We start from the raw sequence: 142,175 nt of genomic DNA, 5'->3' as shown, positions 1-142,175 counted from the left end.
GGCCGAAGTTCCCACCCCAGAGGCCTGCACATCAAATCCACTCAGGGACTGTGCATGCAGAGCGACATTTGCAAGTCATTTGCACAGGCAGCTGCCTGACGTGCACACCTGGTTGTGGGAAATGCAAATGCAGGGTCCCAAATGAGTTCAACATGTGGACCCAAAAGACTCCTGCATTTACTGAATGTCCAGGAAGTAGATGTTGAACCAGATCTCTCTGGTGCCAGCCTCATGGTAGGGGTGGGGCAGCGCGGGGATGCGTGTGTGGGTGGAGCTGTGCCAGCAACACTCTGTGATGCTGCTATTGGAGGAGGATGTTCCAGGGTCTGTGTTGAGCCTCTGAGCACATGCAAGATAAACAAGGCGGCAGATTTTTGACGGTATTGAAGTGCCTAAGTCCCATGGATGCCAATGAGACTTAGGTGCCTGAGTCCCTTTAAAGACCCGGTCCCAAGAGGTCTTTAGCAGGCTGGGTCTCGGCTGGCTCCTGTGCAGTGAATAAAGTGATTTGCCTTCTCCCTGCCCAACCTGCCTCCTGGGAGAGTCGTACAGCGTCACCTGGTGCCAGGCGTTATGGTGAGACACACACGCGGCCATTGCCTCCCTGAGTGTGCTGGGGTCCTGGGCAGGGCCGGCTCTATCATTTTTGCCGCCCCAAGTGGGAAAAAACAAACAAAAAACGCTTGGACTGTGCTGCCCCAAGAATGGCCGGAATGCTGCCCCTTAGCCGGTGCTGCCCAAGGCACATGCTTCCTCTGCTGGTGTCTGGAGCCGGCCTTGGCCCTGGGGAAACTTTATGATTACACAGAATTGGTTCAAGCAGCGTTTTCTCATCCCCACGGATGCCGCAGAGACTCCCAGATGTAGAGAGTCGTCAATATCACAGATTGAGTTGGCCAGGGCCTGATCTCTCTCTCTCTCTCTCTCTCTCTCCCTCCCTCTTCACCCCTTCACCCCGCTCCACACACTCTGACAAACAATTTCATTAGCACAGAGTCGAGGCTGCCCCAGGGTATCTCGCGCCCACCCAGAACGCTGAGACCAGCCAAACTCACATGTCTGAAAACCAGAAAATTCCGAGTTCAGGTATTTCACACTCAGGCTTCCTAAAACCAGGAAACCGAGGGAAAGGACAGGCCCGCACAACCCTTCCTCTGCCCTCGTTGAGCACTGCCCCGTATGCTGAGGCTCTGCCTTCGCACTGTAGCAAACAGGAGCTACGCGCACCTGCCCTCCGCTCACAGACTGATCCTGCTCCACCCCAAGAACTCTGCCTCTGCTACATTAACACCCCTTCCCCCAGCTCCTCGCCATAGGCATGCACAGCATATTTCATAGGGTGTGCACCCAGGGAGCCCTGCCTTAGCCCCGGCCCCCCCTGCCCCCATCCACTCCCTCCTACTTCCCAACCCCTGACTGCCCCCTTCTCAACCCCCAACCCCCCCTGCTCCTTGTCCCCTGACTACCCCTTCCTGGACCCCACACCCTCTCTCAGCCTCCCTGCTCCTTGTCCCCTGACTGCCCCCCTAAGACCCTACCCATCCCCTGACTGCCCTGACCCTTATCCACACCCCCACCCCCAAACAGCCCCCCGGGACTCCCGACCCATACAAACCCCCCTGCTCCCTGCCTGCCCCAACCCCTCTCCACACCCCTGCCTCCTGAGAGCCCCCTCCAGAACTCCCGAGTTATCCAATACCCCCCCCAGTTCCTTGTCCCCTGACCACCACCTCCAGAGACTCCCCACCCTAACTGCCCCCCCGACTGCCCTGACCCCTATCCACTCCCCACTCCCTGACAGACCCCAACTCCCCCTGCTCCCTCACTGCCCCCTCCAGAGACCCCCCCATGCCTAACCACCACCACCCCCGGGATCCCACCCCCTATCCAACCCACCCTGCTCCCTGTCCCCTGACTGCCCCCACCCCTTATCCAATCCTGCTGGACCCAACCACTTACCATGAGGCTCCTAGCATAAATGTTTGACTCCGCGCAGAGCCAGACATGCTGCCTCGTGGGAGCAGGCAGCCCCACCCCTCAGAGTGCTGCGCGCATGGTGGCAAGGCTCCACATGAGTGGGGAGCGTGTCTGCCTCCCCGCGGAGCCAAACACTGCCCCACGGGAGTGCGCAGCCCCGGCCCCCAGAGTGCTGCACGCGCGGCGGCATGGCTCCAGGGGAGGGGCCAGCGACTGGCTGTCGTCATCCGGGCGCTCTGGCCTTGGAGCGCCCGGGAGAGTGGGGCCATTTTCTCACCCCTGCATTGGGGTGTGTCTGGGCACACCCAACACACCCCGTGTGCACGCCTATATGCCTCACTTCTACATGCACGATACCATTTAATGCTCGACCTTCCTTCGTCTGTCAGCAAACCCACACAGTCCCACCTCCCTGCTGACAGTCCCCATGCCGATAACACCCCTGAGCCCTGCGATTGGCACAGCCTGCACAACGCAGTGCTGCACAGGGCAAACTGGGTCTCTCAAGTACAAACACTTCTTGGGCCTTCGCTCACCACCCCATTCCCAGAGCCCATCACAGCCCTGCCACGCTTCTCAGAAAAACCACTCCACCATTCACACAGCCGCCCCTCGCTCAGGGAATGCAGCCGGAATGCAGGTCAATAATTCCCAGTGGCTGTCGCCATCTCCGGGGAGCAGAGGTGAGGTGTGTGGGCATTAACCTTAACTCTGCCTTTCCTGGGGTTCACAGTCTGATCTTTGCTGGACTCAATGCCCCAGCAGGGCAGGAGCTATCGCTGGGCACCTGAACTCTGCATTACCAGCATGTTTTGTCAGTGACTAATCCAGAAGCAGCTCTCACAAGTGTGTCCTCCCCTGTTGTGTGCTGATAAAACACCTTCTCTGCAGACACCCCAGAGCAGGTGTTGTGTTCCCCTGTCATGGGGAAGAATTCCTGCTACAGTCAGCTACCGACTGGAGGAATTGGGGCAAGTGGCTTCATCTCCTTGGGCCTGGAAAAATGGGAATAATTCTCCCCTGCCTGCCAGAGCTGTGTGGAGGGTGATATCCAGGTATTATTGGCAGGAGCTAAGATGCTACAGCAGTGAGGGTACGTAGCTAGACACGGCCATCTCCTCATCCCAGAGAGAAAAGCAGCCTCAGTCGGGCAACCCAGGCAAGCCAGGACCTGCTACAGCTCTGGCTACTCTTTGCACCAGCACTTGACATGAGACGTTTGTACTGGGCAGGGTTGATTGTGGGGGCCCCACTCGACCTGCTGGGCACTGAGCAGGCCCATGACTGCATGTGTAAGGGCTACCCCAGGGGAGAGCGGTGTACCGTACAATACATAGAAAGTAGAAGATAAATGGGTAAGAAACTGACCGCAGAAACACAAGAGACCTATAGGGCTAGTGCTATAAGAACAGCTCAACCAGTTAGCATAAGTATAAGGCCTTGTACCCAGTGCAGGAGGAGTTGGTCAATAAATTAGCATAAGTAAGTAAATAACAGTGACCTTAAGTCACAAGATGGCATGAAGTTGCTTTTATTGTTTTGGAATCATCACAAGTGTTGCAAACTGCTGACTGATAACTGCAAGAAGGTAGTTTGTGCCAGTTTAGAGTATTTTTGGAGGTACCCACAGTAATCCAACTGACGCATATGTTAATGAGTATAAACTGCTTAACCTATAGGAAAAGGGCACCATGATATGATGAGAATGAGGAAGTGAAGATGTGGCAAATGAGGGAAGAGTTACGCACACAGATGCATGAGGACCATCATGGCCTATGAAATATCTGGTCTCAGGTACAGCCCTGGGACTTCTTCATGGACATGCCAGTGTCGGACCAGGATCTGTCTCCACTCTCAGAGCTCTCCCCAAGGACAGAGCGAGTACACACCTGTAGTGGGGTGGGTGGTCCTTACGGGGCTGTATTACATCCCTTGACACATTTGGGTTGTTTTATGTATTGGACCAATCATTCTAGTGATAAAACTTTTCCAGTTACAGAGGGTTCCCCCTGAGTGTGAGCATCGTTGTCGTGCCCCATGGGGCTCCCAAAGCAGGGACTCTCATAACGTCCTGGGTCACGAATCTACCAAATCACAGAGTGCTAGTGGGGGAATCCGTGTTAATAATCTGATCAATAGTTAACCAATAGATCAGGCAACAGCAGCACAGTCTCATAGTCCTGCAGAGCAGCTGGGGGCTGGAGTTCCTTTCTGTGCCTGGTTAGCCAGAGTCTGATCTGCTCCCTACAGACTGTGCCCCCACCCCACAGACCCAGCAGAGCATTGACTCACAGGAGCCATCCCAGGGCTGGGGCTGACAAGCAGCGAGGGATTGGCTGGGCTCAGGAAAGTCCTGGCTACACTCCCTCGCATCAGGCCACGCCCCTATGTCAGCAGCTGGGATGGGGCAGGTGAAGAAGCAGGCAGAGCAGCTCTTTGCACAGAATCCCTGCACTGGGGTGACCCTGTGGGGACCAGTTGCACCCGCTTTAGGGTCACTCTGGGGCTGGCAGGTGTAGGGCAAAGCACCTCATAAAGGGGCAGTCTAGCCTAGTGACTCTGTGCCATCAGCATTGGCTGGGACACGGTGCAGGGGATGGAATTGCCACTCTCCCAAGCGCCCGACCTTGCTGGGTCCCTGAGGTAGAAGAGGCCGCAGCAGAGGGGTGATGGGAAGGTCTCTGTGTCTGGGGAGCAGCTTTGCTTCAGGTCTGCGTTGTTAAAAATACTCCTCAGCACCGTGGTGCAAACGGCTACGAGCTGCTAGCGAAGCCAGGCCCTTAGGGGTGGGCAGAGCAGCTTCTGCACTGGAGATGCCTCTGGTAATACATTGACCACAGCGCACGGTGTAAATCCATGGTACACCCACATCTTGAACACTGCGTGCAGTTCTGGTCGACCCATCTCAAAAAAATATCTATTAGAATTGGAAAAGGTGCGGAGAAGGGCAACAAAATTGAATAAGGGTATGGAACAGTTTCCATATGCGTGGAGATTAAAAAGAGTGGGACTTTTCATCTTGGAAAAGAGACAAGTAAAATGGGATATGATAGAGGTCTATAAAATTGTGAATGATGTGGAGAAAGTGAATAAGGAAGTGTTCTTTATTCTTTTACATAACACAAGAACCAAGAATCACCCAATGAAATTAATAGGCAGCACGTTTAAAACAAACAGAAGGAAGTATTTCTTCACACAATGCACAGTCAACATTTGGAACTTGTTGCCAGGGGATGTTGTGAAGGCCAAAACTATAACGAGGTTCAAACAAAAAACAAACAAACAAACAAACAAAAAACAAGATACATTTCTGGAGGGAGAGATCTATCAATGGCTATTGGCCAAGATAGTTTGGGATGCAATTCCATGCACTGGGTGTCCCTAGCCTCTTCTTGCCAGAAGCTGGGAGTGGATGGCAGGGGATAGATCACTCATTGATTGCCTGTTCTGCTCATTCCCTTTGAAGGACCAGGCATTGGCCATTGTTGGAAGACAAGATACTGGGCTAGATGGACCATTCGTCTCACCCAGTATGGCCATTCTCATATTCTTATCCATCAGGCCTGATTTCCGACACACCAATTTTGAATAATTAATTTCCCATTCCACACGTCTCCCGCTTATCAAGCATGTTCTTAATATAGTCCTTGAATTATATCACTAAGCCTTATTATTGAGTCTAATTCAGTCTTCCTGTCTCCCCCTTTCAACTTTTCCCATCAGCCTGTCTTGTGGAGCTACATAAACGTTTATCCTCTTTCACGAAGTTGGGTCCATATTAGGATAAATTGGTAGGCCCAGTTATTACTGCAGGGATCTGATCAGGGCCAGCTCCAGAGTTTTTGCTGCCCCAAGCAGCAGGAAAAAAAAAAGCAAAAAACAAAAGCCGCGATCGGCGGCACTTTGGCGGCAGCTCTACCACTGCCACTTCATTCCTCGGTGGCAATTCGGTGGCAGGTCCTTCCCTCTGAGAGTTACTGAGGGACCTGCCTCTGAATTGCCGCCAAAGAACCATACATGCCGCTTTTTTCCATTGGCCGCCACAAGCACCTGCTTCCTTTGCTGGTGCCTGGAGCCAGCCCTGGACCTGATCCTGGATCAGACCAGCCCCTCTGAATGCAGCTCCCAGTCTTTGGGGTTCTCTGAGGCTGTGGGATCTGATACAGGAAAAATCAGCCTGTATGAAAATTGAAATGCTGGAAGTTCAGCTCAGAGGGGCTAGTCTGACCCAGTACCCAAACCCCAATGCTCAGAGCTTGGGGACTGCCGAGAGCCTGCCCAGCACTCATGAGAGAGGAGCTCAGAGAACAGCTTCCAACCGCACAAGGGAGCGAGTGTCCCCCTGGCCACAGCTAGGCCCATAGCAGACACAGCCCCACCTTAGCAGAGAGTCTGTGGCTTTTCATACCTTAATCTTATGGCCAAGATACAGACTAGAGAGCGCCTGACGCTTCTCTGGTCCCTTCTTCCTGCAGATCAGAAGGGGAGAGGTCAGATCAGAGAGCCACGGAGACGTCTCTCACTGAGACTCTGAGGCACAGACAGAGACCGGCCTTCCCTGCAGCATCGCCAGACCATGCTGTTATCACCGCGTCCCCTGAGCATCCTGACGCTGGGCCTCTGGCTTCTCTGTGAGTATGGCCAGCACTGGCCGGGTTTAGCTGGAAGGGTGAGATCACCGGGCAGAGAATCCTTTGCTTAATTAGGGTCCGATCCTGTGATGTGCCAAGCCCTCTGGTGACGTGCTGTGTGGATCTGAAAGTGCCAACACTGCACAGGATGGGATCAGAGTTTGCCACCTTGCACCAAAGCTTCCAAGAGATTTAATAACAGCAATTGCATGTTTAATTAGCACCACCTGACTCAGGGTTAAGGACTATGGAAATCGCTGGTTAGATTCCAGTGCTGAACCTCAGCAATGAGGTCATTTCTTCACCCCAAAATGCTCAGTCGTTTTCTAAGGGCTGCACCCTGGTCCTGAGCCCTCACACACCACCCGGTACTCACACCCCGAGGCTGCCAGTGTGTGAGTGTGTTTGCCACCTTCACACCCACAGCATGTCACATGGGGGTGGAGATGTCTGTGGACACAACATTGGGGCTCCCATCCCCATCAACGAACCCTCCAGATTTGCACCATCCGACTCACTGCACACACAAAAGGCACTAGCCTGTGCAAGCTGGCTGGGCTGGACACAGAAGCGGATCCCCATTTGCACAGTGGGATGCTGTTTTGCACACTCAGAGTCAGGTATAAATATTGGCATGCACAGAATCACTGGTTCCAGATTATAGACGTTTTGTTTGATGAAACCTAAACTGGAGATGACATCCAGGGAGGGAAAATGCTACATGTTCACCTCGCACACGGGTGCAAACAGCAAAACTTCCACATACACAGCCAAATGTGATTAGATTTTATGGAGTAACGATGGAATTTCCCTGGGATTTGAAAAGCCCAGTTTACATTAATTAAAATTGCAGTTAGTCATTAATTACTGTGATCATTAACAGTACCAGAAGGCTGGTCCATGGTTGGGACTTTAGAGACGAGGGACGAATTTGCTTCTCTGCCACAAACTTTCTGGGTCACCTTGGGCCAGGCACTTAGCCTCTCCATACAATGGGGATACCAGCTCTGCCTGCTGCACAGGGTGTTCTGTGAATTGTTCTTTGCTGATATTTATGTGAATGCAAAATATGCCGAGCTAAAGAGCTGAGGATCAGGAGACAAACCTGCGTTCAGCCTCCCACTGACTCTCCTAGCTGCGTTTCCCCAGCGTGTATGTGCTCATGGGCCCGATCCTGCACATTGCTTTGCTGGTATAGGCCCTGACACCTGCCCAGAGCCCATTCAAGTCAAGGGATGCCCATGTGAGTGCAAGGGACGGATCATCGACCTGCAGGATCAGGGCCATGGACATGTCAGCCCTGACCCTGCTCCCACTGTAATGAATGGGAGAGTTCTCAGTGACCCCAATAGTGCAGGATCTGGCTCATAACACAGCATGGGTTCAGGATTGGCTATTGGCCTAACCCATCTCCAGCAGGTCTCTGGCACGCTCACACCAGCCTTCAGCCAGGGGTCTGGGGTCCAGCGAGCTCTACATGCTGGTATAGGGAGCTGTTCCTTATCCACACTCAGAGTGAAACACACCAGCTAACCCGGGACTTCTTGCCGGGCAAGTAACAAGTTATAGGCTGTGGGCCAGATCCCCGGCTGATGTACATGCACCTGACTCAATTGCTCCAACAGGGGCAGATTTCTAGCTGGGATCCTCCAAGGGTGATTCACACTGGGAGCAGGACATCGAGCAGCACTTTGTGCCTATGAAAATCTCCCCACTGTGCTGAGAGGAAATTGGCTCCAGGGAGCTTAACAGTAAATCCCCTGGTGAGGGGATAAACCCAGGGGCGGAACAGGGCCCATTCTTATTCTGAGACTGAATTTCTCTCTACTGGCTGGAGCTAGATTTGCCTGAGCCTGCAAAGGCCAGAGACTTTCACTTTCCTTTAGAGGACGCACCTCTACTTCCAGCTCCAGTTACTTTAACTCCCCGTTCCACCTCCCCTCCTGCACTGAGACTCCTTTGTGTTTATTTCACAGGCTCCCTTGTCATGAGCCAGGAAATCTGCAGCTCTCCCGGTGAGTGACTGGTTCCTGTAAGTGCAGCAGGGATTGGAGGGCTTGTGGGTTAGATCCCCAGCTGGTGTAAATTGTCCCTGCTCCATTGGAGTGAATGGAGCTTTCCAGATTGACCCCAGCGGGGGATCTGGCCCCAGGTGTTTAACACTGGTGTGTTTGCTCCCCAGGCAGTCTCCCGGCCCCGCGGCTGTTTCTGGACAGACTGTCAGCTCATCAAGGGGACACGGCCTTGCTGTCGTGTTTAGTCCCTATGGACGCCCCCATGACCCGCATTGTCTTCTGCAAAGATGGGAAGGAGATTTCTGTCCAGCCCAAAGAAGGAAACAAACTTGTCTATGACTCACCCTACACAGTGTCCAGGGAGAGCGCAGGGGCCTTTTCCTGCCGCTACCAACTCAAGGATGACAATAACCAGGAGAACAATTCTCTCCCCAGTGACCTCTGGTATCTGCACGTTGCCGGTAATATAATGCACTAATGGTGGGCTTGGTGCAGAGGGTCAGGGAGCTGGGACGGGCTGGGGTCACACCATGATATCTAGAGTTAAGATGTAAAACTTCCCTCTCCTTCCCCGACATTTCGCAGGTGAGAACTCTGTCCCTGTGGCAATAGTTACATGGTTTGGGGTGATGAAGAACCATCCTGTCATCATGGTGAGGAAGAGCAGGTTTTCCCCACTAATTAAAAGACAAAATATTATGATCTTCTCTGAGGGGCAGAGTGTGAAAATGGACAAACAATCACACAGATATTCAGCAGGTTTAGTGTCATCATGGTCTACTTTACTAAAACCTTCATGAAATACAAGTACGGAACAGAGCAGCAAGACTAGCTGATTTTTTTGGCTCACTGGCTATTTTAAAAAGTCCGGGGGTGGGGAAACTTGTTTCAAATTGACTTGAATCCAATTGTTTTTTTTCAAAATTTTCAGTGAATCAAAAAGTTGAGAAAAACCTGCTTGAGGTTGTTCTTCTACCCCTCCTTTGTGCGAGGCTTTTGGCTGTTTGAAGTGATGTGTGATCGCTGTGTATCTGCCCCACAGGTGGCGATGGCTCTGGAGGGGGCACATCACCCCAAGGTAAATGGTTTTGCTCCATGCTGTGGGATTTCCCTGCAGGAAAGCGGGAGGGCTGGGCTGGGATGAGGGGGAAGCACATGCCGGTCTCAGTGGGGAGACTTTACCCTGCCACAGGTGCCTGGGTGGGCAGGCGGCTACAGGGGCTCACCTCTGTCTGAGGAATGTAAAATGTCCAGGCAGCCCCACATGCCACCGTCTGCTCCCCAGGAGGGCGGGGAGTGCCATGTCCCCGTGCTGTGGCTGGCGGTGTGGAGGGAGCTGGGCTCTTACCCAATGATGTTGGGGGTCACAGCTGTGCAGAGATGGGTGTTCAGATTCCGCAGGCAGCAGAGATGGGAGATAAATGAACTAGCCAGTTCTCCTATCGCAGATTCCCTAGTGATGGCCGGATGTGTGTCCCTGTGCCAGGGGCCTGGGGAGGAGCCCAGCAAAGTCAGGGTTCATGTGGGCTCTGGCTTTGTGAGGCAGCATCAGGCACAAACATCTGGCCAGGGAGTCAGTGGCTGCCAGGCTGTGATCCTGCCCTGTGCCAATCAGCAGCAGACCATGGTAGGGTTACCATACATCCAGGTTTGCCTGTCTTTTGGGCCTCCCTCATTTCTGCGCTGCACTGAAGGCGATGCAATGCCCGCTGCGGTGCTCCACCCCCTCCCCATTCAAAGCAGAAAGAAACTTTGCCCTTCCCTCCCCCTTCAGCTCCCCCTTCCCCAAGTAGTGTCCTGTATTTGGGAACTTGAAAGGTGGCAACCCCAGACCATGATGTCAGTGCTGCCCCTGAAATGGCTCCAAAGCATAGGTGAGGGGCCGACCCCAGCTGCACCTGCCTTGGTGCTGGGTAGAGGGTGGCAAAGAAACAGTGCTGAGTGAGATCCCTATGGGGTTAGGAGTCAGACATGAGGCCTCTAAACAGCTGGGCTTGTGGGACATTCACAGGCTCCCTGACGTATCATGGCCAGGTGCGATGTCCCCTGTGCAGAAGGGCCAGCGCTCGGCAGAGGCCCCTCCAGACAGGCTGTCAGCAGGACTCATGTTGCTAGTTCACCTCCACCTTCAGACTGCTAACACTGCTCCATCCCCTGTCCCAGGGCCTGCTATCCTGCTCTGGGTCTGGATCCTCCGTTCTACGCTGGTCCTGCTCCTGCTGGCATCTGCCCCAATCATCACCTCCATCCTGAGGAAAAGACCCATCACTCAGTATGATCCGGAAGGCTCTGTGTGGAATGGCAGGGAGGAAGAGGAAGGAGAGGTGACCGATGGCTCTGGGTGTCCCCCCTGTCCTGGGCAGGTTGTAGGGTTGGCTGGGATTACAGAGAGGTCTGTGGGTTATGCCATTGTGCAGAAACATGTCCAGGAGACTCAGGGGGAGTAACTCATTGATCAGACTTTGTGGGTAGGGGGTGTTCCCTGAAAATGTGGGACACCAAGCAGTCCCCTGCCATGGGCTATGAGCGTTAGCTTAACTCCAGACCCACCCATTTCCCCCTCTTCCCAGGCCAGTGGCTGGGCCAGCTCCTGTTCTCTGTGTCTGTGTCCTGGGGCGGATCTGGTGAGCACGACCCATCTCCTCACACTGCCCTGCTCTTCAGTCACACCAGTGTGTGTGTGTGTAAATCCAGAAGAACCCCATGGCCTGCAGCAGCTTTCCCCTGGGGTCACGCATGTGTCACCAGGCCAGGATCCAGCCCCTGTGTTTGAGCAGAGACATATTTGCTTAATAAAGGTTTAATTTTCACTCCTGCTGAGCCCGGCTTGGGGTGAGGGAGCCAGATCCAGCAGGCCACAGCTGTGGGCCCAACTCCGGTACCGCACAGACAAAAGGGAGCACTGTGAGCTCACAGCGATAACTGGAATTGTCGCAGCAGCTGAACTCTTTGGACCCCTCCCCCCGCCCTCCTCTGCCCCCCGCCCCCCACACACACTGTTCCCCAGAGGCTGTGATTTCTACCCCTGGTTGTTGTAGCATAGGGGCAGACATTTAAGTATGAGCCCTGTTCCATACAGACCCCTGAACCCCCCTCTGCTCTGCATTACAGGCAAGTTCTACAAGTTTAAGCTGTAAAGAGTCTGAAATATTTGTTGCCTAAATATGAAATGGTTCAAAGTGGTTACAGAAAATAAGCTGCAGTTTGGTGTTTTACTCTGTGTCAGGCCAGGCCTGGAACAATACGTACTGTCACCTGCTCTACCAGGGGCTGGACTAGGGGCTAGGGGCTTCCAACCCCTCAGCCATGCTGAGAATGCACCACAGTGATCATCCCTGAGATAGAAATGAGCATGACAGACGAGTGACGGGGAGGTCATTGCATCACAAGAGCAGCATCGCTCTGGGGCTGAGTGTCTATAAATACTGCCGGGCTGTGGGGACAGGGTTGGGGGGAGAGACTCCTACGCTGGGAACAGCGACCACAGCCAGTAACCATGGCCCTGTCTCTCTGCTCACCTCACAGGCAGTGCGGGGCTCTGTATAGAACTAGGCTTGGGCGGATTTGATTGTTATTGGTAAATGTCAGCAAACATCAATTTCCCAGCATGCACCCAAACTCATGAGAAAATATTTCCATCGATAATAATAGAAACTTGCAGTTAAGCAAAGTAAGAGTCATGCTGCGTGAGACATTATTAGAGGCTGATTTAAGGATATTTACTGTGTATATTTTGACATAGAATTATGACAATTAGTGTTTTAATGGCTATAAAGCTTTAACCTTTTGAATCTCAATGTCTACTGTCATTAAATAATTATTGTCTGACCCCTGTTGTAATTTTCTCTACTGTGAAATACAAATCAATAAACATAAAAATGTTGCCGAAAACCCATGATTTTAACCAATAGTGAACATTTAAATTGATAAGAAATGTTTAAAAAAACCCTTTAAAATCAATATTGACATTATCTGACAAAATAAAAAAAAAATTGAATTCTGAGAATCCTATTTATAACCTTGGGCTGGGACCTGCGGAAGCCACCTGGGAACATCAACCAGAAACAGACACAGCACATGTTATGGGGTCAGTCATGTGACTCTGTCACACACCCCAAATGATGTCCCAGCACCCCCATGGGCAGCTGGGCATAGCGTTGTCCACACACAGAGAGGGATGGGATGTGGGGTGTTCTGGATCCAGCATCCTGGCAATTAGATGGAGGCACAACGCTCAACAGGGGCCTCTCCCAGGGCATGGGGGCAGTGTGGGGAGAGGGTGCAGTGATGGCTAGAAATGGGACAAGGGGATTGTCTGGTGTGGGGAAGGGGCTGGTTGCTTCTTTATAAAGAGCCTTGGAGAGCCCTTCTGGGGAAATGGAACAAATTGGAGAACGGGATGAATTAGTGCGGGGAGAGCACAGGAGCAGATGAGGCTCACGCATGGGGGAAATGGAAGCCGTCGTTATGAGGATGGCCACCGCTTCCCATTGTTTCCAAAGGGTCTGACACTGCCATGTCAGTGATGCCTTGGGGTATGAAAGTGAGGGTGCCCCAAGTAAAGATGGTCACCATTTCCCATTGTTTCTAAGGGTATTGAAGCCACAGTCTTCAATCCTGCCAGCCACAATAAGAAACAGTGGCCACTTTTACTTGGGGCACCCTCTCTGACACATCAGGGACATCGGGGGCCATCTTCTCTGAGGTCAGCCTTTGGCTTCACTTCCATTTGAAAACAATGAGGAAATTGGACATTGATGCCATGGGCAGCCTGCCAAGGCTTTAGGGAAATGATAACCATTACCCAGAGGGCAGCCTACGTCTTCAGTCCTAGCGGAAACAATGGAAAATGGCAGCCATCTTTACTAGCGGCTACCTCTCTTTCACATCCACAGTACTCAATGCGTAGTAGCCATTTTCCCTGAAGGCACCCTGTAACTTCAATCGTATTGGAAACAAAGGGAAATGGGAGCCATCTTTACTAAGGGAAACTTCAATTTCACATTTCGAGGCTGTAGTGTCATGGCAACCATCTTCCCCCTGGACGGCTTCAGGCTTTCTTTCTAATGGCATTAAAGTCACAGACTTCCCTCTAGAGAGACAGGTGCCATGTCGCTATACCCTTGGGATGTGAAAGGGAAGGTGCCCTTAGTAAAGATGGCTGCCATTTCTGACAGCAGGACATTAGGGGAAGAATTTCCAAAGTGGCTTGAACATCTGAGGCACTGACTGCTTTGAAAGCCCAGGAGTAAGGGGTGCTCGACTCCTTTGGGGCCTTTTCAACACCTAATCCTACAATAATGTTATTTTGGTAACAGCTCCATTTTTAGGGGCTCTATCTGGAGAACCTCTTTCTCAAAGGGCCTCAGATTTCCTTCACACACTCTGCCTCAGCCACTCACCCAGGCTTCCACTTCTCAGGTGGATTTGACTTGTTCTGTGGATTTTAGGCAAAGTTTAAAATTCTGCTTTAAACAGAATCTTTGTTGCTGCAATAACTATGGAGAAGCCACTATTGCTTTGTAATTCTCACTCTGGCCTAGCCTGGAGGTTGGGCTCAGAGGGGCTGGTCTAGTCCAGTATCAAGCCCAAAGGTGGAGATTTGGGTGAGGAGTTGGGCTCAGAGGGGCTGGTCTGATCAACCCCCCAATCCTCAGCATTTGGGAACAACAGAGAATCTGCCCAACCCGTGAGCGAGGAGCTGTGCAAGCAACCTCCCCCTCTCACCAGGGAGCGAGGTCCCTGGCCATTGTGAGGCCGGTAGCAGACACGGCCCCATCTCAGCCACACGTCTGTGGCTTTTCTTCTCTCTCAACCTTGGGGAGCACATGGCAGATCAGAGAGCGCCTGTGGCTTCTCTCCTCCCTTCAGATCAGCAGCGGAGAGCCCAGATCAGAGAGCCACGGCATTTCTCTCACTGAGACACTAAGGAGCAGAATCTGAGAGACGGCGCCTGGATCCCCGAGAGGCAGATGCCGCCTTGGAATTGCCAGACTGTGGGGTTATCACGACTTGTCCCCATGATCCTGCTTCTGGGCCTATGGCTTCTCTGTGAGTATGGGCACAACGGGCTGGGTTGTGCTTTAGGAGAAGGCTGAGATGAGACAGGCAGAGAATTGTTTCCTTAATTAGTCCTGAGGGGCATGTTCCAGGTGGGCTGTTAGACTGGCATCGCTGCCCTAGACCCCACAGAGGCCTGTGCAAGTCCCCCTTCCCCCCCACACACATTCCTCCCTGGTCCCCAGTACCTCCCTAGCACTGCCACACACTCTTACTTTTCCCTATTGTTTTCTATATCAGGGGATTTAAAGCACTTTCAACCCTTCACACAAAATCCACATATTTTAACAGCTGCAATTTCTGTGCAATCGCAGGCGCTCGCCCTAGTACAGACCCAGCACTGAGTGTTGCCAGGGCCATTTTAAATCACTCATTTATCTGATCCACACGTGGGGGAAAGGCGAGAGTTTGGGGAAGAGCTATAGGAATGATGCAAGGTCTGGAACAGCTGCCTGACAGTGAGAGGCTGGCGGAGCTCAGTCTGGTTAGCTGATGGGAGAGAAGGTTAAAAGGTGACTTGATCACAGCAGGGAGATTTCTGACAGCAGAGGTAGATTTCTTTAATCGAGCGGACAAAGGCTGAATGAGAGCCAACAGCTGGAAAGTGAAGACAGACTAATTCCAACTGGAATAAGGCCCACGTAGGGAGGGTGGCTCATTTACCACTGAAGCAGGTTGGCAAGGGAAGCAGTTTGATTCTCTGTCACCTGGAGTTATTAAATGAGGAGTGGCTGCATCTCTAAGAGATGCTGTCTAGCTCAAACATAGGTTCTTGTCTAGATGAATGAATCACTTTGTCAGGTTCTCTGGGCAGTCCTTTGTAGGAGGTCAGAGCCAGAGAATCCATGAGTCTCGGGACCCCTTTACTCAGCAGTGCAGCTCAGTGGGTGAGAAGCCACTGCAAGGAAGAGGGATTAGTTGGAAGAGTGTGATTAACAAATGCAGTTTATAACACAGGAGAGATTTAAAGGAGGGGATTCCACAGCTGTCACCAGCCTGCCTCAGTATGTTGCCTTGCTGGGAGACTGTCCATTGATTTTAAACTGAAAGAAATGCTCTACCGCACGTCTGGCTGCACTACTAACAGGAATTTGTACTTTATTTTAAAGGTTCGCTTGCTGCAAGCCAGGAAATGTGTAGCTCTCCAGGTGAGTGTCGGCTACATTCGAAGAAGAGAAGGTGCCTAATAATGAGTGCAGTGGGGCTGGGAGTCAGGACTCGGCAAGGGCAGTGGGGTCCAGTGGGTTAGAGCAGATCCCTGGGAGGTCAGGACTCCTGGGTTCCATTTTTAACTCTGACACACAAAGCCCAAACCTGCTTCCTGTGGTAGAATTCCTTGTAACTTCATTGGGAACAAGATCAGACCAAGTCCTCTGTTGGTGTAAACCGGTTCATCTCCATGGAAGCCAAAGGAGCTGCATCCATTTACACCAACTGAGAATATGTCCCATCAAGTTTCAGCACCTAATTGAAATCACCGAGGGCCAAATCCACTGATCGTGTAGCCAGCACTGTGACACGAGGGGCGTAAGGTGGCCAGTGAGCAGTGATATATCAAACCTTGCATAGCGTGGAAATTGCACCCCTTTGGTATTCAGTGAGGACTGGATTCAGCCACTGGCATAACTGGGTGCATGTCCTGCTTACACCAGAGCTGGATTTGACCCTAAGGACTCAGAGTATTGGGGTTCGTGCAGCATCAATGTAAGTGTCCTGGGGCCTGACTCCCCTCTGTCGGGTGGGACTCCATTTATTTGAGGGGAGTTACTCTTGATTTACACCAGTGTGGGTGGAGAAACAGGCTATTTGGGATGGAGGTGGCTGCTTTTCCTTGCACACAGCCAGGAGATGCTTTTCCTGTAACACTCACACCTCCCATCCCATTACACCCCCAATGGGACAAGCTCCCTGGGATGCTCTAGCCATTGTGTGCTACTCTGGTGAACCCCAGCCTCTGCCATCACATCGGAAATTGCCCATTGACGTGCGTTCACATGGAAACACAAAGACACTGGTACACATGGGAGCATCCAACTCCAATCCCAAATGAGGGCAAATTGCAATCTCCACCCTCTGCCTGTCTCCTGGCTGAACCCTTCTAATCTATAGCACTGCACTGGCATAGAAGGGGAGCATACACTGGGGCATTGGGCCCCAAAGTGGGGCAAGTAAAGGCTAAAATCTCTGTACCCTACCAGGGCATACTGTCTCTTCCTTCAGACACCACAGCCCCAAGGTGTGACACCACCCAGGGGCCAGATCCCAGCTGGTGTAAATCAGCATTGCTTCACTGGAGTCAATGGAACCAGATCCCCAGCTGGTGTCAATCGGCCTCACTCCAAAGGAGTGAATGGAGCTTTGCTGATTGACACCAGCGGGGGATCTGGCCCAGGTGTTTAACACTGGTGTGTTTGCTCACCAGGCAGTCTCCCTGCCCCACGGCTGTTTCTGGACAGACTGTCAGCTCGTCAAGGGGACACGGCCTTGCTGTCATGTTTAGTCCCTGAGGACACCCCCATGACCCGCATTGTCTTCTGCAAAGATGGGAAGGAGATTTCTGTCCAGCCCAAGGGAGGAAATACACTTGTCTACGATTCACCCTACACAGTGTCCAGGGAGAGCGCAGGGGCCCTTTCCTGTCGCTACCAGCTCAAGGATGACAATAACCAGGAGAACAATTCTCTCCTGAGTGACCTCTGGTACCTACATGTGGCCGGTAATGCACTGCACTAATGGTGGGCTTGGTGCAGAGGGGTCATGGAGCTAGGACGGGCAGGGGTACACCATGATATCTAGAGTTAATGGGACTAAATTGGGGGGCCCAGATAATCTTCACCCAAGAATATTAAAGGAACTGGCACATGAAATTGAAAGCCCATTAGCAAGAATTTTTAATGAATCTGTAAACTCAGGGGTTGTACTGTATGACTGGAGAATTGCTAACATATTTTTCCTATTTTTAAGAAAGGGGAAAAATGTGATCTGGGTAACTACAGGCCTGTTAGTTTGACATCTGTAGTATGCAAGGTCTTGAAAAAAAATTTGAAGGAGAAAGTAGTTAAGGACATTGAGGTCAATGGTAATTGGGACAAAATACAACATGATTTTACAAAAGGTAGATTGTGCCAAACCAGCCTGATCTCCTTCTTTGAGAAGGTAACAGATTTTGTAGACAAAGGAAACGCAGTGGATCTAATTTACCTCGATTTCAGTAAGGCATTTGATATGGTTCCACATGGGGAATTATTAGCTAAATTGGAAAAGATGGGGATCAATATGAAAATTGAAAGGTGGATAAGGGACTGGTTAAAGGAAAGACTACAACGGGTCCTACTGAAAAGTGAACTGTCAGACTGGAGGGAGGTTATTAGTGGAGTTCCTCAGGGATCGATTTTGGGACCAATCTTTTTTAATCTTTTTATTACTGACCTTGGCACAAAAAGTAGGAATGTGCTAATAAAGTTTGTGGATGACACAAAGCTGGGAGGTATTGCCAATACAGAGAAGATCTGGATGACCTTGTAAACTGGAGTAATAGTAATAGGATGAAATTTAACAGTGAAAAGTGCAAGGTCATGCATTTAGGGATTAATAACAAGAATTATTGTTATAAACTGGGGAGGCATCAGTTGGAAGTAACAGAGGAGGAGAAGGACCTCGGAGTATTGGTTGATTACAGGACGACTATGAGCCGCCAATGTGATGCGGCTGTGAAAAAAGCTAATGCCGTCTTGGGATGCATCAGGTGAGGTATTTCCAGTAGAAATAAGGAGGTGTTAACACCGTTATAAAAGGCACTGGTGAGACCTCATCTGGAATACTGTATGCAGTTCTGGTCTCCCATGTATAAGAAGGATGAATTCAAACTGGAACAGGTACAGAGAAGGGCTACTAGGATGATCCGAGGAATGGAAAACCTGTCATATGAAAGGAGATTGAAAGAGTTTGGCTTGTTTAGCCTAACCAAAAGAAGGCTGAGCGGAGATATGATTCCTCTCTATAAATATATCAGAGGAATAAATACCAGGTTAGGAAAGGAATTATTTAAGCTCAGTACCAATGTGGACACAAGAACAAAAGGATATAAACTGGCCATCAGGAAGTTTAGACTTGAAATTAGATGAAGGTTTCTAACCATCAGGGGAGTGAAGTTCTGGAACAGCCATGCAAGGGGAGTAATGGAGGCAAAAGACATATCTGGCTTCAAGACTAAGCTTGATATGTTTATGGAAGGAATGGTATAATGGGCTAGCCTAATTTTAGCAATTCATTGATCTTTGACTATTAGTGGCAAATATGCCCAATGGCCTGCGATGGGATGTTAGATGGGTCGGGATCTGAGTTACTACAGAGAATTCTTTCCTGGGTGTCTGGCTGGTGAGTCTTGCCCACATGCTCAGGGTTTAGCTGATCGCCATATTTGGAGTCGGGAAGGAATTTTCCTCCAGGGCAGACTGGCAGAGGCCCTAAGGGTTATCCGCCTTCCTCTGCAGCGTGAACATGGGTCACTTGCTGGAAGACTGTCTGCATCCTGAAGTCTTTAAACCATGATTTGAGGACTTCAATGGCTCAGACACAGGTTTGATACAGGAATGGGTGTGTGAGATTCTGTGGCCTGCGTTGTGCAGGAGCTCAGATTAGATGATCATAATGGTCCCTTCTGACCTTAAAGTCTATGATTCTATGAAAACTTCCCTCTCCTTCCCTGACATTTCCCAGGTGAGAACTCTGTCCCTGGGGGAATTTAACAATATTTTTAGTGATTAATCCTCATCCTCTCAGCCACTGCTGAGTTTCATGGTGAGGAAGAGCAGGTTTTTCCCACTAATTAAAAGACAAAATATCATGATCTTCTCTGAAGGGCAGAGTGTGAAAATGGACAAACCGTCAGATATTCGGCAGGTTTAGTGTCACCATGGTCTACTTTACTTTACTAAAACCTTCATGGAATACAAGTATGGAACAGAGCAGCAAGACTAGCTGATTTTTTTTTCCCGGTGGTGGGGAAACTTGTTCCAGATTGACTTGAAAACAATTTTTTTTCAAATGTTTCAGTGAATCAAAAAATTGAGAAAAACCTGCTTGAGGTTGTTCTTCTACCCCTCCTTTGTATCAGGCTTTTGGCTGTTTGAAGTGATGTGTGATCGCTGTGTATCTGCCCCACAGGTGACGATGGCTCTGGAGGGGGCACATCACCCCAAGGTAAATGGTTTTGCTCCATGCTGTGGGATTTCCCTGTAGGAAAGCGGGAGGGCTGGGCTGGGATGAGGGGGGAACACATGCCCGTCTCCGTGGGGAGACTTTACCCTGCCACAGGTGCCTGGGTGGGCAGGCGGTTGCCGGGCCTCACCTCTGTCTGAGAATGTAAAATGTCGAGGCAGCCCCACATGCCACTATCTGCTCCCTAGTGAGCCCTGGTATCGGCACGTGGCCGGTAATGCTCTCAGCTAGTGTTAACAAGGCGTGAAGACCCTGCTGGGCAGAGAGGCAAAGAGGAACTGAACTGGTGCCCTGTGCCGGCCCCAGCACAGAATCTCAGCCCAAGTGATGATGATTCAGACAATGGCTGTTAACGCATCCCCAGCTATAGTCGAGGGGCCCAGCTCACCTTCGCGCCCCCACGGATTGCCATCGGTGTCACTCCATCGCAGTCATCTATTGCAATCAGTGGTGTTGCACTGGTGTCAAGCTGGCATCACACAAGGGTGAATCTGGGAAATCAATTTCTGTTATAACCCCCTGTCGTCAGTCACTCCTCACTCTGGGAAACTTCCATCTCTTGTGCTGACTTTTTCCATGCTTGCCTCTGTCCCAGGGTGAATGGTTTTTGGGGGCGTAGCAGGAAAATAGAAGAACCTTTGAGCCCATAGTGTGGCTGCTGCCCAGGTGCTAGTGGTAGGTGTGATCCTTGTCAGTTTGGCTGTGATTCAGGTGCTCGTGCACATGCTTTGCTGCAGTTCAGAAAACAAAGCTGTAAACTAACCGAGGTCAAACTAGAGTTGTTGGAAATATTTCACCTGAAAAACACTCCACAAAATAATAGGATTTAATCCAAAAAAGTCACTGAAAAATGTTAATTTTTACATTTTTATTTTACTTTAAATGAGAACTTTCAAAAATAGCCAAAAATGTTTCATTCCTAATGGAATTTTTTTTTATTTCCATTTTCAAAAATCACAGCATTTTTTAAAAATTTCTTTCCCCTGCCCTTGCCCCTGCCCAACATTCCCCCTTTTTGCCCCTCATGGCAGCAGAATGAATGATGACTGGGGTGATTTTTTGTTTTTATTTTTCCCTTTTTATTTTTCTCTTTTTTTCTGCTCTGTAACTTTTCAAAACATCTCCAAACTCTGGCGAAATCACTGAATGGGAAAATGAAAATGAAAGTGTGGCTCTGGCTACACTACAGAACCGTTACCAGCATAGTCTCCGAGTGTACACACAGCGTACACCGACAGAAGCAGTTGTTCTCCCTGTGGAGGAACACCATGTCCACAAACAACGTTAGCTACACTGACAGAAACACTCTTCCCCTGCTATAACTGAAGCTGCGCTGACGGGGTTATCTGCATAGGTGCTAGGTGGTCTCTAAGGATAAAAGTGGGAGTTAGGTGCTTTGTTTTCTATTGCCCAATATACTCCCCGCACCCCAGGGAAAAAAAAGTGTCCCAATTTTTCACACTTGCTATCTATCTGGTCACCCTAGATGGCCGGCCTGGGTGAAAAGGGGCGGTCGCAGAGAAGCTGAGCAAGGACTGAAGTTGGCCTCAATGATCCCACGCAGCCCCAGGAAGGAGGGTTGTGGGACTCTGGACCCCCAGGAGGGGAACCCTCCCTCCGCCTTCCCCCAGGATGTCAGCTCAGAGCCCAGAAAGAGGGCTGTGATATTCCTCTCCTAAAGGGGGAAGTTAGCACAGGAGGCCTGAGGAACCTTGAATCGAAGCAGAACCAGGGATGGAGTAATTTGATGCCCTAGAAGAGATCTAATCAATGAGACCCCCATAAAGGGAGGAGGGGTCTTGATTCAAGTGTGCTTGGCCCCTGGTGTTCACCCCTCTGATCCTGTATCCCTGGCCCAGGGGCTTCCCCCCCCCGCCCCCGAGATCCTTGTCCAAACCCCTGGGGCTCACCCTTCATACTGGATCCCTTTTGTGTTCTGGATGCTCCCAGCCCCACCCACATCAGTCCCTGGGCTCCTCTGCGCCAGCCTAATCCCCTGCTTTTCTCTCTCTTCCTGGCTGCTCCAATGGTTTTTTAGGACAGGGAGCCATTGTGGGACTCGCCCTCACGACCAGCCTGGCTCTGGCGCTGCTGGGCTGTTTTCTCATGAGGACAGGTAGGTGCCGGTGGGGTGGAGCATGAGCTGGGGCGGGCGGCTGTTCCAGAGCATCGCTCTGACACGTTAAATCCCACGCCAATGGCAGTGAAGGGCACGTCTGCAGGCTGTAACCCGGCTGAGGCAGGGGAGCTGAACTGACTGGTCTGAGATCACCCAGCACTGAGGTCTCTGGGCAGCTGTCCCCTGCACTAACCACTGACCTGTGCAGCCTCTGTGGATCTGTGGCTGCAGGGCTCTGTGGGTAGCTAGACCCCACAGACCAGCAGGGAGGTGCAGCACATCGGGGGCCGAGGTGCACACCGCCAGGCTGGCTCTGGCCTGACAGTCGCCCCAGGCTGTGACGTGTACTGAGCTCCCCTAACACTATTTTCTTTCTCTCGGTAGTTGTGTCGCGCTGCAGGACTCACAGGTAGGAGGGAGCCTCGCCCTGACCCCCAGCTCCTTTCTGGGGTTGTTCCACAGGGGATGCCAAGGTCTTGGGGGGATCATTGCTGCCCTGCCTGGGACTCTGTCCTGGGGAGCTCACCTGGGCTGTAGCCCCAGGCTACCCACAATGCAAATTCTCCTGGGGTTCTGCGGGGGCCTGACCCTAGTCTGGAAGCCTCACCCCCCTCCGCCCCCCGAGGGTGATGGTGCTGCTGCCCTTCTTCCCACATCACTAATGGACTCACCCCGCCCCTCCCCCGGCCCCAGCCTCAGGTGCTGCACGTGGGACTGACACAGCTCTCATTCCACACAGGGATCCTGGCCCAGACCGGAGCAGCCCAGACTCTTCTGATCAGATCCAGTGTAAGAGCCTGTTGTTCTGGCACTGCCCTGGTGGGAGTTCGGCTCCCGCCTTTTGTCCGTCTGTTGGCCGGCATCAGAGTCCGGGGTGTTGGGGCCAGAAGGGGCCCTGGGTAGCCAGGCCAGAGAATCCTGCCCTGATGGGGACTGTTCTCCCTGTTGCCTCAGCCTCTGCCCAGCCCAATGACGACGTGACGGGAGCCCCCGGCCATGGGCAGGGACGGGACTGGCTAGAGCTCTGGCAGCGTCTGCCACAAACTGCAGGGTGGCTGCAGGGGCCTGGGCAGACACCTCCCTGCATGGGGAGAAAGGAGACACATGACAGGAACAAACAGCATCACCCCGTTATCTGGGCCCCACCCCTTTTCTGAGGCTCCGCCACTGCGCAGTCCATCCCCCCTCCCTCTGTCGCTCTCCCCGCCCTCACTCACTAGCTCATTTTCACTGGGCTGGCTCAGGGGGTTGGGGTGTGGGAGGAGGCCAGAAATGAGGAGTTCAGGGTGGGGGGGGTCTCCAGGCTGAGGCAGTGGATTGGGATGTGAGAGGAGATGAAGGCTCTGCCTGGGCATGTGGGCTCTGGGGTGGGGCCGGCAATGAGGGTTTGGGGTTGCAGGAGGGGGGTTCAGGCTGGGTGGTGGAGCTGAGGGGTTCAGAGTATGGGAGGGGGCTCCGGGCTGAGGCAGGGGGTTGGTGTGTGAGAGGGGGAACAGGCTCTGGGCTGGGAATGCGGGTTCTGGGGTGGGGCCAGAAATGAGGAGTTCAGGGTGTGGGAGGGGGCTTCAGGCTGGGGCAGGGGTTTGGGGTGCAGGGATGTGTGAAGGCTCTGGCTGAGGGTGTGGGCTCTGGAGTGGGGCTGAGGATGAGGGGTTTGGGGTGCAGGAGGGTGCTCCACACTGTGGCCAAGGGGTTCAGAGGATAGCAGGGGGATCAGGGCTGGGGCAGGGGGTTGCGACGTGGTGGGGGGCAGGAATGCAGGTTCCAGGTGGCGCTTATCTCAAGCAGATCCTGGAAGCAGTGTCATGTCCTCCCCCCAGCTCCTATGTAGAGGCACTGCCAGGCGGGTCAGTGTGCTGCCCAGTCTGCAGGTGCCTTCCCTGCAAATCCCATTGGCTGCAGTTCCCAGCCAATGGGAGCTGCAGAGCTAGCACTTGGGGCAGGGGCAGCGTGAGGAGCCCCCTGGCTGCCCCTACCTGTAGGAGTTGGAGGGGGGACATGTCACTGCTTCCAGGAGCTGCGCGGAGCCAGGGCAGGTAGGGAGCCTGACTTAACCCTGCTGTGCCACTGACAGGACTTTTAATATCCTGGTCAATGGTGCTGACTGGAGCCACCAGGGTCCCTTTTCGACTGGGTGTTCCAGTCGGAAACCAGACACATGGCCGCCCTATCCAACATGGGCAGCAGGCTGGGTACCCAGTGTCCATTGGGCCAGCCAGCCCATTAGGGCTCACACTGTGGTGTCCGGTGCTGTCTCTCCTCAGTGGGCCCAGCTGGGGTCAGGGATGGATCTGTGTCCCTGGGGGACGTGGGGCAGTGTCTCTCCGGGGTGTGGGGTGGCTTGTGAGGATGCACTGACCTCGGTTCTCTCCCCCAGACACCGTGGTCACCGGAGCCCACGCTGACCAGGTGAGTCGCCGGGCCAGTGCTCACAGTTTGCCGGGTTTGGGCAGAACGTTCCCATGGAAACAGGCACCAGGAGTTACAGCTAAATCTGGGAATCCCCTGGGCTGATCCCAGTGTCAGCACCTCAGGCCTGGCCAGTAGTGAGGGTCACCGCGGAGTGATCCCAGCCCCAGGAGATAAATAGTGACCATCTTGGCATGAAGGAGGAAAGAATTGAAGAATCTGAGTTTCATCCTCCAGTCAGTTTCATTTCACTGTAGCTCCACTGGAGTCAATGGGATCAGATCCGCCACTGGTGTAAATCAGCCGTAGCTCCATTGATGTCAATGAACCAAATCCCCAGTGAGTGTAAATCAGCCTCACGCCTGTGACAGCAATGGAGTGACGCTGATTTACACCAGCTGGGGATCTGGCCCCAGACATGCAATAGAAGAAAAGAGAAGGGTTTGTCTGTGGGTCCCTGATGACATCCCAGCTCAGCTGGGGGAGTTTCCCTGACTGACCCACGGCTTGTCCCATCCCCGGAAGCCCCAGCTGAGGGGAGCGCTTGATCGTATGGGGGACTCCAAGTGCCTGCGTCCATCCCATTGATTCCAATAAGACTGAGGCACACGGTTAAAATTAAGACCCAGGCTCCAGCCCCCTCCTGAGCATGGCGCTCCCCTGCCCCGGCTCTAAGGAGGGGCCATTCCTCTCCTTCCCCTTTGCCGCATCCTGGGGCCCTGCTCAGGGCTCCTGCCCTGGGGCTCCCTTGTAGACAAATTCAGACTGGAAACAGGCTGTAAATGTTGAATCGTGTAAATGTGTTGACGTCCCAGCAGCCCAGACTGGACGGGGACGTGGCTGTGACGTACGCAGTGGTAGGAAAAGGCAGCTCTCGAGGGCGGGACACCCGGACGGCTCCGTAGCACTGGGTAAGGGTGACACTCTGTGAATAGTCCCACGTGGGATGGGGGTTGTGTAGGGTGACCAGATAGCAAATATGAAAAATCGAGACGGGAGTGGGGCCTATATAAGACAAAGCCCTAAATATCGGGACTGTCCCAATAAAATCGGGACATCTGGTCACCCTAGTTGTTCTCCCCACAAAGCCAGTGAAGGGACTGGCCGGAGGTGCAGGATCTAACCCAGCCTCCCTGCCAACTCAGAGCCTCCATCTCCTCCACCTGCTACCAAGGTGTGTGCTGGGACCCCTCACTGGCTGCCCCTCCCAGGCCCAGATCTCACTCACCTGGAGCCTGATCCCCTGCCCTTCCCCAGCATTTTATAACCCCAAGAGCCAGCGGTTCAGACTGGGGAGTGAGCAGCATCTGAGCCAGGGGCTCAAAGGCAGGGAACTACCCCAGCTCTCCATGCATCTATGGGAACAGGTGAATAACCCAGGATGTCCAGGGCTGTCACCAGCCCATTGCTGGGGAATGCTCCCCTGCCCAGCGCTCAGGGAGATATCGGGAAGGGGTGGGGGGCAGCTGCATTTGAGCTGGTCACTGGGATTCCCTCTCACTTCCCCACAGGATTCCCAGTGCCCCACAAGCCTGCGTGAGCCCCACACTCACTGCCAGCCTAAGCAGAGCCCCAGGAAGGAGACGGTGATGGAGCCTGTTTACCAGCCAGCAAGAACCAACGTTTGGGTCAATCGATGACACAGGGAAAGCTCAGACTCTTCTTGGGCAGCGGAAGCCGGGTGTGGCCAAGGCCGGGCTTCGTGTCACAGCTCGTTGTTCTAGTTACGGCAGAACCTTCCTGGCCGAAGTTCCCACCCCAGAGGCCTGCACATCAAATCCGCTCAGTGACTGTGCATGCAGAGCAACAGGCAGTGACAAGTCATTTGCACAGGCAGCTGCCTGACGTGCACACCTGGTTGTGGGAAATGCAAATGCAGGGTCCCAAATGAGTTCAACATGTGGACCCAAAAGACTCCTGCATTTACTGAATGTCCAGGAAGTAGATGTTGAACCAGATCTCTCTGGTGCCAGCCTCACGGTAGGGGTGGGGCAGCGCGGGGATGCGTGTGTGGGTGGAGCTGTGCCAGCAACACTCTGTGATGCTGCTATTGGAGGAGGATGTTCCAGGGTCTGTGTTGAGCCTCTGAGCACATGCAAGATGAACAAGGCGGCAGATTTTTGACGGTATTGAAGTGCCTCAGTCCCATGGATGCCAATGAGACTTAGGTGCCTGAGTCCCTTTAAAGACCCGGTCCCAAGAGGTCTTTAGCAGGCTGGGTCTCGGCTGGCTCCTGTGCAGTGAATAAAGTGATTTGCCTTCTCTCTGCCCAACCTGCCTCCTGGGAGAGTCGTACAGCGTCACCTGGTGCCAGGCGTTATGGTGAGACACACACACGGCCATTGCCTCCCTGAGTCTGCTGGGTCCTGGGCAGGGCCGGCTCTACCGTTTTTGCCTCCCCAAGTGGGAAAAAAAAAACGCTTGGACTGTGCTGCCCCAAGAATGGCCGGAATGCTGCCCCTTAGCCGGTGCTGCCCCAGGCACGTGCTTCCTCTGCTGGTGTCTGGAGCCGGCCCTGGCCCTGGGGAAACTTTGTGGTTACACAGAATTGGTTCAAGCAGCGTTTTCTCATCCCCACGGATGCCGCAGAGACTCCCAGATGTAGAGAGTCGTCAGTATCACAGATTGAGTTGGCCAGGGCCTGATCTCTCTCTCTCTCTCTCCCTCCCTCTTCACCCCTTCACCCCGCTCCACACACTCTGACAAACAATTTCATTAGCACAGAGTCGAGGCTGCCCCAGGGTATCTCGCGCCCACCCAGAACGCTGAGACCAGCCAAACTCACGTGTCTGAAAACCAGAAAATTCCGAGTTCAGGTATTTCACACTCAGGCTTCCTAAAACCAGGAAACCGAGGGAAAGGACAGGCCCGCACAACCCTTCCTCTGCCCTCGCTGAGCACTGCCCCCTATGCCCAGGCTCTGCCTTCGCACTGTAGCAAACAGGAGCTACGTGCACCTGCCCTCCGCTCACAGACTGATCCTGCTCCACCCCAAGAACTCTGCCTCTGCTACATTAACACCCCTTCCCCCAGCTGCTCGCCATAGGCCTGCACAGCATATTTCATAGGGTGTGCACCCAGGGAGCCCTGCCTTAGCCCTGGCCCCCCCGCCCTCATCCACTCCCTCCTACTTCCCAACCCCTGACTGCCCCCTTCTCAACCCCCAACCCCCCCTGCTCCTTGTCCCCCGACTACCCCCTCCTGGGACCCCTGCCCCTAACTGCCCCCAGGACCCCACACCCTCTCTCAGCCTCCCTGCTCCTTGTCCCCTGACTGCCCCCCTAGGACCCTACCCCCTACCTGTCCCCTGACTGCCCTGAGCCTTATTCACTCCCCCACCCCCAAACAGACCCCCGGGACTCCCGACCCATACGAACCGCCCTGCTCCCTGCCTGCCCCTACCCCTCTCCACACCCCTGCCTCCTGACAGCCCCCCCCAGAACTCCCGACTCATCCAACACCCCCCCAGCTACTTGTCCCCTGACCACCACCTCCAGAGACTCCCCACCCTAACTGCCCCCCCAGGACCCTCCTTGTTCTCTGTCCCCTGACTGCCCTGACCCCTATCCACTCCCCACTCCCTGACAGACCCCAACTCCCCCTGCTCCCTCACTGCCCCCTCCAGAGACCCCCCCACGCCTAACCCCCTCCCTCGGGATCCCACCCCCTATCTAACCCACCCTGCTCCCTGTCCCCTGACTGCCCCCACCCCTTATCCAATCCCCCCGGACCCAACCGCTTACCATGAGGCTCCTAGCATAAATGTTTGACTCCGCGCAGAGCCAGACATGCTGCCTCGCGGGAGCAGGCAGCCCCACCGCTCAGAATCCTGCACGCACGGCGGCAAGGCTCCAGATGAGGGGGAGCGTGTCTGCCTCCCAGCGGAGCCAAACACTGCCCCACGGGAGCGCGCAGCCCCGGCCCCCAGAGTGCTGCACGCGCGGCGGCATGGCTCCAGGGGAGGGGCCAGCGACTGGCTGTCCTCGGCCGGGCGCTCCGGCCTGGGAGCGCAGCCCCACGGCTTGCCGTGCCGGGAGAGTGGGGCCATTTTCCCACCCCTGCATTAGGGTGTGCCTGGGCACACCCAGCACACCCCATGCGCACGCCTCTACACCTCGCTGCTACATGCACGAGACCATTTAATGCTCGACCTTCCCTCCTCTGTCAGCAAACCCACACAGCAGCCCCACCCCCTCCTCCCTGCTGACTGTCCCCATGCTGAGAACACCCCTAAGCCCTGCGATTGGCACAGCCTGCACAACGCAGTGCTGCACAGGGCAAACTGGGTCTCTCAAGTACAAACACTTCTTGGGCCTTCGCTCACCACCCCATTCCCAGAGCCCATCACAGCCCTGCCACGCTTCTCAGAAAAACCACTCCACCATTCCCACAGCCATCCCTCGCTCAGGGAATGCAGCCGGAATGCAGGTCAATAATTCCCAGTGGCTGTCGCCATCTCCAGGGAGCAGAGGTGAGGTGTGTGGGCATTAACCTTAACTCTGCCTTTCCTGGGGTTCACAGTCTGAGCTTTGCTGGACTCAGTGCCCCGGCAGGGCAGGAGCTATCGCTGGGCACCTGAACTCTGCATTACCAGCATGTTTTGTCAGTGACTAATCCAGAAGCAGCTCTCACAAGTGTGTCCTCCCCCGTTCTGTGCTGATAAAACACCTTCTCTGCAGACACCCCCAGAGCAGGTGTTGTGTTCCCCTGTCATGGGGAAGAATTCCTGCTACAGTCAGCTACCGACTGGGGGAACTGGGGCAAGTGGCTTCATCTCCTTGGGCCTGGAAAAATGGGAATAATTCTCCCCTGCCTGCCAGAGCTATGTGGAGGGTGATATCCAGGTATTATTGGCAGGAGCTAAGATGCTACAGCAGTGAGGGTACCTAGCTAGACACGGCCGTCTCCTCATCCCAGAGAGAAAAGCAGCCTCAGTCAGGCAACCCAGGCAAGCTAGGGCCTGCTACAGCTCTGGCTACTCTTTGCACCAGCACTTGACATGCAGATGTTTGTACTGGGCAGGGTTGATTGTGGGGGCCCCACTCGACTTGCTGGGCACTGAGCAGGCCCATGACTGCGTGTGTAAGGGCTACCCCAGGGGAGGGCGGTGTACCGTACAATACATAGAAAGTAGAAGATAAATGGGTAAGATACTGACCGCAGGAACACAAGAGACCTGTAGGCCTAGTGCTATAAGAACAGCTCAACCAGTTAGCATAAGTATAAGGCCTTGTGCCCTGCACAGGAGGAGTTGGTCAATAAATTAGCATAAGTAAGTAAATAACAGTGACCTTAAGTCACAAGACGGCATGAAGTTGTGTTTATTGTTTTGTAATAATCACAAGTGTTGCAAACTGCTGAGTGATAACTGCAAGAAGGTAGTTTGTGCCAGTTTAGAGTATTTTTGGAGGTACCCACAGTAATCCAACTGATGCGTATGTTAATGAGTATAAACTGCTTAACCTATAGGATAAGGGCACCATGACATGATAAGAGTGAGGAAGTGAAGATGTGGCAAATGAGGGAAGAGCTATGCACACAGATGCATGAGGACCATCATGGCCGATGAAATATCTGGTCTCAGGTACAGCCCTGGGAGTTCTTCATGGACACGCCAGTGTCGGACCAGGATCTGTCTCCACTTTCAGAGCTCTCCCCAAGGACAGAGCGAGTACACCCCTGCAGTGGGGTGGGTGGTCCTTACGGAGCTGTATTACATCCCTTGATATGTTTGGGTTGTTTTACGTATTGGACCAATCACTGTAGTGATAAAACTTTTCCAGTTACAGAGGGTCTTCCCTGAGTGCGAGCATTGTTGTCGTGCTCCATGGGGCCCCCAAAGCAGTGACTCTCATATTGTCCTGCGTCAGGTATCTACCAAATCACAGAGTGCAAGCGGGGGAATCCGTGTTAATAATCGGATCAATAGCTAACGAATAGATCACGCAACAGCAGCAACACCCCATGCTGAGGGGTCCAAGTCTCATAGTCCTGCAGAGCAGCTGGGGGCTGGAGCTCCTTTCTGTGCCTGGTTAGCCAGAGTCTGATCTGCTCCCTACAGACTGTGCCCCCACCCCACAGACCCAGCAGAGCACTGACTCACACCAGCCATCCCAGGGCTGGGGCTGACAAGCAGCGAGGGATTGGCTGGGCTCAGGAAAGTCCTGGCTACACCCCCTTGCATCAGGCCACGCCCCCTATGTCAGCAGCTGGGATGGGGCAGGTGAAGGAGCAGGCAGAGCAGCTCTTTGCACAGAATCCCTGCACTGGGGCGACCCTGCTGGGACCAGATGCACCCGCTTTAGGGTCACTCTGGGGCTGGCAGGTGTAGGGCAAAGCACCCCCATGGGGGCAGTCTGGCCTAGTGACTCTGTGCCATGGCCCCAGGGCATCAGCATTGGCTGGGACACGGTGCAGGGGACGTAGCTGCCGCTCTGCCAGGCGCCCGACCTTGCTGAGTCCCTGAGGTAGAAGAGGCCGCAGCAGAGGGGTGATGGGAAGGTCTCTGTGTCTCGGGAGCAGCTTTGCTCCGGGTCTGCGTTGTTAAAAATACTCCTCAGCACCGTGGTGCAAAGGGCTACGAGCTGCTAGCGGAGCCGGGCCCACAGGGGCCGGGGGAGCAGCTTCTGCACTGGAGATGCCTCTGGTAATACACTGACCACAGCCCAGGGCGGCCTGCGGCTGGGTCTCTGTATTTGTGCATTGCACCAGCAGCACGTGTCTCTAGAGTCGCACGAGCTCACTTCCTGACCACAGCTCAGGCTGGGATTATTTATAGGTGGCTTGTGGCTTTGCTCTTTCTTGCTGTAATTTCTTCTCATTTTATATTTTCTCTTCTCAATCCTGAAACTCTGCATCCTGCTGTCCTAGCCCTGGGCTCCCACCCACCCACAGCTCTGCCGGTGCCCCTTGGATTCTGGCTTCACATTCTCAGGCCTCCTCCACTAGAGACCCTCAGTCTTGGAACGAAACACACTTGGCAGCGCAGCTGTTACTGCTGGTGTGTGGTTTTGCCCTGGCAATAAACATGTGTAAAGTGCAGTGTCCCCTGTGTGTGTCTTTCAAAGCTTAACACAATGATTGGGATCTGAAAACCCTTAGCCAAGGGGCCTGCTTTTTTTAAAAACAAAACTTGAACTCCCAGGTCCTGCCAGTTCAGAGGAGACCTCCAAAGTGACTCCAGAGCCCCCCGGTGTCCAACAATCTGCAGCTGACAAAACGCTCTAAAACTAAACACCATTGGGAGGGGTTCTGGTGAGAGCATTGCTATTAGTCAGCACGAAATCTAGCTCCAAGCGAGGGGGTAAATCTTGGCCCCACTAAAATCAACAGGAGTTTTGTCCTTGACTTCAACGGGATTAGGATTTGACCCAAGTGTGACCCAACTGTGACTGCTCCATATTGGGGGCACTGTGTTCCCAGCTGGCCTCTGAGGCTTCATGGTAGTGTGGCCTTAGTGCAGCTTGTTTAGTTACACTCTATGCACCAGTCCTGGAACAGAGATGGCCATAAATGGCACACAGACAAGCCCTTCTTTCTGGGATCTCAGCTCAACACCAGTGCCTGGTTTCCAGGGACCAGCTTCTCTCCAGCAATCAAATATGTAGAAAGATGAAGGCAAAGGGCAAAGTCTCCTGCCACTTTCCACAGCTCACCCCAAAGTAATGTGCATCACAAAGCTGACAACAATATAGCACGTCCTCAATGGCTGCGTACAGCTTACATGCAAAAGATCTTCTCAGACTATGTAGTGTCACTACCTGGTGACTGCTGCCAAAACAGCATCATGAAAATAACTCTGGTTTTATAGTCCATATTTTGATCCTACAGTAAACATTTCTCAGCATCTCCCCTGTTAACACCCAGCCCCAACTTTTGATTTATTTACAAAACATGAGCCCCCACCCAAAATCAAAGCAAAGAACCCACCTCCCAGCTAAAGCAGGTGCCATAACTCTGAGAGTCCCTGTCTTTGATACAATGCCAGCTCAGCCGCACCATCTGCCATCAGATGGCAGTAGGTTAGATGCATTTATAAGAAGTAGCATCTGCTGCATATGTATGTTCTATTAAAGGCATCAAAATGTCCTGCTCTCTCTCCACTCTCTCCCTTCACTCTCCCCATGGACATCCATCTGGGTCAGGTGCTGCCTCTCCAGAGATGAATCCCCATTAGACTTGCTTTGATGCAATCTAGGGGCACATCTGCATGCAGCCGTGCCAGTGTATTATAACCCCAGCTGTCCTGGTTACGGACGAGGTGGCAGGGACTTTCCCACACAGCACAATCAGGTGCGACGTGGTGCAGTCAGAACCCGCGGCAGGAGTAGCTTCCAAAGCAGCTTTGTTGTAAATCTTGTTTTCAGGTGGTTGTAGCTTCACTCAGAGTTTGCCTGTGGGGGTGAAAATTACCAGGCTTGTCCGCTGCCCAGAGATAAAAGTTTGGGCAAAACCAGCTGATCTGCTTTGGAGTGGGAGGAAAATGGAAAAAATGCACATTCCCCAGTGATCAAACCATTCTCGCTGCCATTATTTGAGCTGCCCCATAGACACAGGGCCAGGGCTTCCACAGTGCGCTGCTCCCAGGGAGGCACCTGAGTGGAGCTCACTGTGAGGACTGACCCCAAATGGCTGGCGCTTGAGCTGCAGCTGGAAATAGTCACCTCTGCAGTATCAAATCCCACAGCCTCAGAGCTCAGCCCAGAGGAGCTAATGTGAGCCAATATCACAGCCTATGGCCTGGGAGTTGGGCTCACAGGGGCTGGTTTGCTCCAGCAAAGGGGCCCAAGGAGTTAACATGGCTTGGTCACTCTCCAATATTAAACAGTGACAAGGTCACATCAACATGTTCACTCTTTGGGCCCATACATTCCATTGAAATTAATACACGGCTTTGGGCACCCCTGTGTGAGGAGCCGTAGCAGTGAAGCTTGCTCCTTCCAGTTCTTCCGTCAGACAGCGTTGTGGCTGACAGACAGCTTGATTCTCCCCTGCCACCCCTTTCTTAAAAAGATCCCAAAAGTGTGTGATGGGCAGCATACCCCACCCCCTCATTGTTTTGTTCACCATAGGCCTTGTTCCTCCCCCCTTCACAGCTGCTGCTTCTCCTTCCCTGCTGCTGGAGTCCCAGGGATGCTGCCTGCTTTGCGCACCATGTGCTGAGTCAGGGGGTAGAGGCAGTGGCAGGGTGTGGGACTCCAGCAGCAGGGAAGATGAAGCTGCCCCATGTGGAGGGGAGGGGCTCAGTCAGCAGCCAGCCGCCCTGCTCCTTCTCCCTCCCCGCTCTGCATGGACACAGGGAGAGCGCCACTGCCAGGGGGAGTGCTCCCTCCTCATTGCTAGGCATCCCCAATCAGTGCTGAGAAATGGGGGCTGGAGCACGTGACCCCCCCAGAACATTTCATTTGTGCTCCCCCACGAGCCACAGTTACATGTCACCTCTGTAGGTAATGCACATTGGAAAACGCAATCACAACTTTACATGCAAAATGATGGGGTCTATATTAGCTGAGATCACTCAAGAAAGAGATCTTGGAGTCATTGTGGGTAGTTCTCTAAAACATCTGCTCAATGTGCAGCGGCAGTCAAACAAGCTAATGGGATGTTAGGAACCATTAGGAAAGGGATAGATAGCAAGACAGAAAATATCATAATGCCACTGTGTAAATCCATGGTACGCCCACATCTTGAACACTGCGTGCAGTTCTGTTTGCCCCATCTCAAAAAAGATCTATTAGAATTGGAAAAGGTGCAGAGAAGGGCAACAAAATGGAATAAGGGTATGGAACAGTTTCCATATCTTGGAGATTAAAAAGAGTGGGACTTTTCATCTTGGAAAAGAGACAAGTAAAATGGGATATGATAGAGGTCTATAAAATTGTGAATGATGTGGAGAAAGTGAATAAGGAAGTGTTCTTTATTCCTTTATATAACACAAGAACCAAGAATCACCCAATGAAATTAATAGGCAGCAAGTTTAACACAAACAAAAGGAAGTATTTCTTCACACAATGCACAGTCAACCTTTGGAACTTGTTGCCAGGGGATGTTGTGAAGGCCAAAACTATAACGAGGTTCAAACAAAAAACAAACAAACAAACGAACGAACGAACAAACCAAAAACCAGATACATTTCTGGAGGATAGGTCTATCAATGGCTATTGGCCAAGATAGTTTGGGATGCAATCCCAAGCACTGGGTGTCCCTAGCCTCTTCTTGCCAGAAGCTGGGAGTGGACGACAGGGGATAGATAGCTCGTTGATTGCCTGTTCTGTTCATTCCCTTTGAAGGACCAGGCATTGGCCATTGTTGGAAGACAAGATACTGGGCTAGATGGACTAATCGTCTCACCCAGTATGGCCATTCTCATATTCTTATCCATCAGGCCTGATTTCCGACACACCAATTTTGATTAATTTATTTCCCATTCCACACATCTCCAGCTTATCAAGCATGATCTTAATACAGTCCTTGAATTATATCACTAGGCCTTATTATTGGGTCTAATTCAGTCTTCCTGTCTCCCCCTTTCAGCTTTTCCCATCAGTCTGTCTTGTGGCGCTACATAAACGTTTATCCTCTTTCCAGAAGTTAGGCCCATATTAGGATAAATTGGTAGGCCCAGTTATTACTGCAGGGATCTGATCAGGGCCAGCTCCAGCGTTTTTGCCGCCCCAAGCGGCAGGAAAAAAAAAAGCAAAAAACAAAAGCCTCGATCGGCGGCACTTCGGCGGCAGCTCTACCACCGCCGCTTCATTCCTGGGTGGCAATTTGGTGTCAGGTCCTTCCCTCTGAGAGTTACTGAGGGACCTGCCTCTGAATTGCCGCCAAAGAGCCGTCCATGCCTCCCCTTTCCGTTGGCTGCCACAAGCACCTGCTTCCTTTGCTGGTGCCCGGAGCCGGCACTGGACCTGATCCTGGATCAGACCAGCCCTTCTCAACGCAGCTCCCAGTCTTTGGGGTTCTCTGAGGCTATGGGATTTGATACAGGAAAAATCAGCCTGTATGAAAATTGAAATGCTGGGAGTTCAGCTCAGAGGGGCTGGTCTGACCCAGTACCCAAACCCCAACGCTCAGAGCTTGGGGACTGCCGAGAGCCTGCCCAGCACTCGTGAGAGAGGAGCTCAGAGAGCAGCTTCCAACCGCACAAGGGAGTGAGTTTCCCCCTGGCCGCAGCCAGGCCCATAGCAGACACAGCCCCACCTTAGCAGAGAGACTGTGGCTTTACACCTTAATCTTATGGTCAAGATACAGACTAGCGAGCGCCTGCCGCTTCTCTGCTCCCTTCTTCCTGCAGGTCAGAAGGGGAGAGGTCAGATCAGAAAGCCACGGAGACATCTCTCACTGAGACTCTGAGGAGCAGACAGAGACCGGCCTTCCCTGCAGCATCGCCAGACCATGCCGTTATCACCGCGTTCCCTGAGCATCCCGACGCTGGGCCTCTGGCTTCTCTGTGAGTATGGCCAGCACTGGCCGGGTTTAGCTGGAAGGGTGAGATCACCGGGCAGAGAATCCTTTACTAACTTAGGGTCCAATCCTGTGATGTGCCAAGCCCTCTGGTGACGTGCTGTGTGGATCTGAAAGTGCCAACACTGCACAGGATGGGATCAGAGCTTGCCACCTCACACCAAAGCTTCCAAGAGATTTAATAACAGCAATTGCATGTTTAATTAGCACCACCTGACTCAGGGTTAAGGACTATGGAAATCACTGGTTAGATTCCAGTGCTGAAACTCAGCAATGAGGTCATTGCGTCACCCCAAAATGCTCTGTCATTTTCCAAGGTCTGAACCCTGGTCCTGAGCCCACACACACCACACTGCACTCACACCCCGAGGCTGCCAGTGTGTGAGTGTGTTTGCCACCTTCACACCCACAGCATATCACATGGGGGTGCAGATGTCTGTGGACACAACATTGGGGCTCCCATCCCCGCCAACGAACCCTCCAGATTTGCACCATCCCACTCGCTGCACACACAAAAGGCACTAGCCCGTGCAAGCTGGCTGGGCTGGACACATTAGTGGACCCCCATTTGCACACTGGGATGCTGTTTTGCACACTCAGAATCACTGGTTCGAGATTATACACGTTTTGGTTGATGAAACATAAACTGGAGATGACATCCAGGGAGGGAAAATGTTACATGTTCATCTCACACACGGGTGCAAACAGCAGAACTGCCACATACACAGCCAAGTGTGATTAGATTTTATGGAGTAACGATGGAATTTCCCTGGGATTTGAAAAGCCCAGTTTACATTAATTAAAATTGCAGTTAATCATTAAATTCTGTGATCATTAACAATACCAGAAGGCTGGTCCATGGTTGGGACTTTAGAGACCAGGGATGAATTACTTTCTGTGCCACAAACTTTCTGGGTCACCTTGGGCCAGGCACTTAGTCTCTCCATACAATGGGGATACCAGCTCTGCCTGCTGCACAGGGTGTTCTGTGAATTGCTCTTTGCTGATATTTATGGTGAATGCAAAATATGCCGAGCTAAAGAGCTGAGGATCAGGAGACAAACTTGCGTTCAGCCTCCCACTGACTCTCCTAGCTGCATTTCCCCAGCGTGTATGTGCTCATGGGCCCGATCCTGCACATTGCTTTGCTGGTATAGGCCCTGACACCTGCCCAGAGCCCATTCAAGTCAAGGGATGCCCATGCGAGTGGAAGGGACAGGTCATCGACCTGCAGGATCAGGGCCATGGACATGTCAGCCCTGACCCTGCTCCCACTGCAATGAATGGGAAAGCTCTCAGTGACCCTAATAGTGCAGGATCTGGCCCATAACACGGCATGGGGTCAGGGTTGGCTATTGGCCTAACCCATCTCCAGCAGGTCTCTGGCACGTTCACACCAGCCTTCAGCCAGGGGTCTGGGGTCCAGCGAGCTCTACATGCTGGTACAGGGAGCCGTTCCTTATCCACACTCAGACTGAAACACACCAGCTAACCCGGGACTTCTCCGCAGGCAAATAACAAGTTATAGACTGTGGGCCAGCTCCCTGGCTGGTGTACATGCACCTGGCTTCATTGCCCCAACAGGGGCAGATTCCTAGCTGGGATCCTTGGGACAGTTCACACTGGGAGCTGGACACCGAGCACTCACCGAGCTGCACTTTGTGCTTGTGAAAATCCCCCGTGGTGAAAGGAAATTGGCTCCAGGGAACTTACCAGCAAATTCATTCCAACTCTGGTATCAGAGGGGTAGCCGTGTTAGTCTGGATCTGTAAAAGCAGCAAAGAGTCTTGTGGCACCTTATAGACTAACAGACGTTTTGGAGCATGAGCTTCCGTGGGTGAATCCCCACTTCGTCGGATGCATGTCCAACTCTGGTGAGGGGATAAACCCAGGGGCGGAATGTGGCCCATCGTTATTCTGGGACTGAATTTCTCTCTACTGGCTGGGGCTAGATTTGCCTGGGCCCGCGAAGGCCAGAGACTCTCACTTTCCTTTAGAGGACGCACCTCTACTTCCAGCTCCAGTTACTTTAATTCCCCGTTCCACCTCCCCTCCTGCACTGAGACCCCTTTGTGTTTATTTCACAGGCTCCCTTGTCATGAGCCAGGAAATCTGCAGCTCTCCCGGTGAGTGACTGGTCCCTGTAAGCGCAGGTCAGATCCCCAGCTGATGTGAATCGGCTCTGCTCCATTGCCGAGAATGCAGCTTTGCTGATTGACGCCAGCGGGGGATCTGGCCCCAGGTGTTTACCACTGGTGTGCTTGCTCCCCAGGCACTCTCCCGGCCCCGCGGCTGTTTCTGGACAGGCTGTCAGCTCGTCAAGGGGACACGGCCTTGCTGTCGTGTTTAGTCCCTTGTGGCATCCCAGTGACCCGCATTGCCTTCTGCAAAGATGGGAAGGAGATTTCTGTCCAGCCCAATGGAGGAAACACACTCGTCTACGACTCACCCTACGCAGTGTCCAAGGAGAGCGCAGGGGCCTTTTCCTGCCTCTACCAACTCAAGGATGACAATAACCAGGAGAACAATTCTCTTCCCAGTGACCTCCGGTACCTGCAAGTGGCCGGTAATACACTGCACTAATGGTGGGCTTGGTGCGGAGAGTCAGGGAGCCGGGACGGACTGGGGTCACACCATGATATCTAGAGTTAAGATGTAAAACTTCCCTCTCCTTCTCCGACATTTCCCACGTGAGAACTCTGTCCCTGGGGCAATGTTTACACGGTTTTAGTGAGGAAAAACCATCCTGTCATCATGGTGAGGAAGAGCAGGTTTTCCCCACTAATTAAAAGACAAAATATTGTGATTGTCTCTGAGGGGCAGAGTGTGAAAATGGACAAACCGTCACACAGATATTCAACAGGTTAAGTGTCATCATGGTCTACTTTACTAAAACCTTCATGAAATACCAGTACGGAACAGAGCAGCAAGACTAACTGGTTTTTTGGCTCACTGGCTAGTTCAAAAGAATTGTTTGAGATTGACTTGAAAACAATTTTTTTCAAAATTTTCAGTGAATCAAAAAGTTGAAAAAACCCCTGCATGAGGCTGCCATTCTACACCTCACTGGTATGAGGCTTTTGGCATTTGAAGTGATGTGTAATCGCTGTGTATGTTCCCCACAGATGGTGAGGGCTCTGGAGGGGAGGCATTGCTCCAAGGTAAATGGTTTTGCTCCCTGCTGTGGGATTTCCCTGTAGGAAAGCAGGAGGGCTGGGCTGGGATTACAGGGGGAGCACCTGCCAATCTCAATGGGGAGACTTAACTCCACCACAGGTGCCTGGTGGGCAGGAGGCTGCAGGAGCTCATCACCATCTGGGGAATGTAACATGTCCAGGCAGCCCCACATGCCACTATCGGCTCTCCAGGAGGCTGGAGGTTGCTATGTCCCTGTGCTGTGGCTGTGGTTTGGAGGGAGCTGGTTTCTTACCCAATGGCAATGGAGGTCATGGCTGTGCAGAGCCTGGCGGGGGCAGAGACAGGGTTCGGATTCCGCAGGCAGCAGAGACAGGAGATAAACGAACTAGCCAGTTCTCCTATTTCAGAGCCCCCAGCGATTGCCTCCATGTGTGTCCCTGTGACAGGGGTCTGGGGAGGAGCCCAGCAATGTCAGGGTTCATGTGGGCTCTGGCTTTGTGACGCAGCATCAGGCACAAACATCTGGCCAGGGAGTCAGTGGCTGCCAGGCTGTGATCCTGCCCCGCGCTGGTCAGCAGCAGGCCATGGCAGGGTTACCATACATCCGAATTTTCCTCTCTTTTGGGCCTCTCTTATTTCTGCCCTGCTCTGAAGGCGATGCTATGCCCGCTGCGGGGCCCTGCCCCCTCCCCATTCAAAGCAGAAAGAAACTTTGTCCCTTCCCTCCCCTTTCAGCTCCCCCTTTCCCCAGTAGTGTCCTGTATTTGGGAACTTGAATCGTGGTAACCCTAGACCATGGTGTCAGTGCTGCCTCTTGGAAATGGCTCCATGACACAGGTGAGGGGCCGACCCCAGATGCACCTGCCTTGGTGCTGAGTACAGGGTGGCACAGAACCAGTGCTGAGTGAGATCCCTGCGGGGTTAGGAGCCAGGCATGAGGCCTCTAAACAGCTGGGCTTGTGGGACATTCACAGGCTCCCCGACGTATCATGGCCAGGTGCGATGGCCCCTGTGCAGAAGGGCCAGCGCTCGGCAGAGGCCCCTCCAGACAGGCTGTCAGCAGGACTCATGTTGCTAGTTCACCTCCACCTTCAGACTGCTAACCCTGCTCCATCCCCTGTCCCAGGGCCTGCTATCCTGATCTGGGCCTGGATCCTCCGTTCTGCGCTGGTCCTGCTCCTGCTGGCATCTGCCCCAATCATCACCTCCATCCTGAGGAAAAGACCCATCACTCAGTATGATCCGGAAGGCTCTGTGTGGAATGGCAGGGAGGAAGAGGAAGGAGAGGTGACCGATGGCTCTGGGTGTCCCCCCTGTCCTGGGCAGGTTGTAGGGTTGGCTGGGATTACAGAGAGGTCTGTGGGTTATGCCATTGTGCAGAAACATGTCCAGGAGACTCAGGGGGAGTAACTCATTGATCAGACTTTGCGGGGGGTGGTTCCCTGAAAATGTGGGACACCAAGCAGTCCCCTGACATGGGCTATGAGCGTTAGCTTAACTCCAGACCCACCCATTTCCCCCTCTTCCCAGGCCGGTGGCTGGGCCAGCTCCTGTTCTCTGTGTCTGTGTCCTGGGGCGGATCTGGTGAGCACGGCCCATCTCCTCACACTGCCCTGCTCTTCAGTCACACCAGTGTGTGTGTGTGTAAATCCAGAAGAACCCCATGGCCTGCAGCAGCTTTACCCTGGGGTCACGCATGTGTCACCAGGCCAGGATCCAGCCCCTGTGTTAGAGCAGAGACATATTTGCTTAAGAAGGGTTTAATTTTCACTCCTGCTGAGCACGGCTTGGGGTGAGGGAGCCGGATCCAGCAGGTCACAGCTGTGGGCCCTGCTCCGGTACCGCACAGACAAACGGGAGCGCTGTGAGCTCACAGCGATAACTGGAATTGTCACAGCAGCTGAACTCTTTGGACCCCTCCACCCCCCCACACACACACTGTTCCCCAGAGGCTGTGATTTCTACCCGTAGTTGTTGTAGCATGGGGCAGACATTTAAGTATGGGCCCTGTTCCATTCAGCCCCCGAACCCCGCTCTGCTCTGCATTAAAGGCATGTTCTACAAGTTTAAGCTGTAAAGAGTCTGAAATATTTGTTGCCTAAATATGAAATGGTTCAAAGTGGTTACAGAAAATAAGCTGCAGTTTGGTGTTTTACTCTGTGTCAGGCCAGGCCTGGAACAATACGTACTGTCACCTGCTCTACCAGGGGCTGGACTGGGGGTTATTCTTCCAGCCCCTCAGCCATGCTGAGAATGCACCACAGTGACCATCCCTGAGATAGAAATGAGCACGGCAGACGAGTGACGGGGAGGTCATTGCATCACAAGAGCAGCATCGCTCTGGGGCTGTGTGTCTATAAATACTGCCGGGTTGTGGGGACACGGTAAGGGGAAGAGACTCCTACGCTGGGAACAACGACCACAGCCAGTAACCACGGCCCTGTCTCTCTTCTCACCTCACAGGCAGCGCAGGGCTCTGTATAGAACTAGGCTTGGGCGGATTTGATTGTTATTGGTAAATGTCAGCAAACATCAATTTCCCAGCATGCACCCAAACTCATGAGAAAATATTTCCATCGATAATAATAGAAACTTGCAGTTAAGCAAAGTGAGAGAAATGCTGCGTGAGACATTATTAGAGGCTGATTTAAGGATATTTGCTGTGTATATTTTGACATAGAATTATGACAATTAGTGTTTTAATGGTTATAAAGCTTTAACCTTTTGAATCTTAATGTCTACTGTCAATAAATAATTATTGTCTGACCCCAATTGTAATTTTCTCTACTGTGAAATACAAATCAATAAACATAAAAATGTTGCCTAAAACCCATGATTTTAATCAATAGTGAACATTTAAATTGATAAATGTTAAAAAAAACCCTTTAAAATCAATATTGACATTATCTGACAAAATTATAATAAAAATTGAATTCTGAGAATCCTATTTATAACCTTGGGCTGGGACCTGCTGAAGCCACCTGGGAACATCACCCAGAAACAGACACAGCACATGTTATGGGGTCAGTCATGTGACTCTGTCACACACCCCAAATGATGTCCCAGCACCCCCATGGGCAGCTGGGCATAGCGTTGTCCACACACAGAGAGGGATGGGATGTGGGGTGTTCTGGATCCAGCATCCTGGCAATTAGATGGAGGCACAACGCTCAACAGGGGCCTCTCCCAGGGCATGGGGGCAGTGTGGGGAGAGGGTGCAGTGACACCCCCATGGCTAGAAATGGGACAAGGGGATTGTCTGGTGGGGGGAGGGGACTGGTTGCTTCTTTATAAAGAGCCTCGGAGAGCCCTGCTGGGGAAATGGAACAAACTGGAGAATGGGATGAATTAGTGCGGGGAGAGCACAGGAGCAGATGAGGCTCACGCATGGGGGAAATGGAAGCCATCGTTATGAGGATGGCCACCGCTTCCCATTGTTTCCAATGGGTCTGACACTGCCATGTCAGTGATGCCTTGGGGTATGAAAGTGAGGGTGCCCCAAGTAAAGATGGTCACCATTTCCCATTGTTTCTAAGGGTATTGAAGCCACAGTCTTCAATCCTGCCAGCCACAATAAGAAACAGTGGCCACTTTTACTTGGGGCACCCTCTCTGACACATCAGGGACATCGGGGGCCATCTTCTCTGAGGTCAGCCTTTGGCTTCACTTCCATTTGAAAACAATGAGGAAATTGGACATTGATGCCATGGGCAGCCTGCCAAGGCTTTAGGGAAATGATAACCATTACCCAGAGGGCAGCCTACGTCTTCAGTCCTAGCGGAAACAATGGAAAATGGCAGCCACCTTTACTAGCGGCTACCTCTCTTTCACATCCACAGTACTCAATGACGTAGTAGCCATTTTCCCTGAAGGCAGCCTGTAACTTCAATCTTATTGGAAACAAAGGGAAATGGGAGCCATCTTTACTAAAGGCAACTTCAATTTCACATTTCGAGGCTGTAGTGTCATGGCAACCATCTTCCCCCTGGACGGCTTCAGGCTTTCTTTCTAATGGCATTAAAGTCACAGACTTCCCTCTAGAGAGACAGGTGCCATGTCGCTATACACTTGGGATCTGAAAGGGAAGTTGCCCTTAGTAAAGATGGCTGCCATTTCTGACAGCAGGACATTAGGGGAGGAATTTCCAAAGGGGCTTGAACATCTGAGGCACTGACTGCTCTGAAAGCCCAGGAGTAAGGGGTGCTCGACTCCTTTGGGGCCTTTTCAACACCTAATCCTACAATAATGTTATCTTAGAAACAGCTCCATTTTTAGGGGCTCTATCTGGAGAACCTCTTTCTCAAAGGGCCTCAGATTTCCTTCACACACTCTGCCTCAGCCACTCACCCAGGCTTCCACTTCTCAGGTGGATTTGACTTGTTCTGTGGATTTTAGGCAAAGTTTAAAATTCTGCTTTAAACAGAATCTTTGTTGCTGCAATAACTATGGAGAAGCCACTATTGCTCTGTAATTCTCACTCTGGCCTAGCCTGGAGGTTGGGCTCAGAGGGGCTGGTCTAGTCCAGTATCAAGCCCAAAGGTGGAGATTTGGGTCCAGATGGGCTGGTCTGATCCATTATCAAATCCCAGAGGTGGGGAGTTGGGCTCAGAGGGGCTGGTCTGATCAACCCCCCAATCCTCAGCATTTGGGAACAACATAGAATCTGCACAACCCGTGAGCGAGGAGCTGTGCAAGCAACCTCCCCCTCTCACCAGGGAGCGAGGTCCCCGGCCATTGTGAGGCCTGTAGCAGACACGGCCCCATCTCAGCCACAGGGGCTGTGGCTTTTCTTCTCTCTGAACCTTGGGGAGCACGTGGCAGATCAGAGAGCGCCTGTGGCTTCTCTCCTCCCTGCAGATCAGCAGCGGAGAGGCCAGATCAGAGAGCCACGGCATTTCTCTCACTGAGACACTAAGGAGCAGAACCTGAGAGACGGCGCCTGGATCCCCGAGAGGCAGATGCCGCCTTGGCATTGCCAGACTGTGGGGTTTTCACGACTTGTCCCCATGATCCTGCTTCTGGGCCTATGGCTTCTCTGTGAGTATGGGCACAACGGGCTGGGTTGGGCTTTAGGAGAAGGCTGAGATGAGACAGGCAGAGAATTGTTTGCTTAATTAGTCCTGAGGGGCATGTTCCAGGTGGGCTGTTAGACTGGCATCGCTGTCCTAGACCCCACAGAGGCCTGTGCAAGTCCCCCTTCCCCCCCACACACACACGTCCCTGGTCCCCAGTACCTCCCTAGCACTGCCACACACTCTTCCTTTTCCCTGCTTATTGTTTTCTATATCAGGAGATTTAAAGCACTTTCAACCCTTCACACAAAATCCACATATTTTAACAGCTGCAATGTCTGTGCAATCGCAGGCGCTCGCCCTAGTACAGACCCAGCACTGAGTGTTGCCAGGGCCATTTTAAATCACTCATTCATCTGATCCACACATGGGGGAAAGGCGAGAGTTTGGGGAAGAGCTATAGGAATGATGCAAGGTCTGGAACAGCTGCCTGACAGTGAGAGGCTGGCGGAGCTCAGTCTGGTTAGCTGATGGGAGAGAAGGTTAAAAGGTGACTTGATCACAGCATATAATCCCCTCTGCAGGGAGATTTCTGACAGCAGAGGTAGATTTCTTTAATCGAGCGGACAAAGGCTGAATGAGAGCCAACAGCTGGAAAGTGAAGACAGACTAATTCCAACTGGAATAAGGCCCACGTACGGAGGGTGGCTCATTTACCACTGAAGCAGGTTGGCAAGGGAAGCAGTTTGATTCTCTGTCACCTGGAGTTATTAAATGAGGAGTGGATGCATCTCTAAGAGATGCTGTCTAGCTCAAACATAGGTTCTTGTCTAGATGAATGAATCACCTTGTCAGGTTCTCTGGGCAGTCCTTTGTAGGAGGTCAGAGCCAGAGAATCCATGAGTCTCGGGACCCCTTTACTCAGCAGTGCAGCTCAGTGGGTGAGAAGCCACTGCAAGGAAGAGGGATTAGTTGGAAGAGACTGATTAACAAATGCAGTTTATAACACAGGAGAGATTTAAAGGAGGGGATTCCACAGCTGTCACCAGCCTGCCTCAGTATGTTGCCTTGCTGGGAGACTGTCCATTGATTTTAAACTGAAAGAAATGCTCTACCGCACGTCTGGCTGCACTACTAACAGGAATTTGTACTTTATTTTAAAGGTTCGCTTGCTGCAAGCCAGGAAATGTGTAGCTCTCCAGGTGAGTGTCGGCTACATTAGAAGAAGAGAAGGTGCCTAATAATGAGTGCCGTGGGGCTGGGAGTCAGGACTCGGCAAGGACAGTGGGGTCCAGTGGGTTAGAGCAGATCCCTAGGAGGTCAGGACTCCTGGGTTCCATTTTTAACTCTGACACCAAAGCCCAAACCTTCTTCCTGTGGTAGAACTCCTTGTAACTTCATTGGGAACCAGATCAGACCAAATCCTCTGTTGGTGTAAACCGGTTCATCTCCATGGAAGCCAAAGGAGCTGCATCCATTTACACCAACTGAGAATTTGTCCCATCAAGTTTCAGCACCTAATTTAAACCACCGAGGTCCAAATCCACTGATCGTGTAGCCAGCACTGTGACACGAGGGGCGTGAAGTAGCCAGTGAGCAGTGATATATCAAACCTTGCACAGCGTGGAAATCGCACCGATTTGGTATTCAGTGAGGACTGGATTCAGCCAGTGGCATAACTGGGTGCATGTCCTGCTTACACCAGAGCTGGATTTGACCCTAAGGACTCAGAGTATTGGGGTTCGTGCAGCATCAGTGTAAGTGTCTTGGGGCCTGACTCCCCTCTGTCGGGTGGGACTCCATTTACTTGAGGGGAGTTACTTCTGATTTACACCAGTGTGGGTGGAGAGACAGCTATTTGGGATGGAGGTGGCTGCTTTTCCTTGCACACAGCCGGGAGATGCTTTTCCTGTAACACTCACACCTCCCATCCCATTACACCCCCAATGGGACAAGCTCCCTGGGATGCTCTAGCCATTGTGTGCGACTCTGGTGAACCCCAGTGTCTGCCATCACATTGGAAATGGCCCATTGACGTGCGTTCACATGGAAACACAAAGCCACTGGTACACATGGAGGCATCCAACTCCAATCCCAAATGAGGGCAAATTGCAATCTCCACCCTCTGCCTGTCTCCTGGCTGAACCCTTCTAATCTATAGCACTGCACCGGCATAGAAGGGGAGCATACACTGGGGCATCGGGCCCCAAAGTGGGGCAAGTAAAGGCTAAAATCTCTGCACCCTCCCAGGGCATCCTGTCTCTTCCTCCAGACACCACAGCCCCAGGGTGTGACACCACCCAGGGGCCAGATCCCAGCTGGTGTAAATCAGCATTGCTTCACTGGAGTCAATGGAACCAGATCCCCAGCTGGTGTAAATCAGCATTGCTTCATTGGAGTCAATGGAGCCAGATCCCCAGCTGGTGTCAATCAGCCTCACTCCAAAGGAGTGAATGGAGCTTTGCTGATTGACACCAGCGGGGGATCTGGCCCCAGGTGTTTAACACTGGTGTGTTTGCTCCCCAGGCAGTCTCCCTGCCCCGCGGCTGTTTCTGGACAGACTGTCAGCTCGTCAAGGGGACACGGCCTTGCTGTCATGTTTAGTCCCTGTGGACACCCCCATGACCCGCATTGTCTTCTGCAAAGATGGGAAGGAGATTTCTGTCCAGCCCAAGGGAGGAAATACACTCGTCTACGATTCACCCTACACAGTGTCCAGGGAGAGCGCAGGGGCCTTTTCCTGCCGCTACCAGCTCAAGGATGACAATAACCAGGAGAACAATTCTCTCCCGAGTGACCTCTGGTACCTACATGTGGCCGGTAATGCAATGCACTAATGGTGGGCTTGGTGCAGAGGGGTCATGGAGCTAGGACGGGCAGGGGTACACCATGATATCTAGAGTTAATGGGACTAAATTGGGGGGCCCAGATAATCTTCATCCAAGAATATTAAAGGAACTGGCACATGAAATTGAAAGCCCATTAGCAAGAATTTTTAATGAATCTGTAAACTCAGGGGTTGTACTGTATGACTGGAGAATTGCTAACATAGTTCCTATGTTTAAGAAAGGGAAAGAAATGTGATCTGTGTAACTACAGGCCTGTTAGTTTGACATCTGTAGTATGCAAGGTCTTGAAAAAAAATTTGAAGGAGAAAGTAGTTAAGGACATTGAGGTCAATGGTAATTGGGACAAAATATAACATGATTTTACAAAAGGTAGATTGTGCCAAACCAGCCTGATCTCCTTCTTTGAGAAGGTAACAGATTTTGTAGACAAAGGAAACGCAGTGGATCTAATTTACCTCGATTTCAGTAAGGCATTTGATATGGTTCCACATGGGGAATTATTAGCTAAATTGGAAAAGATGGGGATCAATATGAAAATTGAAAGGTGGATAAGGGACTGGTTAAAGGAAAGACTACAACGGGTCCTACTGAAAAGTGAACTGTCAGACTGGAGGGAGGTTATTAGTGGAGTTCCTCAGCAATCGATTTTGGGACCAATCTTTTTATTACTGACCTTGGCACAAAAAATAGGAATGTGCTAATAAAGTTTGTGGATGACACAAAGCTGGGAGGTATTGCCAATACAGAGAAGATCTGGATGACCTTGTAAACTGGAGTAATAGTAAAAGGATGAAATTTAACAGTGAAAAGTGCAAGGTCATGCATTTAGGGATTAATAACAAGAATTATTGTTATAAACTGGGGAGGCATCAGTTGGAAGTAACAGAGGAGGAGAAGGACCTCGGAGTATTGGTTGATTACAGGATGACTATGAGCCGCCAATGTGATGCGGCCGTGAAAAAAGCTAATGCCGTCTTGGGATGCATCAGGTGAGGTATTTCCAGTAGAAATAAGGAGGTGTTAACACCGTTATAAAAGGCACTGGTGAGACCTCATCTGGAATACTGTATGCAGTTCTGGTCTCCCATGTATAAGAAGGATGAATTCAAACTGGAACAGGTACAGAGAAGGGCTACTAGGATGATCCGAGGAATGGAAAACCTGTCATATGAAAGGAGATTGAAAGAGTTTGGCTTGTTTAGCCTAACCAAAAGAAGGCTGAGCGGAGATATGATTCCTCTCTATAAATATATCAGAGGAATAAATACCAGGTTAGGAAAGGAATTATTTAAGCTCAGTACCAATGTGGACACAAGAACAAAAGGATATAAACTGGCCATCAGGAAGTTTAGACTTGAAATTAGACGAAGGTTTCTAACCATCAGGGGAGTGAAGTTCTGGAACAGCCATGCAAGGGGAGTAATGGAGGCAAAAGACATATCTGGCTTCAAGACTAAGCTTGATATGTTTATGGAAGGAATGGTATAATGGGATAGCCTAATTTTAGCAATTAATTGGTCTTTGACTATTAGTGGCAAATATGCCCAATGGCCTGCGATGGGATGTTAGATGGGTCGGGATCTGAGTTACTACAGAGAATTCTTTCCTGGGTGTCTGGCTGGTGAGTCTTGCCCACATGCTCAGGGTTTAGCTGATCGCCATATTTGGGGTCGGGAAGGAATTTTCCTCCAGGGCAGACTGGCAGAGGCCCTAAGGGTTTTCCGCCTTCCTCTGCAGCGTGAACATGGGTCACTTGCTGGAAGACTCTCTGCATCCTGAAGTCTTTAAACCATGATTTGAGGACTTCAATGGCTCAGACACAGGTTTGATACAGGAATGGGTGTGTGAGATTCTGTGGCCTGCGTTGTGCAGGAGGTCAGATTAGATGATCATAATGGTCCCTTCTGACCTTAAAGTCTATGATTCTATGAAAACTTCCCTCTCCTTCCCTGACATTTCCCAGGTGAGAACTCTGTCCCTGGGGGAATTTAACAATATTTTTAGTGATTAATCCTCATCCTCTCAGCCACTGCTGAGTTTCATGGTGAGGAAGAGCAGGTTTTTCCCACTAATTAAAAGACAAAATATCATGATATTCTCTGAAGGGCAGAGTGTGAAAATGGACAAACCATCAGATATTCGGCAGGTTTAGTGTCACCATGGTCTACTTTACTTTACTAAAACCTTCATGGAATACAAGTATGGAACAGAGCAGCAAGACTAGCTGATTTTTTTTTCCCGGTGGTGGGGAAACTTGTTCCAGATTGACTTGAAAACAATTTTTTTTTCAAATGTTTCAGTGAATCAAAAAATTGAGAAAAACCTGCTTGAGGTTGTTCTTCTACCCCTCCTTTGTATCAGGCTTTTGGCTGTTTGAAGTGATGTGTGATCGCTGTGTATCTGCCCCACAGGTGACGATGGCTCTGGAGGGGGCACATCACCCCAAGGTAAATGGTTTTGCTCCATGCTGTGGGATTTCCCTGTAGGAGAGCGGGAGGGCTGGGCTGGGATGAGGGGGGAGCACATGCCCGTCTCCGTGGGGAGACTTTACCCTGCCACAGGTGCCTGGGTGGGCAGGCGGCTACAGGGGCTCACCTCTGTCTGAGAATGTAAAATGTCCAGGCAGCCCCACATGCCACTATCTGCTCCCTAGTGAGCCCTGGTATCTGCACGTGGCCGGTAATGCTCTCAGCTAGTGTTAACAAGGCGTGAAGACCCTGCTGGGCAGAGGGGCAAAGAGGAACTGAGCTGGTGCCCTGTGCTGGCCCCAGCACAGAATCTCAGCCCAAGTGATGATGATTCAGACAGTGGCTGTTAACGCATCCCCAGCTATAGTCGAGGGGCCCAGCTCACCTCCGCGCCCCCACAGATTGCCATCGGTGTCACTCCATCGCAGTCATCTATTGCAATCAGTGGTGTTGCACTGGTGTCAAGCTGGCATCACACAAGGGTGAATCTGGGAAATCAATTTCTGTTATAACCCCCTGTCGTCAGTCACTCCTCACTCTGGGAAACTTCCATCTCTTGTGCTGACTTTTTCCATGCTTGCCTCTGTCCCAGGGTGAATGGTTTTTGGGGGCGTAGCAGGAAAATAGAAGAACCATTGAGCCCGTGCAAGTGGCAGGTGTGATCCTTGTCAGTTTGGCTGCGATTCAGGTGCTCATGCACATGCTTTGCTGCAGTTCGGAAAACAAAGCTGTAAACTAACCGAGGTCAAACTAGAGTTGCTGGAAATATCTCACCTGAAAAACACTCCACAAAATAATAGGATTTAATTTTAAAAAATCACTGAAAAATGTTTTTTTGACCTTTTTATTTTATTTTAAATGAGAACTTTCAAAAATAGCCAAAAATGTTTCATTCCTAATGGAATTGTTTTCATTTCCATTTTCAAACATCACATTTTTTTTTTTTAAATTTCCCATGCCCCTGCCTCCCCATTCCCCATTTTTTGCCGCTCAGGGCAGCAGAATGAATGATGACTGGGATGATTTTTTGTTTTCATTTTTACCTTTTTATCTTTCTCTTTTTTCTGCTCTGTAACTTTTCAAAACATCTCCAAACTCTGGCGAAATAACTGAACGGGGAAATGAAAGTGTGGCTCTGGCTACACTACAGAACCGTTACCAGCATAGTCTCCGAGTGTACACACAGCGTACACCGACAGAAGCAGTTGTTCTGCCTTGGAGGAACACCATGTCCACAAACAATATTAGCTACACTGACAGAAACACTCTTCCCCTGCTATAACTGAAGCTGCGCTGACGGGGTTATCTGCATAGGTGCTAGGTGGTCTCTCAGGATTTCAGTGGGAGTTAGGTGCTTTGTTTTCTATAGGCCAATATACTCCCCCCACCCCAGGGAAAAAATTTTTCACACTTGCTATCTGGTCACCCTAGATGGCCGGCCTGGGTTAAAAGGGGCAGGCGCAGAGAAGCTGAGCGAGGGCTGAAGTTGGCCTCAATGATCCCACGCAGCCCCAGGAAGGAGGGTTGTGGGACTCCTGACCCCCAGGAGGGGAACCCTCCCTCCCCCTTCCCCCAGGATGTCAGCTCAGAGCCCAGAAAGAGGGCTGTGATATTCCTCTCCTAAAGGGGGAAGTTAGCACAGGAGGCCTGAGGAACCTTGAATCGAAGCAGAACCAGGGATGGAGTAATTTGATGCCCTAGAAGAGATCTAATCAATGAGACCCCATAAAGGGAGGAGGGCTCTTGGTTCAAGTGTGCTTGGCCCCTGGGGCTCACCCCTCTGATTCTGGATCCCTGCCCCAGGGGCTTCCCCCCAGCCCCCGAGATCCTTGTCCCAACCCCTGGGGCTCACCCGTCATCCTGGATCCCTTTTGTGTTCTGGATGCTCCCAGCCCCACCCACATCAGTCCCTGGGCTCCTCTGTGCCAGCCTAATCCCCTGCTTTTCTCTCTCTTCCTGGCTGCTCCAATGGTTTTTTAGGACAGGGAGCCATTGTGGGACTCGCCCTCACGACCAGCCTGGCTCTGGCGCTGCTGGGCTGTTTTCTCATGAGGACAGGTAGGTGCCGGTGGGGTGGAGCATGAGCTGGGGCGGGCGGCTGTTCCAGAGCATCGCTCTGACACGTTAAATCCCACGCCAATGGCAGTGAAGGGCACGTCTGCAGCTGTAACCCGGCTGAGGCAGGGGAGCTGAACTGACTGGTCTGAGATCACCCAGCACTGAGGTCTCTGGGCAGCTGTCCCCTGCACAAACCACTGACCTGTGCAGCCTCCATGGATCTGCAGCTGCAGGGCTCTGTGGGTAGCTAGACCCCACAGACCAGCGGGGAGGTGCAGCACATCGGGGGCCGAGGTGCACACCGCCAGGCTGGCTCTGGCCTGACAGTCGCCCCAGGCTGTGACGTGTACTGAGCTCCCCTAACACTATTTTCTTTCTCTCGGTAGTTGTGTCGCGCTGCAGGACTCACAGGTAGGAGGGAGCCTCGCCCTGACCCCCAGCTCCTTTCTGGGGTTGTTCCACAGGGGATGCCAAGGTCTGGGTGGGATCATTGCTGCCCTGCCTGGGACTCTGTCCTGGGGAGCTCACCTGGGCTGTAGCCCCTGGCTACCCACAATGCAAATTCTCCTGGGGTTCTGCGGGGGCCTGACCCTAGTCTGGAAGCCTCCCCCTCCCCCCCCCCAGTGAGGGTGATGGTGCTGCTGCCCTTCTTCCCACATCACTAATGGCAGCAGGGCCCCGACCCCAGCGTCAGGTGCTGCACGTGGGACTGACACAGCTCTCATTCCACACAGGGATCCCGGCCCAGAGCGGAGCAGCCCAGACTCTGAAGATCAGATCCTGTGTAAGAGCCTGTTGTTCTGGCACTGCCCTGGTGGGAGTTCGGCTCCCGCCTTTTGTCCGTCTGTTGGCCGGCGTCACAGTCCGGGTTGTTGGGGCCAGAAGGGGCCCTGGGTAGCCAGGCCAGAGAATCCTGCCCTGATGGGGACTGTTCTCCCTGTTGCCTCAGCCTCTGCCCATCCCAATGATGATGTGACGGTAGCCCCCGGCCATGGGCAGGGACGGGACTGGCTGGAGCCCTGGCAGCGTCTGCCACAAACTGCAGGCTGGCTGCAGGGGCCTGGACAGACACCTCCCTACATGGGGAGAAAGGAGACACATGACAGGAACAAACAGCATTGCCCCATTATCTGGGCCACACCCCTTCTCTGAGGCTCCGCCCCTGCGCAGTCCATCCCCCCCCTCCCTCTGTCGCTCTCCCCGCCCTCACTCACTAGCTCATTTTCACCGGGCTGGCTCAGGGGGTTGGGGTGTGGGAGGAGGCCAGAAATGAGGAGTTCAGGGTGGAGGGGGGGTCTCCGGGCTGAGGCAGTGGATTGGGATGTGAGAGGAGATGAAGGCTCTGCCTGGGCATGTGGGCTCTGGGGTGGCGCTGGCGATGAGGGTTTGGGGTTGCAGGAGGGGGGTTCAGGCTGGGTGGTGGAGCTGAGGGGTTCAGAGTATGGGAGGGGGCTCCGGGCTGAGGCAGGGGGTTGGTGTGTGAGAGGGGGAACAGGCTCTGGGCTGGGAGTGCAGGTTCTGGGGTGGGGCCAGAAATGAGGAGCTCAGGGTGTGGGAAGGGGCTTCAGGCTGGGGCAGGGGGTTGGAGTGCAGGGGTGTGTGAAGGCTCTGGCTGAGGGTGTGGGCTCTGGAGTGGGGCTGAGGATGAGGGGTTTGGGGTGCAGGAGGGTGCTCCACACTATGGCCAAGGGGTTCAGAGGATAGCAGGGAGATCAGGGATGGGGCAGGGGGTTGCGACGTGGTGGGGGGCAGGAATGCAAGTTCTGGGTTGAGCTTATCTCAAGCAGATCCTGGAAGCAGTGTCATGTCCTCCCCCCAGCTCCTATGTAGAGGAACTGCCAGGCGGGTCAGTGTGCTGCCCAGTCTGCAGGTGCCTTCCCTGCAAACCCCATTGGCTGCAGTTCCCAGCCAATGGGAGCTGCAGAGCTAGCACTTGGGGCAGGGGCAGCGTGCGGAGCCCCTGGCTGCCCCTACCTGTAGGAGTCGGAGGGGGGACATGCCGCTGCTTCCAGGAGCTGCGCGGAGCCAGGGCAGGTAGGGAGCCTGACTTAACCCTGCTGTGCCACTGACAGGACTTTTAATATCCTGGTCAATGGTGCTGACTGGAGCCACCAGGGTCCCTTTTCGACTGGGTGTTCCAGTCGGAAACCAGACAGGTGGCCGCCCTATCCAACATGGGCAGCAGGCTGGGTACCCAGTGTCCATGCGGCCAGCCAGCCCATTAGGGCTCACACTGCTGTGTCCGGTGCTGTCTCTCCTCAGTGGGCCCAGCTGGGGTCAAGGATGAATCTGTGTCCCTGGGGGACGTGGGGCAGTGTCTCTCCAGGGTGTGGGGCGGCTTGTGAGGATGCACTGACCTCGGTTCTCTCCCCCAGACACCGTGGTCACCGGAGCCCGCGCTGACCAGGTGAGTCGCCGTGACAGTGCTCACAGTTTGCCGGGTTTGGGCAGAACGTTCCCATGGAAACAGGCACCAGGAGTAACAGCTAAATCTGGGAATCCCCTGGGCTGATCCCAGTGTCAGCACCTCAGGCCTGGCCAGTAGTGAGGGTCACCGCGGGGTGATCCCAGCCCCAGGAGATAAATAGTGACCATCTTGGCATGAAGGAGGAAAGAATTGAAGAATCTGAGTTTCATCCTCCAGTCAGTTTCATTTCACTGTAGCTCCACTGGAGTCAATGGGATCAGATCTGCCACTGGTGTAAATCAGCCATAGCTCCATTGATGTCAATGAACCAAATCCCCAGTGAGTGTAAATCAGCCTCACGCCTGTGACAGCAATGGAGTGATGCTGATTTACACCAGCTGGGGATCTGGCCCCAGACATGCAATAGAAGAAAAGAGAAGGGTTTGTCTGTGGGTCCCTGATGACATCCCAGCTCAGCTGGGGGAGTTTCCCTGACTGACCCACGGCTTGTCCCATCCCCGGAAGCCCCAGCTGAGGGGAGCGCTTGATCGTATGGGGGACTCCAAGTGCCTGCGTCCATCCCATTGATTCCAATAAGACTGAGGCACACGGTTAAAATTAAGACCCAGGCTCCAGCCCCCTCCTGAGCATGGCGCTCCCCTGCCCCGGCTCTAAGGAGGGGCCATTCCTCTCCTTCCCCTTTGCCGCATCCTGGGGCCCTGCTCAGGGCTCCTGCCCTGGGGCTCCCTTGTAGACAAATTCAGACTGGAAACAGGCTGTAAATGTTGAATCGTGTAAATGTGTTGACGTCCCAGCAGCCCAGACTGGACGGGGACGTGGCTGTGACGTACGCGGTGGTAGGAAAAGGCAGCTCTCGAGGGCGGGACACCCGGCTGGCTCCGTAGCACTGGGTAAGGGTGACACTCTGTGAATAGTCCCACGTGGGATGGGGGTTGTGTAGGGTGACCATACAGCAAATATGAAAAATCGAGATGGTAGTGGGGTCTATATAAGACAAAGCCCTAAATATCCAGACTGTCCCGATAAAATTGGGGCATCTGGTCCCCCTAGTTAATCTCCCCACAAAGCCAGTGTAGGGAATGGCCGGAGTTGCAGGATCTAACCCAGCCTCCCTGCCAACTCAGAGCCTCCATCTCCTCCACCTGCTACCAAGGTGTGTGCTGGGACCCCTCACTGGCTGCTCCTCCCAGGCCCCAGATCTCACTCACCTGGAGCCTGATCCCCTGCCCTTCCCCAGCATTTTATAATCCCAAGAGCCAGCGGTTCAGACTGGGGAGTGAGCAGTATCTGAGCAGGGGGCTCAAAGGCAGGGAACTACCCCAGCTCTCCATGCAGCTATGGGAACAGGTGAATAACACAGGATGTCCAGGGCTGTCACCAGCCCATTGCTGGGGAATGCTCCCCTGCCCAGCGCTCAGGGAGATATCGGGAACGGGTGGGGGGCAGCTGCATTTGAGCTGGTCACTGGGATTCCCTCTCACTTCCCCACAGGATTCCCAGTGCCCCCCACAAGCCTGCGTGAGCCCCACACTCACTGCCAGCCTAAGCAGAGCCCCAGGAAGGAGACGGTGATGGAGCCTGTTTACCAGCCAGCAAGAACCAACGTTTGGGTCAATCGATGATACAGGGGACACTCAGACTCTTCTTGGATGTGGCTGAGGCTGGGCTTCACATCACAGCTCATTGTTCTAGTTACAGCAGAACCTTCCTGGCTGAAGTTCCCACCCTGGAGGCCTGCACATAAAATCCAGGGCCTGCTGCAGCTCAGCCATAGAAATAACAAGCCCTATGGACAAATAATTTGGTGAATTCCTGTTACTGGGGCTGGAGCTGTGGGGAGTAAAACCTGGTTTGGATACAAGCCTGCGATTTAACATGTGAGGACTCTGGAAAGGCCCATTGTGTTGCTAGGAGCTCCCATGCCATGTTTATGTGAGTTCCAGAGGGTGGGCAAGGAATGTGCAAAGGGATTGAGGGTTGATGGCTAGAGGTGGGTTTTTTTCTGGTGCCTGGGTAAAGGCACCAGGAATGGATGCTCAAGACACCAGAGACTAGTCCATTAGGGGCTGTATGGTCCAGGCAACTGAGAAGGCTGCACTGAGACCAAGTTCTGAGGACGTAAGATCCAGGAGTTTCTGAGAAGGATGATCTGCAGTGAGACTTTCCCGTGTTCAAGAGGGTAAAGAGGGCACTTCTAGATGGAAAATCACTGAGTTCATTCCTGGCTTTACGTGGAAGTAATAAAGTTAGAGTTTGTTAAACAAGCCCAGAGTAGCATTGTGGGTGACTGTCTGTTCCTGACCACGCTTTGAAGAGCACCTACCGTATTTATCAGGGAGTATCCCACTCCTGGGCAGGGCCGTCCTTAGCCATAGGCAGAACAGGCAGCCACCTAGGGCAGCATTAGGTCTGGGGGCACCGCTCTGCTGGGAGCCCGGACAGATGGGAAGCAGCGGAGCACGTAAGAGCAGGCTGCTGGGTCCTAGAGAGAGCCGAATGCAGCGCAGTCTGAGGGAGGGGATTGGCTGCTGGGAAGTCTCTGGGAAGGGGAGGGAGGAAAGGTGGGGAAGGAACTCACCTGTGAGTGTGACTCTCTCCCCTGGCGTGAGGTGAGGCAGGCTCCGCGGCTCTGGCAGTATCCTTTGTTGTCCCCCATAATGTCCATTCTTCTCCCCCCTGCCCCATGGAGCCCCCGCCCTTTCTCTCTCCCAGGGCTGGGTTGGGTGAGGTTCTGGGGGTGGGGGAAGGCTGGCTGGCTGCCTGCTGAGGAATGACAGTGAAAGTAACTCACTTCCTCGGTAGGCAGCCAGGATTGGAATGGTCGCACCGGGCTGGGCTGGTAATAGCCAGATGGCATGTGCAAAAAATCAGGGCGTGGGTTGGGGTAGGGTGAGCAGATGTCCCATTTTTATAGGGACAGTCCTAATTTTGGGGTCTTTTTTGTATATAGGCTCCTATTCCCCCCCACCACCTGTCCTGATTTTTCACACTTGCTGTCTGGTCACCCTAGATGGGGGTAATTGGTGCCTATATAAGACAAAGCTCCAAATATCGGGACTGGCCCTATAAAATCAGAACATCTGGATCTGGTCACCCTAGCTGGGGAGCGCCTCTCTCCCCCGGGCTGGCAGTGATCCATGTCATCCAGAGGGAGCTGCACAGGGCAGGATGAGCTGCAGTGGTTCTATGGGTGCCCCGTCCCTAAGATCAGATGATGTGCTAACTTCACCATGGTCCATTGGGCTGATGGTGGTGCCCATTTGGCGTGTGATCGGACCTGAGAGTTTGCTGGTGCTGTTGCCACTCTGCACCCCAAGAGGTGGATTTTGGGGTCCTGCAGTTTTCCACCTATCTCCTCCTCTACTGCAGCTGTTGGACCAGCAGGCTGGGGGGTGAACTAAGCATGAAAGCAGTGCTGTGTTGCCATTTAGATTGTCATTTATCAAATTTGTTTGCCAAAAATGCTTGCTAACAATCCTGAATTCAATTTCATTTTTTTAAAATCAATATCTTAGCCAAAACCAGAAAATTAAGTTGTTGACAATTATTTGTGACAAGTTTGGTATGGGGAAGGGTGTGGGCCAGTTTTCATCAGAGAAACAAAAAATGTCGTCTGACTTTCCTATAGCCCTGTTATTGCTAAATAGAGCCCTCCAAAAACTATAATATGCTCATCTCCTTACTAGTTTATGGAGCAGGGATCGGCAACCTACGGCACATGTGCCAAAGGTGGCACGTGAGTTGATTTTTAATGGCACACAGCGGCACTCAGCTCACCACTGCTCTGGGGTTCCGGCTGCTACTCCATTGCCACCCGGGGTCCTGGCCGCTGGCTCCACTCAGCACCCGCTGCTGGCCTGGGGATCCCCAAGAAATCCCAGGCTGGCAGCGGGCTGAGCAGGCAGGCAGCTGAGACCCCGGCTGAGCCACTCAACCTGCTGTTGGCTTGGGGTTCCATTCACTCAGCTGACAGTGGGCTGAGTGGGACTAAATTTAATGAAATAGAAAAACAAGAGCAACTAATGACAAAGTGCAGGAACCTAGAGCAGTGGTCCCCAACCTTTTTCGTCTGGCGCCCGCCAGATGAAGGACCGTGGTGGTGGACGAACATCCATTGAAACGCTGCCGAAATTTGGTGTCATTTTGGTGACGACGTCTCTGGATGACGCTGCTTGTCGGCAGCAAGCGGTGTCACCCAGAGGCATTGGTGCCGAAATGCTGCCAAATTTTGGCGGCATTTTGGCAGATGCTCGTCCTCCGGCCAATATGCAGGTGCACTGAGAGGCACCTCCGGACGCCATGGCGCCTGCGGGCACCGCGTTGGGGACCCCCTGACCTAGAGAGCCTTCTGAAGCAAGGTGATCATTTTGATTTAAATGTACTTGAACTGTACGAAGAATTGAGTTGTTGCCACATGCAAAATCGATGATGGACATTGTACAGTTTATTCATACCAGCAAACTTGTTGATATCTATCCTAATGTGTACATTGCCATTCATATTCTACTGACAATTCCTGTAACAGTAGCATCAGGAGAACAGAGTTTCTCAAAACTAAAGCACATTCAAAACTATCTCCGCTCTACAATGAGTCAGGAACACTTGACTGGTCTTGCTGTTCTTGCAATTCATAGAATCATAGAATCTCAGGGTTGGAAGGGATCTCAGGAGGTCATCTAGTCCAACCCCCTGCTCAAAGCAGGACCAAACCCAACTAAATCATCCCAGCCAGGGATTTGTCAAGCCTGACCTTAAAAACCTCTAAGGAAGGAGATTCCACCACCTCCCTAGGTAACCCATTCCAGTGCTACACCACCCTACTAGTGAAAAAGCTTTTCCTAATGTCCAACCTAAACCTCTCTCTCTGCAACTTGAGACCATTACTCCTTGTTCTGTCATCTTCTACCACTGAGAACAGTCTAGATCCGTCCTCTTTGGAACCCCCTTTCAGGTAGTTGAAAGCAGCTATCAAATCCCCCCTCATTCTTCTCTTTTGCAGGCTAAACAATCCCAGTTCCCTCAGCCTCTCCTCATAAGTCATGTGCTCCAGCCCCCTAATCATTTTTGTTGCCCTCCGCTGGACTCTCTCCAATTTATCCACATCCTTCTTGTAGTGTGGGGCCCAAAACTGGACACAGTACTCCAAATGAGGCCTCACCAGTGCTGAATAGAGGGGAATGATCACATCCCTCGATCTGCTGGAAATGCCCCTACTTATACAACCCAAAATGCCATTAGCCTTCTTGGCAACAAGGGCACACTGTTGACTCATATTCAGCTTTTCGTCCACCTTAACCCCTAGGTCCTTTTCTGCAGAACTGCTGCCCAGCCATTCGGTCCGTAGTCTGTAGCAGTGCATGGGATTCTTCCATCCTAAGTGCAGGGCTCTGCATTTGTCCTTGTTGAACCTCATCATATTTCTTTTGGCCCAATCCTCTAATTTGTCTAGGTCCCTCTGTATCCTATCCCTACCCTCCAGCGTATCAACCACTCCTCCCAGTTTAGTGTCATCTGCAAACTTGCTGAGGGTGCAGTCCACACCATCCTCCAGATCATTAATGAAGATATTAAACAAAACCCTTGGGGCACTCCACTTGATACCGGCTGCCAACTAGACATGGAACCGTTGATCACTACCCGTTGAGCCCGACCATCTAGCCAGTTTTCTATCCATCTTACCGTCCATTCATCCAGCCCATACTTCTTTAACTTGCTGGCAAGAATACTGTGGAAGACTGTATCAAAAGCTTTGCTAAAGTCCAGAAATAGCACATCCACTGCTTTCCCCTCATCCACAGAGCCGGTTATCTCATCATATCATGATAATCATGTCATTAAAGTCTGCATCATCCTGCAAATGCACAAGAGGACTGAACTGAGGGTGCCAGAGCAAGACTTCTTTGGACATTTGCTAACCTGAGAATGCTTCACTTTGTAACCTTTCCATCCTGTTTAAAAACCTTGACTTTGTATTTCCTAATGATTTTATTGATGAAAGCAAACGTAAGTAACGTTAAATGAAGGGTTTTTTGTTTGTTAATTTCCTTTGGGGTTTTTTTTAATAGAAAGAAAATCTTTTATCTCTGTGCTGTGTAACGGGGTGAGCACCCACTCCAGCCTGGAAGTTGTTGGAAAAGCCCTGCAGAGGGCTGGGGCTGGGCAAGGTAAAACCCTGGCTGATTGGGGGAAGTGGCTGCAGCTGGGGCCATGCCCCAACCTGAGCAACAGGGCCTTATAAGAAGGCCAGGGAAGCCAGAAGGATCAGTTTCTCTTTGTTTGTAGAAGGAGAAGGGCCTGGCTGCATGGAGCTAGAGACAGGGTACCTGAGTGGAGCAGGGCTGGGGAAAGGCAGAGGAGCTGGGGAGCTCCAGCCTGGAAAGCCCCAGGCTGCAGCCTAGCACAAGGCCAAGAGGTCCTGGGGGATGCAGAGGGCAGCCCAGGGGTAGGCCAAGGCAGCAGGTCCAGACCCTCCTTGCCAGTGCTGAGTGGCTGATCCTGCAGTCTGCCCTAGGGTGTGGGACTAGACAATGACTGGCAGAAGCCTGATACTGAGGGGAGGTGGGAATAGTGGGTAGGGGGTTCCCCAAGGAGGAGAGACCCTGAGACTGAGGGGTTACTGCGAGGGGTCAGCACCCCAGCTAAAGGGGCACTGGGTCCAGGGAGCAGCACGGGGGTCAGGGGACAGGTGGATCATTGGCCTGCAGCGGGCTATCCGGAGCTGGAACGAGCTAATTCCCAGAAGTCAGGCGCCGTGGGGGTGAGTCTGCACCTCTACAAGCAGTTTAAATAACGAAGCTCTTACTCATGCGTTGGTTCAGTCTATATTTTATTGCCATTGTTCTCTTGGGGAAAATCCCCGTTTCACCACTCAGTGCTGTGCTGATCAGAGTATTGAAAGTCATTAAATTAAACTGCATTAAAACAAAACTCATTTCATGCAACTTCAGGGTCAGTGAAAGTTCTCAGCTGTAACCCTGAATGTGCAAGAACCAGAGAAACAATATCCAAGAAAAAGAGCTGGATTTTTTCATTTTGTTTTCACCTAGGCCTTACTGAGGAAAGTAGCAAGCACCTGCCCTTTGCAAAGGAACACAGCACCGTACTGCAGCACAAACCCCACTGAGCACAGCAGGGCTGTCCTAGTTATCCAGCTCTGTCCCTGTTTCATTACAATCTTCCTGTCTGTGATGATGATCTGGTAACAAGGGGGCAATCAGCTGTCAAAGGTAGCTGTTGCCATGGCAGCCAGGGTGCTAGTCATTCTCCCCAAGTATGAAAATGAACCGGAGGGAGGGAGTGCTGAATGGTGGGTTATCTCTGATATCACAATGCTACTGCTCAGGCAGCACCAGTGGGCAGCAAATGTGTGGTGTGTATGTGTGGTTGGGGGGTGGGGACAGGCTTTCCCACTGCTCCTGTTTCCCCAAATTTCCTACAGAAGCCAATAACATAACTACCCAGAATACACATTAATGATGATTCCACCCACATGATAAGTAGTCGCTAAAATTTGATTCAAATCCTTCATGGCATGTTTAGAAACAAGGGTTCCAAAAAAGGAGAGGCCTTGTAAAACAGGAAATGTTGATGCTCTGGTGCATTTGTGGTTGTGTTAAAATTGAATACTGTGACTTCAAATGTTGGGCAGGGTTCCTGGGCGTGCTTGCATGCTGGGGAGCTCGGTAGGGCAGCCCACAATCGGGGCATAGGAGCAGCCAGTCAGCAGGTACCAGTGAGTTGTGCCTCTCTGTTATAGGCAGTAGCCTGCGTTCTCTCCCTCTGAGTTTTGGGTTCTTACGTGTTGTTGTTCTGGCTCCTAAGAAACAAATTAGCGAGACTTTGCGAACGTCCAGCAAGAGTATTTTGTTTTCTCTAACTTGTCTGCTTGTGTGCCACAAAACATGAAAGGCACAATCTCATCCAAAATAAAATAAACTTATGAAGCCAAATGTCTTTTTGAAACAAAAAAATGGAACCATTTTATTCTGGTCAGGTTGATCTTACTGAAGCACTTCACTTTTCCTTCCCCTTTCACAGGGAGGAACCTAAATTAAGTTTCCCTACAGCCATGATTGGAATAGTGAACCAAAGCCTCACTAGAAGCCAAGCAGCTCGGAAAGAATGGGATGATCACAATACAGTAGAACCCTGTTTATCTGACCCTCCAGTATCCGGTTCTCCGTATTAACCCACAACCAGCGCACACAGGTCCAGAAGTGGGCAATCTCTCGTATGGTCCCTAGATGGCGATGCAGCCTGGCACTTTCCCATTCATCCGATTATCCAACGTTTTGGTTAACCAATCTGGCCCTGGTCCCAACTCGATGGGATAAAGGGGGTTCTGCTCTCCTTGAGAGCGATCATTTGATGCAGGGGATCTGCTGCTGGCTGTGGTTCCCAGCCAATGGGAGCTGCAGGGGCGGTGCTTGGGGAACAGGCAGCATGTGGAGCCTCCTGGCTTTCCCTATGCATAGAAGCCAGATTGGGGATGTGCTGCTGCTTCTGCGAGCCACACGGAGACATGGTCCTCACGTTTTTGTCGCTCTTATCTGGACTCTCTGCAATTGGGCCACATCTTTCCTGAAAAGTGGTGCCCAGAACTGGACACAATACTCCAGTTGAGGCCTAATCAGTGCGGAGTAGGGCAGAAGAATCACTTCTTGTCTCTTACTTACAATGCTCCTTCTCTTACCTCCATATTACAAGTGGCAAACAGAGGCAGAGGGAGACTAAACCCAGGTTTTTAAGAGTATTTAGGCCACATAAATCCCATTGATTTCAATGGGAATTAGGAACAGAAATCCCCTTAAAAAATCTGCCCCTAAGTGATTTGCTCAAGGTGGCAAAGGAAGTCTGCAGTGGAGGCAGAATTTAAACTCAGACCCTTCAAGTCTTAGGCGAGTGTGATAATCTCTGGACCATCCTTCTTTTCTCCTGTGTGTGTCTAATGCCGAGTTTCTGTCTATCTAATCTCAGACATAAACATGTCTCTGTCTATCTAGTCCCTAGAAAAGCATCCATCTGTCTAGTGTCTTCCTGTCTATCACCTTTTCATAATTAAACCAGGAGCTATGCTGTGTATAAGAAGTCCATTAAAACCACGAACTAGGAATAAATTCTGATTAAGTTAAATAACCAGCATTCTTGTTGAAATCAGTAAGATTATGTTCACAATGGTTCCCTGTATATTAACCTGTGCCTGAGGTGCACTTCAGCAGCCCAAGAAGGGATAGCTCAGTGGTTTGAATATTGGCCTGCTAAATACAGGATTGTGAGTTCAATCTTGAAAAGGGCATCTAAGGCATGGGGTAAAACTCTGTCTGGAGAGTGTTCCTGCTTTGAGCAGGGGGGTGGACTAGATAACCTTCTGAGGTCCCTTCCAGCCCACAAATCCACTTAGAGGAGCACAGCAAGATTTTAATCAAGAACTGCCAGGATTAGAGCTGTGAAGATGGTTTCCTTCAGAGCAGCAGGACTGGACATCTGAATGTCGCATAGCCAAAGGGAAAGGAGCATTTTGCTGCTCAGCGCTGAGCAAGAAGAAACATTGTAAGCAGCAGCATGAGAGGGTCCAGAAGTCCTGTACAAAGTCAGGAAATGTACCTACACTTTCCTGTCCGATTCTGATCTTGATTGTGCGCTATCAAGGGCCCTCAGCAAAGAGCCTGTCTTGCCACATGCCATTTAGCTGAGCCCTGACGGGATCCTTATCAGGCAGGATAATGAGGGTGATACTGCAGCTGGGAACAGGGAAGATCCTGCCAATGTCCCTAAAGGCCAGGATGTGACCTCACATTAGATCAGGAGGACCAGTTTGGAGACGATAGCAGTGAAAACTCTGGAGAGGGGGATGTGGCTGGCCAGAGACTGGAAGTCCAGGTGGTTACTGCAACTCTCTAACCCCTCCCTCCCATGCTTTTCTAGAGAAATTGTACTTCCAACACTGAGGATTTTTCAGGTTATGGCCAAATCATTTACTGTCCTGAATATTATGCCCTGCATTGCTGCGTGTGTGTCTGGGGGGTAATGCGGATGCCACAACATTTGCATGGCCTCATCTACCTTCCCCTCTCCTCCAACAGCCTCTACTGGGCACAATCCAAAGGGGATGCAGGGCACTGGGGGGAAAGGTTTTGGAAAACCAGCTTTGCTGTTTATCCAAGAGTTCAGAGTATGGGCTGTATGGCTTGTGCTGAAGCCCACGGTCTGGAGCAAGTTCACAACTGGAAATCAGTGCCCCTCTGTCCGTTTCCCCGCGGGCAGGCAGGTGGGGGTGGAGGGGTTCAAACACGGCTTGGATCAATGCTCTCCATCCTACCTCAGGCTTCGTTTGGTTTCCTTCATTTCCCCCCAGTCCTGGTAGCTTATTCTGGGAAGTTTCTCAGGCAGCAGGAATTCTCCATGGCCTTTCCGGAGAACTGGGAGTGCAAACCTGCTCGGGCCTCCATAATAGCCGGGTCCCTACCAAATTCAGGGCTCACTTTGACTAATTTACAAACCCTCTGGCCCTGAAATTGACCAATGTCACCATTTCAGATGTTTCCACCTGACATTTCATGGTATTGTAACCATGGGGGTCCTGACCAAACTGGGAGAATGGGGGAGTTCAGAGGTTGTTGTGGGGCGGGGGTCACAGCATTGCCACCCTCACTTGTGTGCTGCCTTCAGACCTGGGCTCCAAGGGCAGCAGCCAGCAACCTTTCTGAAGCTAGAGGAGGTTCCCAGATGTGCAGGTGGGTCCCTGCTGTTGGCAGCACCTCGGCTCCTACCATTTTTGGGGCATCCAGAGAAATGGACCCTTGAGCCCCAGAAGGAGCTGCAAGGGAAGCCCCGAGCTCTCGCTGCAGAGGCCAGGCAGAAGCCCCGAGCCCAGGCACCCAGAGCACCAGCAGGAATGGGGAGGGGCATGAAAGTCCTGAGCCCGGTGCCCCAGCATCGGCTGACCCCACAGGGGGCCAGAAGCTCTGACTCCGGGCACCCAGAGACGTGACTGGAGCAGAAGCTGGCAAGGCCAAAACCCTGAGCGCAACGCTGGGCTCATGCAGCGCACTCACTTCTGCATTGCCTCTGCAGGTGCATCTGATATCCCCACGGAGAGGAAGTCCTGTCTCCATCCAGGCAGACAAACAGCTAGGAGGCCCCTACTGGGTTCTCCTGGCTGGGGGGCTCCCGGCAGGACGGGGAGATGGGATTTCACGGGGCAGGGCTAATTTGATCTAGCCAAAAAAGGCACAAGAAGCAACAGCTGTCATCTGAAGCCAGAGAAATTGAAATGAGAGGTAGGCACACATTTTTGACAGTGAGGGAGACTAGCCACTGGAAGAAATGACCCAGGGGAGAGGTGGTGTCTCTGTTTCCTGGTGTCCTCACGTCACAACTGCCTGTTATTCTGGAAGGTGCCTTTTAGTGACTTACAAGCAATTGGGCTTCATATGGTGCAAAGTGTGTGAATTTTCATAGCCTGTGAAATAGAGGCCAGATTAGGAGACCGAATTGTTTCATAACCTCTATGAAAAGCTCAGTGTGGGTGCGAAACAGACTCTGCTGTTTTACTGGGTGGCCTGGCAGGTGCCCAGAATCAATAATGAGCAAGTGGGGTGATCCGGGCTGAAGCTCAACATCCAGCTGGGCTGGCCAGGGGCAGACATCAGGCCTGCCAGGGAAAGGTGGGTGCTGCAGTGACGTCACAAAGGCCTTTGGCAGGAACTCAGCCTATTGGGCAAAGATGATGAGGCGTCTGTGACCTCACAGAGCTCCCTTGGCAACAGCCAGGCAGGACAGGGATACGGGGCAGGGGGAACCTCGGAGAGCCCTGTAGCCTTGCTGCAGCAAGCCTCCAGCTCGCGGTCTCTCACTGAGGACCAAGAGACAGTTGCTGTAGAGGACATTCTGTGTGTGTGTTTGTCATTCCCGTGTGGATTTTTTTCAAAGACATTGTCATCTGTGTAGAAGGTAAGAAAAAATATAGGCTCTAAATACAAGATAGGGGACTCTATCCTAGCAGATTCAAAGGCATCACCACCCTCCTAGTGAAAAAGTTTTTCCTACTATCCAAGCCTTCCACACTGCAACTTGAGAGCATTTCTCCTTGTTCTGTCATCTGCCAGCTCTAAGATTTCATGAGACTCAATCTTTCATTAGGAAAATAATTCCAAAATGTAACTACAAAACACTTTGAGTGAAATCAACCCATCCTGATCTTTAGTGTCTGGGAGTGTGGGCCTTGCGGGCCAGACTGAGACCCTCATGGGCTAGTAACACCCAGGAAGCCAGTAAAATAATTCCAGGTCTCTTGGCATCCAAGCCTCCCTAATCCAAGGAACACCTGAGGGCTGCCGGAGACAGAGGGGTGCTGAGAATGTCTAACTCATGACTGAAAATACAGAGATGTGTTATTGGCTTTGGTTGGGGTACAAGTAACAAATCCGTCAGGATTCTTGCCCCAAACAACAATCGCCCATTTTCCTTTAGAGCACAAGGGCCCTAACATGCCTGACTTGCTTAAATCTCTCTCCTGCTAGGACTGAGAGAATTTTCTCCATCCCCCATGATACTGAGGGAAAGAGAAAAGAAGTGACCTCTCTTTGGTCACACAGCAAGCTCATGTCAGAGCTAGAAAGAGAAGCATAAGAAAGAAGTTGTATCAAAATGTTTTGCATTTCAAACAAACTGATTTCTTAAACAAAGGCAATTTGATGCATGGTTAGTGAAGTGAAATGATACATTCTTGTCTCCACGTGTTTCGAGATTGATGAACCAGTAGATCTATCCCCTAGTTTTTATGCATAGATTGAAGGAGGAAAACAAGTTTGCCTGTTTTGTGAATTCCCAATGGCTTTCTTGAATTTCAACCAACTAGTCGATGGAACTGAACTATTTGAATTAACTTAAAAGAAGACAATATTTTCTGCACCTTTCAAGGAAGCTACTGCTGTCCAAAGCTGGATTAGCATTTCAGCTAACTTGGCTTCCAGGGCCTTAGCTATCACATGAGTGGTGCGACTGTCTGAAAAACTTGGCAGTGAACATGTTCTACTTGATGTTATTTTTTCTCTTCTATTTAAATTATTTAAAAGATTGTCATACATTTGGCCCTTATCGGAGGTTGTCAATTTCCAATGTAATGATGACAGTGAGGGAGACTAGCCACTGGAACAAATGACCCAGGGAAGAGGTGAAGTCTCTGTTTCCTGGTGTCCTCACGTCACAACTGCCTGTCATTCTGGAAGGTGCCTTTTAGGGACTTACAAGCTCAGTGTGGGGTGATGCCGGAGCTGCAACCGCGGGGGTCAGGCCGGGCCGCAACCGGGACCGAAACCGGCGCCGTGGGGCCGGAGCCACAACTGCAGTGTCAGGCCGGGCCGGGACCAGCACCGCGGGGCCGGAGCTGCAACTGCAGGGCCGGGTGGGGCCGGGCTGGGACCGGCACCAGAGTCGCAACCGCGGGCCCGGGCCGGGACTGGCAGCGGTGCCACGGGGCCAGAACCACAACCACGGGGTTGGGCCGGGCCAGGCCGGGGCTGGGACCGGCACCAGCGCCACGGGACCGGACCCGCAACCATGGGGCCAGAGCCCCAATCGTGGGGCCAGGCTGTGATTGGCACTGGCGCCAGTGCTGCAACCATGGGACCGGGCCGGGACCAGGACCGGCGCCGGATCCATGGGGCCCCAGCCGGGACCAGCACCAGCGCCACGGGACCGGACTCGCAACCGTGGGGCCGGAGCCTCAACCGTGGGGCCAGGCTGTGATCGGCACTGGTGCCAGTGAAGCAACAGCAGACACGGGCCGGGACCAGCACTGGATCCATAACCGCAGGCCCGGAACTGAAGCCGCAACCGCGGGCCCGGGCTGGGACCAGCAGCAGTGCCACGGGGCTGGAGCCACAACCGCGGGGTTGGGCAAGGCCAGGACCGGGACCGGCGCCAGCGCCACGGGACCAGAGCTGCAACCGCGGTGCTGGAGCCACAACCATGGGGCCGGGCTCTGACCGGCACTGGTGCCAGTGCCGCAGCCGTGGGACCGGGCCGGGACCAGCACCGGCGCCGGATCTGCGGGGCCCCCGCCGGGACCAGCACCAGCGCTGGATCTGGATCTGCGGGGCCCAAGACGGAGGCGCAACCAAGGCCCGGGTCGGGACCGGAACCAGCGCCGCGGGGCCCGAGCCGCAACCACAGGGCCGGACCGTCACCGGAGCAGCAACTGCGGGCCCGGGCCGGGACCGGCAGCGGTGTCGCGGGGCCGCAGCTGCAACCGCTGGGCTGGCTCTGCATCCGCGGGACTGGGCCAGGACCAGCACTGGCGCTGGATCCGTGGGGCCCCAGCCGGGACCTGGACCGGTGCCAGATCCGGATCCGCAGGCCTGATCCGGAGGCACAACCGCGGGCCTGGGGTGGGACCAGCACCGGCGCTGCAGGGCCAGAGCCACAGCCACGGGACCTGGACCAGGCCAGGACCGGCACCAGCGCCACAATGCCGGAGCCGGAACCACAGCACCGGAGCCGGAACCACAACTGCACACCCGGGCCGGGACCGGCACCAGTGCCGCAGGGCCAGAGCTGGCACCGCGGGGCTGAGCAGGGACTGGCTGTGGTGCCACGGGGGCTGGGACCGGCGCCGGAGCCGTGGGGGCCAGGCCCAGCACCGGAGCCGTGGGGGCCGGGCTGGAGCCGTGGGGCCGAAACTGGGGACTCTCGGCTTGGGCCAGAACAGGACAGGGCTAGGGGCGCTTGGCCGGACCAGGCTGGGGCTGCTCGGACGCACCAGGAGTTGGGCTGGAGGGAGCCGCTGAGCCGGCCGCACCTCCCCTCCCCCTGCGCCCCAGCTTAGCTTCCTGCCTGCTGCTTGTTTCAGGCTTCCCGTGAACATCTGAGTCGCGGGAAGCAGGGGAGGGGGAGGAGAAGGAGAAGGGGGCGGAGCATTCAGGAAAGGAGGGGGAAGTGAGCTGGGACCGGGGCGGAGTGCGGGAGCATTTGTTAAATAAAGCCCTTATAGAACTGGATGTCCCAGAACAACCGGTTCTAAAAGGCCTTCTACATTTAACAACCGGTTCCTGCGAACCGCTGTGAACTGGCTCCAGCTCACCACTGGCTCTATGTATGAGATAGGGGACTCTGTCCTAGCAGATTCTCAGGTAGAGCTAGAGAGGTTCGATATCTCTGTACTGGGCACTGGGGCAACCACGCCTGGAATATTGTGTCCATTTCTGGTGTCCACAATTTGAGACAGATTCTGATAAATCAGAGCGGCTTCACAGAAGAGCCACAAGACTGAGGAAATAAGGCCCAACAAATTACTGATAGGATGAATTTTGCTGCCTCCTCTCCTTGAATAGAATACAAGCAGCTTCTGATTCTCTCAGATGAAGTAGTTCTTCTAAAATCAAGGACAAGACCAATCAATGGCTTTTTCACAACCCAAAACCCCCCAAAGAGATTTTTGTTTATTTAATCTGAGTTTTTTAAATTTAAATTGAGAAAGTTTTTTTTTTAAACCTATCAAGTATAAAATGTGAAACTATGACAAGCGATATTAAGGCCTATAGTTGCTCCAGCCTATTAAAGTAATTTAATTAAATACATATATGAAGAAGTCCATGTTTGCTGCCAAGTGTCAGAGGAAGTCAAACCACTGACCTGTTGGAAATCATTGCCTAAGCACCTGGGGGTCCAGAAGTTATTGAAACACTCAGCCAGATTTTGGCAGCACTAGCCTCTTCTGCAGGTGCGGAAATAATATTTTCTTCATTTCAGTTGAAGCAGCTACTTCATTCAAATGTAAGAAACTGATTGGGAGTTGAAAAAGGATGAAGGCTTATTTTCCCCTTGTAATATAGGAATAAACGCTAGAGAGGAGATGTGAGCTACTACTTCTAAAATCTGGAAGGACATTCTGAGCAGGAACAATCAGTTCAGTGCACGACCTAGAGATACTTCTTTACCTCAGTTTGTTTGAAATGCAAACAAATGGTTCAGTCAACCTTTTTGTTTGTATGTATCCTGCAAAACCAGCAAGTCAACATGTTTGAATGGATCCCTATTCCTAGAATCATAGAAGACTAGGGCTGAAACAGACCTCAGGAGGTATCTAGTCCACCCGCCTGTTCAAAGCAGAACCAACCCCAACTTCATCATCCCAGCCAGGGCTTTGTCAAGCTGACTTTTAAAAACTTGTAAGGATGGAGATTCCACCACCTCCCTAGGTAACCCATTCCAGGGCTTCACCACCCTCCTAATGAACTAGTGTTTCCTAATAGCCAAGCTAAGCCTTTCACAGTGCAACTTGAGACCATTGCTCTGTGTTCTGTCATCGGCCACCACGAAGAATTTCATGAGAATCAATCTCTCATTAGGAAAATAACTCAAAAATACAACTACAAACCATTTGGAATGAAATCAATCCACCCTGACCTGTAGTGTCTGGGGGTGTGGGCCTCTGAGGCTAGACTGAGACCCTCATTGGCTAGAACCACCCAGTGAGCCAGTAACAAATTCCAGTCCTGTTACCGTCCAAGCCACCGTAATGCAAGGAACACCTGAGGGCTGCGGGAGACAGAGGGGTGCTGAGAAGGTCTAACTCATGCTTGCCAACCCAGAGATGTGTTATTGGCTTTGGATGGGGGACAAGGAGCAAATCCGTCACTCACTACAACAGGTCACACTCGGAGCCAGGGAGACTGGGAACAGAGTCCTGCTGGCACTTCCCAGCTCTGGAAGGGAGTTTTCCGCTAGTGGCATTGTACTGTTTTCATAGCCACTTTTGATCTCCTGTTTTCAACCCTTGCCCTGCTGGCAGGGCATTGTGCGGCACCCTTTGCAGGCCACCTGGGTGCAGGAGATGGAGGAGGAGGGTGAAGGAAGCCACGAATATCCCACCACTAGGGCTCCCAGCCCATCCCTTGTCAGGGTTTGTTCCCCAGGTTGAGGGTTCCTGTGCCCTGGGGTGGGATGTGTCGGAAGGAGAAATTGCCTCAGCAGAGGGGAGGTGGTCAGGGGAGCAGGCAGGCTCGTTAATGAGAGGCTGCTTTGAAGCCAGACTCATGGCTGCTCCCCACTCATTTCCAGGATGGAGAGAGTAAGGAGGATGCTGAGGAGGAAGGCCAGGCAGGTGGCTCCAAAGCCAGCAGTAAACATCAGCCAGCCTTCCCAGGAGGAGAGTGGCCCCTCTGTCCCCGCGGGCGGGGAAGAGGCTCGTGGCCAGGGGGAAGAGAGGAGCTGCATTGCCTGCTGCAGGAGGAGGAAGACAGCAGCTCCCCTAGCTGACCCTGAGGCACCTTCTGGGCCGAAATGGAGGTGGCCCAGGGTTCAGCTATGGAGGAGAGAGCCAAGAGAGGGCAGGAGCTGGGGAAGGCAGCTCTGGGGCTTCCTTCGCAGGAAGCCAAGGAGCCAGGAGCTGTGCCCCAGGGCCCAGCAGGAGCCGTCCACCACCATGGCAACTGAAGGGCCCTGCTCCAGCCCGACCCTGGCCCCCGAGGAGCCTCCCGCCAGGCTCCCCCGAGGAGCCTCCCTGGCCACCAAGGAGCCTCTGGCCAGTACCACCCTGGCCACCAAGGAGCCTCCTGCCAGCCCCACCCTGGCCATCGAGGAGCCTCCTGCCAGCCCAGAGCAGGAGTTGAGCGACTGCGGCGCGACAAACACCAGCAGCTCCGCATACTCCTGCGGGGCCAGCAGCTCCTCCGTGGGTCTGGCAGCCCTGAGCTTCTAGGCTCCCTCTTTGGAGGTGAGGGGAGACCCAGGGGAAAGGGAGGAGGACTGGGGCGGTGAGGGACTAGTAACACCCTGTGCCCATCGGCTCGCCAAGGCGCCGGGACTGACCCATGTGAGCCCCACTAACACCAGTGGGGGTGGTACAGCCATGCCCCAAGGCAGGGGATGCTGGGCAGAGTCGGGAAGCTCCAGCCTCCCCTGATCATGTTGGTGGGGGGGGCTGACTGCCATGGGGCCCTGAGGCTGATGGGGCTGAGGGCGTCTCTGGGAGGGGCAGGGTGGGGCCCTCGCCACCATGGGGCTCCTTACAGAAAAAGGGGAAACATGGAGCCTTCTCTGTCCACTGCATCCCCCCAGCAGCAGAAGGGATTAAACTTTCTCCTTCCCAACCTGCTGCAGACACCCCCAGTGCCCAGGTGTCGTGGGCTGAGGAGGAGGAGGAGGAGGAAGAAAAGGAGGAAGAAGAGGAGGAGGATTTGTCCCCCATCACGGTGATCCAGCAGCACCTCCAGGGCGGAGCTGAGGTACAAAAATCCCCCAGCTGCGCTGCCACCCAGTCTGTCCTGCTCCTTGTTCCATCCCCACCCAGGCAGGGGGGCCTTGTCCCAGAGAATCCCTCACCCCCAATGGGGGGACACATCTCCTCTGTTATCTGGCACCCCAAAGTGGGGACATTTGTCCCACACAGGCCAAGGTCCCCGCAGACACTATCCCACTTACAACCCCATGTCTGTGCAGGGCGACACTGGTTTCAGGAAGGGGGCGGCTTTCCCTGTCCAACCCATGGAGCTCCTGAGCCCTGGAGCTGGTTTGGGTTGGGCGGGGAGGTCCCTATGTAACAGGCTCTCTCTCTCTCTCCCCCCACCCCACTCCTGGCTGGTGGCGGACAGGGCCAAACAGCTCCGCTTCCTCCAGGCTGTGCCGCGTCTCTGCTTCTCGGCACAGAGGCAGGGGCGGGACACCCTGGAGCCCCCGGTCTCCAAAGCGGCCCTCGTGGAGAGCATTACGGTGAGTGGGACCCCGTGCCCGGCCCTGGGGTGAGGGAGCCAGACATGGGAGGAAGCGTTAGTGGGGCCGGAGGGGGAAGCAGAGGACGGGGGGTCCCGGGGCAGAGCGCTGGGGAGCAGGGAAGGGGAGAATTGTGACACTGCTGGGGAGCTGGCAGTGGGGGAGGGGAGGGCGGAGTTGTGGGGGGAGAGGGGGAAGGAAGTTTGATGGACGGGAGGAATGGGGGGGCCCAGCTGGTTGGGGGTGGGGGTGACACTGGCTGTTTCTGCAGAGCACTTGGGGCTCCTCCCTGGGAAGTGCCAGTGCGTCTGCAGGGCCTGAGTCTCACATGCAGTTTTGTTTCCTTGGGGTCTCCCAGGAGCTGATTGAAAATCTCCCTGGTCTGTCAGAGCCAAGCTCCATCATGCCCAGCTCCATGGCCGCAGTTTGCAGCCTCAGGTACCAGGACCCTCCCGTCCAGCTGCCCTAACCCTGGTGCTGACCGGGCCCAGAGCCGGGAGTCACAGCTCCTCCCCCGCCTAGGTTCCCCCCGGCTGTGGCTGTTCCCATCCCCCAGCAGAGGAGGCGGGAGCCGGGGGGTTGATTTCACTCCAGGAACGTTACAGCGGCCGTAGGGAGGGGATCACTGCGGGGAAGGGGGTCATGGCCATGGCAGTGCCAGCGCCACGCTGGTGCTGCAAAGCGTAACATGGGCTCCTCTCTCCTGCCAGCAAACTGAAGCCACCGCTTGCCCTGGAGCTAGAATCTCGCCTCCTGCGGGCTCTTCTGAACAGGATGTACACCCTGGGCACTGGGCAGGACACCACACACTTCTGGGTAGGTCCTGATCCTACTTCTCTGGCCCAGGAGCAGGCTCTGGTCCCTGCTCTCTCACTTCGATGGAGCTGCTGAGAATAGGGGAGGGGTGAGCAGAGCTGGGAACAGGCCCGGGACAAACTGGCAGGGGGGCTCTTCTCTCCAGAGGGGATTGCGTTACCCCTCCATGGCTGATCCCAGCCTTCCCTCCTCTCCTCATTCTCTCATCTCCTGCCTGGATTCTCCCGGCGATCCTACCTCCCACCCATTGCAGTTTGTCTGGTCCATACTCTGCTGGGTACCAGGCACTGCACAAAGAACTGCTAAGAGCAAGGGTTGACGAAGCAGCAGGCATCCGGCCATGGACTCTTGCTAAGTGTCCCTGGAGTGATGTGAATGGGAGAAACCAGGATGTGCCTTTTGAGTCTTGCCAGGGCTCCTGGAGAATCCTCCTAATTGTCCTCTGATTGGTGTAGCCCCATGTCCCATGACTGATGGATGCTCCCTTTTCTTGCAGGCTCTGTACAACAACTATTCTCAGAGCCTGGACATCCTGCTCAGGGGCCTGCTGACGGAGACCCCAACCATGGAGAAGCTGCAGCACCTCCTGGAGGTGAGTAGAATGGGACGGTCTGGGGTGGAATTGCCCCTGAACCCCGTGGAAGGGCAGCAAAGGAGAGACTAGAAGAGCCACATTTCCATTGTGTCCTCCCAGCTTGGACCCAGCCGGCCACACTTTCCCAGAGCTGCCAGTGCAGGGGGAAGGAGCTGGGACTGTCAGCCACAGCTCTGCATGGTTGCATTAAGCACTAACAGTGAGCACCAGGCCTGGCTGGGGCCTGAGAGACTGAAACCTCCGTGAGATGCAGGACATGGACCTCAGAGAAAAGTCACTGGCTCCTCTCTAGGGAGACCCTGAGATACAGGAGGAGCGTCAGGGAATCAGCTCTTGTGTGCTAGGGACACTGCAGTTCCCGGAGGGCCTGTCCTCATGGCCGTTCCATCCATCCTACCAAGGCCTTTGCAGCTGGGGTCTGGGGTCCATGGCATGTGCTTTGATCCTGACGTGATGTTCATGGATCAGGGGTTCAGAGCAAATAGGCCAGCCCCACGACTGACCATTGTCCCAGCCTGGAGAGAGAAGGAGCTTGTGGCCAGCAAGGCGTGGGCAGTGTCATGAACCCCCTTTTCAAGCTCTGCGGCCAGGGCTCGGCTACTCCAGCCTGAGCACAAAGTCTCAGCCCCTTGGGGAGGGGGAGAGGCTGGTTTGTAGAGCATATACGCCTGCCCGCTGACCCTCCCCTGCCTCCTTCTCCCACAACACATCCATCGCTCTCTCCTGTCAAATAACACCCAGGAGAGAGCCAGGGCCGTACAGACCAGCGCGGCCCTGCTCCAGTTTGCCACCTCCCTGCCTGGATTTGACATAAGTGACCTCTGACCCCAGTGTCCTGCAGAGTCAAGTTCCTCATCCCCTGGCTAATTGGTCCCCCCTGGGTCCGTAAGGGACTGGGTCCATAGGCCGCTGGCTGGCAGGGTCGTGCCTGGCCTCAGGGCCCTTGTTATTGTGGAGCAGCGAGGCAGCGAGGGCCCTTGCCCTGCTCCCTTTGCTCCAAGCTCCCTTGGGGGCAGAGAGGAAGAGGGCTCTCGCTCCTCTCCCCCAGCGCCTCCTACAAGGGGTGGGAGCAGAGCTCAGGTCCAGGGGCGCTGGGGAGCTGAAGGGAGAATGGTGATGGATTCCCCTCTCCTCCTCCTTCCACCAGAGCTCCTCCGACTTCTCCAAGGCAGGCGAATTCGTGCTGCAGCTGGGTCTCTGGATATCCCACCCAGCCAGTGACATCAGTCGGCAAGCCAGGGGTGGGATCTATTGGCTTTACTGGCTCCTGCTGCAGAAGAGGGGTAAGAAACCCAGCTGGGCAATGGGACCCCATGGAAACGAGCCTCTGGGAGACTAGCTCCAGCTGGCCATTGGGACGCGTGTAGAACTAAGGCCTCTCTGCTTAGACCCACTGTAGCGGGGAAGAGGAACCCCAATAGAAACAAGGCCCCTCCTTGGACACTTCCTCTGCTGGGCAGTGGGACCCTACAAAAAGAAGCCCCCTCCTCCGAGGCCGACCCCAGCTTAGATGGTGACTCTTTCTCTCACCATCTCTCTGAATTAGGGAGATGAGTGTGAAAGTGCCAGGGAAATTGGCTGCTTTATCTCAGAGCCCGGCTCTGTCCCCCAGCCCAGGGAAATCAGCCCACCCCCGTACGGGGCAGCCAGCTAGTGAGGGGACAGGAACGGAGCTATTGAGACACATGGAGGGAAAGAGCCCATCCGGAGGGCAGGGGCAGGAGCAGGCACCACAGGGGACGGACACAAAGCTTGTAGGGTGTCACCAGTCGGGTAGCCAGGGCCAGATCCTGACTTCAGTGGGTGTGGGGGGGGTTCTCAGTATTAGACACCCCCATGAACAAGCATCCACTCCCAGAGCACAATGACCGTAAGGGTCACATGATTACTGTGATGGCCGAAACAAATCCCCCTTCTGGTACTAACCCGCCTGGCATGGACCCTGCGATTCCATTGGGCTGTGCATGCCACGAGGAGCCTGGCCAGTGTGCACCCAGAAGGAAACAGGCACTGAAAGTGGAAGGCCAAACCTCCCCAATGGGTGTGTCTTTCTCCCCCAGGGCTCAACACCAGAGAGGCACCAGACCTGTGGTGCCGGGACGGGCTCCATGACCCCGAGCGCCTGGGGTATAGAAACCTGGCCAGGGTGGGAGAGGTAAGGACTCTCTGCCGGTGCATTGCAGCAGCTCAGGTGTGGCACTGTTTCCCGCTGCAGTGAGCCTGCTCCTTATTTCCACAGAGAATGTGAGGCTCCTGGGAATGTCCATGGGGTGAGGCGTGGGAATGAACCAGATCTAAAAGACCCCGAACCTCTAGCGGGTGAGCTGCAGGAGCTATCGCTGCTGGGAGCAGCAGGGGTCCTGTGTTGTCTGTGTGAGCTGGGTTCCAGAGTGCGCAGACACATTCCCAGCATCTCATGGCACCTGCGGTGAATCCTGCTCCAGAAAGAGCTATTGGAGGCCTCAGTGCCTGCAGCATCCTACTGAAGGGGGTTCCTGGTCCATGGGACCCCAAACGTTGGCTGCCCAAGGACTCTTCTCCACCTTGTGAGACACTCGAGGGATTTGTAGCGTGGTGCTGGGCCATTGCAAGTGCTCTGGTTCTTTTGGTTTTAGGTCTTTGGAGAAATATTCACCGAAGACCAGAAGAACAGTTTCCTCCAGGCGGGCCTGGTGGCCATCCACCACCCCCTCCTCCATGTCAGCCAGGCTGGCCTGGTGCTGACCTATTCCATCTTGGGGGAAGCCGGCCAGCTTCTAGACGATGAGGTAACCAAAGAGGGGTCACCTGGAGAGAGACTCCCAGGGCCTTTCACCTCCAGGCCATTGAAAATCACTCCCATCCCATCCCCATGCGCTGACCAGGGAGCAAGGAGAGGGTGAAACCAGGCAGGTGCCATTGGTCGGTGCCAGCTTGTCCTCTGAGCAGCTCAAAGCAGGGCAGACCCAGCTCTCCAGCAAGGCTATTTCCTAACAGGAGTCACATCAACCCGACACACTGCCATTGCTCATGCTAGGAGCTGCCAACTCCCCTAGCCACGTGTGTGAGCATTTCATTCCCCTCCGGGCCTCAGGCCGTTCCTAGAGCTCTGGTATCATGTTATCGCAGCCCCCACCTGCTCTGGGAGAACTGGAGGAGTCAGTCAGCAGAGGCTGCTTAAGTGCCCCATTCACCAGAGCCACTGCCCATGGCGTCACGTTAAGGACATGGGGATCCTTGGGGAAAGGTGTCCACTTCCTCTCACCCCACGGCACTACTGCCCAAAGCCTCCCAGCCCCTCAGCTGGAGGGGGCAAGGGTGGCTGAGGGGACTCTGGGGAGCGGATGGGTTGGGAGGTAGAACAGCTCTCAGGGTACTGAGAGGAGTGGGGGCAGGAGTTCATTCCACAATGGTGGAAGAGGGGATGGAAGTCACTAGAGAAGAGGAAAGATTTCGTCTCGGGGGTTGGGCGGGGGAATTTTGCTGGCTCCCGGTGCCGTTAATACCCTTCGTTCTCGTGGGCATCGGTATCTCTGATTGATCCTTGTTCCCTTGCAACAGGGGGAGATTACAGCCAACATCCTAGGGCAACTATTTAACATCAGGGTCTTCGGCCAGGTGCCCGACGCACTGCAGAGGCTGTGCTCCGTGGGGCAGCTTTGAAGACCCCCCCCCTTCGCATGACCAGCTCCCACCCCATGCCGCAGGTACTGCTCTGTCTCACTTTGCCTGGGGGGAAGGGCTGGGGGGAGCGGCCATAGACCTCGCAGCACTGAGAGAAACCAAGGCCGAGCACCTCACTCTGGACACCCTGCCCCACCCCAACCCCTGCAATTGGGGCCAGGCCAGATACTGGTTCGGAAGAATCAGGCTGTGGGGCTGGCCCAGAAGTGAGAGCATCTGCAGAAGTAGGGGTTTTGCTCAATAGCCATTGCAGTCTGGGAGGGGTGGCCTGACATGGAGCCCCTCCCCCATCGTCACTGCTCAGACCTTCCCATGGCCCCGTCACCCCTGATGCAGCGAATGTCCGACCATCCCCCACCTGGGGCCCAATCCACCCACCTGGTATCTGAACCCTTCCCAGCCAGGAATGAAACTCCTCCCGAACACCCTGAGGCAGGGGAGGATCCTCCCCATCTGGCAGGTGGGAACTGAGACGCAGAGGAAGGGCTGTGGGCCTGGTCACACAATCCTGGGTGTAGATCTGGGAAGTGGACTGGGTCCCAGCCTAGAGCCTTTCCCCCAGGGGCACCTTCGCTTCTGCCCTTTATTCTCCACTCCAGCTAGGGGGTCTGTGAGTGTGAAATGAACAGGGAGGGTGACGGGGTCCTGGCACACAGCCTGGATGGGAGCTCCCCTTGGCTTGGACCCCAGGCTCAGAGACATCTTTGTCATCCTGCTGTCCTTCTGTTATTGCTAGGAAGGGAGTCCCCCGATGAAGGGTCTCCAGAGCTCCAGTAAGTCATTCTCATTCCCTCCCGCATGTACCACCCTGTCCTGCCCTGCCCTGCCCTGTCCTTCCCTCAAGTTTCTTTACTGTTGACTCTGGCTGGGCTCTTGACTCCAGGCTCTGGCTCTGACTTTGGTGTGACCCTTCTTGGCTCCAGATCTGGGTTCTGAACCCCGGCTCAGTATTCTCCTTGCCTTTCTCTAGCCTCGCTCCAAGCCCTCAATCCGCCCGCTCCACAGCATTGCCTCCTCCTTCTCCTCCTCCTGATCTTCCCCAACCTCTCCGATTTCCACTACATGGCTTCGACCTTTGTGTGGATATGGACTTTGGCTTGTACTTCCGACCACCCGGCTTCGACCGCCGGCCTGGACATGGACACTGGCTCCGGTTCTGCCTGCACATACTCAACACCCAGCAGCAGTAGACAGGTGCCACCATTAATCAAACCCTAACCCCGCCCCATGACCCCTTAGTCCTCCCCACCTGTCACCGGTAGTCCCACCCCTTGGGGGTAGTACTTCGTGGTCAAGGCCACATGACTGGAAGCCAGGTGTGTCATGTGACCCCTCTAAGAACTCCTCCCACCACCCTCTACCAATCAGGATGGGTTTCCTCCTGGAAGGACCACCCCAAGAGGAGATTTGACCAATCAGGGCGAGCTCTGGGGTGGGAGGGTGACCCATCCCGACGTGCGTCTTGTGACCCCTCTAAGAACTCCTCTCACTGCCCTCAACCAATTAGGATCGGTTTTGTCCTGACAGGACCACCCCCAGAGGGGATTCTGACCAATCAGGGCGAGTTCTGGGGCAGGGTGACCTGTCCGGGAGTGGGCCGTATGACCCCACTAAGAACTCCTCCCAGGGTCCTCTGCCAATCAGGGTGCAGCACCATCACCTCATAAGTCCCAGCGCTGGACGGACGAGGCCATCTCTCACCAAGGACACATGGTTTAGAAATCGTGGGAAGGCTGCTGAGAGGAAACCTGGACTCCTTCACCACCCCCGTGAGAACTTCGGACTCTGTCTTCGCCCCGAGGGTCTTTGACCATCCGCGGAGAAAGCGCTACATCAACGACAGTGCCGAGGAGGAGGAGGGAGCAACCGAGGGGAACCCTTTGGCCCAGCCATTGATGGATACGCCGGAACCCGAACCCAAAACCCAACTGCTTGTGAGACACCCCAATAAGCATGGTGGCCTCTCTTTGTCCACCCCCTTAGAGGTGGAATGTGACTGGGGCTCAGGGAAGTCACCGGCACACAAGGTGAACACAGGTAAAGGAATGATTAAGTCAGGGGTGAAAGTAACTTCCAGGACTTCCCGCTACTGCCAGAGTCCTGAAGGGGTGTGGCCTCAACTGGAAGAGGCGGGCCTCTCAAGATTGAAAGGTCCTGGAGCATCGGCTGTGGCTGGGAGCCCCAGGGCCTTTAAATTCCCCCCACAGCTCTGGCAGTCGGGTTCGAGTGTGGATTTAAAGGGCCCGGAGCTCCCATGGCTGTGGGGAGCCTGAGCCTTACCCGGCTGTACCAGGATTTAAAGGGCCCGGAGCTCCTGCCGCTGTGGAGAGCTCTCAGCCCTTTAATTCCCTGCCCCAGCCTGGGTGCTGGAGCTGCGTGGAGGAGAATTAATGGCTCTGGGATCTACGCAGCCACGGGGAGTGCTGAGCCCATTAAATCCCGGCCCCAGCCCAGCTGCTGGAGCTGTGTGGGGAGGAGAGCGGAGATTTAATGGGCTCTGGGTTCCCAGCAACCGCCGGAGCTCTGAGCCCTCTAATTCCTGGCCCCAGCCCAGCTCCTGGAGCTGCGGGGGTAATTTAAAGGGCTCTGGGCTCCCCGCAGCCGTAGGAGTTCTGAGCCAGAGATGAAAGTAAGCCGGTACGGGCCAGTACGGCATAGCGGCAAGAGCCAGTATGCTGTGCTGGACCGCACCAGCTTCCTCAGCGGGGATTTAAAGGGCTCAGAGCTCCGGCAGCTGCGGGGAGCCCAGAGCCCTTTAAATCCCTCCTCCCCTCCCACCGCAGCTCCAGCAGCCGGGCTGGGGCTGGAAATTAAAAAGCTCGGTGTTCCCTGCAGCGGCAGGGAGCTCCGGGCCCTTCAAATCCCGGCCCCAGCCCGGCAATGATCTGGCTCCCTGCAGCCGTGGCAGCTCCGGGCCCTTTAAATCCACACCCGAACCCGGCTGCCAGAGCTGAGGGGGAATTTAAAGGGCTCTGGGCTCCCCGCAGCCATAGGAGTTCTGAGCCAGAGATGAAAGTACGCCGGTATGGGCCAGTACGGAGTAGCAGCAAGAGCCAGTACGCTTTGCCGGACCGCACCGGCTTCCTCAGCGGGGATTTAACAGGCTCAGAGCTCCGGCGGCTGCGGGGAGCCCAGAGCCCTTTAAATCCCTCCACTCCTCCCACCGCAGCTCCGGCAGCCGGGCTGGGGCTGGGAATTAAAAAGCTCAGTGCTCCCTGCAGCGGCAGGAGCTCCGGTCCCTTCAAAGACCAGCCCCAGCCCGGCAATCCTCTGGCTCCCCGCAGCCGTGGCAGCTCCAGGCCCTTTAAATCCACACCCGAACCCGGCTGCCAGTGCTGCGGGGGAATTTAAAGGGCTCTGGGCTCCCTGTAGCCACGTGAGCTCTGAGCCCTTTAATTCGCAGCCCCAGCCTGGCTTCCAGAGCTGCAGGGGGGTATTTAAAGGTCTCTGGGCTCCCCGCAGCCGTGGGATCTCTGAAGCAGAGATGAAAATAAGCCATTATGGTCCAGTACGGCATACCAGGAAGAGCCAATATGCCATGCCGGACCGCACCGGCTTCCTCAGCAGGGATTTGAATGGCTCAGAACTCTGGCGGCTGCAGGGAGCCCAGAGCCCTTTAATTTTCCCCTGCAGCTCTGGCAGCCGGGCTGGGGCCAGATTTAAAGGGCTCGGTGCTCCCCGCAGCCGTGGGAGCTCCGGGCCCTTTAAATCCACACCCGAATCCGGCTGCAGGACCTGCGGGGAGAATTTAAAGGGCTCGGGGCTCCGTGGTGGCCTGAGCCCTGGGCCCTTTAATTTGTCCCTGAGCCCAGGGTTGATTTAAAGACCCTGGGGCTCCCAGCCACAGCCGATGCTCCAGGATCTTCAAATCTTGAGGCCCCGCCTCTTCCGGTTGAGGCCACGCCCCTCAGGATTCCGGCAGTACCGGTAAGTCCTGGAAGTTACTTTCCCCTCTGCTGTGAGCCCTTTAAATCCTGGCCCCAGCCCAGCTGCTGGAGCCGCGAGGGGAATTTAAAGGGCTCTGGGCTCCCTACAGCTGCCGGAGCTCTGAGCCCTTTCAATCCCCGCTGAGGAAGCCGGTGCGGTCCGGCACGGCGTACTGGCTCTGGCTGGTACTCCGTACTGGCCCGTACCGGCTTACTTTCACCTCTGGATTAAGTGAGGGTCGAGGTTGTGAGACGTTCCACAGAGCTCTCTTGGCCGCAGTGCCCATGACGGAAGGTGGTATGTTCCGTTCCGCCATGACATTCATAGACATCCCATTGTTAAGGTCCATGTCTGCTAGGAACAGAGCGCGTCTGGGTCACGGCCCGGACTAAGTCGAGCATGTTAGAACCATTAACCACAGAGCCTTTGTACACAAAAGCCCCTTTATCGTTCCATGAAGAGAGATTTGTAGCCTGGCCCAGCTTCTTTAGCAATACGAATGCATTTTTCTTAGAACGCTTCTTCGCGTTATCCAGCACCTGCTGAGCAACAGACTCTGAGCTCTTTGGTGTTTCTGGGGGGTTGCAGTTACATTCTGTCCCTGTTCTTCTAGAAACAGACTGATTTTCACTTTCTCCGCATCGCTCGGCTTCACGTACATTAGGCACCTTTGAAGCTTGGCACTGTAAGGTTTAGCCTTTTCGTATTTGGCTCAGTCGGTTCTTTGAAGAACAGACTCGTTTCAGCATCCAGTAAGCGAGTTGTGGTCGGTCGTTAGGCCCCCTGAGGATACAGAGGTCGCCAGTGTTCTGAGCGAAGCGTCAGATTTTTCCCAACTCTCTTTAGAATTCCGTTCTTTTAGCCCCCCCACCACGCCCTCCGGGGACACAGCGTCCATCAGTTTTCTGAATGAACCATCAAACTGTTGCCAAATACTAGAATATAGGGGAGCGGTGACGAGATTATGGTTTTGGGAGAATGGTTTGTCAGTCCTTGGTGTTTTATTCACAACCCCTAGAGCACATGCTCTGGGGTTGTGAATGTGTGTGGTTCTGCGCACGTTCAGAGCCCCTCGAGCGCATGCTCCAGGTTTGTGAATGTGTGTGGTTCTACGCACGTTCAGAGCCTCTTCAGCACATGCTCCGGGTTTGTGAATGTGGGTGTTTATTCAGGGTTTGCTGTGGCAATGGCCGCTGAGGAACTGGAGTTGTGGTTGTTGTTTACCAGAGTCTTGTTTTGCCCTTGGGTTTGGCAGATATGAGGCCAAATCACACTTGGAGTTGCAGCTAGCCGGAGATGTTAGGAGTAACAAGAAGGGTTTCTTTAGGTATGTTAGCAACAGGAAGAAAGTCAAGGAAAGTGTGGGCCCCTTGCTGAATGAGGGAGGGAACCTAGTGACAGAGGATGTGGAGAAAGCTAGTGTACTCAATGCTTTTTTTGCCTCTGTCTTCACAGACAAGGTCAGCTCCCAGACAGCTGCACTCTGCAGCACGGTATGGGGAGGAGGTGACCAGCTCTCTGTGGAGAAAGAAGTAGTTCGGGGCTATTTAGGAAAGCTATACGAGCACAAGTCCATGGGGCCGGATGTGCTGCATCCGAGGGTGCTAAAGGAGTTGGCCGATGAGATTGCAGAGCCATTGGCCATTATCTTTGAAAAATCATGGCGATCGGGGGAGGTCCCGGATGACTGGAAAAAAAGCTAATGTAGTGCCCATCTTTAAAAAAGGGAAGAAGGAAGATCCAGGGAACTACAGGCCAGTCAGTCTCACCTCAGTCCCTGGAAAAATCATGGAATAGGTCCTCAAGGAATCAATCCTGAACCACTTAAAGGAGGAGAAAGTGATCAGGAACAGTCAGCATGGATTCACCAAGGGCAAGTCATGCCTGACTAACCTAATTGCCTTCTATGACGAGATAACCGGCTCTGTGGATAAGGGGAAAGCAGTGGATGTACTATTTCTGGATTTTAGCAAAGCTTTTGATACAGTCTCCCACAATATTCTTGCCAGCAAGTTAAAGAAGTCTGGGCTGGATGAATGGACGGTAAGGTGGATAGAAAACTGGCTAGATGGTCGGGCTCAACAGGTAGTGATCAATGGTTCCATGTCTAGATGGCAGCCGGTATCAAGTGGAGTGCCCCAAGGGTCGGTGCTGGGGCCGGTTTTGTTCAATATCTTCATTAACGATCTGGAGGATGGTGTGGACTGCACCCTTAGCAAGTTTGCAGATGACACTAAACTGGGAGGAGTGGTTGATACGCTGGAGGGTAGGGATAGGATACAGAGGGACCTAGACAAATTAGAGGATTGGGCCAAAAGAAATATGATGAGGTTCAACAAGGACAAGTGCAGAGTCCTGCACTTAGGACGGAAGAATCCCATGCACTGCTACAGACTAGGGACCGAATGGCTGGGTAGCAGTTCTGCAGAAAAGGACCTAGGGGTTATGGTGGACGAAAAGCTGAATATGAGTCAACAGTGTGCCCTTGTTGCCAAGAAGGCTAATGGCATTTTGGGTTGTATAAGTAGGGGCATTTCCAGCAGATCAAGGGATGTGATCATCCCCCTCTACTCAGCACTGGTGAGGCCTCATTTGGAGTACTGTGTCCAGTTTTGGGCCCCACACTACAAGAAGGATGTGGATAAATTGGAGAGAGTCCAGCGGAGGGCAACAAAAATGATTAGGGGGCTGGAGCACATGACTTATGAGGAGAGGCTGAGGGAACTGGGATTGTTTAGTCTGCAGAAGAGAAGAATGAGGGGGATTTGATAGCTGCTTTCAACTACCTGAAAGGGGGTTCCAAAGAGGATGGATCTAGACTGTTCTCAGTGGTAGAAGATGACAGAACAAGGAGTAATGGTCTCAAGTTGCAGAGGGGGAGGTTTAGGTTGGATATTAGGAAAAACTTTTTCACTAGTAGGGTGGTGAAGCACTGGAATGGGTTACCTAGGGAGGTAGTGGAATCTCCTTCCTTAGAGGTTTTTAAGGTCAGGCTTGACAAAGCCCTGGCTGGGATGATTTAGTTGGGTTTGGTCCTGCTTTGAGCAGGGGGTTGGACTAGATGACCTCCTGAGGTCCCTTCCAACCCTGAGATTCTATGATTCTATGAGGTTTGGACTGCCCGGATGCTTCATCTGCTCTTGTGCTGCTTTGCGTTGTTAAAGGTCTCCAAGCAGATTCCTGGCTCTTTGGCGGTTCTGGAGGAGGTGTCCTTGTAGCGCTGACTAAGCATTGTCAGAAAAGTTGCCCATGCCTATCGGGGGTGGGGGGAACCATTTTACAAAACTGAAATTTACCATCTTTCTCACCCACACCTATGTATTCACTTCAAATACAAAACCTCACAGAACAACCCAACCAATAAGCAAAATATATTTACTGGGCTTCATCCATCCATCAGTCACTGATGCTGGTGAATTTTCCCTTTCAGCTGTCTCGTTCCCTTTTCTTCTGAGCTTGTTTTCCCTCTGTTCTAAGAATCTCTCATGTTTCCACCGTACTGTGGAGCAAACAGCATTATTATAAAACACAGGAAACCATCTTGTAAACTTAAAAACTAAATAATCATTAGGGGGGGTTTCTGTTTAAAAAGTCACAGCTTTAAACCAATTATGCAGTTCAGGCTGTACGACAAACACGGGTTTTGAGTTTATTTCTGCCACTTAAAACATAAAACAAAAAACAACAAACAAACAACAACAAAAACCTCAAAAACATTTTTTTAAAATACATCTCATTTTGCAGAATAAAAAACAAACTGCTTTTAAAATCCATTTTAAACCATATTTTGCACGGGAAAAAAACCCCTGTTGGTTTGAAACAAACCAAGTACTTTTAAAACCCTACACTTATGCCTTGCCCAGACCCCTCTCACACACAAGTCAGCAGCTTTAGAAACACACCAAACCAAGTTTGCCTCCATATACTTTTCAATAACACCCCTCCCCGCCATGCTTTTAAAAGCCAGTTGCAAAAAAGTTCCGTTTCACTAAGGGATCATGTGTTGCAGGCACATGCTTGTCCCGTTCCCCCCCCATGTTTGTTTGGGCCTTCAGGTTAAAGAACAAGCCAAAATGTTAGTGACTATTACCGCCAAATCCCTATACAAACTGTGTAATAACTGAAGGTTTTAAAAACAGTATTAAGCACAACTATAGTTAAAATGGTTTTTACTTTGGCCTGGTGGTGAACTGCAGCTTAAAGTTACTGGGTCCATGCTAAGCAGATCACGCTGCAATGAAGATAGGCACCATTATTTTCCTAAGACAGCCTGGGCAAAGAGAGGCATTATACAATATATAGTTTCAGAGTTCAAGCCAGACAGCCGTACCTCTGTCTGCCGTCCAGCAGCCTTTCAAGAAAGTTTCTGTTGAAAAGGACAGTCTCCAACAGACCTGAGGTTTTTATACCATCTTAGCTCATTGTTTCAAACAGACTTCAGCATAGTAGCTGGCAGGTTAATTTAATCCCCACAGCTCTGAACTAATAGATCCTTAAGGACTTTAGGCATCTCTCCCACAGCACCCGCTGTGGTGATCTGGGGTGGGGGGACCAAGCTGTCTGCACAACAGGGCTTTTTTTTTCTGTAAGTTAAAATAAATGTTTCTGTGGGGCCTTCTTAGAGTATTGAGCAGTACCCATTTCCAAGTGGGGGCCCTTTGCAGATATCAATGAATGTCTTGGGGCTTGGGTTTTTTTTTTTAAAACACGTTTCTTTCATGCTTAAAGTTTGGGGTGGGGGTGTTTTCTAGAAAGAATGACCCAGAGCATTCGACCAACTCCAGGGCCATATTTAATCTGCCCAATAGTGTTCCACCAACTCCTGGGGTCATATTGAAACTGTCCAATAGCATCTGTGAATTCCTGAGGTTTTATTTCATTTCATATTAATCACAACTCACCATCCACAACCACCCACCCACATCAAATTTAACGCTATGGCACCAAGGGTAAGTAATCGCAGTCACCCTGGCTATTCAGTGAGCGGGGAGTGCAGTTAAACCCACTCAGTTCAATAGGATAAGTCAACTCTATTGTACTCAAACAAACATCTGAACAGCCTGTTTGTTTTACTGTAAGCACATTTTTTAGGACTTTTTCTCCCCACCCACAACATACATTTCAGCTTTTTGCTGTAAATGGGTCACTTTTACACACAAAACCCACAAGCGCTAGGTTCTCACAAACAATTGATTTTTGATTTATAAGACATACAGCTCCTTGAAACCAAACCAAGATGCTTCATTAACACTTTTAGCTCACTTAAGGGCCAAAGGCCTTCGAACAGAAACAGAGATAGTCACAAAGCCCTTTTCAATAGGGTTTTTTTTTTAAATTTACAGCTGCCAAGTTTTCTATCGCATGTTTGTCCCCTCACCATTCTCTAGCTGAATCCTTTTAGATTCCTTACAAATAGTCTTTTCCTTAAGCAGGGATCTGTAACTTTTTGTGCAGACTAGACGGCCAATATCACGCCGTGTCGTGGAAAAATGACCCCGCGTTGTGTTTGGATCAGAATCACACGAGGCCCCTTTATTACAAGCATGCGGGGGGCAGGGACCAGCGAACTGGCTTACCCCTGAATAGAGATTTTTCACAGGTTTTATAGCAAAAAACCCACAATTCATGATACACACGTCCTTGTTCACGATTGCCATAACTGGAGAAATGCTGTGCAAGTGAGTGGAGACCCTGACAGTGTTTTAAAGAAAATGAACCAGAAGGTGCCTGCAATTTTTCCACTCCAGCTGTAAGCAGGTTATTTTCTTTAAAACACAGTCAGGGGCTCCACTCAATTGCACAGCATTGATCAAGGTCCCCCCTTGCGCTAAATGTTCTTGGCTTAGGCACAGACATTGCACAGCAGAACCTCTGGCAATAACGGTGTTTAATCAGCTTTCCAAACCCAGCTCAGCAGATAGGCCCCAGAGCTTGTGGTTTATATCCACTGAAGTCCAAGACACTCAGTCATGGGGCTGTTGGCCTGGCGCATCTATGACACGGCCCTCGCAATCTTCACAAAGCTTTTCCCTCAGGCAGTGCTTAAGGGCAGCATAAACAGCAACGCATACAATAGTCCGCGTGACTTTTTGACGCTCACAATGTGGCACTGGCCCAGTTAGTTCTATGCCAAGCCTCCTCCGAAACACCTCATGGCCATCATCCTCAGAGTCCTCTTCAACAATTTGTATCGGCGTTGAGCAAAACCAAGGTGGGCCCGGTTCATCTTCCCTGCTTGATGCAACGCTGTCCAGGGCTTCCAGGCCATCTAGAAAGGCATTGTCGAGCTGTTGAGAGATTTTCAGAACAGAAACAGTGTAAGCAGCCCACTGCTTGTTTTTAGATTTACACAACCCCCAGTTCCTTACCCGTTAAGAAGCGATTGCTTCTTAATCATTCATTTACCTGTGTGATGTCTTTTCTGTTCACCTTCTCCACCGGTGACACCCCTGAGCCTCAATCGCATTCCACCTCTAAGGGGGTGGACAAACAGAGGCCACCATGCTCATTGGGGTGTCTCACAAGCAGTTGGGTTTGGGGTTCTGGTTCCGGTTTATCCATCAATGGCTGGGCCGAAGGGCTGCCCTCAGTCGCTCCCTCCTCCTCCTCGGCACTGTCGCTGATGTAGCGCTTTCTCCGCGGATGGTCACCCTCGGGATGAAGACAGTCTGAAGTTCTCACGGGGATGGTGAAGGAGTCCAGGTTGCCTCTCAGCAGCCTTCCCATGATTTCTAAACCATGTGTCCTTGGTAAGAGATGGCCTCATCTGTCCGGTGCTGGGATTTATGGGGTAATGGTGCTGCACTGTGATCGGCAGAGAGCCTTGGGAGGAGTTCTTAGTGGGGTCATACGGCCCACTTCCGGACGGGTCACCCTGCCCCGGAATTCTCCCTGATTGGTCAAAATCTCCTCTTAGGGCAGTCCTATTGGGATGAAACCCATCCTGATTGGTAGAGAGTGGTGGGAAGAGTTCTTAGAGGGGCCTGGCTTCCAGTCATGTGGCCACCTTGACCCCAGAGTTAAAACCCCCCATGGGGCGGGACTATCGGTGACAGGTGGGAGGGACTAAGGGGTCAACGGGTAGGGCTTGGGAGGGTCAAGGGGATGGGTTAGGGTTTGATTAATGGTAAAAACCAAGATTACATGGATAACGTGGAAAGAAATGTGGACTCGTTACCTCTGGACTGGGACTATGACTGCGCTATTGACCTACCACCTTGGTTGAGAGTTGCTTTTCCCTGTATTTACGCATTGTTGGGACCAGAATTAGTGGATCACACTGCATACAGTCATGAAAACCAGTCCTAAGAGCAGGCTCTTTTGGGGAAGAAGAAATGTGGGACTCTGCTACGCCTCTCTTTAGACAATCAGCTCCTGAACAAAGTGATCATTTGAAACCATTACCCTCTGCAGTGAATCCCACAATTGTTGGCTCACAGGAAATCTGCAAAGGGTTTCATCAACCTTCATCTGCAAGGATTTCCAATCTAAGCAAGGATTTCACTTATACAACCCAAAATGCCATTAGCCTTCTTGGCAACAAGGGCACACTGTTGACTCATATTCAGCTTTTCATCCACCGTAACCCCTAGGTCCTTTTCTGCAGAACTGCTGCCCAGCCATTCGGTCCCTAGTCTGTAGCAGTGCATGGGATTCTTCCGTCAAAAGTGCAGGACTCTGCACTTGTCCTTGTTGAACCTCATCATAAGGGAATCCTGAATCAATTCTGAATCACTTAAAGGAGGGGAAAGTGATCAGGAACAGTCAGCATGGATTCACCAAGGGCAAATCATGCCTGTCTAACCTAATTGCCTTCTATGATGAGATAACCAGCTCTGTGGATGAGGGGAAAGCAGTGGATGTGCTATTTCTGGACTTTAGCAAAGCTTTTGATTTAGTTAGGTTTGGTCCTGCTTTGAGCAGGGGGTTGGACTAGATGACCTCCTGAGGTCCCTTCCAACCCTGAGATTCTATGATTCTATGATTCTAAGGCTCGTTTGGGCAAGAGACAAATGGAAGACAGATTTCAAAACACACAATGGACATTTTAACAGTCTGATATGCTATTTGAGCTAACTAATGGTCCCCTGACCTTGCAACACTTCATCAGTGATGTATTTGGGGACAGTGTCATCTATTCGGGTGACATACGTCTCTTTTTGGAGAACCCAGAGCAGCACACGCAGCATATCCGAACCTGGAGAGGTTTCGGCAGCATGGTCTCAACACAGAATTGGAAAAGCGGAACCTCCAGCCAACTCTCCACAGAGTTTTTGGGGTACATCCTCTCCCCAGAAAATGTTACGATTGATCCAAATAAGGTGGAAGCCATTCATAAATGGGGCGAAGTTGGAAGTCCTCAAGAAGTGCAGCACTTCCTAGACTTCACTCGTCCTGTGAAATCGAGACGTGCTGGCTCTCAGTGATGCTTAGACGGAAAACCACGCACCCCACACAGAGGTTGGAACCACCCACTCCCAGGTTGTCCTGAGGAGCCATGATTTCTCCAGGAGCTGGGTAAAGGGCACCGGGATCAGTCTGTCAAAGGTAGGGGAGGATCGTGTGAGGAGAGGGTCTAAGAGAGGAGGGGTGTGGGCTAGGCTCTGTATTTGGGCTTGGCAGGGATCGAGAGAAGGGACAGGGCTGTTAGAGGGCAATGCGATGTGCGAAGGGGGTCGGAGATGGGGGCAAGGCCTGAAAAGTTCAGCTGCTTTAGATCAACTGTGCCAGAGAATCACTGGTTGAAGTGACTGAAAGCTCTGAACTGGGGCTGACCAAAATCCTCCTCCTCAGATGGGAACATGCCAAAAGTCTGCAGAAGCTCAGCCTCTGAGGTGAACGTTGTGGCCCTAACCTCTCTCTGCTCTGTATCTCACAGGATTCCAGCCGGCTGTTCCAATCCAGGAGGAAAACTGCCACCGAAGTCTCCCAGCACCTGGGCAGTGAAGTGCCACTTAACCCCGCTGTGATGCACAGACCTTGCCCTGGCTGTCTGCACAGGGCTGAATTTCACCCCTTCCGAGTGTAAGGAAATAATTGGCTCAAGGCCTTTTTCTTTCTGGACGTCTGTCTAGTGTGAAAGAACCATGGGGATTTTTAACCTGTTTCGCTCCCATGCCTGGTGCTTTAATGATGCAGAGAAGGGCTGATGCATTGGTTGATTTCCCCACCTTTTAATCTACTCTCTTTTTCTCTTTTAACAGGCCCCCCCGTGCGTCATATGGGCGTTCTTGGGGGTGCAGATTGCATCAGACCTGCACCTGAATAAATAATAGTGACTGAAATATGCAGACACTAAAGTTCTGCAGCCAAATTCTCAGAAACCTTCCTCTTCAATGTAGGATCAGGAGTTTGGTTTGAATTGATTTAAAAAAAAAAAGCGCTAAGCAGATGCTACCCTGTAAGAAGAGGAAACAGAAGCAAAAACTGAAAGATTGTTACTAAAACCAATGAACCGTTGCAGATAGTGGAGCCCCGGCAAAGCAAACAAATGAATACTGTGAGTAAATAACCTGAAAGCCAATGGGGAAGAAACCCTCATCTGGGTAATTGTGGCTCTTGGGACAAAAATCGGGTTCCTGGTATGTAGCCTGGCTGAGATCATGCCTTTTCCCTGGATTCAGCTGTCATTCTCTGTGTGGTGTCCTTATTTTATTCCTAGGAAAAGGATCCCCAAAGGAGGTGTAAGGATCTGGGACTCTAATGTCTGCCAGAAGCTTCAGCCATATTCACAGGTAGAAGTCACTGGCTTTCCTACAATGCCACTAGTGCTCTTTCTGCTCTCCAGGTCTGCTCCCTCCAGCAGGACAGAGACACCCCTTAACTCCCCGAGTCCTGATTTCCTGCCATTCAAGGGGCTGGGGGTTTGCATTGCTTCGAACCCCACCATCCGAGACTTTTCCTTTGGGAATCTCCCTACAGCAGGGGAGAAATCTGTTTTTCCATTAGAACCAGTCTGCTCAGTAAATCCACCCACACTGACCTCATCTCAGCTGCTTTGTTTATCCGAGAGTAGTGGTATCTTTGGAAAACCTTTAGCGTGTCGGGGTGTGAGGTGGAGCAGGGGATGCAGGAGCTCCAGCAGATTCCCCTGAAGAACACCACCCTGTCTTTCTCTGGTCAGGTTAGAGCTCGCCCTCCATTGCGGAGGTGAAGACCGGATGGGAGCTGCTGGATTGATCTTGATGTGCCATGTCCTTGTGAGGATGAAGGACCTACATCTCAGGGGTGGCCAGCAGCAGATGTAACACGTGTGTCCAGGAATGGGCTAAATAAGCTACATTGAGAGGTAAGTAAAATCGTGGCCACGTGTAGACATCACAGGAATTGGTGAGGATTGACCCAGGGTCCTTAGGCACAAGCCCCTCTCACTCACTGTCAACAAATCCAGCTCCACTCACTAGACCACACCCCATTCCAGAGCCCCAGAACCCAGGAGCCCTGCTTCTCAGACCCAGGCCTCACATCACAAGGCCAAACCTCCTCCCATTTTGGACGCTGTAGAAGGGACCATTGGCAAAAAACCCCTCTCCATTCCCCCTGTCAGAGACTGCGGCCAAGGGTGACAAGTGAATGAGCTGAGATCTCCCCTGTGGGAATCCGAGGGGCTGCACATTTGGGGTTTCACAGGGACGGCGTCTGGCAGCCATTGACAGAGTGTTCCTGGGAGGAGATTTTCCATCTCTAACAAAGGGTTTCTGTTCCCCCAGATCTCAGCCGCTCAGCAGAATGCGGAAGAGCCAAGTGCTGATGGGTTAGAGGGGTCCCAGGAGTCGCTGTGCAGCAGGGGCAGGGTCTGGGTCTGCAGTCACCACGGGCCAAATCCTGCGCTCCAGACAACCCGGGCTGTTTCCTTGGATTGCAGAGGGGTCTTGAACTTGGGGAATCGGTTGCTGGTGCCTCTGTCCATAGCTGGGATGTTTTCATGGGGCTACTCAATGGTCCAAGAGAGAGAGGAGGAGCCTCTTATGTACCTCCCGAGCACCTCCAGGAGCCTGGACTGATTAACACCAGCTTGTCAGGGAGCTTTCTGTTTCCTGCCGCTTCCCTGAACCCACTTGAGGAGAACAGACAGTCAACTGAAGTAGTAGGAGCCAGTTAGGCCCTTAAGAGGCTGAGATCTTCCCTCCCTCAGGCCCTGCTACCAGCCTGCAGATTTGTCCCCTTCAATTGAGTGTTGAGAGCCACTCTAGCTGGCACAGAACAGCAGTCATGAGTGAAAGAAGAAAACTCCCCTCTGGGGCAGCATTTAGAAAAAGAAAGCAAGCAAAGGAAGCTTTTCTGTCTAAGCAGGAAGGAGCTCTCCAGAGATACAGAGACACAAATGTTCATGGGGAGCCTTCCGGCCCCAGTGAGGATGTGAGTGGTGAGGAGATGTCTGATCTTCCAGTTAGTCAGAGTGCAGGTGACCTGGCAGCTACTGCAGCATCCATATCTCCATCTCAAATGGATGTAACCATGCACATTCCTGAAGAAAAGTGTAGATCAGAAAGGAGTGTGGTGGAGGCACAAGAAACAGCTGCTACTGAGTTTAGTTCCTTAAATCTAGATGATCCAGGACTGTGGACCCACTTGAGCAGTAGCCTGAGGGACTTCCTTGTACTGCATGGGCCACAGCAAGTGAAAAACTTCATGTTCCCCAAAGACAATGAAAATAGAAGTTTCTGTCCAACACATTCCTGGTGTGAAAACCTCAATGGTGACGAAGTGGAGAGGCCGTGGCTTAGGTACTCAAAAACCCAGAATGCTGCATACTGGTTTTGTTGCAAACTCCTCCAGTCTAATGTTCCAGCCACATTGCGTTCTACAGGAACAAAGGACTGGAAACATCTGGCTAGAAATGTGGTATGCCACAGGAAGGCAGCAAATCACCAGAGAGCATTCCACAGGTGGAAAGAGCTTGAGATGAGCCTAAGGTTAAAGTCCACCAGAGATGATGAGCATCAAGAGAAGATTGCATCAGAGTTCTGAAAAGGCTCATTGCCATTGTGAGAGGGCTTGCTACCCAAAACCCAGCACCGCGTGGCACTTCAGATCAGCTGCATGTGCCAAACAATGGAAACTTCTACATAGAACATCCTCACCACACAAGTTCCCCAATCCACCACCCTTTCTTTAATCATAATAATAATTCATAATAAATAAATGATGATTCATCAAAAGAAAGAAAGAACGTCCTAGTTCTTACATCTCCTGCTTTCTTTGTATATGTCAGTCTCCTTTAGATCATAGGGGCTTTGTATCAGGAAGTGTCCTTACTTTCTCTGTCTTGTAAAGCTCACACTATTGACACTGACCAGATAAACAATGGAGACATCACACACACACAAAAATAACCAAACCTTTTGTCCTAAAGATTGTTCTTCTCAGTAAAGCAAGCTATAAACATTAGGAAATGCACAGAGGACTAAAAGGCTGCAAAGTGAAGCTCTCTCAAGTTAGGAAATACCAGAATGAGCATTGCCTGTGCAATGTTAACTCTGCAGTAAATGAGGCAGGGATCCTACAGGCGACAGACTCCTTCAGTACACAGCCCCAGAGCAGAAAACCCTGTGCACTGAATAAGGCACAGGTCCTGCGGGGAAAAAATACTATGGGATGGGGATGGAGGCTGGGAATAAGGCAGAACAGTGGGGGAAGACACAAGTAAAATTTCCACTTGTGAAGCTTGGTGGTGGCAGGAGATACATAACCCCAAGGCATAGGGAACCAGAGGTTGTAACAGGTGGCTATATTGTATAATGGGCACTAGAGTCAGCAGATGGTGAGGGGTGGGAAAGGGGTGTCTACGCGCTGAGGAGAAAATGATTATATGCTGATTACCTGTTACAGGAATCTGAAATCAAAGGCCCAATCTGCATAAAGAAACAGGCTGATCTGCCCAGTCTGGGTTCTGGTTATGAAACAGTTACAAATTGGTAACCTCAGGGAAAATCTAGTTGTGGGATTGGAAGGACTGACACCTTCCGCAGCCTGAGGTGAACATCAGACCATAAGAATGGCCATAGTGGGTCAGAACAATGCTCCATGTAGCCCACTGTCCTGTCTTCTGGCAGGGGTCAGTGCCAGGAGCCTCAGAAGGAGTGAACAGAGCAGGCAATTGGTGAGTGGTCCATCCCCTGCCGTCTACTCCAGGGGTCTCAAACTCAAATGACCACGAGGGCCACATGAGGACTAGTACATTAGCCCAAGGGCCGCATTACTGACACCTCCCCCCCACCGCCCTCGGCCCCACCCCCACTCCACCCCTTCCCTGCCCCCATTTCAACCCCTTCCCCAAAATCCCCACCCCAACTCCGCCCCCTCCCTGCCCCCAGGGGGGCAGGAGGGGTGTGGGGTGCAGGAGCAATGAGGGGTGTGGCAGGGGGTCAGAGCAGGGGATCAGGGTGCAGGAGGGGTGCGGCAGGGAGTTCAGGGCAGGGAGTTGGGGTGTGGGGTGCAGGAGGGGTACAGGGTGGGGCAGGGGGTCAGGGCAGGGGATCAGGCTGCAGGAGGGGTGCAACAGGGGGTTCAGGGCAGGGAGTTGGGGTGTGGGGTGCAGGAGGGGTACAGGGTGGGGCAGGGGGTCAGGGCAGGGGATCGGGGTGCAGGAGGGGTGTGGTGGGGGGTCAGGGTGCAGGGTGCGGCAAGGGTCTCAGGGCAGGGAGTTCGACTGCAGGAGGAACTCGGGGTCCGGCTCTGACCCGGCGCGCACTGCGGGCAGGGCAGGCAGGCAGGAGCCTACCCTGCCCCCGCGTCGCTCCGGAAAGCAGCTGGAATGTAGGGGAAAAGAGGCGCAGGGGTGTGTGTTGAAGTTGCTTCATTCAGGCACCGCCCCCAGCATCTCCCACTGGCTGGGAATGGGGAACCGCGGCCAACGGGAGCTACTGGGTGTGGTGCCTGAAGCAACATCAACACACACCCCTGCGACTCTCTTCCCCCACGTTCTTTCTGCTTCCTGGAGCAGCGCTGGGGCAGGGCAGGCAGGCAGGGAGCCTGCCCTGCGCCCCCCCCCCCTCCGGTGTGCGCCGGGCCAGAGCCTCTCTACATAAACACTTAGGGAGGGGGGGGCTGCGAGGAACTTGCGGGCCGCAGAAAATAACCTCGCAGGCTGCATGGGGCCCGTGGGCCGCGTGTTTCAGACCCCTGGTCAACTCCCAGCTGCTGGCAGTCAGAAGCTAGGGAGACACAGAGAATCAGGTTGCATTCCTGACCATCTTGGCTCATATTGATAGACCAATCCTTCAGGAACTTATCTAAGGATTCTTTCAACGCCATTATACTTTGGCCTTCACAACACCCCCTACAATGAATTCCACTGACGGACTGTGTGCTGTGTGAAGAAGTACTTCCCTTCATTTGTTTTAAACCTGTTGCCTATTAATTTCATTGAGTGGTCGCTGGTTCTGGTGCCACTGAAAGGAATAAATAACATTTCCTTGTTCACGTTCTCCACACCAGTCATGATTTTATAGATCTTTATCATATCCCTTCTTAGTCATCTCTTTTCTAATCTGAAAAGTCCCAGTTTTACTCATCTCTCCCCATATGGAAGCTGTTCTACACGCTTAAGAATTTTTGTTGTCCTTTTTTTGTACTTTTTCCAATTCTAAAATATTTTTATGAGATGGGATGACCAGAACTGCACACATTATTCAATATGTGAGTGTACCATGGATTTATATACAGGCATTATGCTATTTTGCATTTGTTTCCTAGTGGTTCTCAACATTCTGTTAGCTTTTTTGACTGCTGCTGTACCCTGAACGGATGTTTTCAGAGAACTATCCACAATGTCTCCAAGATCTTTTTCTTGAGTGCTAACAGCTAATTCAGACTCCATCATTTTGTATGTATAGTTGGGATTAGTTTTCCAGTTTTGTGAGATCCCTTTGTAACACCTTGCAGTCTGCTTTGGACTTAACTATCTGGAGTAATTTTGTACTGTCTGCAAATTATGCCACCTCACAGTTCACCCCCTTTTCTAGATCATTTATGAATATGGTGAACAGCACTGGTCCCAGTACCAATCCCAGGGGAACGCCTCTATTTATGTCTCTCCATTCTGAAAACTGACCATTTATTCCTACCCTTTGTTTCCTATCTTTTTACCAGTTACTGATCCATGAGAGAACCTTCCCTCTTATACCATGACTGCTCACTTTGCTTAAATACCTTTGCTGAGGGACCTTATCAAAGGTTTTCTGAAACTCCAAGTACATTATATACACTCGATCACCCTTGTACACATTTTTTATTGACCCCTCAAAGAATTCTAATAGACTAATGAGGCATGATTTCCCTTTGCAAAAGCCATGTTGGCTCTTCTCCAACAAATCTATTTGTCTGACAATTCTGTTCTTTACTAGAGTTTCAACCAATTTCCCTGGTACTGAAATTAGGCTTACCTGCCTGTAATTGCCAGGATTGCCTCTGGAGCCTTTTTTAAAAAAAAAGAAATGGCATCACATTAGCTATCCTCTAGTCATCTGGTCCAGAAGCTGATTTAAATGATAGGTTACATATCACACTTAGTAGTTCTGAAATTTCACATTTGAGTTCCTTCAGAACTCTTGGGTGAACCATCTGGTCCTGGTGATTTGTTACTGTTTAATTTCTCAGTTTGTTCCAATACCTCCTGTATAGACTCTCCAGTCTGGGACAGTCCCTCAGATTCATCCCCTAAAAGAATGGCTCAGATGTAGGAATCTAAATTGCTGCTAGTTTTTGAATCTTTGGTTAGTTGCTTTTCAGATGCTTTATTGGCCTATCTAATTATACTTGTACACTTGTCTTGCCAGTGTTTATGCTCCTTTCTATTTTCCTGAGCAGGATTTAACTTCCAATTTTTAAAGAATGCCTTCTTGCCTCTACCCATTTCTTTTACTTTGTTGTTTGGCCATGGTGGCACTTTTCTGGTGGTCTTACTATGTTTTTTTTTGTTTTAATTTGCTGTATACATTTAATTTGAGCCTCTATTGTGGTGTTTTTAAATAGTTTCCATGCAGCCTGCAGTCATTTCGCATTTGTGATGGTATACTCATTTCACATAAAGGCTTTAGCTCTATAGGCAAGCCACTGGAGAGGACTTCAATAACTTGTAAACACAAGGTTGTGTGGCTAATCCCACAGTGCAATGCCAATAAGAAATGCTGCCCAGGGTGTGGTATTTAAGCATAAGTGAGACTTTACTGAAGTTGAAGGGACACTGAATGTTTCTGCTGAGTTACAAAGAAAGGGCTTGATCTGACAGCTGCCAGTGATTGCTTGGCCCTGGATGCCAGTGGACATTCTCACCAGAACAGACCCTCCCTAGTCTCTAGTTTTTGACAATTTTTGTCTAGCGGATGCCAGAAGGACTTTGCAGCTTTGGAGCGGATGCTATCTGAGTAACGTCTTCTTAAATTCACTTCCAATTTCCCTCACAAACTCTACACCACTCCCTGACCTGATTTACCGATTTTCAGACCACTCTGACTTTTCATAGGGGTTTAAAGAAGGTGCCAAATTCAGCTTTAAGCAGGGACACATCTGCAACTTGAACTCTGGAGAGGTGACCGCCCAGCTGCCATTTCTCTCCTCTGTGACCCTGGCTCGGGTCTGATTTCAATGTTAAAACCACAATGTTCAGCTTAAGGCCTGTGACAGAAGAGCTAGGAGAGCAGCGTCCCTCTGGCCGCAGCGAGGCCGGTAGCAGACACGGCCCCGTCTCTCACAGGGGCTGTGGCTTTTCTTCTCTCTGAACCTTGGGGAGCACGTTGCAGATCAGAGAGCACCTGCAGCTTCTATGCTCCCTGCTCCCTGCAGACCAGAAGGGGAGAGGTCAGATCAGAGAGCCACAGAAACGTCTCTCCCTGAGAGGAGCAGAGACAGACAGGCCTTCCCTGCTGCCGAATCCCTGAGGGGCTGCTGCGATTCTCACCACGTCTCCCAATGGTCCTGCCACTGGGCCTCTGCCTGCTCTGTGAGTATGGACACAATTAGCTGGGTTTAGCTTGTCTTTAAGGGAAGACTTAGAACTGCTAATGAGTCACTTAATTATTTCTAGGACAATGGTTCTCAAACTTGTACTGGTGACCCCTTTCACATAGCAAGCCTCTGAGTGCGACCCCCCTTATAAATTTAAAACACTTTTTTATATATTTAATGCAATTATAAATGCTGGAGGCAAAGCGGGGTTTGAGGTGGAGGCTCATGACCACCCATGTAATAAATTCATGACACCCTCAGGGGTCCCGACCCCCAGTTTGAGAACCTCTGTTCCAGGAGGTATGTTCAAGGTCTCCTCTTTTTAGCTTCCACAGCTCCACCAATTACCATTGGCACGCATTACCAAGGGTTGCAACAGATTCTCCATCACTGACAATTTTTAAATCAAGACTGGGTGTTTTTCTAACAGGTCTGCTCTAGGACTTATTTCAGGGAAATTCTCTGGACTGTGCTGAGCATCAGACTAGATAATCACAATGTTTATCAACTGTAAAATGATTTCAACGCTTCATTCCAACTCATATTTCTGCTGCTGGCTTTGATTCAGAGGCAAACACCACCAAATATGTTCTGTTTGCAGCCATGTAACCTATAAAGATGAGTTTTAGTATTGACAGCAGGATTTATATTTTTATATTAACTTAGATTATTTTCTTTCTTTGTAAGTCTAGTTTGAGCAGAGCTAGCGTGTGTCCATCTCCCCCTGCTGGGAAGCTCTCACCCAGCTGCAGTGTAGATGGACCCAGTGAGACAACAGGGTCTCAGCTCACCTGCAGCCTCACCATTGTCAGGTCTGTTGTAGGCAGCGTGACAATGGAGAGCTTCACGGCAGGATCTGGAGGATACTGAGGTAGCTTTGTGGATGTTTATGGGGATTCCTCCCAAGTGTAGGGCCAAGAGATGGGTTATTGGGAGAGATTAACAAGTGTTTGTACTACGAGGGGAACAAGCCAGAAGAGAGTGAGAGATGAAGCAGAAGAGGGAGGGAGGGGATGAGCATGGGCACAAGGGCGATTAGGAGCAGGGATGAGAGGAGTAGATGAGAAACTTCTGTGTCTGTGATGGAGAAGAAGGAGAGAGCTGTAGGATGGGGAGAGGAAAGAAGAAGGGAGGGGGGGAAGGTCACATCATATTGTGCCAGCTTTCCCTCTAAATACCTTAGTGAGACCCTGTGCAGAGAGAAGAGGAGCGGGAGTGGGAAAGTCTGAGGAGGGTGAATAAAGGGCAGGGGTTGCTGGCGTTGCTATTGAGCCGAGGGGAAAGGAGCAGTTGCTTGACTAGGAGGATGGCAGAACTGATGAAGGACAGAACAAATGGGCGGTGGAGGAAACCAGCCTGGGGATGGGATTCCCACCAGAGACTCTCGGCAGCGCGAGACCGGGAGGTAGGGTGACCAGATTTGATAGGGACAGTCCCAATTTTGTGGTCTTTTTCTTATATAGGCTCCTATTACCCACCACCCCCGTCCCAATTTTTCACACTTGCTGTCTGGTCACCCTACCAGGAGGATGCCCCCGTATGCTCATTGCCATACAAAAGCTCCATTTATTTTAAATTTGTGTAGCTCTGATGAGCTCCCAACTGACCTGGCTGCACTAACAATGGGAATTTATATTTCATTGCACAGGGGCGCTGGCTGCAAGCCAGGAAATCTGCAGCTCTCCCGGTGAGTGTTGATGCCGTGTAACAACGATAATTATAGAACAGAGGGGCCTGATCCTCGGGCACACTGAGGCCTGTTGAGGCCGTGTACAGATGCTAAAGGAGGGTGTAAATTCACACTCACTTTACCAGTGGACGGGGCTTTAGTGTAAATGAGAAGCAGGCCCTGTGTGTCCGGCGGGTAGAGCAGAGCACCGGGAATCGGGACTCATGGGGACATTTTGAATATCGCCACTGGCTGTAAAAAAAATCCCGATGCTGATTCATTGGCCCAGACTTCTTCTGACTTCAGGGGGAGCAGAGTCAGACCCACGGGATGAGTGCAGGGGGCCTTAATCCAATGTGAGTGTAAATGGGAGCATAGGTTACACAGGATTGGGTGTAAATTGATCTGAAAATAGAGGAACGGTTGTAAGCTGCAAAGCAATGGAATTTGCACCAATTTGGCATTGGGTGAGGACCAAGTTCAGCCACTGGCATAATGGGAGCAATTCCCACTAAATTCAAGTGGAGTTCCACATGCTTCGGTAATGCCCTGCTTGGTGCATACATGTCCCACAGAGGATGTGAGTATGTCACAGCTGCAACTACAGAGCCTCACTCGCTCATGGGTTTAGCTCTGGAAGTCCCTGGCTTTGTCCCTGGGGTTCTGGCCATGATGACCGGTGTGTAAATGGGGGCTCAGCTGGGTTTCAGACCCAGAGTTCCTTGGAACGCAAGGCGTGGGTTTTTGTATCTTGAGCTGAAGCTCTCTCGCTGGACCTGTCCCAGGCCCCCACACACACCCTCCGGGGAATGGCCCAGAGAGGACACACACACCCCAGAGGGTCCCACAATTCCTCTGATAAAAGCAAACTTCTCCTGAGCATCAGAGCCCCCAGCTTACATGATGGCCACCACCTTGGGCAACACACCAGGGGCTGAGCTCATCTCCCTCGCCCTTTTTACAGATGGCAATCAGAGGTGTGACACACCTGGGCTAGTTCAGATAACAACACCAGTGAAGACACGGCAGCCTGAGATGCTGAGTTCCTCCTCGAGCAGCTACCCCATCCTGCCGTGGCTTCACTTCTATGGTTACTCAAGCTGGTGCAATCAAAGCCAACGTGAGTCTGCTCCAGGTACTGCAGCCACAACTTGGGATTGCAGTGTGGACGCACCCAAAGTGGCCGGCAGGGAGAACCAGCCCCTCGGGACATGGCTGCAGGTGGGGATAAATCATCAAGCGAAGGCTAGTGACTCCACCCAGCTGCTTCCCCAGGGCGTGTCCTGCCAGTCCCCTTCCCTAGGTGAAGCATCTGGAGTAAACAGACCTAGCCCTGCTGGAGTCAGGGCAGCTTTGCTGATTTACCCCCACTGAGGAGCTGGCCCAAGGGGGATAAAAGCAGAGGAGCCAGTGGGAACAGATGGGGTGTAAAGCAGGAGGGGGCAGCTCCCGCTGAACTATGTGGGGCAGCTGGGTTTGAATTGACAAATCCCGCTGGTGAGAGGGAGACTCTTGTTTCCCGTCGCATAAAGTCCTAGGCCGAGGTGAGCCCGATGCAGGGTGACACTCAAGGGCCTGGTTATTCAAATGTCAGTTCCATGAGAGATGAGCCGTTTCACCAGATAATGTTTCCTCCCTATCTAGGTGACCTCCCTGCTCCGACACTGATCCTGAACAAGGGCCCTACCCCCCAAGGGGAAACCATCATACTGATCTGCCTCCTTCCTATGGACACCTCGGCAACGCGTGTCATCTTCTGTAAGGATGGCAAGGAAATTTTAATGCTGCCCAAGGACAGAAACAAATTCATTGTTGAGTCAGCCCAGCCAGAGTCTCCAGAGAGCGCAGGGGAGTATTCCTGCCGCTACCAGCACAAGGACAACAGGAACCAGGAGAAGACTTCTCTCCCCAGTGCTCGCCGGTACCTGAGTGCGCCAGGTAACATGCTGAACGAACAGAGAGCTGCTTAGCATGCAGGGGGCAGGCATTAGGGGTGCGGTGGGAGCAACAAGTGGCAGCTAGAGTAAAAATTTCAAAACTTCCATCTCTTGTGCTGATCTCTCCATTCCTGAACTCCAGCCAATTGTTTTGTTTTACTTTAACGGGTGAACAAGATACCACCAGCCCTTTCTGAGTTTCCCTAGGTGAAAAGCAGGTTTAACCTTTTCAAAAAATTGATAAATCCTTAAATGATACATTTGTCACTTGCATTGTCAGGAATGTCTACATGGACTTTGCTTGACAGAGCAGACAGAGGTAAACTAATCGGGTTGTGACCATTTGAAACCCCGCTGGGCACATGCACAGCAGGAAATGGTGATAAATTATAAACTACTTGTGGTTGCATATCTAAGTTCTGGACATCCATTACCCAGATCCATATTTTGCAGTTCTCCCCTATCTAACGAGTTTGGTCAAAGCCTGGGTTAAAAACCCTTCCATCTTTTCTTGGCACTGGGAAAGAGGACGTTCAAAATCCGCCTCTGAATACTGCAGCTCTGGCCCATCTCTCTCGTTTATGTTCCACGGCTTATTTCATTAGAGACTCCATGGTAAAGAAATGGGTGCTCAGGCCAGGAACTTATTTAATATGTGGTGGCTTCTCCATGGCTTGAAGTCTCTAAAGCAAGACTGGATGTGTCTTTCTAAAAGACATGTTCTAGCACAACAGAAGTTGTGAGCTTGAGATACAGAAATCGCTTCTGTTATGCAGGAGGTCAAATCATGAAAGTCCCTTCTGGCCTTAAAAATCTATGAATCTATTAATAGATAGAGCTAAAATATTTTAGTCCTAGGACCAACTAGATCCTAATTCCTTTGAATGCAAGAGAAAAGCTTCCATTGAATTCAGTGAGAGCAGAGTTAGCCCCTTATATCTATGTCTCTACCCAGTATCACATGGAATAAATGTAGGTTTTGTATATTTTACTTTGTGAGCCCAGGCACAAGGTGAAAAAGGCATATCAATTACTCAGGGTCTGATCTGAAGCCCATTGAAGTCAATAGGAGTTTTGGGACCCAGTTTACTAGGGTTCTGACAAGCATCTGTTTTCTGGACAATGTATTCCTAATGTCCAGTTCACACCACCAGTTGCATAGCCTGTGAATTCAGCACATTAGGGTTTCTCAAATCGGCTTCAATGTTTCAGTGACTCCCTTAGTTTACCAGTGGTTTTCCTGGTCACATGCTTTAAAGCTTAAAGGACTAATCAAGCAAGGAGCTGAGCAGCTGCAAATCTCAGTAGGCCCATCTGGAGCTGAGGGCAGCCAGCACCTCGTGGGTATTTGGGCTCCGAGTTCATCTTTCCTTGCCTGGACTTCGGTGGAACTCTACTGATTCAGACCAACTGAGAAGCTGCTCCGTTTTCTACTTTCTGACTAACAGTAACGAGTTGTGAGCTGCTAGAGCCCTCTAGTCTGTATATGGCACAAGACGTTCTGTTATGTATTTGATCATTCATTTTCTTGGTGTCCCCATACAATGATTTCAAACAGTCACATGTGATGGCTCTACAATTTGTAGGATCCTGTGAGCAGGGTCGGCTCCAGGCACCAGCATTCCAAGCAGGTGCTTGGGGCGGCAATCTGCAAGGGGTGGCAGCCCATGTGTTTTTGCTACCTCAAGCAGGACGCCGAATTGCCACCGCAGATGGCGGGGACAGTCCGTGTGCCATTAGGGTAGCACGCACGTTTCCGCGACATCGGCAATTCAGCAGCAGCTTCTATGTTCAGCTGCCTGCGGTGGCAATTCAGCGGCTTCTGTCTTCCGGCTGAAGACAGAAGCTGCTGCCGAATTGCTGCCGCCGCAGAAACGTGCGTGCCGCCCTAACGGCACACGGACTGCCCCCGCCGTCCGCAGAAGCAATTTGGCATGCTACTTGGGGCAGCAAAAACAGTAGAGCCGGCCCTGCCTGGGATAATTTAAAATCCCACCTTTGTGTTGAGATAAAGAAAACTCTTTTGCCTGTAAAAGTGGTGTTTTAACAACTATTATGATTTTTACTCAGGTCAGTGGAAAATAAGGGAAATTAAGTTACTGATTACAAAGAGATCTTTGCTTGCTTGCTTGCTTGCTTGCCCTAAACTAGAGGAAATAAACCTTTTTGGTGTAAAAAGTCCAATTGTGTGCTTGAATGTGTGTGTGTGAATAATTAAGCGCAGAATTCAGCTCCAGCTCTGAATTTTTTTACATATTTTTCGGTTTCAAATTTTAATAGATTTTTAGCTTAGACCTTTTATCAAGAGCTCAACAATTCTGTTGTTTAACCATTCACTCCGTTCATGATCAGAAGAGTTTATGATCATTTTTCTCAAAATGACATGATCCATGTAGGCTGATTGATATTTTGTGACTTCCAGTAGACAGCCAGCAATGTACAGTTGTAGATTCATAGAATCATAGAATATTAGGGTTGGAAGAGACCTCAGGAGATCATCTAGTCCAATCCCCTGCTCAAAGCAGGACCAGCACCAACTAAATCATCCCAGCAAGGGCTTTGTCAAGCTTGGTCTTAAAAACCTCTAAGGATGGAAATTCCACCACCTCCCTAGGTAACCCATTCCGGTGCTTCACCACCCTCCTAGTGAAATAGTGTTTCCTAATATCCAACCTGGACCTCTCCCACTGCAACTTGAGACCATTGCTTCTTGTTCTGTCATCTGCCATCACTGAGAACAGCTGAGCTCCATCCTCTTTGGATCCCCCTTCAAGTAGTTGAAGGCTGCTATCAAATCCCCCCTCACTCTTCTCTTCTGCAGACTAAATAACCCCAGTTCCCTCACCCTCTCCTCATAAGTCATGTGCCCCAGCCCCCTAATCATTTTCATTGCCCTCCACTGGACTCTTTCTGATTTGTCCACATCCAGTCTGTAGTGTGGGACCCAAAACTGGATGCAATACTCCAGGTGCGGCCTCACCAATGCTGAATAGAGGGGAATAATCACTTCCCTCGATCTGCTGGCAATACTCCTACGAATGCAGCCCAATATGCCATTGGCCTTCTTGGTAACAAGGGCACACTGCTGACTCATATACAGTTTCTCATCCACTGTAATCCCCAAATCCTTTTCTGCAGAACTGCTGTTAGCCAGTCGGTCCCCAGCCTGTAGCAGTGCCTGGGATTCTTCCATCCTAAGTGCAGGACTCTGCACTTGTCCTTGTTTAACCTCATCAGATTTCTTTTGGCCCAATCCTCCAATTTCTCTAGGTCACTCTGGACCCGATCCCTATCCTCCAGAGTCTCTACCTCTCCCCCCAGCTTAGTGTCATCTGTGAAATTGCTGAGAGTGCAATTCCTCCCATCATCCAGATAATTAATAAAGATTTTAAACAAAACCAGTCCCAGGACTGACCCCTGGGGCACTTCACTTGATACCAGCTGCCAACTGTACATCGAGTGGTTGATCACTACCCGTTGAGCCCAACAATTTAGCCAGCTTTCTATCCACCTTATAGTCCATTCATCCAATCCATACTACTTTAACTTGCTGGCACGAATACTGTGGGAGACCATATCAAAAGCTTTGCTGAAGTCAAGATAGATCACATCCACCACTTTTCCCATATCCACAGAGCCAGTTTTCTCATCATAGAAGGCAATCAGGTTGGTCAGGCATGACTTGCCCTTGCTGAATCCATGTTGACTGTTCCTGATCACCTTCCTCTCCTCCAAGTGCTTCAAAATGGATTCCTTGAGGACCTCCTCCATGATTTTGCTGGGGACTGAAGTGAGGCTGGCCGGTCTGTAGTTCCCTGGGTTCTCTTTCTTCCCTCTTTTAAATCTGGGCACTATGGTTGCCTTTTTCCAGTCATCCTGGACCTCCCTTGATCACCATGAATTTTCAAAGGTAAAGGCCAGTGGCTCTGCAGTCACATCAGCCAACTCCGTCAGCACCCTGGGATGCATTAGATCTGGACCCATGGACTTATGCAAGTCCAGCTTTTCTAAATAGTCATAGAATCATAGAATATCAGGGTTGGAAGGGACCTCAGGAGGTCATCTAGTCCAACCCCCTGCTCAAAGCAGGACCAAACCCAACTAAATCATCCCAGCCAGGGCTTTGTCAAGCCTGACCTTAAAAACCTCTAAGGAAGGAGATTCCACCACTTCTTAACCTATTTTTTCACCACTGAGGGCTGCCCACCTCCTCCCTGTACTGTGTTGCCCAGTGCAGCAGTCTGGGAGCTGACCTTGTCTGTGAAGACCAAGGCAAAAAAAGCATTAAGTACTTCAGCTTTTTCCACATCATGTGCCACTAGGTTGCCTCTGTAGAACTGATGAATGAAATTGTTTTTATTTGTTCACTTTATTAATGTAACTTCATAAGTAAAGTTTTATGAACCAAACAATATTCATTCATAAAACCAGGTTACCCCAATAACTGGTTAATTGACAATTAAGCCACTTGTTGTGCTCCCCCAGTTTGCACTCATTAGATAAGTCCCCTGCTGCTCAGCTCAATTAAGCTGCTTGTTAAGAGCCACAGCCAGCTCCCCTTCTAAGTTTCACTTTCGATCCAATTGCTGCCTAAATCATTGAAACTTGCACTGTTTCAATATTGTAATTTCTGCTCACTGCTTGTCATTCCTTACACTTGTCCATATTGTAATTCAAACTCCATTTTACAACACTTATTCCATTTTGTGAAAGCCTGCTGCAACCTTCATTCTGCAAAGCCCTGCTGTAATCTTATTAGCTCAGTTTAGACTTGTGAATGAGGTATGGATGGATGATGGAATCAACCTCCAGATCCAGCCCATCCTGATGAAATAAAGTTCAAACCCCAACGGCTGAAGATGCAGACAGCAGCCCTGACAAAGGAAGAAGAGTTCACCCTAAAAAGGAAAGAACAAAGGTACAATTGAAGAAAGATGAAAGCCAGATCCAAGGCTGAAAGTCAGGTCTGCAACTAACCAGTGATCAATCACACCGAACCCAGAGGCAGCGTGACACAGCAAGACCTATAGACCCTTGGTTCAAACTAAAAGCCTATAAAAAAAAGATGGGTAAGATGGAAGACTTTGAGGGGTAACGTTCTGCTGCCAACATGGAAGGGCATCGGTGCGTGCCCGACAGAGACCCAGCCCTTCCTCGTGCCTGGCTTTCCTGGCCAGTTAGCCGCCACGAGCTATGATCCCAAGCTGCTAAATCAAGCCATGACCTCAAGCTACATTCAGGACTGGTAACTATCCAGCAGCTGCAGAACATTTAGGGTGTGTGTGTGTGTGTGTGTGTATGTAAGTATTAGGTATTAGCTAGCAGTTATGGATCAAATTGTTATCATAATAAACATGGCATCTTTGCCTTGTCCTCTAAAATAATCTTGTGTAGTTTTGTCTGCATAACACCTCCCCCATTCAGTAAGGGTCCCACACTTTCCCTGACCTTCTTCTTGTTGCTAACATACCTTTAGAACCCTTTTTGTTATCCTTCACATCCCTTGCTAGCTGCAACTCCAGTTGTGCCTTGGCCTTCCTGATTACACCCCTGCATGCTCAAGCAATATTTTTATACTCTTCCCTAGTCATCTGTCCAAATTTCCACTTCTTGTAAGCTTCCTTTTTGAGTTTAAGCTAAGCAGAGATTTCACTGTTAAGCCAAGCTGGTCGCCTGCCATATTTGCTATTCTTTCTGCACATTGGGATTGTTTGTTCCTGTGCCCTCAATAAGGCTTCCTTAAAATACAGCCAGCTCTCCTGGACTCCTTGCCCCCTCATATTAGCCTCCCAGAGGATCCTGCCCATCAGTTCCCTAAGGGAATGATTCTTCTGGATTTCTTCCAATTTCTTCATGACATTTACTATATTGGGTAAATAATCTGTCATAAAAAGATGACCTAATCAATCCTGATTGGATGAAACTCCACGGACAGTACTGTGGAATTGTCAAAGTACTTCAGAGGAAGCATGGCCATGAATTCGGTTCAAAATGAATGGAAGGATAAACACAATTGCATCTGAGACTAAGGTTTACGATTTCAAAAGGGCTAACTTTACAAAATTAAGGCGACTAGTTAGGGAAGTGGATTGGACTAACATATTTAGGGATCTAAAGGCGGAAGACGCCTGGGATTATTTCAGGTTGAAGTTGCAGGAGCTGTCAGAGGCCTGTATCCCGAGAAAGGGAAAACGGTTCATAGGTAGCAGTTTTAGACCGAGCTGGATGAGCAAGCGTCTCAGAGGGGTGATTAAGAAAAAACAGAAAGTGTACAGGGAGTGGAAGATGGGAGGGATCAGCAAAGAAACCTACCTTATTGAGGTCAGAGGGTGTAGGGATGCAGTGAGAAAAGCCAAAAGCCAGGTAGAGATGGACCTTGCGAAGGGAATTAAAACCAATAGTAAAAGGTTTTTTAGCCATATAAATAGGAAGAAAACCAAGAAAGAAGTAGTGGGACCGCTTAAAACTGTAAACGGAGTGGAGATCAAGGATAAGCTAGGCATGGCACAATATCTAAACAAATATTTTGCCTCGGTCTTTAATAAGGATAATGAAAGGCTTAGGAATAGTGGCAGAGTGACTGATGGGAATGAAGGTACGGGGTTGGAAATTACAGTATCCGAGGCAGAAGCCAAACTTGAACAGCTTAACGGTAGTAAATCGGGCGGCCCGGATAATCTTCATCCTAGAATATTAAAGGAATTGGCGAGTGAAATTGCAAGCCCGTTAGCGATAATTTTTAATGAATCTCTGAACTCGGGGGTTGTACCGTTTGACTGGAGATTAACTAATATAGTTCCTATTTTCAAGAAGGGGAAAAAAAGTGACCCGGGTAACTACAGGCCTATTAGTTTAACATCTGTAGTATGCAAAGTCATGGAAAAAATATTAAAGGAGAGAGTAGTTACGGACCTTGAGGTCAATGGCAATTGGGACAAATTACAACATGGTTTTACGAAAGGTAGATCGTGCCAAACCAACCTGATCTCCTTCTTTGAGAAAGTAACAGATTTTTTAGACAAGGGAAATGCGGTGGATCTAATATATCTTGATTTCAGTAAGGCGTTCGATACGGTACCGCATGAAGAATTACTGGTTAAATTGGAAAAGATGGGGATTGAAATGAAAATCCAGAGGTGGATAAGGAACTGGTTAAAGGGGAGACTGCAGCGGGTCGTATTGAAAGGTGATCTGTCGGGTTGGAGGGAGGTTACCAGTGGAGTTCCTCAAGGTTCGGTTTTGGGTCCGATCTTATTCAATCTATTTATCACTGACCTCGGAACCAAAAGTAGGAGTGGGCTGATAAAGTTTGCGGATGACACGAAGTTGGGAGATATTGCCAATTCGGAGAAGGATCGGGATATCCTCCAGGGAGATTTGGATGACCTTGTAAACTGGAGTATTAGTAATAGGATGAAATTCAATAGTGAGAAGTGTAAGGTTATGCATTTAGGGATGACTAACAGGAATTTTAGTTATAAGCTGGGGACGCACCAGTTGGAAGTAACGGAAGAGGAGAAGGACCTTGGAGTCCTGGTTGATCGCAGGATGACTATGAGTCGGCAATGTGATGTGGCCGTTAAAAAAGCTAATGCGGTCTTGGGATGCATTAGGCAAGGTATTTCTAGTAGAGATAAGGAGGTGCTAGTCCCATTATACAAGGCGTTGGTGAGACCTCATTTGGAGTACTGTGTGCAGTTTTGGTCTCCCATGTTTAAGAAGGATGAATTCAAACTGGAACGGGTACAAAGAAGGGCCACTAGAATGATCCGAGGAATGGAAAGCCTGTCATATGAAAAGAGACTTGAGGAGCTCGGTTTGTTTTCCTTAACCAAAAGAAGGTTGAGAGGAGATATGATTGCTCTCTTTAAATATATCAGAGGGATAAATACCAGGGAGGGAGAGGAATTATTTCAGCTCAGTACTAATGTGGACACGAGAACAAATGGATATAAATTGGCAGTCGGGAAGTTTAGGCTTGAAATTAGACGAAGGTTTCTAACCATCAGGGGAGTGAAATTCTGGAACAGCCTACCGAGGGAAACAGTGGGGGCGAAGGACCTCTCTGGCTTTAAGATTAAGCTTGATAAATTTATGGAGGGAATGGTTTGATAGGATAACACTATTTAGTCAATAGGTCAATAACGTGCCGCCACTGGTAATTAGTACCGAGGGTAAATGTTGGGATATTGAAAGTCTTTTTCCCGAGTGTCTGGCTGGAGAGTCTTGCCTGCATGCTCAGGGTTCAGCTGATCGCCATATTTGGGGTCGGGAAGGAATTTTCCTCCAGGGTAGATTGGCAGTGGCCCTGGAGGTTTTTCGCCTTCCTCCACAGCATGGGGCAGGGGTCGCTTGCTGGAGGATTATCTGCTACTTGAAGTCTTTAAATCAGGATTTGGGGACTTCAACAGCTGAGTCAAGGGAGAGAATTATTTCAGGAGTGGGTGGGTCAGCTATTGTGGCCTGCATTTTGCGGGAGGTCAGACTAGATGATCATAATGGTCCCTTCTGATCTTAAGTTCTATGGTTCTATGATTCTATGATTCTATGAATCTTTAGAAGTGAAGGCAGATGGTGTCCCTGCCTAAACCATCAACTTCAGAAGCCATGTGACATCATGTCCTATGCCTCCTCCCCTACAGCCTGGCCATCAAGTGGGTGATTGCCCTGTTATGTTACCAGCATATACATAGAGAAGTTAGATAAAAACATCAGTACTCTTGTTGGAAGATTAAAGCATAATACAACTTTATTTCTTAGAATTCAGAATGATACCACCCAAACCAGAGAGAGGCAAAGCAGGCTGCTCCCTAAGACACACCTCACACAACTTTACTCCGGGCTGGCTCTTACAATCTAGACTGACACAGATCACATGACTTCCCTCAGAGCCCACGAGCCTACAAGCAGTACTAGGAACTCCTTCACAAATTAAAGTGATAGCCCTCAATTCTGCCACCATTTTCAATACACCTCAGAACCCAGCATCTAAGACATGTCATAGATAAGGCTGCAAGATTGCCATGGAGGTCACGGAAGTCATCTCCGTTACTTCTGCAGAGACTGGTGCGGCTGGCTCCAGGACTGCCCAAGCACCTCAGGCAGCCCCTGGGCCAGCCTCACCGGTTGCTGCTGGGGCAGTCTTGGGTCACCACACCCTCCCTCCCACAGCAGCAGCAGGAGTTTGGGTGTGGAGAGGGCTCAGGGCTGGGGGTTGAGGCATGCGAGGAGGTGAGGGCTCTAGGCTTACCTTGTGGGGGCTACCCAGAAGCGACAACATGTCCCTCCGTCTCTCAGCACCTAGCTCTGTGTGCTTCCTTTGCTGGCAGGCACCGCCCCTACAGCTCCCATTAGCTGCAGTTCCCAGCCAATGGGAGCTGTGGAGCTGGCAGCGTGCAGAGCTAGGAGCTTAGGGAGGGACATGTCACCACTTCCAAGAAGCTGGATAGGGAGTCTGCCACCCCAGCCAACTTCTCTCCCCCATCACCAGCGGGGGTCCCGGGTTCCTCCCACCTGTGGGTCCCCCTGAGCACCCCCCAGCACTCGAGGCACCCCCCAGACTGCCCCCCCCAAGCACCTGCAGGCCCCCCCATGCACCTGCGGCACCTCCCAGGCCACCTCCTGAGCATTCATGGCACCACCCTGGGCTGCCCCCCCAGCACTCGCAGTGCCCCCCAGGCCATCCCCCCGAGCACTTCCCCCCTACCGTGCACACCCGGGATGGCGGGGGGAATATGTTTATATATCTTTATCTTAGTTGTTTGGTTTAATACATTGACATGACAAATCGTTTCAGTTTGTGTAGGGGGTTTGGGCATATACACCTGGAATTTTGTGTCATGTCAATGATCCTTAAGTCAGACATTGAGGAATAGAATCTAAGATTTATGGGGTGATTTTACAAAGCTGGTGTCTTAGAAAGAAATCCCGATCTATTGCTTTCATGCCCACGTAATTCCGTGGTAATTACTGACGTTTTGCTTCTGATTTAAATACGGGTTTCAGATCATTGAAGGGAGCTATAATCTACTGTATGTCTACCCTACAGTTATACCTGGGGCCAGCAACTCTGGAGGGGAAGCATCTGCCAAAGGTAACCAGTTTTCTTTAGCTCTGTGTGATTTCCCTGTAAGAAGGGGGAACCATGACACTGAGATTAGACAATTTTGGTGTGTCCTAATTGGGAGCAGCCCCAGGGTGACAGCCTAACCCACCGGTGAGAGTGTTACAAATTTCCCTCGTTGCCTAGCCACAGAGGCTGTAGCTTGTTACAGCCGATGACTTCAGAGCCTTGGTTCTTTAGTTCATGAAATAGCTGATGTTTTCAGCTCTGGAGGTCCCCAGTTCAGTCCCAACATATCAACCCAGGTTCCAGTTGTCAGCACGTCTCAGAAAGGGCCCAAGGGTGCAGAGCAGGGAGCTGACCAGGGGCTAGGGCTGGACACCGGAGGTGAGATGGCAAAGAGGCAGCAGTGAGGAAGATCCTTGCAGGAGCGGCCTCCCCCTGGCTTGTCCAGGATGTGTCATTGCTGGGTGAAATGCCCCCCAGCCAGGCGGGGAGTGGGACTTGTCTTGTGAATTTGCTCCCACACTCAGCCCCATGGCGCATGACCTCTCACCCTGCTCTCTTCCACGTTCCAGCACCTGCTGTTCTGCTCTGGGTCTGGATCCTGCGCTCCACCCTGGTCCTGCTCCTCCTGATGTCTGCCCCGATCTTCACCTGCATCATGGAGAAAAGAGCCATCGCTCAGCCTGACACGGAGCAACAGGAGAAGCCTGCGGAGAATGGCAGGGGAGAGCCCCCATATGCTGAGGGGAATGGCAGGGAAAAGGAGGCTGGAGGTTCTGGGGATCCGTGATGGTCCCTGAGGGCACCCAGGTCTGTGAGGCACTTCACTACCAGCTGCCCCTAGCATGGTCAAGCCTTGTCTGTGCCCACCAGGGATCAGCTCCCCAACTCCCCTGGCCACAGGCCACACAAGCCGTGCCCTCTAGGCCTCGTGGGGTGGCCTCTCTCCGGGTGGGCAATAGGCACACTCCAGCTCCCAGTCCTCCGAGCACCTCCCTGCATCTCCCAGCCCCTGTCCCATGGGGCACTCACAGCAGTGACAGATCTGCTGCTCCCAAAGGAGCAGGGCCCCCAGCTGACCAATTCCACCTCCAGTCACCGCCCTGATCAACACACAGCCCTAGATCCCTTCACAGTGACACCAAGGACAAGTGATTTCACAGAGTGTAGAGATTCGAGGGGTAGCAAGGAGACGGGTTGGAAAGAAATGGCTCCAAGGCAAATAAAATCATACCACGCTGACTAGAGCCTAGACTCACTGAACGAGATACTTTTCTGTCTGGTAGAGCAACGCTCACCCCACAGTCCTTCCAGGGTTTTACTCCAGGCCTGACTGTGATCTCCTGTTCCTGAGACAAACGCTGTCAGCTGCCTCCTGGGTGAAAGGGAGCTCTTGTTCCCTCTCCTCTTTCTTTGTAGGTACAGACCATTGTCTTTTCCCAGAGGAGTTCTCTCTTCAGAGACTTATCCTGGGGGTCCTTTGTCCTAGGCTTGGTCTACACTATCAGCGTATGTCAGTCTAACTACATCGATCAAGGGTGTGGAAAATCCACATTCCTGAGCTATGCAGTTATACTGAACTAACCCGCCGTGCAGACAGCGCTGTGCCGACAGGAGGGCTTCTCCCATTGGGCTAGCTATCGCCGCTCATGGAGGTGGAGTACCTACGCTGAGAAGCTCTCTCATAGGTAGCATCTTCACTAAGCAGCACGGTAAGTGTAGCCAAGCCCTTTGTAGATTCTCAGGCCCGCACCTGGCTCAAACAGTCTCCACAGTTGTGCTTTTTAATATGTGCTGGTTGGCTCAGCCGAAGGGATTGCCATGGCACAGGTGACAAGCTTCACTTCAACACTTCTGGAGTCTAATCTCTCACATTTCACATCTCTCTTAAGCTATGTCCTGTACAAACACCTTGCTGCAATGATGGCACTCAGTGGGCTGCTGGATCTTGGTACAGATCTCTCAGGCCACCGTTTGGTGAGCTATTGTGCAAACATCTGTCCCAGGGGATCCCGTAAAATGCTGTGCACCCCTCTGTACCTGGTCAATTGGCACCCAGGAGTTCCTGGGTCACGGGGCAGACCAGAGGGTGTCTGGAATTAGAGAGGGGTCAGTGGGCTGTGTAATTGTGCAGCGATGTGTCCATGGGACTCGGGGCCAGGGGGAGTAACTCAGTAATGAGACTAGATGGGGGGAGTAACTGATAAACATGGGGCAACAAGGAGCAGCTCTAAGAAGCAGCCCCCAGGCACTCCTCTGTGATGAGATCTGAACTTTATCTGAGGGCACATCTGGCAACGTTAAAGCGCTCTAAAAACACCACCTCCACGAGGCGCATAGCTACCAGAACGGGGAGCACTGCTCCCACCTCCACGAGGTGCATAGCTACCAGCGCGGGGAGCACTGCTCCCACCTCCACGAGGCGCATAGCTACCAGCACTAGGAGCACTGCTCCCACCTCCACGAGGCGCATAGCTACCAGCACTAGGAGCACTGCTCCCACCTCCACGAGGCGCATAGCTACCAGCGCGGGGAGCACTGCTCCCACCTCCACGAGGCGCATAGCTACCAGCGCGGGGAGCACTGCTCCCACCTCCACGAGGCGCATAGCTACCAGCACGGGGAGCACTGCTCCCACCTCCACGAGGCGCATAGCTACCAGCACGGGGAGCACTGCTCCCACCTCCACGAGGCGCATAGCTACCAGCACGGGGAGCATTGCTCCCAGAGCTGGAGCACTGTCTACACTGGCACTTTGCTACGCTGAAACTTGCAGTGAACGGTGAGTGTGACTGAGTGCCTTTCTTAAAGATACAGTAAACTGTTTCTGAGATTTCCCCAGCAGCCAGCTCACATTGTCTGTCTGTCTGTTTGTCTCTCTCTCTCCTTCTCTCTCACACACACTCTGTGCCCGTGTCCTGGAGAGGTTGTGAGGAGACTGTGTAAAATGGCCGTCTCCCGCCCCCCCACCCGCCAGTCCATGCTCTTCAGTCACACCGTTCTGTGTGTGTGTGTGTGTGTGTGTGTGTGTGTGTGTGTGTGTGTGTGTAAATACAGAGGAACCCCACGGCTTGCAGCAGTGTCATTCTGGGATCATGCTCCCGTCCCCAGGACAGAGTCCAGCCCCGTGTGTGAGCAGTGACACATTCACTTAATAAGGGTTTAATTTTCACTCCTGCAGGGCCGGGCTTGGGAAGAGGGAGCCGGATCCAGCAGGAGAGAGCCGTGGGCCTTGCTCCCAGCCCGCTCTGAGCTGTTCTCTACCAGCTGTCCCAAAGGGTGCTGTTTGCCTGCCCTCCCTGGGGCTGGACCTGGGATTATTCTCCCAGCTGCCCAGCCATGCCGAGAATGCAGCACAGTGACCACCCTCGAGACAGAAATGAGCACAGCACAAGAGTGACTGTGTCATGAGAGCAGCATCGCTCTGGGACTGTGTCTATAAATAGTGCCGGGGCCGAGGGGTTGGGTTTGGGGGAGGAGACGCGCCTGTGCTGGGAACAGCGACCACAACCTGTAACCACAGCCCAGGCTCCGTGCTTGTCTCACACACAGCACAGGGCTCTGTGTATAACTAGGCTTGGGTGGATGTGATTGTTATTGGTAAATATCAGTGAACATCAAGTTCCCTGCACCCACACAAACCCACGAGAAAATAATCCCATCGATAATAAACATTTGCAGACAAGCAAGTAAGAGAAATGCAGCTTGAGACATTGTTAGAGGTTGATTTGGGGATATTTACTGTGTATATTTTGACATGAGATTATGCCAATTTGTGTTTTAATGGTTATAAAGCTTTAACTTTTTGAATCTCAACACCTACTGTCATCACATAATTATTGTCTGACCCCCCTGTAATTTCCTCCACTGTGAAATATAAATCAATAAATATAAAAACGTTGCTGGAAACCCATGATTTTAGCCAATAGTGGACATTTAAATTGATAACAAAAATTTTAAAACCCTTAAAAATCAACATTAACATTGTCAAGATTATAAAAAAATAATTAAAAATTGAATTCTGAGAATCCTATTTATAACCCAGGGCTGAGACCTGCGCGAGCCACCTGCGGGCATCCTCCAGAAACAGACACAGCACATGTTATGGGGTCAGTCATGTGACTCAGCCACACCCCCTCCCGAGTGATATCCCAGCACCGCCATCGTGATCTGCCCATGTGATTTCAAATACCACATTTATCTTTGGCCTTTCTGGTGGCGGCAGGTAGGGAGCGATTGCCGTAGTATGTCTTTCACCCTCCAGGACTCACAGCCACCTCCCGAGAATGGGAATCCTGCAGGAGGCTTCCCCAACACTAGCATGATTACAGGCTTCAGCCACTGTCTTCAGCAGATCAAAGGAAAGCTGGTGACACCAGAGCCCTTTTAACTGATGGCCTGGCTGACTGGTTAAGGCAATGGACTGCTAATCCGTTGTGCTCTGTATGGCTGCATTCAAACCCCTCTTGTGGTCATTGGCCTTTGCTTCTTATCTTGGCCATGGCCGGTTTTTCCTCCATTGCTCTTCTGGCCCTTCCTGCCAAAGCAACTCTTACAATAAACAGCAGAAGAAAGACTTCCAGCAACAGGGATGCCATAGCATGGCTTGTGCTAACCGGGACTTGAATCCGGCTGGCGAGACGGGGACTCTTACTAGATGTTTCTGCACCACCGCAGGCCTTAATGGCTATGTCTTCTATTCCTGACTTCAGCTGATCAAAGTGCAGCTGGTGGCAATGGGATCCTTTTGCATGATGATTTGGCCAAGTCATTAAGACAATGGACTGGTAATCCCTTGTGTTCTGAACGTGTGGGTACAAATCTCACCTTTGCCCTTTGCTTTTACTCCTTGTTTTGGCTGTGATGGCTATTGGCTCCTTCCTCCATTCCTCTTCTGCCCCTTCCTGCCAAAGCAACTCTTACAGTGACCAAACGAAGAACAGCTCCCAACAAAGTGGTTGTGGTTTTTGTCAGTGGGGACTCTTGCATGAATCCTCTACACCGTGCCATGCCTAGCAACGTGCATTCACCTCCCCCAGGTATTTCCCATGTAACTTTGTTTGTCTGGCGAGTTGTTTGAAATAGTCCTTTGAAGCTCATAATGCTTCTGAAGGTTGACACTGGCCACATCTCCCCCCTAGAGAAATTTCATACAACCCTCAATAACACAGAAACTTTGCATTTTTAATACAATGGATTCCATTATGACTTAAACTTTATTCAGGTAGGTTTGTCCAGGATAGGCCAGGAAATTGCTGTATCTGTCCCCCACCCTAAATGCCTACAATTCTCTGAGAGGGGTGCTCGTAACACAATGCACTGCAAAAAGTCCACACAAGACAATGTGCCTGATGGCGTCATGAGGGATGCTGGGCTGATGACCCCAGAGCCACACACCTCTTGCTGATGCAGCTGTTGGTGTGAAAACGTGCAGCGCTGGCAAAGGTGGTTAAATATGCACATGCTCTAGTGCCCTGGCAGTGCTGGCGGCAGCAATGTTTCCATGAACACTTTTTTCAGAGCAGACGGCGTGGAGTAAAATACAACTCACTGAAGATGAAATGAGGATGAGAGAAGAGTTGGCTTGTTGTCTAGGATGGGTGTGTACAGTCCAAAGGCTCTTCTGTTCCATGTGCTTCTCCTGAGATGACCCCCTGCACAAGAGGAGATGCTCCCCCGCCGGCCTGTGGTAGCATCAATGGGAGCTGAGTGACTACAGCTCCCCAGAAGGGAAACGAGCCCCATCACTTCATGTCTTTAATGCACTCTCTCAGAGGAGCCACACGTTCACCCCTGCTCAATACAGCTGCAGTGTAGCACTCTGAAGGGAACCAGGTACGGCTTGAAGGTCTGCCTTGCTGAGGGGCTCAATGGGTATGGGTCTGGTTGCAGTAGCAGACTTGTAACAGGACTGAGCAGCAAGGGGACTTGTGCAAGCTGGATATGTTTGTTTCGTGGATACTAAGTTTAACAAGACTCCACTATTCAAACTGCCCCTGCTCCGTGAGTATCAGATTTGGTGAGCCCAGACAGGAGAGGCTGAATTGCAATGAGCTGACCTCTCCGAGAGATGGACCCATCAAAGCTTCTGCAGACTGCTCCAGAGAAAGCTGCCAGGGAAGATTTCATTGTTTGTAAGAGCTATGGCTGGGAGAGTGTTACAGGACCTGTAGTGGAGGTAGGAGGACTCTGATACCAGCTAAAGAATGAGCATTTAAGAGAAGCCTGTGACTCCCTGGGCATTTCTGGGACAAATCACGGTGACACTGCAACCAAAAGCTGCTTGACCTTACCCAAATATATAAGAATTAATTTCAATAGTGAAGAGCCAAAACCGCTGGAAGATCAGGGATTGTCTACACTGCTGGCATTAAGAGAGAAGATTCTACAAGCCATTGCTACAGCAAAAGAGGAGCAAAAGATCTGTCAGTCCCATCCCAGAAAATAAAACCAGTGTCAAAGAAAGACTTTACAATAACAGGACAGTTTGGGAGCTCCCTACAAAAGGGCAGGCTAAACCAAAGCAGTTTGGCTTATCAAATTGCAAATGGTGCTCCCAAGGGGAACACGGAGGCAGAGATAATGGAAACTGTCATCAGGGCAGTTTGCCCAGGAGTGAGCTTCAGGAGCTAGTTGGAGTGAAAAACTAATCCGAGCCTGCCAAAACCGTGTCCCCCTTTCTCCAGATCATTGATGAATAAGTTGAACAGCACCAGTCCCAGTACAGATCCCTGGGGAACCTTGCTATTTACCTCTCTCTGCTGGGAAAACTGACCATTGATTTATTTAGTAGACTAAATCCACTATGCACAATCCTTCACAGTTAACAGAGATAATGTGCTAACCTACATCCCCACCACTGCCAGGCTGAACCCCATAGCACACCGGTGGGTTGCAGAATTAGCTGACTTTAACTTCATACGGTAGAAAACCTGAGTTTTCTCCGTGAGTACCAGCCTGTGCCAGGGGGCAGGGGTCTGAGGCCTGAATATGTGTCTGTGGGGCAGGATCTGAAATGAGGTTGAGTGTGGGGGTGGTGGGAATCTGAGACCAGGGCTTGTGGGACAGGGGCTCTCAGACCAGGGGCTGGGATTCCATTTGCAGAGATCTGGTCACTAATGCAGCTGTCTCCATTCTGAACTGCTGGCTGTTCAGGCAGAGTGGGGGCTGGGCCCTGAGTGCCAAAGAGGCCAGATGGCTGGGGGAATGTTTGCATTAATAATGGGGAACTGAATCAAGGAAAAGAGGAGGTGAGACCTGAACCTTCACCCCAAAACTGAAACAATATCCTGCATCCTGATCAGGTGCCCTGGGGGTCAAGCCAGAGTCACCCACTGCCTGCAAAGGCAACAGGACCAGATTCTGATCTCAGCTCCCCTCAGCTCATTCTGGAGTCACTGACTGCCTGCAGTTAGATCAGGGGCTGCATTCGCATCTCTCTTCCCAGAGTAAATAAAAATAAATATTGCAACCTAGTCAAGGTAACTGGATATTAGACCTTGTTTTGGCTGAAAAAATGTGACTAGGGTTGCCAAGTGCCTGGTTTTCAACCAGAAAGTCCGGTCAAAAAGGGGACTTGGCAGTGTCCAGTCAGATGTACTGACCGGACACCAACAGTCTGGTTACCACAGACAGGAAGGGAGAGGTGCTGGGTCGTCAACCCGAGCCAGCCCCCACTCAGCTGGGGCCGCCTCCTACATGCGTCTTGTGGGCAGGTAGGAGACTTCATGACAGGCTGCAGCTCCATAGCAGAGGGAGCCCAGTGGGAGTGGGAGAAGGGAAGTGGAGAGGAGAGGAGCCAGCTCCAAGGAAGGGGGAGGAGAGAGTGCAGCAAGCGGGAGGGGGGCAGGGGCGGAGAGGAACGAACAGGGGGAGGGGCTTGAGGGAAAGGATGGGGCAGGGGCGGGGCCTTGGGGAAAGAGGCAGGGCAGGGAGGTCCAGTTGTCTGCAAAGAGGAAGTTGGCAACCCTAAATGTGACCAATGCTGGGGGGTGGTTTAAGATGTATCAGATGCCTCCAAACACATTATTCAGCAAATTGTGAAAGTGGCTTCTTCAGTTAACCCCCATCCTGGTTATCAGGGGAAGTGAAAGTAGAAATAACAAATAATAATATTAAACAACCAGGAAATAGGGAACTTCATCTCAGTGGGTGCAATTGAGGAGTTAGGAATTGCAGACACTTGAGAAGAAAAAACTAACAATATCAATGAAAAATCTGTGGCATTTTAGGATAAGGACACTAAGGAGTTCTTGAAACATATGGAGAACAAAATATCCTAGCAATCAGTTTTGGTGCAGCTGGAGATGAGGATGGTAAAATTGCAAATCATGATGCAAAAAAAGGAGAAATATTACAAATATTTCTGTTCTGCATTTGGGAAGAAGTGGAATGACGTATCCACATCCTCCAGTACTAGTGAAATACTTTCTATTCCAGCTGCACCTAGTTAAACAGCAACTATTAGAATGAAACACTTTTTAAAGGTATAACAAGATGCACTGGCTGAAACTTGAAGCCAAACAAATTCAGACTGAAAATGCAGCAAAAAATTTTTAAGAAAGAGAGAATAATTAACCACTGGAACAATGTACCAAAGGACATGCTGGATTCTCCATCCCTGGCAATTCTAAAATCAAGATTGGATTTTTTTTAAAAGATCTCATACAACCAAGAATAATTTTGAGGCAATTTTCAGGCCTGTGTTATACAGGAGGTCAGACTAGATGATCACAAAGGTCCCTTCTGGTGTTGGAATTTATGAATTTGTTAAATCAGCAGGACCATAACTGGAAATCACAAGTATTGAATGCACTGGCAAAGTAGCTATTTGTACCATTTATGCTGAGTTTTAACAAATCTTGGAAAACTAGGGAAGTTCCAGAGAACTGAAAACAAACTCACGTTGTGCGGATACATCTAAAGAATGGAATGCCCTGGTTATCCTGACAGTGATCCTAAGCAAAATCATGGAAAGGCTGATATGAGACCCAGTCAGTAACGAATTAAAAGGTGGTAGCATATTTCATGCCAGACACTATGGTTTAATGGAACATAGCTCTTGTCAAATGAATTTGAAATTGTTTTTTTTTATGAGATTACCCAACTGGTAAGCGAGATTACCCGCTTCATCCCCCCACCCTCCATTGCTCACTCTCCCCCACCCTCACTCACTTTCACTGGGCTGGGACGGGGGTTGGGGTGCAGGAGGGGGTGAGGGCTCCAGCTGGGGGAGCGGCCTCTGGCTAAGGAAGCACTAACGGCCCCTCCCTCATTTTCTCACATCATATCCCCAGCGGGGAGCAGGAGAAGCTGGGAATCCGGCAGGGAAGGAGTTATTTATTGAGGGGGCCCTATACAGCGCCCAGCCCCCCACACGCCACCCTGGGCTTCCCACAGATGTGGGCAGTACCTTCCCTGCACTGGGCCATGCTACGGCCCCATTTCCCCACCCCCTGGGGCCCTGGCAGGTGCTCCTTGAGCTGGTGCCACAGGGGCTGGTGTGCTCGGAGCCGGGGGTCGGGGGTTTTCTCCCAGGGGTCCGGCCGTCGAATCGGGAGCACCATGGAATAAATGTGAGATTCCCTGAAGCAGAGATTTCCTGGGGGAAGGGAGGATGGGTTTTCTGCCCTGTGGAGCCCTCCAAGCAGATAGGGCTCTTCCCCTGAGGAGATCTTCGCCTCTGCGTAGCTGGATCCAGGCTCCCCTGTGAGCACAGAGAGACGGCAGGTTAGAGGGGCCAGTGTCACCTCCCTGGGATGGGATTGGGGGGAGGGGAGGACAAGCCAGCTGGAATGTCCAGGCTAGGTAGGTTTCCAGGGGCTGGAGAGGTGGGAGCTGCTGGCAGGAAAGAGACCTAGTGTCTGTGTGCACTGCCCCCCCACCCCCAACCTACCCACGTGGGGCAATCAGAATGGGGTAGGGCCAGGCATTGGGGTGGCTCCAGCTCACAGTGGGAAGGGGGATCTCTGGACATCACAGCTCTTTCATGGCAGCCCCAGCGTGGGCAGGGGTCACCCTGGTCTGAGGTACCCCCATGTTCATAGGGGCCTGGCAGACATGGGGGGGCTGTCCTGGGATGGGGGCAGGGATAAGAGATGGGGGGTCACATCACCTGGAGTCTCCTTCCAGCAGTAACTAGCCGCAGCCATGATCAGCACCAGAGCCAGCAGGACGCAGGCGCCCAGGCCCAGACGGAGGATGTTGCCCCAGGTGAAATCCAGGCTCCTCGTTAGGACTGTGAAAGGACAGCACGGGGCTGTGGAGTTCTTGGAAGTATCAGGGCTGGATTCTGAACTCAGCTCCTCCAGGGTCAACCCAGAGTTACCCCCTGACAGCAATGGGGTGAGGGCCGGATTCTGATCCATTACCCCTGGATCTAGCTACCCATCTAGCTATTTAATGAAGGATAGATGGAAGAGGGCAGCTGGGCAGCCTCTGAGCCCAACTCCTCTGTGCGTCCCCAGAACAGGAGCAGACCTGAAAGACCTCTCTGCTCTGCAGCTAACCCTCGGATCAGGGATCCCACCTCCGCCTCCCTCAAATCTAGAGTTCCCCTTTAATCTGTGATTCCACAGAGTCCCCATCCCATAAGAACATAAGAGTGGCCATACTATGTAAGACCAAAGGTCCATCTAGCCCAGTATCCTGTCTTCTGACAGTGGCCAATGCCAGGTGCCCCAGAGGGAATGAACAGAACAGAATCATCAAGTGATCCATCTTCTGTCACCCATTCCCAACTTCTGGCAAACAGAGGCTAGGGACACCATCCCTGCCCGTCTTGGCTAATAGCCATGGATGGACCTATCCTCCATGAATTTATCTAGTTCTTTTTTGAATCCTGATATAGTCTTGGCCTTCACAACATCCTCTGGCAAAGAGTTCCACAGGTTGACTGTGCATGGTGTGAAGAAACACTTCCTTTTGTTTGTTTTAAACCTGCTGCCTATTAATTTAATTTGGTGACCCCCGGTTCTTGTGTTATGAGAAGGAATAAATAACACTTCCTTATTTACTTTTTCCACACCAGTCATGATTTTACAGACCTCTACCATAACCCCCCTTAGTTGTCTCTTTTCCAAGCTGAAAAAGTCCCAGTCTTATTCCCTCATATGGAAGCTGTTCCATGCCTCCTAATCATTTTTGTTGCCCTTTTCTGTACCTTTTCCAATTCCAACATATCTTTTTCGATATGGGGCAACCACATCTGCACGCAGTATTCAAGATGTGGGTGTACCATGGATTTATAGAGAGGCAATATGATATTTTATGTCTTATTATCTATCCCTTTCTTAATGATTCCCAACATTCTGTTCACATTTTTGACTGACGCTGCACATTGTGAGGATATTTTCAAAGAACTATCCACAACGACTCAACAATCTGTCTCTGGAATGGTAACAGCTAATTTAGACCTCACCATTTTATATGTACAGTTGGGATTATGTTTTCCAATGAGCATTACTTTGCATTTATCAACATTGAATTTCATCTGCCATTTTGTTGCACTGTCACACAGTTTTGTGAGATCCCTGCAACTCTTAATGGTCTGCTTGGGACTTAACTATCTTGAGTAGTTTTGTGTCATCTGCAAATTTTGCCACCTCACTGTTTACCCCTTTTCCCAAATCAGTTATGAGTATGTTGAATAATACTGGTCCCAGTACAGACCCCTGGGGGACATCACTATTTACATCTCTCCACTTATTCCTATCCTTTGTTTCCTATCTTTTAACCAGATACTGATCCAGGAGAGGACATTCCTCTTATCCCATGAGAACTTACTTTGCTTAAGAGCCTTTGGTAAGGGAAATTGTGAAAAGGCTTTCTCAAAATCTAATTACACTATACCCACTGGATCACCCTTGGCCACATACTTGTGGATCCCCTCAAAGAATCCTAGTAGATTCGTGAGGCATGATTTCCCCACTCAGGTACCTGTCTGTGTGGTCCCTAGGCTGATTGGATATGGTGATGTTTCAAGCCCAGTGAGGTCATTTCCACCTGTAGGATTAGAATGAGAGCCTGTCAGGGCAGGGGGTGAAATAGGTGGAAAAAGTAACTCAGCAATTGCGCCCCTCCACACTCGACTCAGTCTTTATGGTCACTGTAACCTCCAGGGGGTTAGTGGATTTTATCAGCTGGGGAAGGGACTGGTTCTGGAGCTGCTGGCCGTGACTTCTCTGGGCATCCTCTGATAGGGAGCATCCCCCTATCACTGTTCCGCAGCTTGCCCTGGGGGCAGGGTTCCCCCTTCCCTCTGCCTTACATCAACAGCTGCTGCTGCTGTTTCCCCCAGCTGCATGACAAATCCACTGATTTCCTGATCCCTTGCTGGGCATCCCCTCTGTAAGGCCCCAGGGCAGATCCTGGCTCTGAGCATCCCCTTGGGGCATAGACTCTGTGAAGGCTGGACTGGGTGTGAGGCTGAGAGCGGGGACTCCAAACCAGGCCCCTCACCTCTCACCACCAGCTCCACAGGATCTCTGGGATCTGACCAGATGAAGGCCTGTTATGTGCTGCCAAACAGCAGGTGTAGCTCCTGCTGTCATCCTGTGTAACATTGCAGATGGGAAACTTAGTCACGTCCCCAGTATTTTCTATGTGCTGCAGCATGGTGCGGTCTCCTCCTTTGTACAGAACAACCCCCAGCCCCTGGTACCTACACTCACACTGGATGGTCACAGTGTCCCCCATGGCCATTACTCCCCTGGGACTCACAGAGATGGAGGGTTTGGTATAGAGCTCTGCATGCACAAAGACACAGGACTTCTATGGGGGAGACATATACCCTTGCTCCTCAGTCTGTCTGTCATTTCAGAGAATCATAGAATATCAGGGTTGGAAGAGACCTCAGGAGGTTCTAGTGCAATCCCCTGCTCAAAGCAGGACCAACACCAGCTAAATTTGATCCCTCTGTGCCCAGCCTTAAGGCATTCAGCTGCCTCCCCTTGTCTAATGTTCCCTGCTTAATAAACCCAGGAACAGCACAGATTTGTGGAGTTCTTGGAAGTATCTGGGTTGGATTCTGATCTCAGTTCACCCAGGATAAATCGGAGTTACTCTCTGATTGCAGTGGGGATCAGAGACGGATTCTGAATCATCGCCCTGGATCGATCGATCTATCCAGGAAAATCAATCGATCTATCGATCGATCCCCATCCACCCACTCTATCGATCGATCAATCTACTGAATGCAACTCTGACAAGGCAGGAGCTGGCTGGGCAGCCCCTGAGTCCTGACTCCTCTGTGCATCCCCAGATCAGGGGCAGCCGAGTGAAGCATCCCCCTATGAAAGGCCTCCCTGCTCTGCAGCTCTCCCTAGGGGCAGGGATCCTCCCTCTCCCCCCAGTCTGTAAGGTGCCCCATTAATCTGTGATTCCACAAAGTCCCCATCGAGGTCCCACTTTACCTGTGTGTGTGGTCCCTGGGCTGGCTGGAGTCGATGATGTTTCAAACCCACTGGAGTTATTTCCACCTGTGGGATTAGAATCCGAGTCTGTTGGGGAAGGGGGTGAAATGGGCACCCAGGGGGGAGTGATAAGGTAGAAACAATGACTCAGCAACTGGGATTCTCCCTCTATAGCTCAGGATTTATGGTCACTGTAATATCATAGAATCATAGAAAATCAGGGTTGGAAAGCACCTCAGGAGGTACCTAGTCCAACCCCCTGCTCAAAGCAGGACCAATCCCCAGCTAAATAATCCCAGCCAGGGCTTTGTCAAGTCTGACCTTAAAAACCTCTAAGGAAGGAGATTCCACCACCTCCCTAGGTAACCCATTCCAGTTCCTCACCACCTTCCTACTGAAAAAGTTTTTCCTAATATCCAACCTAAACCTCCCCCATTGCAACTTGAGACCATTACTCCTTGTTCTGACATCTGCAACCACTGAGAATAGTCTAGATCCATCCTCTTTGGAACCCCCTTTCAGGTAGTTGAAAACAACTATCAAATCACCCCCCCTCATTGTTCTCTTCTGCAAACTAAACAATCCCAATTCCCTCAGCCTTTCCTCATAAGTCATGTGCTCCAGACCCTTAATCATTTTTGTTGCCCGCCGCTGGACTCTTTCCCATTTTTCCACAACCTTCTTGTAGTGTGGGTCCCAAAACTGGACACAGTACTCCAGATGAGGCCTCACCAATGTCGAATAGAAGGGAATAATCACGTCCCTCGATCTGCTGGCAATGCCCCTACTTATACAGCCCAAAATGCCATTAGCCTTCTTGGCAACAAAGGACACACTGTCAACTCATATCCAGCTTCTCGTCCACTGTAACCCCTAGGTCCTTTTCTGCAGAACTGCTTCTTAGCCATTAGGTCCCTAGTCTGTAACAGTGAATGGGATTCTTTCGTCCTAAGTGCAGCACTCTGCACTTGTCCTTGTTGAACCTCATCAGGTTTCTTTTGGCCAATTCCTCTAATTTGTCTAGGTCCCTCTGTATCCTATCCCTACCCTCCAGTGTATCTACCACTCCTCCCAGTTTAGTGTCATCCACAAACTTGATGAGAGTGCAGTCCACGCCATCCTCCAGATCATCAATGAAGATATTGAACAAAACTGGCCCCAGGACTAACCCTTGGGGCACTCCACTTGAAACGGGCTGCCAACTAGACATGGAGCCATTGATCACTACCCGTTGAGCTCAACCATCAAGCCAGCTTTCTATCCACCTTATAGTCCATTCATCCAGCCCATACTTCTTTAACTTGCTGGCAAGAATACTGTGGGAGACCACATCAAAAGCGTTACTAAAGTCAAGGAATAACACATCCACTGCTTTCCCCTCATCCACAGACCCAGTTATTTCGTCATAGAAGGCAATTAGCTTAGTCAGGCATGACTTGCCCTTGGTGAATCCATGCTGACTGTTCCTGATCACTTTCCTCTCCTCTAAGTGCTTCAGAATTGATTCCTTGAGGACCTGTTCCATGATTTTCCCAGGGACTGAGGCGAGACTGACTGGCCTGTAGTTCCCTGGATCTTCCTTCTTCCCTTTTTTTAAAGATGGGCACTACATTAGCCTTTTTCCAGTCATCTGGAAGCTCCCCCAATCGCCATGAGTTTTGAAAAATAATGGCCAATGGCCCCCCTACCTGAAAGGGGGTTCCAAAGATTTCAGTCCTGCATGCCTGAGCAATATTTTTATACTCCTCCCTGGTCATTTGTCCAATCTTCCACTTCTTGTAAGCTTCTTTTTTGCGTTTAAGATCAGCAAGGGTTTTACTGTTAGGCCAAGCTGGTATCTTGACGTATTTACTATTATTTCTACACATCGGGATGGTTTGTTCCTGCAATCTCAATAAGGATTCTTTAAAATACAGCCGGCTCTGCTGGACTCCTTTCCCCCTCATGTTATTCTCCCAGGGGATCCTGCCCATCAATTCCCTGAGGGAGTAAAAGTCTGCTTTTCTGAAGTCCAGGGTCCGTATTTTGCTGCTCTCCTTTCTTCCTTGTGTCGGGATCCTGAACTCGACCATCTCAGGGTTCCCATCCACTTTTGCTTCCCCTACTAATTCTTCCTGGTTTGTGAGCAGCAGGTCTAGAAGAGCTCTGCCTCTAGTTGGTTCCTCCAGCACTTGGACCAGGAAATTGTCCCCTACACTTTCCAAAGACTTCCTGGATTGTCTGTGCACCGCTGTATTTTCTGTGCACCGCTGTATTGCTCTCCCAGGAGATATCAGGGTGATTGAAGTCTCCCATGAGAACCAGGACCTGCAATCTAGTAACTTCTGCTAGTTGCCAGAAGAAGGCCTCGTCCACCTCATCCCCCTGGTCTGGTGGTCTATAGCAGACTCCCACCACGACATCACCTTTGTTGCTCACACTTCTAAACTTAATCCAGAGATTCTCATGTTTTTTTGCAGTTTCATACTGGAGCTCTGAGCAGTCATACTGCTCTCTTGCATACAATGCAACTCCCCCACCTTTTCTGCCCTGCCTGTCCTTCCTGAACAGTTTATATCCATCCATGACAGTGCTCCAGTCATGTGAATTATCCCACCAAGTCTCTGTTATTCCAATCACATCATAGTTCTTTGACTGTGCCAGGACTTCCAGTTCTCCCTGCTTGTTTCCCTTGTTTCTTGCTTTTTTGTATAGGCACTTAAAATAACTCGCTGATTGTCCCACTTTTTCAGTATGAGGCAGGAGTCTTCCCCTCTTGCACTCTCCTGCTTGTGCTTCCTCCTGGTATCCCATTTCCCCGCTTACCTCAGGGCTTTGGTCTCCTTCCCCCGGTGAACCTAGTTTAACGCCCTCCTCACTAGGTTAGCCAGCCTGCTTGCGAAGATGCTCTTCCCTCTCTTCGTTAGGAGGAGCCTATCTCTGCCTAGCATTCCTCCTTCTTGGAACACCATCCCATGGTCAAAGAATCCAAAGCCTTCTCTCTGACAACACCTGCGTAGCCATTCATTTACTTCCACAATTCGACGATCTCTACCCAGGCCTTTTCCCTGACAGGAAGGATGGATGAGAGCACTACTTGCCCCTCAAACTCCTTTATCCTTCTTCCCAGAGCCACGTAGTCTGCGGTGATCCACACAAGGTCATTCTTGGCAGTATAATTGGTGCCCATGTGGAGAAGCAGGAAGGGGTAGCGATGTGAGGTCTTGATGAGTCTCAGCAGCCTCTCCGTCACATCGTGAATCCTAGCTCCTGGCAAGCAGCACACCTCTCGGTTTTCTCGGTCAGGGCGGCAGTTAGATGACTCAGTCCCTCTGAGGAGGGAGACCCCAAACACCACCACCCTCCTCCTTCTCTTGTGAGCGGTGGTCATAGAACCCCCATCCCTAGGACAGTGCATCTCATGCCTTCCAATCGGTGGAGTCTCCTTCTTCTGCCTTCTCTCAGATATATCATCTAGTCCACTCTCCACATTAGTACCTGTGGAGAGAACATGGAAATGGTTGCTCATCTGTATCTGCATTGCTGGTACATGGACGCTCCTCTTTCTTCTTCTGGAGGCCACATGCTGCCAAATTTCTTCACCGCTCCTCTCTTCCCTCTGCACAGCCTGCTCCGATTCTTCAGAACATTGTCCCCGTAGAAGCATATCCTGACGTCTGTCCAGGGGGGTTAGTGGATATTATCAGCTGAGGAGGGTGCTGGTGCTGCAGTCACTGGGCCCTGACTTCTCTGTGTCCCCAGAGAAGGACCATCCCCCTGGGAAAATCTGCAGCTTTCCCTGCGGGCAGGGATCCCCCTCTCCCCCCAGTCTGTAAGGTACCCCATTAATCTGTGATTCCACAAAGTCCCCATCGAGGCTCCACTTTACCTGTGTGTGTGGTCCCCGGGCTGGCTGGAGTCAACGATATTTCAAACCCACTGGAGTTATTTCCACCTGTGGGATTAGAATCAGAGTCTGTTGGGGAATGGGGTGAAATGGGCACCCAGGGGGGAGTGATAAGGTAGAAACAATGACTCAGCAACTGGGATTTTCCTCCCACAGCTCAGGATTTATGGTCACTGTAATATCCAGGAGGGGGTAGTGGATATTATCAGCTGGGGAGGGTGCTGGTGCTGCAGTCACTGGGCCCTGACTTCTCTGTGTGTCCCCAGAGAAGGACCATCCCCCTGGGAATCTCTGCAGCTCTCTCTGGGGGCAGGGATCCCCCTCTCCCTCCCAAATCTATGAGGTACTCCATTAATTTGTGATTCCACAAAGTCCCCATCAAGGCCCCGCTTTACCTGTGTGTGTGGTCCCCGGGCTGGCTGGAGTCAACGATATTTCAGACCCACTGGAGTTGTTTCCACCTGTGGGATTAGAATCAGAGTCTGTTGGGGCAGGGGGTGAAATGGGCACCCAGGGGGAGTGACAAGGTAGAAACAATGACTCAGCAACTGGGATTCTCCCCCTATAGCTCAGGCTTTATGGTTACTGTAATATTCAGGGGGGGTTAGTGGATATTATCAACTGGGGAGGGTGCTGGTGCTGCAGACACTGTGCCCTGACTTCTCTGTGTGTCCCCAGAGAAGGAGCATCCCCTTGGGAAGCTCTGCAGCTCCCCCATCAACTACCTCATGCCTGGCTGGGCATCCCCTGTGCGAGACACCAGGGCAGGGCCTGGCTTTGAGCATCCCACCAGCACACAGACCCCTGAGGGTCAGGCTAGCTGGGAGGCTAGGAGCAGGGATGCTCAACCGGGCCCTCACCTCTCACCAGCCACTCCCCCAGGGCCACTGGGATCTGACCGGATGAAGGGCTTTGATGTGCAGTCCTAACGGCAGGTGTAGTTCCCACTGCTGCCCTCTGGCACATTGCTGATGGGAAACTCCTCCATGTCCCCAGTGTTATCCTTGTTTGACCCTCTCCCCTGCCATTTATCCATGAACTGCTGGCTCCCCCCAGAGCCATCAGCTCAGCAGGAGACCTTATTTGCATAGACACACCTACTTTGTCTAAGGCATCAGCAGACAGACCTGCTTTGCCAAAGCGATCAGTTTGGTGTCTTTGGGGTTAAAATTCACTTTAGTCTTTAGTTCTTAGCCTCACTGGATGTGTGATGCATTTGGATGCATTGAGCAGGGCGTTCAGTCTGTTTCTGTGAATTTGCACTTATAGTTTCTTACGTAAGCAGGCTCTGAATGAGCTTTCCCAACACCTAGCGAGGAGCTAGGGAGAAGACATCAGGAACTGACCGTGTTTGAACAGACGCGCCCACTCTGCCTAGGTGAGCAGCGCGATGGGGCTGCTGTCTCCAAATGATCACTTTTCTCTGGTATTGGGTTGCGAATCACTTTGTTATTGAGGGGGCAGGGGTAATAAAGTGTCGTTATCCTTTTGTGAATCAAGGGGAGCAGAACTGGCCTTGAACGCCCTGAATGAGGGGGTCGCTCTCAAGTTAACTGTATTCAGTAAGCAGGAGGTAGGGGTGTCAAAGGCTAGTGGAGCTGAGAGAGGCTATTTGTGCCCATCTGGTCTTAGATGCTGTAGTGTTTAATAACAGAGCTTATTAAGACCCAGTTGAGAGTCTCTTGGTTTGGATCACTAGAGCTGACATCACTGATAACCCGGTCTAAATATTAAGTCTTAGGCCTGTGGTGGGACAGTGTCTTTGGTGAAAGAGGTTGCCCAGCCTGCACTACCAGTGAGGTTCCCCTACTAACTGCTGGAATCACTGGGAACTGAAATTGCTGAGAGCTGGAAGCTCAGAACATCCCAGAGGTTGCAGTAGAGAAGGCAGTGGCAGGGGGACTGACGGCAGAGCAGCTGAGAGTGGCAGAGGGAACGATGGTGGAGTGGCTGGTGGTGTAGGGAATGATGATGGAGTGGCCGGCCATGTGAGTGAACAATGGCAGGCAGTGATGCAGCGTGAACAGTGGCACAGCAACAGCTGCTGTAGCACTGCTCCACGTCCCCTCTCCCCCGGGGTGGGAGGTTAACTCACACAAACACACCTCCAAACTCTGGGTCTTCGCTGACCAAGGACAACTGTGAGTGGGGTGCAGTGGAGGGAGAGGGCATTGACGTGTTAAAGGGACATTTGTTTGTCGGACTTTCACACTGCAAGGTGAGAGACTGAGGAAAAGGATGCAGCCAATGTACTCTGGGATGGGTGTTTTATTCATGGTCAGATGTTTTCAAATCATGCTTGTGGTGTTTTTCCAAGTAGTGCCAGGTTCCTTTCCCCTTTTATTGAAAGTTTTCTCTTCTATACACCAATGCAGTGCTTGTGAGAGAAGTACTGGCTCTTAGAGGTACCAAGTGGTGGGGTGTAATTTTTTTCAGATTACTGGGTGGAGACTCGAACTGGCTCTGTGTTGTGTTATCAAAGGGAACCCAGCCCTGGTTGCTGCTGACTCCCCCTGGCAGAAGGGTTACACCTAAACAGTTGCTTATGTTGAATTTGAAGTTATATAGGGGTTACTTTTTTTCTCTGTGCAGCGCAGAATCAGTCACTGTGTGCACGGCTGTGTTTCTAATCCATGACTATGCTAGGTCCACAATACACAGTGTGACTAAAGGCCAGTAGCACTGTATGTAATATTCCCTAGTCGATGTGGTCACCCTAAGATGAACCTCATTCACTCAGTCAGTGGGGTGGGGTGGGGTGATCCCCCCTTCTAGGGTTTTGGAAACTTGTGATTCTTTTCCTCTAGAGTTTTGGGAAACACTTGATAGTGATCAGTGGCGATTTTGGTTTTGCTCAGTGATTATTTGGTCTGAGAGAAGCTAGATTAAGGGAATTGAGCCATTCTTGTTGGACAGAATTGCTGTGCAGACAATGCAGAAGTGGCAGCAGCAGCTGGAGCGCCGCACTATCCAGTGAAATCACTGAGGGTTTATCTACAGACTCAGGCTTGTGCTTCAGCACAACAGTGGCCGTACAGACATTCCTACTCAGGCTCTGAAACCTGGGATCCGAAACCTGGGATCTGGGTTTCAGACCCTGAGCTCTAGTCCCAGTAGGAACAACTACATGGCTATTTTTAGTACCATAATGAGAGCCCCAGTCTGTAGACCTGGGCTTTGAGATTCGTGGCTGCTAGTATTTTTTGCAATGTAGCCATAACCTAAGAGCTGAAATCACTTAGGGCTGGGCCCAGTGCAGAAACTTCAGAAGATGACAGGAGTGCGCAGAGGCATCATTCAATTTTCCCTGCATAAGGCTGGAGGTGAATGCACCTGAAGGCACCCCTAGACTCTAGGACTTCACTTATGGTGGACAACAAACCAAGAGCACGGTGTCATGCACAGAAAGGGGAGTGGTGTGTTAATGGGACATTTGTCCACTCGACTTTCACAAAGTGAGAAACTGAGGCAAAGCTACTGCTCCAGGTACCGTGGGGTCCGGGATTTACTTATTGTTTGCATACGTTTGAGTCATTGTTGTTATGTTTTCTCAAATTAATGCCATTCTTCCTTCTCCCCTTAATAACTTTTTTTTTTGGTCACACACAGACTCAGTGCTTGCAAGACGGGAAGTATTGCTTCTTAGAAATACCCAGGGATGCTGTTTACTTTTCCCAGATTTCTGGGTGGGAGCTCAATCCAGTTTTGTGTTGTAATTTTGAGAGGAACCCCTATATATTGAAGCCAGAGCTTGCTGCCCTCTGCAGCAGCTGGCAGCAGGGTTATGTATGTATTGCAGAGGAGTCGAATCTCCTCCTTTGTTCAGAACAACCCTTATGCCCTGGCACTGACTCTTTCAGAGGATGGTCACAGCTCCTCCCAGGGCCATCATTCCCCTGGGGCTCACGGAGATGGTGAGTTTTGGATAGAGCTCTGCATGCACAAAGACACAGGACTTCAAAGGGGGAGACCCAAACCCTGCCCCTCAGTCTATCATTCTGTCCCTCTGTGCCCACAGAGGGGTATTTTGGTACCTCCCCTTGTCTAATGTCCCCTGGGTAATAAATCCAGTGACAACACAGGTCTGTGGAGTTCTTGGAACTGGTGGTCCTGGTTTCTGATCTCATCTCCCGCAGGGTAAATTGAAAGAAACCCACTGAGTGCAATGGGGGTGAGGGCCAGATTCTGATACATTACCCCTGAACCTATCTAGCTAGCTAGCTATGTAATGAACACAATTCTGATAAGGCAGCTGCTGGCTGGGGACCCTCGTCTGTACAGCCTCAGATCAGGGGAAGCCTAGGGAACCATCCCTCTAGGAAAGACCTCCCTGCTCTGCAGCTAGCCCCTCCACCCCAAATTTAAAGGTGCTCCTTTAATCTGAGCTTCCCGGTACCTGCCCATGTGGTCCCTGGGCTGGATGGAGCTGGTGATGTTTCAAGCCCCGTGGGGTCGTTTCGACCTGTGGGATTAGAAAGAGACTTTGTTGGGGAGGAGGGTGAAATGGGCATGCAGGGGGAGTGAATAGGTGGGGGAAATGACTCCGCGATTGGGCCACTCCTCCTCATCTCCCCCGTTTTATGGTCACTGTAACCTCAAGCAGGATTAGTGGATTTTATCAGCTCGGGAAGGTGCCACTTCTGCAGCTACTGGCCCCAATTTCTCTGTGCGTCCCCAGAGTGGGAGCATCCCTCCGGGAAGGGCCTCAGTGCTCTGCAGACCCCTGTGGGCAGAGTTCCCCCTTCTCTTGGCCCCAGATCAACAGCTGCTGCTGCTCCCTGCTAGCTGGGCAACTCACCTATCAATTCCCTGAACCTCAGCTGGGCGTCCCCCCGGCAGAGCCCCAGGACAGAGCCTGTCTCTGAGCCTCCCCTTGGGGCATAGACTCTGTGAAGGCTGGGCTGGGGTGTGGGGTGGGGAGCGAGGATGTTGAGCTGGGCCCCTCACCTCTCATCACCAGTTCTATGGAGTCGCTGGGATCCGACCAGACAAAGGGTTGTGATGTGCTGCCAGAACGGCAGGTGTAGCTCCCACTGTCCTGCTGTGTCACGTTGCTGATGGGAAACTCAGCCACATCCCCAGCACTGTCCACGTATCGCAGCGAGGTGGGGTCTCCTCCTTTGTACAGAACAACCCTCATGCCCTGGCACCGACACTTGCACTGGATGGTCACGGCTCCCCCCACAGCCATCACCACCCCAGGGCTCACAGAGATGGAGGGTTTGGGATACAGCTCTGCATACACAAAGACACAGGACTTCAATGGGTGACACACAAACCCCCAGCCACTCAGTCTGTCTGTCTGTCATTCTGTCCCTCTGTGCCCAGCTCTGGGGTATTCATGTGCCTCCTCTTGTCTAACATCCCCTGGGTAATGAATCCAGTGACAGCACAGGTCTGTGGACTTCTTGGAACTATCATGGCTGGGTTCTGATCTCAGCTCCAGTAGTGCAGGGCCGGCTCCAACTTTTTTGCTGCCACAAGCAAAAAAACAGCGCTGCCCCCCTCCCCCCATGACACCTCCCCCCCCCCCGCGAGTGCCGCGCCGCCCAAGTCCCCCTCCCCCCCACCAAGCACCTGGGACACCAGAGCCCCAGAGACATGACTGGGTTAAGAGCAACTGCTCAAGTGGTCACTTCCTACCCCATCCCAGCCTAGGGATAAGGACACCCCAGGCTGCAGCCAAGATGGCTGTCACATGGGGGAAGGTGGGGTCCTGCCACTACTTCACTCGCTGGCCCACAGCGGAGAGGAGGGAGTGGCAGGACCCCATCCCAGTTTCAACCCAAGGTTTTGGGGTGGCAGAAGGGCTGTTTGTGTCTCAGTTTCTCCTGTGAGCTGCATTGTTGCCTGGTGGGTGGAAAGGGACTGCTTGCTCTGGGGCCAGCTAAGACACAGGTGTGAATGGTGCCTAGCTGCCTGGCACTAGGTGGGTCACTGGAAAGGGCCTGGCTGAGGCCGACCTCATGGCAATGGAGAATGGAGAATCCATGACAATGACAAATTCAATGACTGGGATTTTGGAGCCCAACAACCAAGGCTCATAGATTGTCCACGTCTCTGCAGGATGCTGAGCAGCATTTCCCCAGGTGGAGAATAAAGGACTGGGAGAGGGGTGTGAGGTGGGGGTTTAAGTGCTGGCTGCTGGAGGCAGTTGGGGTACACCTGGAGTTTGATGGATAGAGCCCAGGTGGATACAAATTTCTATCCATGGACAGAAATCAGTATCTGCTAAACCGCAGGACTCTCCCAGGAACCACAGCGGCGAAAGGAGAACGTGGGGCTGCCGCTCCCAGGAACCAGTGCCCCGAGCTGGCAGCTCCTCCTGGCCGTGCAGCTGTACCACTCCGCGCCCCACCCCCAGTGGGGCTGTACGACCCCAAACAGGAGATGCAGCTGTGTGGAAGGGCTGGGAGTGGGGCTGGGAGCGGGGCTGGGAGCAGGGAGGAGCTGCTGGCCTGGGCACTGGCTCCTGGGAGTGGTGGCCCCACATTCTTCTCCTTTTGCTGCTTTGGTTCCCGGAGAGCCCTGTGGTTCAAAACCCTGGAGGGGTCTGGCACACTGACGGGGTCCTCCCAGGGACTGTTCCAAAGCTGGGGCTGTAGCCCTGATCCTGTGGCTCCGTGACAAGGGGATGAGCCTGTCATGTGGTTGGGGGACAGAGCTGCTGTGCAGGCAACGCAGGAGAGACAGTGGCAGTTGTCATTGCCCACTCCCCGGTGCAATCACTACAGGCATGTCCACTGCACTAAAACCCCCACAGCAACACGCTGCAGAGACCAAGTCTGCACACTCAGGCTCTTGCTTCGGCACTAAAAATAGCTGTGTGGACGTTCCTGTTCGGGCTCTGATCTCGGCATGAGTGGGGACCTCTAGCAGGAATATTTACCGCCCCTCAACATATAACAAAAAGCAAAAGGGGTGGGGGGGCTTGAGCTGCTCCGGGCCTAAGCAATTGCTTAGTCTGCTTGTGCCTAGCACTGGCTCTGCCCAGGAGCAATCCAGAGTCACCCCCTGACAGAAGGGGCGGGGGGGGTCTGAGCTGGATTCCAGGCTGACTCTGATGTCAGATCCATTTCTCCGGTCACAGCAGTGGGTGGGTGAGGATCTTTCTCCTCTCTGCTCAGCAGGGCTCTGAACTGTGACAGCACGTTGGGTTTGGAATTTTGGGCTGAATTCAGTTTTCAGGGAGCAGATTTCTGGTTTGACCTTAACATTAATGTTCCCTCAGCTCTCCCCTGCCCCGCCCTGTCCCACCTCGCGGATACTCACGGCCCGACACCCAGTCCTGCCAGAAGAGCCAGCACTCTGCAATGGAGACGGCTTGTTAGTGATCAGACCCCAGAGCAAAGGAGACACTTTCCCTCCTGAATTCTCAGCGTCCCCAGTGAGCTGTGACACCAGCCCTGCCTTTGTCTCCTTTTACTCCCTGGTCTAAGTTTGGCCCCCACACCATGGCCTCATGCCCTGGTCTCAGATTCCCCGATCCCTGGGCTCGCACCCTGCCCATCTCCAATACTCACGGAGGAAGAGGATGGTGAGATCACTCCACATGATGGGGGCAGCGAGGGACCCGTTAGCACCGCCACCAATGTCCCTGCCTCACAGAGCTTGACACCCAAGTGAGTCCGAGTGAGGAACTGAGCCTCAGGGAGCCCGTGATGTCCTCGACCCATTTCTTCCTTTTCGTGTGGTTTCTCTGCAACATCCAGGGGACATCTACTGCAGTCGGAGCAAACACAGGTCCCTGTGGTGCACAGCAAACCACATCCCCTCTCCGGGCTGACCACAGCCCCTGCTCCCAGCACCTGAGGACCAGAGGACAGGGGCTACCACGAGCCCACACCTGAGCTCACAGGAGTGAGAAGTCTCTCAGAAGATGTCAAGAGATGCCTGAGTATTGACAGCCTGCTCCCGACCTTCTCCACTGCATGGTCTAGCCAGGGTTCCCCCTCCTCTCCTTGTGTGCTGAATCAGAGCAATGAATCCAGCTAGACCAGAACCCCTGCCTCCCTGGTGCAGCATATCAGACCAGAGGAGGGTGACAATCCCCCAGAATGCACCTCACTGAGAGATGCTCTCCCGTGGGGCAGAGAACAGGTCCTTTTCTGATCTGCAGCTGGGGCCCAGCTCCTACCACGGAGCAGGAGGGTTGAGGGGGCTGGTAAATTCCATTCTCAGGCAGTGTCTCTGCAGATGCTTTTTTTAGCTGAGTCCATCTCTGGGAGCTGGAGCTGGGGCCAGGGTGCGGGTGGCTGTAGATTCCAGCCCCTGCGTGGTAGGGGGTACAGTTTCCGAAAAGGAGAAGCGAGGAGATTCAGAAAAAGGATAAGCCACCCCAGAGCTGACTATTGATCTCAGACTGAGTTTATTTCCTGTGAAACGGACTGAAACCTGTTCCAGCAACAGTGAAATGGCTCTCAGATAGTATAGGAGACTGGCTGGAGCTGTAGGAGCTGGGAGCGAGGATTCCTGGAGTCCATCAATGGCCCTAGTCGGAGGGAGTGGGGTCCAGTGGGTTAGAGCAGGGATGCTGGAAGCCAGGACTCCTGGGTTCTGTCCCCAGCTCTGGGAGGAGAGTGGAGACTCAGCACCAGCCTTTCTTTCATGTTAATCACAATTCCCTGTTTTCTCCACTTCAGCACAGTAATTTGTGGGGGGAGGATGCCCCAGCAAGGGCAGGTGGTGCTGGAACTGGGACCCGTGGGCTCATCCAAGCCAGGGGAGTCCGTGGTCTCTCTTAGCCCTGTCCCTCCCCCGCACCTCTCTCCCCTGAACTGCTTTCCTGGGGTCTCAGTGCCACTGGAGCGAGGGGCATGAGTCATGACCCTGCAGATGGAAGGACGGCTGGATGGGCACAGACAGATGGGGAGATCTGTGGCGATGGACAGACAAATTGTCCTGTCTCACAGCTGGGGACACTGAGGTTCCAAGAGGGAATTATCCCCCCTCCATGCAGAGCAGGGATCCCAGTTGTTCTCCCCTCCAGTCCCATGTCTCCCTGTCCAGCTCCTCCTGCAGTCACTGCCCTGACCCCCTGGGTCTCTGCTCTGAGCACCCAGCTGGGCAGTCTCTCTGGGGAGAGCCCTGAGCTGAGCACTGGGACCTGGTGGGGGGGGGTCTCCCCAGTGCTATATGGAGAGGAGACTCCCACCCCCCCGATCAGGAGACCTTGGCCTGCACCACCAACACAGCCCCCCTGGCCTGTTCTGCAGCCATGGCCCATTGCAAACTCCTGCCCCATTGCTGCCCCCTGGTCTCTATGGGTCAGGGCCTTCCATGGGAATCTCTGGAGCTGGTCCCTGTCTCTGGTATGGTGCCGCAGCCCCAGGCTGAGGAGGATCCCTGGGTCTCCCCTCAGGGCTGTTGCAGTAGGTGGGTGAGGGGTAGCTGGAGCTGCTGAATGTGGGTCTTAGCTGGGCAGTTTTCTTGTGGGGATTAGCTGGGCATGGGGCTGCCCTGGAGAATGGCACAGACCCACCCCACCCCCTACCCTGAATAAGGGTGCCCCCATCCCCCAGTTACAGGGCCGTGGCTGTTTCCAGACCCCAGATCTGCCCCACACAGCCCTGCTTCTCACCCATTCATCCCACTCAGTTCACCACCCCTCAGACACTGACTTGGGGACAGGATGGGTTATTCCTGGGGCAGCCCCTTGCAGCTCCTGTTGGGTCCCCCGCTCTGGTCCCAGAGCCCCAAGGGGCAGTTCTCAGGCCACCCCATCCATGGGGCTACATCTGCAAAGGCTGCTGGGAAAGCCTGGCCTAGAGGATGGCTGCAAGGGGGCCTGAGAGCTTCAGTGGGGTCTCTAGCAAAGACCCCACCCCCCGGAAAGAGGAAGGGATTGGGTCCCTGTTTTCGGGCTGGGACCCCCATAGGATTGTCTAACAGGGACCTCTCCCCAGAGTCCAGAGGGAGGTCTCACTCTCCAGCAAGAGCTGTGGGGCTCCCCACAAGGCAGGACGGGGCTTGGCCCACAGGGTCTCACCCCCGACTGCAGCGGGAATGTTCCTTCCCCGAATCAGGGTGTTTGGGTCAGTTGGGGACAAGGAGCCTCGTGCTGGCATGGGGGAACGTCCAGGATGAGCAATGTCCCCACCCCACCTTCCAGGGACAGGGGGAGTCTCTTCTCATGCAGGCCAGGGTGATGGGGTGTCTCCTTCCTGGGGTGTCTCTCTAACCCCAGAAATTCCCCATTCCCCAGAGCCCTTCTGAGGGACCTCACCCGACACTGGGACCCAGGCTGGGGATCCCCACGACACAGCCTTGGGCCTAGGTAGGGCAGCCAGCAGGGGAACACCAGGACCCTGGTTGGGGAGCCACCTCCAACACCACGACACCAGAATCCAAGCCAGGGAGCCTCCCACCTCCCCATGACACCAAGACTCAGGCCAGGGAGCCTCTACACACAACTACAGAATCCAAGTCGGGACACACACACACACACACACACACCCCCCCCGCAATGCACACACATATTGCCAGGCCCAGGACCGAGGCCGGGAAGCCCTTTCCTCTCCCCGCGCCATCACCAGGAGACATGCCAGAAAGCTCCCCACCAGGATGCAAGCTGGAGAGCCTCCTCCACCCCCTAGTGCCAGGACCCAGGGAAGGGAGCCCCCCCACACACATGACACCAGGACTCAGATAGCAAGTTTGAAAAATCCGGACAGGGGGTTGGGGCAATAGGTGCCTATATAAGACAAAGCCCTAAATATCAGGACTGTCCCTATAAAATCAGGACATCTGGACACCCTGCTGGGGAGACCCCACTCACACACAACAGGACCCAGATGGGGAACCCCCCTACACACACACAGAGGAAGCCAGAACTCAGGTGGGGGACCTCTCCACACACACACACGATGTCAGGACTCAGGCAGGGGAACACCCTCCACACACATAAACTAGGGTGACCAGATATCCTGATAAAATCAGGACTGTCCCAATATTCAGTTGTTAGTTGTTTGTCCCACGTCCTGACGGATGACTGGTTGGGACACCATTTGTCCCGATATTCTGGCTTGGTTTTTTTGTTTGGGGTTTTTTTGGTGCTTCGGCGGCACTCTGGACCTGCCCCGCCCCCCAATCCATCCCGATATTTTGTTCATGTAATCTGGTCACCCTAACACACACACACACAGGAAGCCAGGACTCAGGTCAGGGAACACCTCCCCCCCCACACACACACAATGTCAGGACTCAGGCGGGGGAACACCCTCCACACACAAACACACATGAAGCCAGGACTCAGGCAGGGGAACACACACACACACACACAATGCCAGGACTCAGGGGGATAAGCCTCAACCCCACAGGATGCCACGATCCAGCCAGGGAATCCCACACACCATGCCGGGACCCAGGCTGGAGAATCTCCCTGCCCACCCAGTGTGCCAGGATGCAAGCTGGGAGCCTGCCCCCCATGATGTCAGGACCCAGGCCAGGGACACCTACACACACACACACACACGGTGCCAGGACCCAGGCTTGGGGGACCCAGGGAAGCCCCAGGGCCTCAGGAGAGAAGGTATTTACCCTCCCTGATATCAGTTTGTGCATCTGTGTCACTATGTGCTGAAACTGGGGGCGCTGGGAGGCAGGACTCCGGGGTTTCCTTCCCAGCTCTTAGGAACCTCAGAGTGACAGGTTTAGTGAAAGGCAAATTCTTAGTATTTATTTAATGTTTCTGCTTCCCCCCCACTCCCGCCCAGTTTCTCCCCTCCCCAGGGAGCCCTGGTGTCTGGTCTGGGTCAGGACAGGAGCTGGGTGTTCCCTTGCCCCGGCTGTGAGCCCCTCCCCCCCCATGCTGCTGGTTCCATGCTCCCTGAGTCTGGGAGGAGGCTCGGGGGAGGGGGGGGACAGATGTGGGGGGGGTCTGGCAGGGAGCCCAGAGCAAATCCCTGGCTGGGTGAGGTGGCTGGTGAAGGAGAGGGGCAGGCTGGGATACGGTTTCTGGGGGTGGGGAAGGGAATGACCCCACTGAGGGGATTCTCTGCTTCCCAGCCCTGGCAGTCCAGGGCAGGCTGGCTGAAAAAATGGGGCAGGTGGAGGGCAGCAAGGGCTCCACTCCCCTTTCCCCACTCCTGGCAATGGAGCAGGGTCCCTTTCCCGGCGGGGGAGGGGGGAAGGCATAGCATTTGCAGGGCCCTGAGAATAGGCGGGGGGCATACCCTGCCCTTCTCCCCATAGCTGGGTCACTCCAGTTCCTTATGCCCATGACCTGCCCTACATTTCCTATGTGAGGCCCCAGCGCCCCCGCTAAACCGCCCCTCCCAGCATAGGTCTGAGGTGCCTCTTCCCAGGCAGTTATGGGTTTTGTCTCCTAGCACCAGAGGCAGCCACCCCACATATGGAGAGAGAATGGCCCTGCTAAGTCATGTGTCACGGTCCCTGTACTGCTCCCATCTGGGGAGATTCTCCTTTAGCCCCATTGCTGGATCCCGCACATGTGGCAGAGGGACTGAGATCCACCCCAACTGCCCACCCAGCACTGGTACCTTCTGCCCCCTGCACTGAGATCTGATTCTGCCCCTTCTCCTCCAAATTCTTGTTCAGCTGCTGGCCCCAGGAATAATTACCCCTGCACCCCCATAATCTCCCCATCCCCCATCCCTCAAAAGCCCCCATCTCACAGCCTCCCCAGCTCACTCTCCTGACCCACAAACAGTCCTTGTCCTCAGGCCCACTGCT

General features: G+C 52.0%; 2 protein-coding genes and 1 long non-coding RNA gene across 3 annotated transcripts; 2 read left to right on the top strand and 1 right to left on the bottom strand.

Moving 5' to 3' along the window:
- Positions 1 to 72,022: 72,022 nt before the first annotated feature.
- LOC123350257 lies at positions 72,023 to 78,855 on the top strand. The gene is made up of 10 exons (XM_044988746.1): positions 72,023 to 72,077; positions 72,444 to 72,561; positions 72,920 to 72,999; positions 73,272 to 73,377; positions 73,874 to 73,969; positions 75,120 to 75,255; positions 76,033 to 76,127; positions 76,588 to 76,740; positions 77,513 to 77,658; positions 78,606 to 78,855. Exons 3-9 carry the CDS (start codon positions 72,965 to 72,967, stop codon positions 77,612 to 77,614), a joined length of 723 nt encoding a protein of 240 aa, XP_044844681.1. The 5' UTR covers positions 72,023 to 72,077; positions 72,444 to 72,561; positions 72,920 to 72,964; the 3' UTR covers positions 77,615 to 77,658; positions 78,606 to 78,855.
- An 11,674-nt stretch (positions 78,856 to 90,529) lies between these two features.
- LOC123350264 lies at positions 90,530 to 91,722 on the top strand. Its single transcript, XR_006573737.1, has 4 exons — positions 90,530 to 90,586; positions 90,766 to 91,061; positions 91,224 to 91,296; positions 91,686 to 91,722. It is a non-coding gene; the product is annotated as an uncharacterized LOC123350264 (long non-coding RNA).
- Positions 91,723 to 106,624: 14,902 nt separating this feature from the next.
- Positions 106,625 to 137,082, bottom strand: LOC123350514 (osteoclast-associated immunoglobulin-like receptor). The gene is made up of 12 exons (XM_044989130.1): positions 137,006 to 137,082; positions 136,755 to 136,790; positions 134,430 to 134,717; positions 133,879 to 133,944; positions 129,878 to 129,943; positions 129,465 to 129,530; positions 125,597 to 125,662; positions 124,122 to 124,187; positions 122,299 to 122,421; positions 121,637 to 121,890; positions 112,735 to 112,835; positions 106,625 to 107,013 (listed from the first exon to the last, which is right to left on the bottom strand). The coding sequence occupies exons 1-12, from the start codon at positions 137,034 to 137,036 to the stop codon at positions 106,917 to 106,919; spliced, it is 1,260 nt and encodes a 419-aa protein (XP_044845065.1). The 5' UTR covers positions 137,037 to 137,082; the 3' UTR covers positions 106,625 to 106,916.
- Positions 137,083 to 142,175: the final 5,093 nt, after the last annotated feature.

Source organism: Mauremys mutica, chromosome 15, assembly GCF_020497125.1.
Source record: "Mauremys mutica isolate MM-2020 ecotype Southern chromosome 15, ASM2049712v1, whole genome shotgun sequence".
NCBI classification, from domain to species: Eukaryota; Metazoa; Chordata; order Testudines; family Geoemydidae; genus Mauremys; species Mauremys mutica.
This window is presented reverse-complemented; position numbering and strand designations above follow the sequence as displayed.

Coding starts and splice junctions, on each gene's coding strand:
- LOC123350514 (XM_044989130.1), bottom strand. CDS start 137,036: ATGTGGAGTGATCTCACCATCCTCTTCCTCC. Junction 125,663..129,464: donor CCCGGGGACCACACACACAG/GTAAAGTGGAGC, acceptor CTAATCCCACAG/GTGGAAATAACTCCAGTGGG. Junction 112,836..121,636: donor ACCTGCCAGGGCCCCAGGGG/GTGGGGAAATGG, acceptor TCCATGATGCAG/GTGAAGATCGGGGCAGACAT.
- LOC123350257 (XM_044988746.1), top strand. CDS start 72,965: ATGCCCAGCTCCATGGCCGCAGTTTGCAGCCTCAG. Junction 73,378..73,873: donor AGGACACCACACACTTCTGG/GTAGGTCCTGAT, acceptor CTTTTCTTGCAG/GCTCTGTACAACAACTATTC. Junction 75,256..76,032: donor GCTCCTGCTGCAGAAGAGGG/GTAAGAAACCCA, acceptor TTTCTCCCCCAG/GGCTCAACACCAGAGAGGCA.